The following is a 144,179-nucleotide window of genomic DNA, read 5'->3' as shown; positions in this document are numbered from 1 at the left end:
TAGCTTTGAGAAATTGATTATTGATTTCAAGAAGATGAGTGATTTTGAAAGAGGGTTTAATTTCTTTTCCTTTTAAAATAGAAATTGAAAGTTTTGAACCATATTGATTGAAGAAAGATAATTTTGGGGAGATTCTTCTAAATATTTTAGAGATGAATGGTTTTGGTGAAAAAACCTAGAAATTGGGTCTTTTCTTTGAAAGATGTTGAAAATCCTTGGAAGATGTTGTCATATTTATTTTGTGTACCAAAATAAATTGATGTTTTGAAAATTGTTTATTTATATATAAATGACGAATTTTGTGAAAAAAATGAGAAATGTTGTTTATTTTGGAAATTGTTGTCAAAATGTTGATTTAGTCTTGAATTGACTAAATTGTTGAGATTGCTCGAAATGTGGGAATTGCGTTATTCTCTTGAATGAATTGGATATAAAAGTATATATATATATTCATCTTGTGGAATTGTGTTAAAAAGAGGATTGAGAATTTTGATCACAATGGTATATTGTATGGAACAATTGAATATGGAAGTAATATTGCATTGCATTATCAAGCATACATTGGCATTTCAATTCATTGGGCTATGTTAAGCTTTGGAAATTTGCATTGAGAAAAGAATGTTGGGAAATGGGTTTTCATGAAATGATTTTGGGATAAATACGGTGGTAAGTCTTGATAGGTGGTGTAGATGAAATTGTTTAAGTTGGCCTGAGTGCCCTTGGTGAAAGACCCGAAAGTCGCGTGGATAGGTGTTGAGCCTTCCGGCTAATACCGATAAAAATGACAATTGGTAGTACTTGTATAGTCTACTTACAGACACCGACCTATGGATTACCAGAGTTGTATTTACCGCCCCCTTTAATTAAATTGATAAATTTTGAACAGTTGAAGTTACATAACATCGTTAAGCATGATGGCTTTCAAAAGATGAAGATGTGTTTTATTTTCAAAAAGGCAAGGCATGGCATGGCATGTGCATTTGCATTCATCTCTTGAGACTTGTATAAAATGTATATACTTTGTTAAGGATTTCCTACTGGGCTTTATGCTCACCCTACCTGATTTTTGTGCAGGAAAAGACGTGGTGAATCCGCCTAATTGAGGACGTGGAAATGTGTGTGTTGAGAGCACTAAAGTTCTTATTTGTTGTGATCCTATTTGTAAGCCAAGGGCTATGTATGTTTGGGTTTGAATAACCATTTTGTGTATCGGGCTTAAGCCTTAGAAGATTGTAAACCCTTGGGGGTCCTTGTTTGGTTATTTACTTGTTGTTGAATCAATGTAATATCGCATGAGGAACTATTATTATTATGTAATGCAAGTATGGGAATTTATATTTGGTTTTCCTTTAAGAGAGCCATGATTGTTGCATTATTATTTGGGCTAGAAATTTGGGGCGTTACAACTTGGTATCAAAGCTACCAGGTTTGAATACTTGGAGCTCATGGGAAGTGGTTGTTTAACCACAATGGGTTCATTTAGCATGCTTAGGAAGTGTTATGCATTTTGTGACTATGTGATAACATGCTTATGTGACTAAATGGGTATGAGATTGGACTTTTGGGATGTTGTTTGCGCCTGTTAAATTCTTTGAGGCCTTATCAGAAGCAAAGAATGTCATAACCTTCTCTGATAGGGGCTTCGCACTAGTTTATAGGCCTCACAAGACGCACTAGTTATTACTTTACGCGTCAAAAACTTGGACATTAAGAGAATCTTGATAGACCAAGAAAGCTCATGCAAAATCATATACTATGAAACCTTCAAGCAATTGAAGTTAGAGGACAAGGATCTAGCGCTAGCTACCTCCCCACTGGTTGGCTTCAACTCAATGCCAGAGTGGCTGGTTGGCAAGATAATTTTGCCGGTCAAAACCAGATCAGTGATTCGACAAGTGGAATTTTGGGTGTTGAAAGTCCTCTCTTCTTATAACATCATCTTCGAAAGAGCGTGGCTGCACACCAAATCATATCCAAACAGTGCTTCATGACGGTACATGGTGGCCAGGTTGCCAAAGGATTTGTGCATAAATCCTAAACCCCAACCCCTAAATCTTAACTCCGAAACCCTAAACCCGAAACTCGAAACTCCAAACCCCAAACCCCAAACCCTAAACCCTAAAGCCAATCCCCTAACCCCAAACCCCAAAATCCTAAACTCTAAACCCTAGACCCTAGACCCTAGACCCTAAAACCCTAAATCCTAAACCCCAAACTCTAAACCCTAAATCCTAAATCCTAAATCCTAAACCCCCCAAACCCTAAATCCTAAACCCTAAACCCTAAATCCTACATCCTAAAATCCTAAACCCTAAATCCCAAACCCCAAATCCTAAACCCTAAACCCTAAACCCTAAACCCCTAACCCTAAACACTAAATCCTAAACCTCTAACCCCTAACCCCTAAACCCTAAGCTCAATAGAGACTTATCAGAACTGTTGAAATACCCCAATAATGGATCTTTTTCACCACGAAGGTCCATCCAACGACACGAGTTAACCAAATCACATGCAAATCACCAAAAAATGAGTTTTTACAATCTCCATATTTGAAGCACAAATATATATAAACATAGAGAGAGAGAGAGAGAGAGAGGGGGGGGAAGGAAAGCCAATTCAACAGGGAAGGAATAAAGATTAGAAAGAAGGAAAATCGATGCAAAGCCGAGTTGGGTAATTGAGATTAAATAGTAACAAATCAACGTACATCCAGAAAAAAACATTGTATAGAAAGAAAATTAAGCGTAATCGGGAAATTGGTATTAGAAATTCTTACATAAAATCAAAGAAAGCTCAGAAATTGAGATCTAGAAAGCTCTCCATGGCGGAACATCAAAACTCGATGATTACGGGGCTGATTGTTGTCTACCAAGCAATAAAAATATTAGGCACACACAACACAACACAACACAACAGCTGTACAAATCTATAATATATATATACATACATATGAGAGTATAAATACATATATATATAAATATGTGTGTGTGTGTGTGAAATTGAGGGTTCCGTCACCGGCATCTCCAAAGCAAATGAACGGTGACGGCTGTTTTGGCCTCTGTCTTTTGTCTCTCTCTCTTTCTCACTCTCACTCTCATATAAATGGTCCATTCGCCTTTTGGGGAGCGTGTGAATGTTTGGGATTTTAGTAGACCATTTTTTCTTCTTTTTTTTTTCGTTCGTTCCCACTAAAAGACCAAAGCCTATGTTTGGGAAGTTAGGTTTGAGATTTTTTTTTATTGAAATAGTCACGAAAGAATAAAATATATTTTTTAATTTAATAAGATAAAATATCACATTTAATTTATAATTATTATATTCTTTCTCTTACAAAAAAATTAAAAAAGTTAAAAGTCATTCTCAAATTAAGTTTTTTAGCCCCAGACTAAAATAATAAAAAAATTAAAAAGCCAAAAAACTAATTCACTTTCCATACGAAGCCTAAGAAATTTACATCAAACATTATTTTATTGTGACATGATTCCAATAATCAAAACAATCTACTACTTTAACTTCACTCAGCTTATTTGCATACTTAATTTTAAGGAGAAATTATAAATAAATAAAAATTAGAATTTGACTCTTTTCACAAATTAAATCTTGATTTTTAAATTTTACAAATTAAATCTCAAATTTTGATTTATTTTTAATCTAAATTATTTATCTATTTTTATTAAGTAAAATTAATTAAAAAATAATATTTAGAAATTTTACGTATATTTAAATTGACTTTAATAATTAAAATACTTTTTTTTTTATCAATGTTACGTAATAAAAATAAATGTATAATTTAGATTAAAAACAATTCAAAATATGAAAATTTAATTTGACAAACTTAAAAATTAAAAATTTATTTAATTATAGATCTCAAATCTTAATTTTTTTTTTTTAATTGTCACTAATTTTAAAAAGCTGCTGAACCTTCGTTTGGGAAGTGAGTTGGCTTTTTAGCTTTTTGACTTTTTTTACTATTTTAGCCTGGGATTAAAAAACTTGATTTGGGAAGGACTTTTGACTTTTTTAACCTTTTTGTGAGAGAAATTATGTAATATTATGAATTAGATGTAATATTTTATCTTATTAAATTAAAAAATCTATTTATTTTTTATAATTGAGATAGTCAAAAAAAAAAAAAAAAGCCTCAATCTTACCTTCCCAAACGAACGCTGACTGAAGGACAACGGATATGAATTTTGAAGTGCTCTGGTCCCACCGCACCCCAGCCTACTCATTGACTTCGAGTCAATTATTTTATAACTTAAAATAAGAATATTAATAAAAATTATAAATAATATAATACATTATAAATAACATTATAGTTAACGAAAATTAAAATATGTTAAGTATTAAATAAATAAATATTAAATATAATATTTTAATTTTTTTATATTAAAAAATTGATATATATATATATATGTGCATATATATAATTTAAATTAACGAATATAATCAGAATGAGAAAGCGTGAAAAAATAGGGGAGGAAATAAAACTCATTTCTATCCCCACTAATTATTTATTTTTATTTTTTTTTTGAGCCAATTTACGCATACCAAACTAAGTCCTTACAGTCCGAACAAGTCTTTTGAAACAGGGTTTATGCCTTGCGGTTCGTAACCTCAAGATATACAATTGTTGGCTAGGAGATTCGAACCTAAGACCTGGAAACAGGGTTTATGCCTTGCGGTCCGTAACCCCAAGATATACAATTGTTAGCTAGGAGATTCGAACCTAAGACCTAGAAAGGAGTAAACCTTCAAATCTCAGTCGACACCCACTAGACCAACCACCCTTTGGTTTCTACTATTTTATTGGGTATGTGGATCCTACTTTGATAAAGGGTATCTGTGATTGAACAGTGAAGAAACTGTATCATAGGGAGGAAGGTGGGTTACAATTTCTCATGTATATGGTAAAGATTATATATATTATATGTAGGGCTGTACATGAATAGAGCCGTTCGTGAATAGACTCGAGCTTAATTTGGTAAGAGCTCGTTTGAACTCGGTTCGTTAAATTTTTTTTACATTTGAGCTCGAGCTCGTTAAATTTTTAATAAAAAAGCCCACACATTCTAAAGCTCGGCTCGTTAGCTGACTCATTTAATATTTATTATTTATATATTAAATAATATTTAAAAAATATATAAAAAATAAGATAAATATGTTATTTATATATTTAAAAAATATAAATGTAAATAATAGTTAACTATAGATAGTACATTTATATAATAGTGATAGTAGATATTATTATTTTGGTAAAATATTAACTTTTTTTTTAGAATGATTATACATATTGTATATAAAATTGTACAATCAAGGTTTTAAAAATTCATACGCAAGTATGAATTTATAAATTTTTTGACTCGTTACGGTTCGTGAACAGGCTCGAGTTCGAGTCAAGTCTAAGCTAACTCAGCTCGAGCTCGGTTCGTTAAATTTTTATTGAACTTGAGCTTGAGCTCGAGTTCGTTAAAATCTTAATAAACAAGCCCAAACATACTAAAGTTTCATTTGGAAAGAAGGGTAAGGTTGGGTTTGGGGTTATTTTAACCACAAAAAGACAAAATAGATTTTTTAGTCCAATAAGCCAAAATATCACATCCAACCCATAATTATTATATTCTTTCTCTCACAAAAAGTCAAAAAAGCCATTCCCAAACGAGGCTTTTTAGCCCCAAGCTAAAATAGCCAAAAAGCCAACCAAATTCCCAAACAAAGCCTAAAGCTCGGCTCGTTTGCAGCCCTAATTATATGCACCTTATAATTATAAATAAAAAAAATTAATCACTCTGTTTAGTTTCAATTTTTAGAATTCACTTTTCAAAAAAATTTACTTCTTCATTTTTTGTATTTTTTTTTTTTGTTTTTACTAATTTTTTTTAATATTTTAAGCAATTTTTAAAATTTTTAGACACCTAACATAAACACACTTAAAAAGTATGATATTTATATATTAAAAAAAATCTTTTAAAAAATCACTAAATACCAAAAATATATAATAAAAAAAACAAATATTCAGTACATTTTTCATATTTTTATGTATGTATCAATGTTTTAAAATATTTTTTCACAAATATTTTATTATTTAGATACACCTAAGTAAGATGAATCTAAAAAAGTAAAAATATATATATATATATATTTAAAATTTTAAAAATATTCACTAAAAACAACAAAATACAAAAAACAAAAAACTCAGTTTTCAGAAAATTAAATTCAAAAAACTAAAACCAAACACACTGAATATAATTTCATACTTTTTAAATTATTACAACAAAAAAACAAAAACAAAAACAAACAAACAAAATTTGCATATTATTACAAACGGGAGCCCACAAGGCTTGACATATGCCGGCCTGAACCCGGGCCGGGTGAGTTAGGCCAGGCCAAATTTACACCGCTACGTGTAGGGTACTTCAGTTGGAGTAGGAAATTATTTGGTGTTCCCTATGGTATTGCTCAAACTTCACTACAGCTGAATCACTTTGAATGCAAAAAAATTATCACTACTAAATAATAAATTTTACAATTTTTTTCTATTAATATAAAATAATAAAATTTTAAATTCTGAAAAATGATACAGCTCTACCACATAATCTATTCGCCAATATTATTGTGCACCATTATAAGCACCATGATTAATTCATCAACATTACTCTGCATGTGTGCATGATTAACAACTTGCCTTGCACAGGTTATTCAAAGAAGGTCTTCTGAAATTAGCCTCATCCCCGTGTTTGAAGATCAAAGAGGTGTCAATCACTCTTCCATGATCTAACTTTAGAGCTGTAAGTAAAAAATCGAGAAAATATTATTCAAAGCTATCGGTAGTAAATAGCACAAACTTGGTGTAAGAATAGTTGTCAAATAGTAAATCGAAATTGTCTTTTTCAGAATTGTGAGTCAAATCAAGTCGTGAATCATAAATATTTGGTCAAAATTTCTAATTTGCATAGAAAAATATATCTATTGCATTAGATATTAAAAATATATTATATATATGAAAATTTTAGACATAAATCAATGAAAAAGGCTCTAATAGGTAAGACGCTTCTATGACAGGAAGTGGGATCATTGGTACAATGGTTCCATGTAAGATCACAACTTTTTCTTTTCCCTTTTATATATTTTTCATCAATTATTTTTAATAAAGAAAGCAAACAAACCCAAACTCTAAATTTCACAGCAACAATAACTCAATTTCCCAAATCTTCAAACTTTGTAAAAAAACTCAATTAACGCCTTCAAAATATTCCTTTCGTAAGTGCAAAAAATTGAATAAAGTTAAATATGTAAGCGTAGATTATAGTAGAGAGAGAAAAAAAGATTTTTTCTCCCCTAGGATTTGAGTCTTTGAGAGAGGGAGGGAGGGAGGGACAAAGGATGGAATATAATAACCCTAAAGACCTTAAAAAGATTGTTCAAACCCTTTTCCAGCAAAAAAACCAAAACAAAAAGAGGCCAAAAATCGAATTCAATGAATTGATCGATTCACCGATTTAGTTCTACGATTCATCGAGATTTACAATTCATGCAACCTGTTTTTATCGATCACCTCCTGAATTGTATTGAATCATACAATTCAAATCACAAATGTGCAATTCCAAAAATAGGTGTAAGAAATTAAAATCAGCTGACAGCTAGTAGCCAAATGGCAAACAAATACATGGGATGACTATATTAACGAAGAATGATGCTTATTTCAACTGTCACGCAAATAGAAATGTTTAGAAGGAAAATTAATATTTAATCATACAACTTAGCTTACCTTTTAGATCATTGTTCAAACTGTGGCCAATTAATATTGTTTTTCCATCCCGTAAAAGCTTCTTCATTGATTCCTATAAAATCGCCAGAGAGAAAGACATTCAAATGCCAACTAACTTTTATTCATTTAGTTATTTTATATTTCAGATGATTTTTAGTTATTTATATATTAAACTTTTACCTAATTATATTTTTGTCTGTGCTATTGCAATTTACTTCAAAACTAACCACATATTACCTGTACATTAGCCAATGAACAAGTAACTCCATCCAAATCTTCTGCACTGAGCCCAGTAATTTCACTCCTATAGTCTGCAACTGCTTTATTCGGATTTACAAGTTCATTAAGTTTGACCTGAAAAACTCTAAATTCCAAAACACCACATCAACTTGGGAAGTGAAAAGAAAATTGTTCAATTGAAACCTCTGAGATGTCTAAAATTGTCAAACTAGTTGCAACATAGGTAATTCTTTTGCTCCTGTTTTTCTGTGCGTGAGGCGAGAGGGAGGTATTACTAAGTCATGCTGCACAAAAATTTGAAAACAAGCTCAAAACAGTACCTGTAGATCCCGCCGAACAACACAAACCCTCACCAGAGCTTCAGTGCCATCTTCACAGAGAACCATCTCAGAATCAACGGCAAGCATTTTGGGAAATTTCTTTATCTGGTTTGTACTGAGCTTCATTCTCAACCATCCCTGAAGTTAAGAAGAAGACAACACAAATCAATTAGCATAAAAAAATCAACCATAAAGGAAATCAAAAAACTAAAAGAAACCTTCATTGTTTGCGCCTCGTTTGGTAACTCACTGTTTTACCTAAAAGTTAAAAAGTCACTAAAAAAACTAAAAAGCCAACAAACTATACTAAAAAGTCAAATATTCTATTGTCTCTCAACTTTTTGCACATCTTTTCATAAAAAACTAAAAAGTCATTCCAAACATACTAATTTTTTTTACCTCATATTTTAACAAAAAAACCAAAAAGTTACTAAACTAGTCTGTTCTCAAACAAGGCCTGAGAGTAGCAACCGTCAATTAACAGTATTGGAAAGAACTTAAATTCCATTAAATACAAGCAAATAGGGCACCTCTTATTTGTTGGTTTGCAACAAATGAACTTACTTGGACATATGCTTTCACTTTGCACAAAATTTATGTTGGACATGAAAAAAACTCGGGTTGGAATTTTTTACACTACATGAACCAAATACGAAGTTGGTCAGTTAGGATTGACTAGTTAACAACATGAACCTCAAAAGTGACACAATACGATAGCGCGTACACCCAAAAAATAAAAGCAAATTGGGTTAGTGTCAAACCTACATAACTCGAATTTGACATGTCTAACCCGTTTGAAGGTGCTATTATAGCAGTTCCTAGAGTCAGTTATGAGTTAATTTTTTGTATTAGTTTTTTTTATGATTTTACTTTTATTATTAAAAGTCATACTGGTTTGGAATACTAATTTAGCTAATTGTGTTGATTGAGACTTTTTATCTATTTGACTATTTGTGAGATTATTTCAACTTCTACTTTTGTGGATTACCCATGAAACATCAACCTCAAAAGTGACACAATACAATAGCGTGCACACCCAAAAAAACAAAACAAAACAAAAAACAAAGCAAATTGGGTTAGTGTCAAACCTACATAACTTGAATTTGATATGTCTAACCCGTTTGAAGGTGCTAGTGTACAAGTCCTTGGAGTCAATTATGAGTTAATTTTTTGTGTTAGTTTTTTTTTGGGTTTTTACTTTTTATTATTGGAAGTCATACTGGTTTGGATACTAATTTAGCTAATTGTGTTGATTGAGACTTTTATCCATTTGACTGTTTGTGAGATTTTTTCAACTTCTACTTTTGTGGATTACTCATGAATTTTTTGAGTTATTTTTGTGGATATCATACAGTCATTGTAGATGTTGATGAATATATGTGTTTATTCTTGTTAATGGATTAAACATGTATACATAACCTAAGAAGTATGGACACGGGCACGTGACATGACACGGACACGCCGACACGCTAATTTTCAAAAAATGCAGGACACAACACGAGGAGGACACGCATGAAATATATAATTTTATATATTTATTATATGTTATATATATGAATATATCATTCAAAGATAACAAAAAAAAATGTAATGTGACACTAATTCCTATAAATTTATATAGTTTTTGGTTTATTATTGTGTCTTAAGTTGTTTTGTTCAAACTTATAATTAGTTTCACATGTGTCTAATCGATACACACGTGTTTAAGCAACAGACACGTGTGTCCTCCAAGTGTCCAAAGAGTGTCCGGGTCTTCAAAAATAGGACACATTTTGAAGAGTGTCGGACATGTGTCTTAAGAGTGTCCATAGAGTGTCGATGTTCGACACGGACACGACACGAACACATTCTTAGAAGTGTCCATGCTTCTTAGTACATAACAAATAGGATGTGCACATTAATCATGGCATGCAGGTCGTAATCAGGTCATAATCAGGTCAACACTTTTATAAATAGATCGGGTTAGTGTTAAGGGAATTCTCACTAGGGCTGCAAACGAGCCGAGTCGAGGTTTGTTGAGCTCAAGCTTGGCTCGTTTGCTTATCGAGCTCGTTTTTGACCTCGAGCTCAGCTTGATAAGTAACTGGACTCGAGCTCGAGCTCAACTCGACTCAACTCGTTAATATTAATGAAACTCGGGCTCGACTCAGCTTGGCCCAATGAGATTTTTTTAATATCACCTATATTATTTAGATAAAAAATATTATTTATATTATTTAATATATAAATAATATATTTATTATTTAATTTAAATAAAGACAAACGAGCCGAGCCGAGCCGAGCCTGTTCGTGAACCGCTCAATTCATTTGCAACCCTAATTCTCATAAACTGGAGATGACATGAAACAAACAAGATCAATAAGACAGATTCCCACCCCCAAAAAAAACATTGAATATTTATAATTAGCCTGCAGAATTTAATCTCGTTTCTTCAAATTGCAATAGACGAGCATGTAGCAAATTAAGACTAACTATTTTCAACTATATTTAAAGGGACAACAGGGGCTACTTATGGACCATGCTCCATATGGTATTAGCTAGAGTTGTTTCCTTCGGTACATGCATGATCATAGATATCAATTACATTTTCACCAAGGAGTAACCGTATAAAACGCAAAATTTGAATTGGTCTTTCCACTCATTATTGTGTCATCATCGGCAAAAAAAAAATAGTACACCAAGGCCATGTTTGTTTGGGCGGACTGGATTAGCATTCCTATGACTAATAATAGTCCTAGGATTATGAATTCGTTGGATTATGTATCCTATCTTAACTAATAGTCAAATTTAAAATAATTAGTCCGTACTTTAATTGTTTAACCAAATATCGGATTAATAATTTTATTGGACTATTAGTCCAATCCCAAGCTCATGTTCACCCAAACAAACATGGCCTAAGGTCATGTTTGATTGGGTGGATTAGAGCATGGGATTAGGATTATTAATCCGTGGGCCCAATTATCCTATGTTTGTTTTAACATTTTGGTTTAGGATTATTAATCCAATGGATAATTAATCCAACAAATTTGTAAGATTATTAGTAATGGGGTAGGGGTGGGATTATTAATCCAATGGATATTAATCCAATTGGATAGTGAATACCACACTAATTTAATAGGATTATTAATACTTCACTATTAATCTTGTGAATCAAACATGACCTAATTCTCTTGGCACCAGAAAGTACAAAACAACCAATATTTGTAACATATGCTTCTTAATAAATTCAATATTCAAATAATGTCTATCCCTGCTATTGCACAAAAAGCAAGGAATTTTCTTAGTAAAGAAGAGAACAAGCTGCAAATGTCGTAGCCCAATCTGATAAACCAAATCAAACCAAACCAAGTCTTAAATCCCATCAAATGGGGTCGGCCAATAGCCCAATCTGATGCACAGTTATAAACTATAACACCTAGAAATGACATATACAATAGGAGAAGGGATACTTATCAAATGCAAAAAAGAATCAGCAGATTATATACCAATAATTCCAAAAGGTGGTACAGAACGAGTCTCATTGAAATCACCCAATTGATTAAAAAGTAATTTCAAATCCATGATGACTTTTCTTTCAGTTCTATGGAAGGGGAAACCAAGCGTAAAAGTTGCATGCAAGAGTTCCTCACTGAAGGCAGTGATTTCGTGATGATAGATAGCTACAAAATTACTCCGAGGTCATGCATAGTAAATTCTAAAACATAATTTGAGTAACGCAACCTGCATAATTGGTACAAGGCATAGTTGAGTAATTTTGAATTTACCTTTTGCTAGACATAGAAGAGAGTATTTATAACAATAAATTGCTAATATTGGACCATGCCTAGAACTAGAAGATACAAAAGTACAATCATCACTAACAAGCAAGGGGTGACTCACAGAAATTTTTGCAATATATGAAAATAAATAGCAAAAAAAAAAAAAGAAAAGAAAAGGGAACAAAATTGACATCAAACCTCCTCATGTGACGGAAATGAATAATCCAATGGGTATTTTGCAATATACGAAAATAAATAGCAAAAAAAGAAAAGAAAAAGGAACAAAATTGACAGCAAACCTCCTCATGTGATGGAAATGAATAATCTAATGGGTATTGTGGGTGTTCAAGAGTTAAGCGAACCAGCATCTGCACTGCCACAACAGCAACTTAATAAGGATCATACTCAAATTTGTAATACAAACAGCCCGCCTTACAAGACAAAGAATTCTGAGAGAAAAAGTAGAAAACACCAGTAAGTGATTTCAGATTAATGATGTATTCTGAAACTAGTGCTGAAAAATCTGTTCAAACATTTTTTGAAAACACACAAGAGCATAATACTGAATCAGACTGGAAAGACTCTGTTTTTAGTCAAACAAATTAATATTAATGTGGTTAAACTGAGAACAAGACAGAATGTGCATTTAATTTACAACATAAATGAAACTCAAAGCTAGAGACATCACAATCTTGTGACTAGAATATTGATTAAGGAGAAAAATCAAGCAACGGCATGTTGTTAAAAAAATTAAATAAATAAGAAGCTAGAATAAAAATAACTTATTCCTAATCAATCCATATATGCAATTCTTTTACATTCATCAAAAATATATAATTCTTATCCCAGTATGAAACTACAGCTCACAGACACACTGAATAAAACATGTTAATCAAATCAAACCAAACCTGCACAGGGGATTCAACTTCTCTGGATTCCTCTATGAATTTCCTAAGTATATCCTGCTTAGAATACCAGTGCATTTTGTTATCGAAAAACTGTAAACAAACACAAGCGTCGTAATGATTCTTCACTTAAGTGAGAAAAGATTAGTTTCAAGGTAACAACTTTGGTGCAATTAATTACCTTTACATCATCCTCTCGGCTAAATGTCTTTAGAAAACGAGCCAATGTAACAGCAGACTTCTTCCCCGGATCACGTATTCTAGACCCGAATAGTTTGTCATGCTTACTTAAAAACACCTCCCAGTCTCCTTCACTGCCCTCCATCCCCTGTTGCTGGGCCGCCTTGACGAGCATAGCAAGAACCTAACAACATTCAAGTGTTATTTCAGATAACACCAGCTTCAGTGAGAGAGCAGCAATTTGCACAAGTAGTGCAAAGTTTTAGATCTACATCTAGTATTTCCCTTTCCAGCACCAACAATTGGTAATATATATTCAATAATTAAGTTGAATTTCTAAAAAAATTCATTAATTTTACTAGAAACTATTAAAACCTTTAGCAATAGGTTGATTAACTACAAAAAAAGAAAACAATTTAAAATCAATCCATTTGTAACTTAAAGCTCATCATTGTCATGCTTATCTAACATCTGTGATCATTTTTAGAAGAAATGCAAACTTTTTGAAGTTATTTTTGTATACTAGGGAGAGTTTTATATGCAATTTCCAAGATTCTTCTTTTAACAAGCCAATTTTAATCACATCACAAAGTTAAATTTATAACCTATATATATATATATATTGTTAAATATTAGAACCTATATGAATAATGAGTGTGTACATATATAATACATATATATTTGCTAAATTATATACAAAAAAAATAAAAAATAAAAAAGGGGAGGGAAATTGATACAGCTTGGGTAATATATCCAAACATACAAAATGGTCTAACATTTGAAAGGTCAATGACAATTTACATACACATGTAGTCACGTACTAGTGTTGACGGGAACATTTTTTGGGGCCAATAGAAAGAACCTCACTGAGAGAAAGAAAGAGAACAAAGAAAGAGAAGTATAATAGAAAGATAAACAAAACACAACACAACACAACACGATACAAACTAACTAGAGTTAATCATAACAGTGCATGGGATGAAGTTTCGAAGAAAGCGCTGAGCTTGGAGAAAATGCAAAGATACAATCTAAAAAATACAATCAAAACAACACTTCCAAATAAGCCTAATAATCCCATATTAGGTATCTAAAGCTACATGTGGAGCCGAGGTAACCGAGAACTAAACTAAACATAACCTACTTAGATTAAGAAACATGGGAATCGAATTAATTTTGTTTGGTTCAAGGTTGAATAGATGGGTAAACTAACGTAACCAAAAAAAGAAAAAAAACTTCTAATCTTATATTTAAAAGGTTGGTGTATATAGTTTAATCTTAATAGGGAATAGGGTAGTTTGTTTGCTATACAAGTTGAAGAACAAAAGATTCTCAGAAAGTTGCCTAATATCAGGAATAACATTCAAATTATCAAGCAATAGTGCAACAAGGTGAACCAATTTTACCCACAAAAAACACACTTGCACTCTTTCATAAAAACACAAATTTACCACCTTGAACAGCAGCTTCAATTCAAGAGTTTCTATCTGATTTAGAGTACCTACTGCACATTGAAAACGATGATTTGAGCAAAGATATCAGAGGCTAAAAAACATGATTGCTCAAAGGGCTGTAGTTGCATCCTTATTGCTAGCAGTTCTTAAAGCCTCCAAAGTTTAGGATAGAGCATAAAACACATTGTTTTAGACATAACACAAACGTATGTGTAGCTCGACTTTTTGTGCTCCTTTCGAAAGACGAGAAGCCCTACAGTTCGGACTCTACCTGTGGTTCTAAATCTGATTTCACAGGTGCAATGTGAAATAGTGAAAACACAAAAACAGTCCAAATCTGGCAATTCTTTTTGGAAAATCGATGTTTTGAATAAAATGCCAAAAATGGATTGCTTTTCTAGATTTTAGAGTCGCCACCTAAATATTTTTGGAAAATTTAGGAAACCTATGACTCGTGCCAAAGGCCATTAGTGCGTCATCACCAAAGTTGTCTCGGCTCGGGAACTTATGTACGAGAAGGAAAAGTCATGAATTGAGCACCCCCGCTCGACCGATCAAAAATCGGCCTCTACTAATCATGATATGAATCTTATTTACATTATATGCTCTTGTTCCAATTATTAGCTATATTTACTATGTGATGTGCACATAAGTATAGACTAATTTGTAAAAATTAAAACACTTGATTCATTTTTGTTTTTGAAAAGAGATTGTGAATATGCCACTTGAAAAAGTGGACTCAAATGTACATTAATCAAACTATCCCAATTCAAACAACTAGCTTTCATCCACAGGCATTCAAACAGTTTATCAATTAAGCATTTAGCCTCATGGCAAGCATGTTAGACATGGCAACACTAACATACAATGCATTATGCTAAAACAAATAAAAGCTCACCTAGTACTTCAAGGCAAGCCAAAAGAAAAGAGTTAGAAAAATGCATGCTCTAACTAATGCAACATGACTAATGCAACACATACAAGATGTAATTAATAGGTTCGGCTATTAATATGGCATATGAATCAATTTGATAGCATGCGGTCCAAGCGCATATTCAAAGAAGTGTAAGAAATAACAATGCAAGATAGTATGATGCATCGAGCCTCAATGCATGCAATACAAGTGGAAGCAAACATGAGAGATGCTAAATGAAACATGATGCTTCCAAACTAACCATCATAAGCAGGTAAATAAAGGAGAGAAAGACGTGGGATTGGAAGACATATACGTTATTACAACATTGCGCCCTCACGCATGAGGGTCCGAATAAACTAACTAGCTAAGCTAATTACTACGAATTACAAAACGAATGAAATAATCACCTAAACTAGCTAATTAATTATTACAACAAATTAACTAACTAATTAATTAATTACAAATCAAAATGAACTAATTAGTTACAAATTAATTAAACATGAATACAAAGTTTAGAGAAGTATTAGCTAACTACTCTAACTATTCTGTCTCGATAAACGAGAAATGCTCATGCTTGTGTGAATTTCCACCCGAAAAAGGCCACTGTTCTACTGCCAGATGCCTCTGTTTCACAGTAGAACATTTGCACTGTTTTTCACCTCAAAACCAACTCTATTTTGCTAGAAAAGTACACTGCTGGGTTTTGCAAAGGTGGCCGGCACGCGAGAAGTGGTGGCCTGCCAGCCACAAATGATGTTCTGCTGGCCACAAAAGGTGGCTTATTGGCCATTGATGCTTGGTTTTTCTTGCTGTAACAGAGAGCAAAATAGAGTAGAGACAATGAATAAAAACATGTTAATCAAATCAAACCAAACCTGCACAAGGAACTTCTCTAGATTCCTCTATGAATTTCCTAAGTATATCCTGCTTAGAATACCAGTGCATTTTGTTATCGAAAAACTGCAAACAAACACAAGCGTCATAATGATTCTTCACATAAGTGAGAAAATATTAGTTTCAAGGCAACAACTTTGGTGCAATTAATTACCTTTAAATCATCCTCTCGGCTAAATGTCTTTAGAAAACAAGCCAATGTAACAGCGGACTTCTTTCTCGGATCACGTATTCTAGAGCCGAATAGTTTGTCATGCTTACTTAAAAACACCTCCCAGTCTCCTTCACTGCCCTCCATCCCCTATTGCTGGGCCGCCTTGACGAGCATTGCAAGAACCTAACAACATTCAAGTGTTATTTTAGATAACACCAGCTTCAGTGAGAGAGCAGCAATTTGCAGAAGTAGTGCAAAGTTTTAGATCTACATCTAGTATTTCCCTTTCCAGTACCAACAATTGGTAATATATATTCAATAATTAAGTTGAATTTCTAAAAAAAATCATTAATTTTACTAGAAACTATTAAATCCTTTAGCAATAGGTTGATTAACTACAAAAAAAATTATTCATATATAGCAAGTTAAAGCTTTAGAATCATCTTACATCTTTCCCCGCGTTGGCGATCATCTTATCCATCTGCGTGCGTGTGTGTGTGTGTGTGTGAGAGAGGGAGAGACAGAGATGAAAAAATCCGGGAAGCTGAATTAGGGCTTGTTATAGCGATCCCGGTTATCCCTTTACTGTTCTGTTGTATTCCGGACTCGGTTCCGTGAAGTTGGTAGTGGTATTTATCTTGTTGTCGTCCTTTAATTCCACTTGATTGAGTTTTAGGATGTTTATGGGCTTGTGTTGAACAGGTGGGTTAAGCCTTGGTCTTTATCCTTGTTGCCTAGGTTTTTGGTGTTACGCTCGAGCGGGTCATTCTGCGCTCGAGCGGAGTTTGGTTTCTAGTCTAGCGCTCGAGCGGGTGTTCTGGCGCTCGAGCGGGGATTACACTCCTCCAGTATTTCGTGTCACTACAAAACTTCTGCAGATGTGATTTTTACGCTCGAGCGGGTTTGTTTACGCTCGAGCGGTGGCGCTCGAGCGGGTAGTACTTCCAGAGTATAAGTTCTGGGAGGGGAAAATCTGCGCTCGAGCGGACTGGTTTTCGCGCTCGAGTGGAAGTGCTTTATTCTTGTGTCTTAGCGCTTGAACGGGCCTTATTGCGCTCGAGCGTGTCCAGAGTTTTGTTCTTGGCGCTCGAGCGTCGTGTTCTCCGCTCGAGCGGGTCATACGTATATGAGTTATCCGCTGGGTTATTTCAAATCACTTTTTGTTTTTCTTTCTCTCTCCTATTTTTTCTAAAAACCATTTTTGAGAGCCTCTCTCTCTAGATACTCTCTTCTCTCTAGGGTTTGATCTAGTTAGAGTGTCCTCCTTCTCTTCGGCCTTTGTAAAAGTTGTGTTGATCGTCGAGGGCGTCGTTTTGATCTGAAAATTTTGGTCTTTGGAGCACTTTGGTTTTGGTCTCTTCCCCATCCGAGCTCTAACTTCGAGGTAGGGATAACCTATTCCTTACTATGAGCTTTGTCTTTAAATTTTAGTATTTTGAGATGTTGGGGAAGGTTTGGTAATTTTGTGAAAGTTTGGGGCCTTTGTGTAAATTTTACAAAAGTTGGGGTTTTTATTTATATAAGACCTAAATGCATGTTTGGCATGGGAAAGTGGAATTAATGTTGAAACATTAATGAAAATGGAACCTAAGGGTTGTAATGTAAATTATGGAAAATGCCCTAATTACATTGGTTAATTAATTTGCATAATTAATTATGAGAAATGAGGAATTGATTTGGGAAGTCATGGGATAAAATAGTGTAGTTGGATTATTTATCACTCACCTAGTTGGAATGTTGATTATATATCCGTTGTTGCATTTATTTTCTGTATAGAAATAACTGCTTTGGGCTATCGGTGGAGGATAGTCTTGATTGTTGTAGACAATGCATGATGATTAGGCAAACTGAAACTAATCACTGGAATGTGTCATTGAGATTGACGATTGAAAGAATACATTAAATTTATGTATTGCGTGATGATGTGTATAATTGTTGTTTATATGTATTGTGTTGTGTTGGAGGAGATAGGGGATGTACTCCACGGTTTAGGGGAAGATAGGGGATGGACCTCTAAACCGGATGTGTTGGGAGGAGATAGGGGATGGACTCCATAGATAGAGCTCATATGCTTATCTATTAATGTGTTGACAGAGCTCATATGCTTGTCATTGAAAGTGTGATAGTGCTCATATGCATATCTGTGGAAGTGATGATATAGCTTGTATGCTTATCTGTTGTTGTGTGATATAGCTAGTATGCTTATCTATTATGAAATGGGAAGTGTTTGATATGAGTTACTGTCTCATATGAGTTGTTTGGCCAGGTTCTGAGCCATGGTTGTAAATTGAGAATTGAAAGGGATTGGAAAATGGACTGTAATATGGACTTGAATGTCACGAAACTGTAAAGTGTGATAAGGGAAAGTATCTGTGTTGGCCATCTATCAACTGCTAATCTTTTAGTCATTGTTCATATTTGGTTTAGTATATTTCTACTGGGCTGTGGCTCACCCTATATGGGAATATCATTTTCAGGTACAGGTAGCATGCCACCTCCAAGGACGTAGCTTGGGAGGCTAGAGGCGGACACACTTTTGTTGTCTTATTTTTTTTGATGTATTACATGTAAATTCAAGCCAAGAGCTTAATGTGTAAATGAGTTAGCACTCTTTTGTTGTAACCAAGTGTTAACTTGGAAAGCTGTAAGCCTTTAGGGCATTTGCTTTTGTCATTAACATGTAATACTTTTTGTAATGAAACTCTGATGAATGGAAGAATGTGGAACTTTGTAAATTAATGCATGTCAATATTGATGGGTTTTATGTTATTATTTTGAGGGCGTTACACTTGTGCTATCAAATTTCCATAGTTATATATAGAACCAGTTAGTAATTAACCGAAAAATAAATGGGTCTTTTTTGCCCCGACCCGATTTAATCTTTAATGGCCCTTAACCAAATCTTCTCATCTTTGAGCTGAGGTAATTTTGAGGCTTGTTTGAGCTCTAGAGGGTGTTGTTCATTTGGTTTTATTGCTTGAATTGCTTCTTCTCTTAAAGAGGTATAAGGCTTTACCTATTTGCTTGCTTTCTCTATTATTTTTCTTGTTGTTTTTCCATTGTTTTGGGCTATCAAAACTCTGTGTTTTTTGGGCTGAAGCTTGGGTTTAAGGGCCATTAAAGGTTGAGGGGTTGATAGCCCTTCTTTTTAGAGGCCTTTGCCCTTGTGTTTCCCATCATTTCATCACCTTTTTTTTGAGCTTTTAAACACTAATTTTCAGAGTTATTTCAGTAGCCAAAATCATGTTTTAAAGTCCAAAACTGTAGGGGTTAGCCTCCCTTCCTCGTGTCTAGCTTACTAGCCTAGTTTGTGCTATGTTTTAGCTTGTTAATCTAGCTTTTTTTTAACTTTAGTCTAGCATGTTTTAGGACTTATTTTAGACTGTTTTAACATTGTTTTTGGTTGATAGTTGCATTTGAGCTTTGTTTTGCATGCTTATAGTGTAATAGTTCTCATGAGTTTGGTAGTCTAGGCCTTAGACACCATTTTGTTTGAATTGATAGCATTTATTTATGCTTTTCTCACTCATTTTCCACACTTAATCATCTTTGCAACCTCCCTCCTTTCTTGTCTTTTTATTTTGCTTTGAAAGTGATTCAAACTATTTGTTTGTTTAAAGCATGAGATTGAGATGTCATGCTTAATGGTTTAATCCCTTAGGGGGTTCATTATCAACGGTATGATGTCTCTTTCATGCCTACAACAACTTTTGGTTTGAGCCCTCTTTAGATTAGAGGACTTAATCTCACCCTTTGAACTTAATTGATTAGAGGATGGTTGGTAACCAAAATTGTGTAATTAAAACTTGGAATTAAAAGTGAACAAAGTAATAATTTGGTTGTGTTCAATCGGACATTAATTGAACACATGGAAACTCGAACCATTTCATATCCATTAGTGATGAAATGATTCAAGGTTCCAAGATCACCATTTCCCTTGATCATTCATGAAAGGGGGGAGGTTTGTATCTTGTTTTGCATTTATTGAACTTGCACACTTGGTTTCACAAGCCATCATACAATGAAACTGCATCCATTAATGGTTTGTAAACCGAACTTGCTACTCCTTTGATTTGCTCATGAAAATAAGGGGTGAGTTGTACAAATAAACCCTTAAAATGCCCTGTATATGCTCTGTTTGTCCTCTGTTGCAACAAGATGAACCTGTGCAGCAATGGTCGGCTGCCGACCGGCCATCATTGGTGGCCAGCAACCTTCATCACTGGCCGACCGGTCGACCACTGATACAAAATTGAGCAGTGTGTTAGTAAGGTGGAGCAAAGTTGTTCTAGAAGTGGGCAACAGTGTTGGTGTTCAACTGTGCAAACAGAGGCACTCAGAAGCAAAACAGTGGCTTTTCGGGTGGAAACCAAGCATGAGCATGAACATTCTTCGCATATCGAGCATGTTTAGCTTAAATATTTAGCTTACATATTGTTGTACTTAATTAGTTGTAACTAGTTAATTTTGTCAATTGTTGTAATTAATTAGTTAGTTAATTAGTTATTCAATTTCATTCTGTAATAAATTAGTTAACTAGAGTAGTTAGTTAATTCAAGTGTTGTAATAACTAGGTACGTAGTTTTAGCTAGTTATACATTTCGGTTTGTAATAGTTAGCTTAATTAGCTTAGCTTTAATTAGTTAATTAGCCTAATTTATTCATTTGGACTCTCCTTCGTAAGAGCGCAATGTAATAATGTGTATGTCTTCCAACCCCACGTCTTTCTCCCTTTTATTTACTAGCTTACGATGGTTAGATTAGGAACATTATGTTTCGTTTAGCATTCTTCATATTTGCATCCATTTGTATTGCATGCACCGAGGCTCGACTCATCATTCTAACTGCATTGTTAGTTCAATACATTCTTTGAATACATGCTTAGACCGCATGCTATTTAAATTGTTTCACATACCATATTAGTAGCCGAACCTAATGATTGCATATCACATGCGTTGCATTAGTCATATTGCATAAGTTAGGAATCATGTATTTTTCTAACTCATTTCTTTTTTTTGGCTTGGAGTACTAGGTGAACGTTTACTCGCTTTAGCATAATTGCATGAATGTCGATGTTACCATGCTTAGCATGCTTGCCATGAGGCTAACTGCTTAAGTGCTATAATTGCTTGTATGCCTGTGGATGAAGGCTTATTGCTTGAATTGGAATAATTTGAGTAATGTTTTTATGCGTTCGCTTTTTCAAGTGGTACATATTTCGAAACAATTTTCAAAACAAACATCAATCGAAGTGTTCCAATTCTTGCGATTTAGTATATACTTGTGTGTGTGCACATCACATAGTAAATGCTAGCCTAATAAACTGGAATAAGAACATATAATGTACATAAGATTCATATCATGATTAGTAGAGGCTGATCTTTGATCGGGCGAGCAGGGGTGCTTAAAAGTATTCGTGACCTTCCCCTCTCGTACCTAAGTTTCCGAGTCGAGACAATCTTGGTGATAAGGGACACGTAGCCTTAGGCACAAGTCATAGGTTTCCTAAATTTCCTAAAAAATATTTAGGTTGCAACTCTGTATCTGGAAAAACAGTTCATTTTTTGCAATTTGATTCAAAATCGATTTTCCAAACGATTTGCCGGATTTGTACTCTTTGGTGTTTATCAATCTCACATTACACTTGTGAGATTAGATTCAGAACCGCGGGAGTCCGAACTGTAGGACTTATTTCGAGCTTCCGAAAGGAGGCACAAAAAAGCCAAGCTACACTCAAGTTTCCTAAATTTCCCAAAAATATTTAGGTGGCAACTCTGTAATCTAGCAAAGCAATCCATTTTTAGCATTTGATTCAAATATCGATTTTCCAAAAAGAATTGTCAGATTTGGACTCGTTTTGTGTTTTCACTATTTCACATTGCACTTGTGAAATCAAATTCAGAACCACGAGTGGAGTTCGAACTGTAGGGCTATTTGCCTTCTAAAAGGAGCGTGGAAAGTTAGGCTACAACGCTTAATAGATTTTTGCTTTGAAACTGTAACATTTTACAGTTTCAAAGCTTGCTTTTCAGTCTGATCAACATTGAAAATTATTTGTTTAAATCCTACAAAAATTAAAAAAATAACATATGTTTTTTTCTCATTGTTACTGTTTTTTATCGTTTTATTTATTTTTTCTTTTAGTTTATCAATATTTAGCACATTTTACTATATTTTTTCGCTCTAATTTCTCCATTTATTCTTCTTCTTCTTTTCCAACAATATTCTAGACATTCTGGTGAGTCTCCAATGATGTTCTTAACGTCCAATGAACGTTTTGAACATTCCAGCGACTTCTATTGATGTTCATAACACTCCGTTGAACTTCCGGCAATATTCTGGCTACTTCCGGGTGATATTGAACATTCCGGCAAGTCTCCGATGACCATCTGACGGAAGTCCGACGGTAGTAGGATGTAACAGTGTTTGTAAATTTTAAATAAATAAAAATAATTTTTTGGTAACAATTAAAAATATATAGGACTAATTGGTGCAACTATTTTGTTTTGGGATTATATGGGTTTTAAACTTTGTATATGAGACGTATTGATAAGTTTTCCTTTATTTCGTTCAAACTATTCAAAAATATCATTATGGATTAACCCAACGTAACCTCAATTGATAGAGCCGTTTGGTTTTAGTTTTTTGAATTTAATTTTCTAGAAATTGAATTTTTTATTTTTTATATTTTTGGTTTTTAGTAAATATTTTTAAAATTTTAAACAATTTTTTTAAAATTTTTTTAGATGCACCTTATTTTGATAAATCTAAAAAGTAAAATATTTGTAAAAAAAAAAAATGTAAAAATCAATAAATACACAAAAATATTAAAAAATGTATTAAATTCTCGTATTTTTTTTTATATTTTTTGTATTTAGTGATTTTTTTTTAAAAAAATCACAAATATTGTACTTTTTAAGTATATTTATATTATGTATATCTAAAAATATTTCAATTTTTTAAAAACTGAATTATGAAGATAGGAACCAAATAAAATTTCAAAAATCATCATTGTGGATTAACCCAAGCCACATTACCAATCAATTAATTATTCTTCTTTACACCATATGCAAATACTAATTATTCTTTACACCACATTACCAATCAATTAATTATTCTTCATTAATCATCTTATTTTTTTATTTTTTAACTAATTTAACCTAGTTATATTAAATCTGCTTAGGAAAAACTTTTGATTTGAATGTGATGGTTGTGAGAGAAAAAGTAAAATATATATATAGATATTAAGGAAAAGGGGTTTCTAACCCCCAAGTCCTATGAGAGCTCCAATATTTCAATCTGAATTTTCTAAATCTTTTATTTTAAAAAAAAACATTAGTATTTATTATCTTTTTCCAATCCACATGTCTTTCCACATGCTTGTACTTATTGATTTGGTCAAAATCTCCTGATTAGCATTTAAAATCCCCTCATACAAATAATTATAGATACAACCCGTGCATAGTTACTACAATACCCTTTTCAACTTCTCTCATGCACTATGGTTAATGATAAGATTGTTAAATTATTTTTATAAAAAATCTAAAAAAATATAATTTATATACTAAAAAAATCTAAAACAAATATAAATATCGATAATTATCTTGTGCATATAGATAATTATATTTGTTTTAAATTTTTTTTAATATATAAATTATGTTTCTTAAGATTTCTAATATTCCAATCTGAATTTTCTAAATTTTTTATTTTAAAAAAAAACCTCAGTATTTTTTAACTTTTTTCAATCCACATGTCTTTCCACATGCCTGTACTTATTGATTTGGTCAAAATTCCCTGATTAGCATTTAAAATCCCCTCATACAAATAATTATAGATACAACCCGTACATAATTACTGCAATACCCTTTTCAAATTCTCCTATACACTATGGTTAATGATAAGATTGTTAAATTATTTTTATAAAAAATCTTAAAAAATATAATTTATATATTAAAAAAAATCTAAAGCAAATATAAATATCGATAATTATCCTGTGCATATAGATATTTATATTTGTTTTAAAAAAAATTTAATATATAAATTATGTTTTTTAAGATTTTTTATAAAAATAATTTAACAACCTTATCACTAATCATAGTATATGGGAGAAACTGAAAAGGCTACTGTAGTAACCATACACGGGCTGTATCTATAATTATTTATTTTAACTCACAAGCCTTATGGGAGCTCCAATATCCAATCTTAATTTTCTAATTTTTTTATTTAAAAAAAAAATCTCAGCATTTATTGACTTCTTTCAATCCCTAAGCCTTTTTGACTTCTCTCATACCTACTGCTACACCCTTTTAAATTTCTTACATACACTATGATTACTGATTGGATTGTTAAATTATTTTTTATAAAAAAAAATTTAAAAAATAATTTGTATATTAAAACAATATCTAAAACAAATATAAATTATTATTAAATCTATCTATTTATCTATATATTATGTAAGTAAAGGAGAATTTCTAACCACAAGTTTTGTAGGAATTCCAATATTTCAAACTAAAATTTCTAATTTTTTGATTTTAAATAATTAAAAAAATCCTCTATAGTTCTCATTCAAGCTATAAAAAAAAAACAATAATAATAATAATAATAATAATAATAATAATAATAATAATAATAATAATAATTTAATATCTCTTGATTTATGACTTTCAAATGGAAAGCATTCCATTAATTTAAATTTAAATTAAATATTATAATGATTTATCCCATACTATATAAGTTTTAAATAATAATCTATTCCATGATTTATCTATGTATCTATATATTTATATACTACTATAATTAGAAAATATTATCATTTCATTAAAGTTGAAAGTTGTAATTCTTTTATGTCATTTTTTTAATTTTTTTGTTAATATGTGTTACAATATTATTGGTCTACAAATTAATTTTATATTTTTAAAATAAAATTTCAAATTTGGATTCCTACTTAAATAATGTTACTATAATTGGAATGAGATCAATATTTTGTGTGAAAGAAAAATATAATTAAAAAAATGAAATGATTATGGTTTGGATGCAATATTTTATCTTATTAGCTTTTTATTTTGTCTTTTTGTAGCTATTTTAGCTCAAATCATTTATGCCAAACATAGCCTAAATGTATAATTAACAAAAACACAATGATTTTTTTTTTGAAATTTGAATAAAATATAGTAAGTCTTACAAGTTTTGTATAATTGTGCTGGGCTCCCTTAATTTTTTTTAATTTATATAACACTTGGTACAATTTTTATCAAAAATTTGTTAATCATATTATTGAGAAAAATTATGTTGTCATATATTGTATTTAAACAATATAAATAACATTGAAAAAAATTATCGAGCCGAACCGAGTCAAACTTGAGTTTCATTGAAAAAAATCATTTTTCATATAAGATATCTTTGGGGATTGACTTTATTTGTTATTGTTCATGGTTAAGATATTTTCCTATGGTAAATCTATATAACAAGACACCTCCGCTTTTGAATCTAGATGGAACATGTATCTTGGGTGGCAATGGATTTAAAGGCTGAGATTAATTTGAGATTTTGTTTCTTTTTACAAACATTTCATTGAGTTATTATTTTTATGTTTTTCTATTGATTGATTATTATTGTCAATGGCAGGATTGAATTCAGTTGATGGCAGAATTCACGAGGGAGTTCAACGTTGAAAGAGGCAGTAGAGCTTACAGGAACTTTATTGCGAGCTTACGCGTTGTATTGGGAGCGACTTTTTCCCATAATATTCCTATACTTCCTGCTCAGCAAAATCCATCAACTCGATGGTTCGACATCATTTTGCGAACCAACATTCATTGGATTAGGCTGAGGATTCAACAGGACAACCTCTACGTGCGCGCCTTCCAAATGGAGAATTCTCAAGAATGGTTGGAGTTCGGGCGTATTTCTTCTTCTTCACATTTAATTCCCGAATCCACATTCTTAGGTTACGAAGCCGACTACCTTTCCCTGCTAAATGTTGCCGGTCAATGTATGGATGAGATACACCTTGGTCAGATCCAACTCACGCATGCCGTAAATCAGCTCGTTACCTCAGCGACATCCTCAACTCGTGCGAGGTCACTGATCATCGTGATTCAGATGATCAGTGAATCGATTAGATATACTCGCATCGCCGACTTTCTCGCAGTCACATTCAACAACAACAGTTCGTCGCCACCCCCTGCCTGGATGTAGAAACTAGCGCATTCCTGGGGATTCCTCTCTACCCAATTGCTACTAGCCGATGCTAATCACGATCATATCTTCCAAATTTGGCAACCCAACGAGATGAATATCGTGTCCATTCTAGATGCGGTTGCCGTACTCGGCATCATGCTTAGGAGTGTCCACTCATCATCAAATCCTTAGGGTTTAGGGTTTTAGGGATTTAGGGTTTAGCATTTTAGGGGGTTTAGGGTTTAGGGTTTTGGGTTTTGAGTTTTTAGTTTTGGGGTTAGGGTTTAGGGGTTAGGGATTCAGGGTTGGGGTTTCAGGTTCGGGTTAGGGTTTAGGGGTTAGGATTCGGGGTTTTGGGGTTGGGGTTGGGGTTGGGGTTGGGGTTAGGGTTTGGGGGTTAGGGGTTAGGGTTTAGGGGTTTGGGGTCGGGGTTCGGAGTTTGGGGGTTCGGGGGGTTAGGGTTAGGGGTTAGGGTTTCGAGGTTGGGGGTTGGGGTTGAGGGCTGAGGGTTTAGGGTTTAGGTTTTAGGGGTAGGGGTTTTGGGTTTTAGGTTTTGGGTTTGCGGTTTAGGATTAGGGTTTAGGGTTTAGGATTTAGGATTTAGGGTTTAGTGTTTTGGGTTCGGGTTTCGGGGTTTGCGGTTTTGGGTTTGGGGTTTGGGGTGTTTAGGGTTTTGGGGTTGGGGGTTTGGGGTTTAGGGGTTAGGGTTTAGGTTTTCAGGTTTGAGGGTTAGGGTTCAGGGCTCGGGGCTCGGGGGTTAGGGGTTTGGGGTTTAGGGGTTTGGGGTTTCGAGATTTCGAGGTTCGGGGGTCGTGGTCGGGTTGGGGGTCGGGTTTGGGGTTTGGGGTTTGGGGTTCGGGGTTTCGGCGGTCAAGGTTTGGGGTGGGGTTATGGGTTCGGGTTTGGGTTCGGGTTCGGGTTTAGGGTTTTTGAGGGTTGTTTAGGGTTTTTAGGGTTTAGGATTTTTAGGGTAGGGGGTTCAGGGTATGGGGTTGGGAGTTTAGGGTTTAGGGGGTTTGGGTTCAGGGTTGAGGGTTTCGATTTGGGCTTTGGTTTGGGTCAGGGGTTGATTGTTGAGCGTTTCGGTTTAGGATTTAGGGTTTGGGGGTTCGGGGGTCGGGGTCGGTGTCGGTGTCGATTTTAGGGTTTGGTGTTTGGGGGTAGGGGTTAGGGTTTAGGGTTCGGGAGTGGGGGATTGGGGGTTTAGGGTTTTGGGGGGTTAAGCGTTAGGGGATAGGGTTGGGGTTTAGGTTTTGGGTTTTGGGGTTTTGGGTTAGTGGTTAGGGGTTTCGGGGGTGTAGGGTTTTGGGGTTTGGGTTCATGGGCGTGGTCGGGGTTTAGGGGTTTCGGGTTAGGGTTTTGGGGTTTGGGTTTTTGGGTTTTTGGGTTCGGGATAGGGGGTTTGGGGTTTAGGGTTTTAGGGTTTTGGGGTTTGGGGTTTAGGATATTTTTGGGTGTTTAGGGGTTAGGGTTTGGGGTTTAGGGTTTTATAGGGTTTGGGGTTTACGATTTAGTGTTTTTTAGGGTTTAGGATTTTTTAGGGTTTAGGGGTTTAGTGTTTTTGGGTTTAGGATTTGGGGTTTGGGGTTTGGGGTTTAGGATTTAGGGTTTAGAGTTTTAGGGTTTACGGTTTCGGGTTTTGGGGTTTGGGGTTAGGGGTTCGAGTTTGGGGTTTGGGGTTTGGGGTTTGGGGTTTAGGGTTTAGCGTTTGGGGTTTGGGGTTTGGGGTTTGGGGTTTTGGGTTTTGGGGTTAGGGGTTAGGGGTTCGGTTTTGGGGTTTGGGGTTTGGGGTTTTGGGGTTTTAGGGTTAGGGGTTAGGGTTCGGGGTTCGAGATTCGAGATTTAGGGTTTAGGGTTTTAGGGTTTCAGGTTTGGGGTTTGGGGTTTGGGGTTTTGGGTTTTTGGTTTCGGGTTTTGGGTTTTTGGTTTCGGGTTTTTGGTTTTTGGTTTCAGGTTTCGGGTTTGGGGTTTGGGGTTTTGGGGTTTTGGGTTTTGGGGGGTTTAGGGTTTAGGGTTTAGGGGGTTAGGGTTTGGGGTTTTGGGTTTGGGGTTTGGGATTTGGGGTTTCAGATTTCGGGTTTGGGGTTTGGGGTTTAAGGTTTAGGGGGTTTGGTTTTGGGTTTTGGGTTTAGGGTTTAGGGTTTAGGGGGTTTTGGGTTTTTAGGGTTTAAGATTTAGGGTTTTGGGTTTAGGGTTTTTAGGGTTTTGGGTTTAGGGTTTAGGATTTGGGGTTTGGGGTTTAGGGTTTAGGGGGTTTAGGGTTTAGGGTTTGGGGTTTAGGGTTTACGGTTTAGGGGGTTTAGGGTTTTTAGGGTAAGGGGTTTAGGGTTTAGGGGGTTTAGGCGGTTTAGGGTTGGGGGTTGGGGGTTGGGGGCTGGGGGTTTAGGGTTTGGGGTTTAGGGGTTTTAGGGGTTTAGGGTAGGGGGTTTAGGGTTTAGGTGGTTGGGGGTTGGGGGTTTAGGGTTTAGGGTTTGGGGTTTAGGGTTTAGAAATTAGGGATTAGAGATTAGGGATTAGGGTTTTGGGTTTACGGATTCGGATTTGCAGTTTCTAGGGTCTAGGGTCCAAGGTCTAGGGTCTTCAGGGTCTTTTGGGGGTTTAGGGTTTAGGGTTTAGGATTTTTTAGGGTTTTTTTGGGTTTCAGGTTTCGGGTTTAGGGGTTTGGGGTTTAGGTGGTTTAGGGTTTTACGGATTTGGGGTTTGGGGTTTGGGGTTTAGGGTTTAGGGTTTAGGGTTTAGGATTTTTAGGGTAGGGGGTTTAGGGGTTTTAGGGTTTAAGGGGTTTAGGGTTTAGGGTTTAGAGGGTGTAGGCGGTTTAGGGTTGGGGGTTTTGGGTTTTGGGTTTAAGGTTTGGGATTTGGAGTTTGGGGTTTAGGGTTTAGGGGGTTTTTGGTTTTTAGGGTAGGGGGTTTAGGGGGTTTAGGGTTTAGGGTTTAGGGGGTTTAGGGTTTAGGGATTAGGGATTAGGATTTAGGGTTTAGGGTTTAGGGATTTGAATTTGGGATTTCTAGGGTTTCTAGGGTCTGGGATTTAGGGTTTAGGGTCTAGGGTCTTTAGGGGGTTTAGGGTTTAGAATTTTTTTAGGGGTTAGGGTTTAGTTTTAGGGTTTTAGGGTTTAGGGTTTTAGGGTTTTAGGGTTTAGGGTTTAGGGATTAGGGATTCGGATTTGGGGTTTGGGGTTTCTAGGGTCTAGGGTCTAGGGTCCAGTGTCTAAGGTCTAGGGTCTTTTGGGGGTTTAGGGGTTTAGGGTTTAGGGTTTTAGGATTTTAGAGTTTAGGGTTTAGGGTTTAGGGGTTAGGGTTTAAGGTTTAGGGTTTCAGATTTGGGGTTTGGGGTTTTGGGGTTTTGGGATTTTGGAATTTAGGGTTTGGGGTTTAGGGATTCGGATTTTGGGATTTGGGATTTCTAGGGTTTCTATGGTTTCTAGGGTCCAAGGTCTAGGATCTTTAGGGTCTTTTGGGGGTTTAGGGTCTTTAGCATTTAAGATTTAGGGTTTAGGGTTTATGGTTTTTTTAGGATTTAGGGTTTAGGTTTAAGTTTAGGTTTAGGGTTTAGGATTTAGGGTTTTGGGTTTTGGGTTTCGGGTTTTGGGCTTAGGGTTTAGGGGTTAGGGGTTAGGGGTTTGGGGTTTGGGGTTCGGGGTTCGGGTTTAGGGGTTTAGGGGTTTAGGGTTTAGGGTTTAGGGGTTTAGGGTTTGGGGTTTGGGTGTTTGGGTGTTAGGGTGTTAGGGGGTTAGGGGTTTGGGGTTTAGGGGGTTTTGGGTTTAGGATTTAAGATTTAGGGTTTAGGGTTTGGGGATTAGGGGGTTTAGGGTTTTAGGGTTTGGGGTTTGGGGTTTGGGGTTTGGGGTTTAGGGTTTAGGGGGTTTAGCGTTTTTAGGGTAGGGGGTTTAGGGGGTTTAGGTGGTTTAGGGTTGGGGGTTTTGGGTTTAGTGTTTAGGGAGTTTAGGGTTTTTAGGGTAGGGGGTTTAGGGTTTAGGGTTTAGGGGGTTTAGGGTTGGGTGTTGGGAGTTTAGGATTTAGGATTTAGGGTTTAGGGATTAGGGATTAAGGATTAGGGATTAGGGTTTAGGGTTTAGGATTTAGGATTTAGGGTTTAGGAATTTGGATTTGGGGTTTGGGGTTTGTAAGGTTTCTAGGGTTTCTAGGGTTTCTAGGGTCTGGGGTTTAGGGTCTAGGGTCTTCAGGGTCTTGAGGGGGTTTAGGGTTTTTTTAGGGTTTAGGATTAGGGTTTTAGGGTTTAGGATTTCGGGTTTTAGGGTTTTAGGGTTTTAGGGATTAGGGATTAGTGTTTAGGGTTTAGGGTTTAGGATTTAGGATTTAGGGGTTAGGGGTTAGGGGTTATGGTTTAGGGTTTAGGATTTAGGATTTAGGGGTTAGGGGTTAGGGTTTGGGGGTTTAGGGTTTTAGGGATTTAGGGGTTTAGGGTTTTAGGGATTTAGGGGTTTAGGGTTTAGAGTTTAGAGTTTACGATTTTAGGGTTTAGGGTTTAGGGTTTTAAGATTTAGGGTTTAGGGTTTTGGGGTTTTGGATTTAGGATTTAGGATTTTGGGTTTAGGGTTTAGGGTTTAGGGTGTTTAGGGTTTGGGGTTTTGGGATTAGGGATTAGGGTTTAGGGTTTAGGATTTAGGGTTTTGGGATTCGGATTTGGGGTTTGGGGTTTGTAAGGTTTCTAGGGTTTCTAGGGTTTGTGGTTTATGGTCTAGGGTCTAAAGTCTAGGGTCTTTAGGGGGTTTAGGGGATTTAGGGTTTTGGGTTTCTGGTTTTTTTAGGGTTTAGGGTTTTAGGATTTAGAGTTTAGGGTTTTGGGTTTTGGGTTTTGGGTTTTAGGATTTTAGGGTTTTAGGGATTAGGGATTAGGGATTAGGGATTAGGGTTTAGGGTTTATGGTTTAGGGGTTAGGTGTTAGGGGTTATGGTTTAGGGTTTAGAATTTATGGGTTAGGGTTTAGGGTTTAGGGTTTTAGGGGTTTAGGGTTTAGAGTTTAGGGTTTTAGGATTTTGAGTTTAGGGTTTAGGGTTTTAGGGTTTTAAGACTTAGTGTTTTAGGGTTTAGGGTTTAGGGTTGAGGGTTTAAGAGTTTAGGGTTTAGGGGTTAGGGTTTAGGGTTTAGGGTTTTGGGGTTAGGGGTTAGGGGTTGGGGGTTTGGGGTTTTGGGGTTTTAGGGTTTAGGGTTTTAGGGATTAGGGGTTTAGGGTTGAGGGTTGAGGGGTTAGGGTTTAGGGTTTAGGATTTAGGATTTAGGGGTTTAGGGTTTAGGGTTTAGGATTTAGGGGTCTAGGGTTTAGGGGTTTAAGGGTTAGGGGTTAGGGTTTAGGATTTAGGGATTAGGGTTTAGGGGTTTAGGGTTTTAGGGGTTTAGGGTTTAGGGTTTTAGGGTTTTGGGTTTTGGGTTTTGGATTTAGGGTTTAGGGTTTAGGGTTTAGGGTTTAGGGTTTTTTAGGGTTTTGGGTTTAGAATTTAGGGTTTAGGGTTTAGGGTTTGGGGTTTACGGTTTAGAATTTAGGGTTTAGGGTTTAGGATTTAGGATTTGGGGTTTTGGGGTTTTGGAGTTTAGGGGTTTAGGGGTTAGGGTTTAGGATTTAGGGTTTAGGGTTTAGGGTTTAGGAGTTTAGGGTTTTGGGGTTTAGGGATTTTGGGTTTAGGGTGTTGGGTTTAGGGTTTAGTGGTTTAGGGTTTAGGGTTTTAAGGGTTAGGGTTTTGGGTTTTGGGTTTTTAGGGTTTAGGATTTTTAGGGTTTAGAATTTAGGGTTTAGGGTTTAGGGTTTTTTTTTTTAAGATTTAGGGTTTAGGGTTTAGGGTTTAAGGTTTAAGGTTTAGGGTTTTAGGGTTTTAGGATTTAGGATTTAGGGTTTAGGATTTAGGGTTTTAGGGTTTAGGATTTAGTGATTAGGGATTAGAGATTAGGGATTAGGGTTTAGGGATTAGGGATTAGGGTTTTGGGTTTAGGGATTCGGATTTGGGGCTTGGGGTTTCTAGGATTTCTAGGGTTTCTAGGGTCTAGGGTCCAGGGTCTTTAGGGTCTTTTGGGGGTTTAGGGGGTTTGGGGTTTTAGGATTTTAGAGTTTAGGGTTTAGGGTTTTAGGGTTTAGGGATTTGGGTTTAGGGTTTTAGATTTGGGGTTTGGGATTTTGGGATTTGGGGTTTGGGGTTTGGGGTTTTGGGGTTTAGGGTTTAGGGTTTAGGGTTTAGGATTTAGGGTTTAGGGTTTAGGGATTCGGATTTGGGATTTGGGGTTTCTAGGGTCTAGGGTATAGGGTCTTTAGGGTCTTTAGGGGGTTTAGGGTTTAGGATTTAGGGTTTAGGGTTTAGGGTTTTTTTAGGGTTTAGGGTTTAGGGTTTAGGTTTTAGTTTAGGTTTAGGGTTTAGGGTTTCGGGTTTCGGGCTTAGGGTTTAGGATTTAGGATTTTTTTAGGGTTTTAGGTTTAGGTTTAGGGTTTTAGGGTTTATAGTTTAGGGTTTCGGGTTTCTGGTTTTAGGGTTTTAGGGATTAGGGATTGGGAATTAGGGACTAGGGTTTAGGGATTAGGGTTTAGGATTTTAGGGTTTAGGGTTTAGGGTATAGGATTTAGAGATTTAGGGGTTTAGGTGTTTAGGGTTTAGGGTTTAGGTTTTAGGGTTTACGGTTTACGATTTAGGATTTAGGATTTAGGGTTTAGGGTTTTAGGGTTTTGGGTTTTGGGTTTAGGGTTTTTTAAGGTTTACGGTTTTTTTGGGTTTGGGGTTTAGGGTTTGGGGTTTAGGGTTTATGGTTTAGGGTTTAGGGTTTGAAGGTTTGGGGTTTTAGGATTTAGGGGTTAGGGTTTAGGGTTTAGGGGTAGGGGTTTGGGGTTTTGGGGTTTTGGGGTTTAGGGTTTAGGGTTTAGGGTTTTAGGGTTTAGGGTTTAGGGTTTAGGATTTAGGGGTTAGGGTTTTAAGGGTTAGGGTTTAGGGTTTTTAGGGTTCAGGGTTTATGGTTTTTAGGATTTAGAGTTTAGGGTTTAGGTTTTAGGATTTTTTTTTTTAAGGGTTTAGGATTTGGGGTTTTAGGGTTTACGGTTTAGGGTTTTAGGGTTTAGGGTTTAGGATTTAGGATTTTAGGATTTTAGGGTTTAGGGATTATTGATTAGGTTTTAGGGTTTGGGGATTCGGATCTCGGGTTTGGGGTTTCTAGGATTTCTAGGGTCTAGGGTCCAGGGTCCAGGGTGTAGGGTCTTTAGGGTCTTTTGGGGGTTTAGGGTTTAGCGTTTAGGGTTTAGGGTTTAGGGTTTTAGGATTTTAGAATTTAGGGTTTAGGGTTTAGGGTTTGGGTTTGGGATTTTAGGGTTTAGGGTTTAAGGTTTAGGATTTAGGGTTTCAGATTTGGGGTTTGGGGTTTGGGGTTTTGGGATTTTAGGATTTAGGGTTTGGGGTTTGGGGTTTTGGGGTTTAGGGTTTAGGGTTTAGGATTTAGGTATTCGGATTTGGGGTTTGGGGTTTCTAGGGTCTAGGGTCCAGGGTCTTTAGGGTCTTTTGGGGGTTTACGGTTTAGGATTTAGGGTGTAAGGTTTAGAATTTCGAGTTTAGGGTTTTTTTAGGGTTTAGGGTTTAGATTTAGGGTTTAGGATTTCAGGTTTCGGGCTTAGGGTTTAGGGTTTAGCGGTTAGGGTTTCGGGGTTAGAGGTTAGAGGTTTGGGGTTTGGGGTTCGGGTTTAGGGGTTTAGGGTATAGGGTTTGGGGTTTGGGTATTAGGGTGTTAGGGGGTTAGGGGTTTAGGGTTTAGGGGGTTTTGGGTTTAGGGTTTTGGGTTTAGGGTTTAGGATTTAGGGTTTGAGGTTTGGGGTTTGTGGTTTGGGGTTTAGGGTTTAGGATTTTAGGGTTTTTGGATTTGGGATTTGGGGTTTGAGGTTTGGGGTTTGGGGTTTAGGGTTTACGGGTTTAGGGTTTTTAGGGTAGGGGTTTTAGAGGGTTTAGGGTTTAGGGGGTTTAGGCGGTTTAGGGTTGGCGGTTGGGGGTTGGGGGTTTTGGATTTAGGGCTTGGGGTTTAGGGTTTAGGGGGTTTAGGGTTTTTAGGGTAGGGGGTTAGAGGGTTTAGGGTTTAGGGTTTTGGGTGTTTAGGGTTTGGGGTTGGGGGTTTAGGGTTTAGGGTTTAGGATTTAGGATTTAGGAATTAGGGATTAGGGATTAGGTTTTAGGGTTTAGGGTTTAGGAATTCGGATTTGGGGTTTGGAGTTTGTAAGGTTTTAGGGTTTCTAGGGTCTAGGGTCTGGGGTTTAGGGTCTAGGGTCTAGGGTCTTTATGGTCTTTAGGGGGTTTAGGGTTTAGGGTTTAGAGTTTTTTTAAGGTTTACGGTTTAGGTTTAGGGTTTAGGGTTTAGGGTTTCGGGTTTAGGGTTTTAGGGTTTTAGGGATTAGGGATTAGGGATTAGGGTTTAGGGTTTAGAATTTAGGGTTTAGAGTTTAGGGTTTAGGATTTTTAGGATTTAGGGTTTAGGGTTTGGGGTTTTGGGGTTTAGGGGTTGAGGGGTTAGGGTTTAGGATTTAGGGGTAGGGGTTTAGGGTTTTGGGGTTTTGGGATTTAGGGGTTTAGGGTTTTAGGGTTTAGGGTTTTAGGGTTTAGGATTTAGGGTTTAGGGGTTTAGGGTTTAGGGGTTAGGGTTTAGGGTTTAGGGTTTTTAGGGTTTAAGATTTAGGGTTTAGGGTTTAGGGTTTTTTGGGTTTAGGTTTTAGGGTTTAGGGTTTAGGATTTAGGGTTTAGGGGTTTAGGGTTTAGGGTTTAAGGTTTAGGGGTTAGGGTTTTTAGGGTTTAGAATTTAGGGTTTAGGATTTAGGGTTTAGGGTTTAGGATTTTAGGGTTTTAGTGTTTAGGATTTAGGGATTAGGGATTGGAGATTAGGGATTAGGGTTTAGGGATTAGGGATTAGGGTTTAGGGTTTAGTGATTCGGATTTGGGGTTTGGGATTTCTAGGGTTTTTAGGGTCTAGGGTCCAAGGTCTAGGGTCTAGGGTCTTTAGGGTCTTTTGGGGGTTTAGAGGGTTTAGGGTTTAGGATTTTGGGTTTTAGGATTTTAGAGTTTAGGGTTTAGGGTTTTGGTTTAGGGTTTTAGGGTTTGGGGTTTAGGGTTTAGGGTTTAGGGGTTATGGTTTAGGATTTAGGGTTTAGGGTTTCAGATTTGGGGTTTGGGGTTTGGGGTTTTGGGATTTAGGGTTTGGGATTTAGGGTTTAGGGTTTAGGATTTAGGTATTCGGATTTGGGGTTTGGGGTTTCTACGGTTTCTAGGGTTTCTAGGGTCTAGGGTCCAGGGTCTAGGGTCTAGGGTCTTTAGGGTCTTTTGGGGGTTTAGGGAGTTTAGGGTTTAGGATTTAGGCTTTAGGATTTATGGTTTTTTTAGGGTTTAGGGTTTAGGTTTATGTTTCGGGTTTAGGATTTAGGGTTTAGGGGTTAGGGTTAAAGTTTAGGGGTTAGGGGTTGGTTTGATTTTTAGAATTTTTTTTAAAAAAATTAAAAATTAATTTGGTTAAGAAATAAAAAATAAAAAATAATTATCATTTTAACTTTTGGGTAAGTTATATAGATACGTATGGTTGTTTGAATTTAATTTGTAAAAAATTATTTCTAACCACTCGAAAGATAAAAATAATATAAAAATGATTTATATTTACTAATATAAATTTAAGCATCCTTGGAATAATATAAATTTATTAAAATCCTTAAAATGCATCAAACGAGTAGAGCCATCCAAGTACTACCATTAATTTAATCTTATTTATTTTAAAAAAGCCCTAATTAATTTTATAATATGGTAACTTTTGTATATGATTAAGTCCCTCTATGCGACATCAAAACATTTCTTTTTTGAGGTTGGATATGCTTTGTTCATATGATCCTTTTTGAATTCACACACATGTATAGATGTCCTATACAAAAATGTTTATTGAACTGTACACAAAATGTATATAGATGGATAAAATTTTTCAAAATACTAACAAACTCTATAAGATTTTATGCATATATATGTATTTGTATTCAATTTTATGATCAATTTTGTTTGTTTATAACAAAACTATAAGATTTTTAGCTAGTGACTCATTTTGATTTACAAGATCTGTAAAGGGGCAATTCCAAAGATTACAATCATGACAGAGTTTAGAGGAAGATCATATATATGCACGTGCCTTATTGAATATCCAAAGACATTATTTCTATGATTTGAATCCATAACACTCGAATTATAATAGAATTATTTTATTTTATATTTTTATCAGCATAATAAAACGAAGGGCCTCCCTCCGTCAATATGATGAATTTGTAAAAGGCATTGTCTCCAAATAAATAAATAAAAACTTTACACAACCCTTAATTTAGGCAATGATTTAATCGTACGCATGTAAGTGGGAGCAATTTAAAGAACACTTTGTTTTCTTTTGATAAATCTTGATCTACTTTTTAGTATTTTGATAAAGTAGATAGATATATCACACATTTAATTTCTATTTTTTTAGTATTTTTATTTAATAAATAGCATCATGGATTACTAATTTTGAATCTTATTACATTATGAATATTCTTGTTTTATTTTTCTCTTCATACAATTTTATAGTATAATTTTAAAACCACTTCATTCTATCAAGTATTGATTTTATTCAGTGATATTGGACTAAATTGGACAAGTCATACAAAAATCTTAAATCATAGTGTAAGTTTTGTATGAAATTATTATTTTTTTCATTGAGTTGAAACAAATCGACTGATTTGGACAATATCAAATAGAGGTTTCAAACATTATTCTTAATTTTTTAAAACTGGTGATCCATTCTTGAGATTTATAGACAATTAAAGAGAAGTTACTTTTATTTGCTCAAACTTGTGCCATTAAGGACCTTAATGACAAAATTATTTCCTATGTGAAATGGTAACCCTCATCCACTTTTTAGAGGTCATAGAGGCTTTGTTATGAAATTCAAACAAAAAGCTCATTTTGGCTTGTTTTGAAAAGTAAGAAAAAAAATTAATTTATTTACTTTTTTTTTAAACATACAAAAAAAAAAAAAAAATAGAGAGATAATATAATCAAAATATACCAGTAAATTAATTTTTTTCATGTCCTCAAAAGAGGCTTGTGGCTTGGCTTATGGGCTTATGTTGGTGGTTAAATCTATGTACTAAATTTTGGATACTAATCCATGTCAATCTATTGGGCTATCCGTAGCAATTATTTGGTATTATGAAACACAGCCTTAGCCATCAAAGTGCCATTTTTTTTTTCTTTTCTTCTTATCTAGGAAATTTCTATGAACTATTAATTAGAATGTTTTAAGACTCTCTTTTGATGCATTTATTATAATTTTAAATTTAGTCGAGATGTGTATAAATTGACTTAGATACTCAGTTATAAAAGATAAAAATAAAAAGTTTGAAAGTTAATAATTATGAGTTATAATTTTATATTATTTCTAGTAAAGTATGGTGATATTTGAAATACTTCTCCCAAATTCCCAATCATGAGTCTTTTAAATAGGGCTGCAAATGACCCGAACTTTTCATGAACAAGCTCGACTGAGCTTGTTAAGGGCTCGGCTTGGTTCATCAAGTCGACTCATTTGTTTTTATTTAAACAATATAAATAATATTAAAAAAAATTATCAAGCCGAATCGAGTCAAACTTGAGTTTCATTAATATTAATGAGCTCTTATTATCTGTTAAAAATTAGGTATGCTCCTTTTAGATCTCAAGTTGAACTCTCATTATGTGTTATCAATTTCTTGAGGTCATGTTTATAGGTATTATTTGAGATTTGTCTGATCTACGTGGAAGGGACGTTTGGTGTGGATTCTAAGATTAGTCGAGAAATACATAAATTGATTCAGACATTCGACTATTATAAAAATATAAAACTTAATTGAATAAACATAATCCAAACGCATAGGGAATAAGTCAATTGGATAGTTCAAGTGGGTAAAAATTATCAAGAATGAGTCATCTTATAAATCAAAAATTTTAATTTTTTCTAACATAATTTTTAAACAAAATTTTTAATTTATATAAAATATTTTGGTAATAGCATTTTTGAGGACGACTTCAAAGGCCTCTTTTGGTAAAGAGGTTAAAAGTCATTTTTTGACTTCTAATTTTGTTTGGGTCACATCATTTCTCTACTTTTTTTATACGTTTTTCTAAAAAAAAATTTTTTTTTAAAAAAAATGAAAAATTAGCTTTTAACATATTTCCTAAAACAACCCAAAAAAAATGTTTGTACTAGTTATAATGGCCTAATAATGTAGCTTAAGAGATAAGCGAAAGAATAAGAAAATTTAACCATATAGACAGGATTAACAAGCAAAAAATAAAATTTTCAATTCAAAAAATATAGACATGATTCACAATTCACAATACAAAAAATATAGACAGAATTAGAATTATATTTATTATAAAAGATATTTAAAATTAGAATTATATTTTCATGTAAATTTTTCACCTTAATCAAATTTATACAATAATATAAATATATATTCTTTTACTTCATTTTTTTGTCATTTATGTGTTTTTAATCACACAGCCTTTCATCATTCTCTTATAACTACCAAGTCTGAAACCCTAATCCTAATTTCTTATTTCACAATTCAAAACCCTAATTTCTGAAACCCTAATCCTAATTTCTGATTTCACAATTCAAAACTCTAATTTCTGAAACCCTAATCATAATTTTTGATTTCACAATTCAAAACCCTAACCCTAATTTATGATTTCACATTCAATTGAAAACCTTAGAAAATTTTCACAATTCAAAACCACAACATTTTACCAATTCAAAACCACAATTTCAATTCACAATATTTCCACATTCACAAACCCTATTCTACCAACATTTTCATCAATTCACAACATTTTCACATTCATGAATTCTATTTTACCCACATTATACCCACATTGTACCCACATTCACATTTTCACAAACACAATAAACGCATAAAATTCAAATGAGACAGAGAGAGACAGATGCCATACCAACGAGAGAGAGCAACCCATGGACGGAGAGAGAGCACAGAGAGAGAGTAAGAGCAGAGGGAGCGACAGCAGAGGGAACGACAGTAGAGAGAGCGAGAGTGAGCTGAAGTCGAAAAAAGCTAAGTGTAAAAAGCGTGATTGCAAATGACGGGGCTGGGGGATATTTATATAAGTTTTAAAAGCATGGTTACGAACCACGCTTTCACTTAAAAACGATTTTGGTTAAAAGCGTGGTTATCATCCACGCTTTATTTTATGAACAGTAAAAGCGTGGTTCACAACCATGCTTTCAGGGAAAATTTCTTTTTGCTTAAAAGCGTGGTTCACAACCACGTTTTCAAAATTTTTTTTTTTTATACTTAAAACGTGGTTTTTAATCACGCTTTATTTATAAACTAAAGTTAACTAAATGTGTAGTTTGTAACCACACTTTCTTAATTAAAAGCGTGGTTTGAAAACACACATTTATGATTTCAACCACGTTTTCTTAATTAAAAGCGTGGTTTGAAAACACGCATTTACGATTTCACAAAATTTCCGCGCGGTAGGCACAGAAACATTGAAAGCGTGGTTCACAACCATGTTTTAGCCTAGTTTAGAAATTCCGTCCAAACTAAGGGATTGTTTGGAATGGTCTAAATAAGTACACTTTTTGACTTTTTATAAAAAAGATATGTAAAAAAATAAAAAGAAAATGTTCATTGATATAACTCAAAAAAAAATAAAAAAATAAAAAGTGTAAAATTATTTACAACAATGATTCATCTCCCTTTTCCCCCACCCCCTTTGACCCCCTCTCTCTCTCATTGGTTATCTTTTTTTTTTTTTTTTTTTTTTTTTTTTTTTTTTTTTTCCTGCTCCTCTAATCACTACCTGTCACGTAACAAATGGGTGAGGGGTGACCCCCCAAAAGGGTCCCAACCATTATTCAATTATTTAAACTTCCAAAATCTGGCCTAAGCCTAGTTTGGGAATTAAGTTCCTAATTTGAAAAGCCCCCGAATTCACTCGCATTCATCAGAGAACCCTAGCTTTGCTTCACTCAGATCACCTCGAAACTCTCCAGTCTCATTCTCTCTCTCTCTCTCTCTCTCTCTGGAACGCTTCTCAATCTCGATTTCTTTGCTCCAGGACGAGCTAAACGGAGGTTTTCTTCAATCCTCGTAAGTGATCTGCCATCGTTCGATCTCTCTCTCTCTCTCTCTCTCTCTCTCTATATGTATATATATATATATTTTCAATTCGCAATGCAATTTTTGATTGATTTGATCTTTAAATTCATGCGATTGTGCTAGATCTCACCGCCATTTACATTTGCAAGAACACTCGTTATCGTAATTGTATCTAATTCCAAATGCATAACTCAGCATTCCTCAAATGCATTGACATTGTAAGTGTATTGTTTATTGTCAAACAAACTAAGTCTTTTTTGTCAGGCTATGGTGTGCATTGTGGAAAAACAATATCCACTGAAGATATTGATTCAGAATACTCAGCGCCTACAAGTCTGTACATTATTTATTTATTTTTTTCGGTGTTAATGGATTTTGGAATGTCGTTATTATTATTCATGAACTGTGGCAATTTAAGACCTGGTATTTAAAGAAAAAGAACATGTTGGAGATATAGGAGCAATAGACCAATGCATGCCCTTTTAAATGTACTAACGAAAATATGAAACCGAAGTTAACACATGGTGTATCATTGTCAATAGCACATGATTAAAATCACGTAACTAAACATATTTAAGCTAGCATGTAGTTGGATTCTTTTCAAAGGATGTGCAATCAATTTTATGGCGCATGACACGAGACACAAACACGACATGATATGTACTCGTTGAAATGGAAACTTTCTAAAAAGTCAAGATGATGACACAACACACCAATAATAATATTTTTTTTAACGATTGTGTTTGGATCATAGATTTGAGGAGGGATTTGCGAAGGGAAGGGAAAAGTCATAACATAACTGTTGTTTTTTTCAGTTTTTAACATTGCAAATACATTTGCATCCTATTATATCACAATAGTAAGAAATCATTTTCCATATTCTACGTATTAACAAAGAAGTATGATTGGAAGGTTTGGGCTTTAGAATTCTTAAATTTAAGGTCATGTTTGATTCAAAAGACTAATAGTGAAGTATTAATAATCCTATTAAATTAGTGTAGGATTCACTATCCAATTGGATTAATATCCATTGGATTAATAATCCCACCCCTACCCCATTACTAATAATCCTACAAATTTGTTGGATTAATTATCCATTGGATTAATAATCCTAAACCAAAATGTTAAAACAAACATGAGATAATTGGGCCCACGGATTAATAATCCTAATCCCATGCTCTAATCCACCCAATCAAACATGCCCTAAAAGTACAAATAAGGAGGGATTATTTGGTATAAATTCACATTGTTTTTATTTAATAAGTAAATCACAACTTTGCAAGATATTTTCTTCAAACTTGCAATGTGGTTTATGTGCGCTCAAGTGGTGAACACATATGGCCCCCAAGTGTCCAAAACATGTCCGGTTCTACAAAAATTTAAAAATAATAGGACATCTTTGGATGTCTACATACTGTTAGTGTCGGAGTGTCTCGGACAAGGCACCTTCGTAGAAGTATATGTGTTTCGTAGATACTCACTCTGCATCACCAATACGCAAAAGATGATGTTAAATAAAATGTTATTGAATACATTTGCTTTGTTATATTGGGTTTAAAGAACTTGCATCTGCTTTGTTTGTATTATGATTGTGCTTTTATTTTATTGTTGATTCTAAATATGCTGTTCTATGTAGAACTCCTGCTTGAACTGTTGAGAAAAGGCGACCTATAATTTTGTTACTTGGGGCATGCAATAATTAATCATCAACCACTAAACTTGCATTCTATGTAATGGCGATCAATGCAGATCTCATCAATAATCTTCTACATGAAACATGTAGTTCTTATTTTTACTGAACAAGGTGTAACATGTGTAGTTCTTCTATGTTTAGTTTTAATTTATACTTCAAGTGGACTTCTAGTTCCTACTTGAGCACAGTGATCTGTTTTCCTGCTGTTTAATTGGGCCTCATATTTGGACCAATTTTCAGACCACCTATGTCTTGTTAGCAGAATGAATTCAGAAATTGCTGATTCATCATCTCCACATCCTGGTAAAGCCTCTGGTGATAAAGCTTCTGCTCCGGCTGTCTCTGGGCAGATGGCTCATCTTCTAGGTTATCTACTTCTGGCATTTCATCTTGGGCCAAAAATATTAAACTTCCACAGCCAGGGCAAGAGGATTCACAGACTGGAAATGCTGCGAAGTCTACCTTTGCTCGTCTCGCCAGTAGTATTGGATTGCATTTGCCCGCAAAAGCTTCTGGGAAAAGTGAGGGAGCTGAATGCACCTCAACAACTGCACAATCAAGTGTTTTAGAATCATTGACGGAAGGTTTTGTTGACTCCTCTCTTAGTGCAGTGAAAGCGGTCCAAGTTAAGGCACGCCATATTGTCTCTCAAAACAAAAGGAGATATCAGGTAGCTTACTAATGACACTAGTGCTGAGATTATAAAATATTTTTTCTGAACTTCTGTTAAGATTTTTTATTAATAAAATTACTCTTCCGGTTTCATTTTTGCCCATGAACTGTTTAGGTATTCATCACCAGTCACCTTGTTCGAATAGTTGTCTGTAATCCATGCTTAATATTTTGTGTTATTCACATGGGTAATTGTATCTTTATTTGTGTATATATGTATATATAATGATGGGAACTTGTCTTGGATCTTACTGTCGGCTTTACCTTGTCTTGATCTATAAACAAATTAGTTGATTGAAAAACTACTTCCAACTGAAATGTTATAAAAAGAAATATGTGATCCTTTAACCCAAAAGAACTATTATATTTTTTGAAATTGTATGTAATGAAGTAATTTCTCATGTCATTGTCAGTAATAATCCTGCTTTGCCAGCATATGACTGTTAAAATATATTACCCTTTCATTTGATGAAACAACTCTAGCATCCCGCATTCCACCAACTTGGTTGGCTAGATACTTGATAGGTAAATATGGAATTACCCCAACAGCCCTGCAAGCCTACATGATCTATCTTGAGCAAAATTAATCCTTACAATGGAACTCTTGTTTAATTTGACCTCAAGACTGGACAAGACTTCAAAAATTCTCAATACAGAATTGAAGTAAATGTAGGATTTACTCTTCTTAAGCTACAGTACAGTTTGTTATCTTTAACCAACAGTAAGCTAAGATTTTGACGTTAGTAAGCAAAGCTTTACAAGCATTTTAAAGATATTAGCTTTACAATAAGCCAATATTTTTGACATGATGGCCATTTAATATGCTTAGAAATAGATGTGATCTTTCAATGTTGTTGGCTTGATACATTACATTTTTGGGTATTAAGATGTCACAGATTGATTCTATCCACAAATTATATGGCATTCTTCAAAATTTTCAATTCTGAAGATTTTAAGTTCTTTGTTTTTTTAATGGTGTTTCGTGATCAAATTGCATTATAACATTAAAGTTAATCATTTCATGCATTTTCTCAGTGGTCTATATTACTTCTTTGCTTAATATAACTCCTTTTCAATTAAGATGTCACTGATGAGATCCAACTTGATAATGCCCCTGGTTTTCAGGAATGAGGATTTGATCTAGATATGACTTATATAACTGAGAATATAATTGCTATGGGATTTCCTGCTGGTGATATGAGCTCTGGATTTTTTGGATTTGTTGAGGTAAACAAACAATATGGCTCATGTCAGATTTGATCTGATTATTGACAAGTATATAAATTTATATTAATACTGTCTTAGAAATTTGATGCAGGGTTTCTATTGAAATCACATGGAAGAAGTGATCAAGTTTTTTGAACCTCATCATAAGGTAAACATCTAAATTTGAATTCAAAAGTAGTACGTTTTGACATTACTTTACTTTGGGTTAGGATTCTTGTGACAATTATAGAAGGGCTGTTTGTGACCAAGGGTGTTCTTCAAGTTCATAATATTGTCATGGATATGGTCCTGAATTTCTTGGATGGATCTGTGGTTTTATTGCATTTGGTATTTTTGAGCTTTCTACTTCCTCGGCTTGCTGCTACATGATGTCATGGTCAATACGCCCTATGAAGCACGGACACGGACACGGACACGCATACGGACACGGACACGGACACGGACACGGGACACGGTAATTTCTAAAAAATGGGGACACGGACACGGCAGGGGACACGGCAAATTTTTTAATTTTTTTATAATTATTTTTATTTTAATGCACATTAATTATTTTATTTATTTATTATATTTTTTAAATAATGTGTTCTAATTAATTTTTTTATTTTATTTTACATATGTATTTATTTATTTATTTATTTATAAGTATATATTATTTTATAATATGTATTATATATTATCTTATAAGTATATTTATGTTATATAATAACTATTATATAATATATAACCATTGTATTATATATTATCTTCTAAGTATATTTATGTTATATAATAACTATTATATAATATATAATTATAATAGTTATTAGTTATAATATATAATAATAATAATAGTTATTATAATAGTTATTGTTATTATAATATAATAATAGTTATTATAATAAATAATAGTTACATATATTATACTATTATATGGATAAAGACGGGGGAGACAGAAGAGGCAGAGGGAGACAGAAACAAAAGCGAGAGAGAGGGGGACCATCGATCGTGATCAGCGAGAGAGAGGAGCCCAGCGATTGCGCGATCGCGATCAGCGAGAGAGAGGGAGACAGAAGCGATCGCGATGACGATCGCAAGGGAGGGAGAGAGAGAGAAGGCGAGAGAAAGAGAGCTCTGCAAATGCGAAACCGAAGGCGAGAGAGAAGCTCTGAGTTGAAGTGGACTGGATCGTCGAAATGGACTGGATGGAGGTCGATTGGCTCGAGATCGAAGGCTGAGAAGTCGCTGACCAGGTTTGTACTCACTCTCTCTTTCATTTACTCTTCTCCCGTGTCCCATGGCGTGTCCAGATTTGGACACGCGTGTCTCTGCCGTGTCTCCGCCGTGTCCCTCACAAAAAAATTAATTAAATTAAGGGGACACGCCAGATGTCGTGTCCCGTACGTGTCCCCGGCGTGTCCCCGTGTCCCCGGCGTGTCCCCGTATCCGACACCGCCACGGCTTCCATTTTGGCGTGTCCATGCTTCATAGAATACGCCTTTCTATCTTCAGTGGATAATGCCATTCGAATGAATGCGCTTTTTGATGTTTGTGGGCTCGTTTTCACTGCATAAATCATTTGTTATTTACTCGGAATTCCTGATATCTACAATTAACCTTTTATATACAGTGAAAATACAAAGTATACAATCTTTGTTCGGAGAGATTGTACGATGCTTCATTATTTGAAGGGAAGGTGCGATTTTCACCATCATTTATCTTTGAGCATTTTCACTGTATTCAAAGCTAATTGCAGCCTTAACTAAATATCAATAGTGGTGAACCCTAGAGCTCCAAATTTTAGCTTTTTTAGCATGCCCATTGTGTTGAATAACAATGCTTAGTTGCTTCATTTTTTTATTCATTATCAATAAGCTGGTCGACCAAGTTCTGAATTGTCTTGAATGCTGATCTGGTTATGTTGCAGCTTGTTATCTCGTGCAGTGCACATTAAATTTCTTTTTGAAGCATTTGTATCAAGTTTTCCAGTTCCATAAGAAGTGTTTGATTCCCTTCTTTTATGTATATATATATATATATGTTTATGAAATTGAAGCTTTTTGCATGTTATTGGAAACTAGATCCTCATAGTGGTGCATAAAAACAAAGAACACAAGGTATTCCAAACTAGAAGACAAATTTAGGAGTGTCCTTGTGTTGCTGCTAAGCGAAGCAAACGGCCCCCTCTCCTTTTTTTGACAAAACAGAAGAAGGAAAGTGATTTTATAACGTCTTCCCTGTTTTATTTGCCTGTGTTTTCCAGGTTGCATCTTTCCCATTTGATGACCATAATTGTCCCCCGATTGAACTCATAACTCTGTTTTGTCAAAGTGCTTACACATGGCTAAAGGAGGACATTCTGAATGTTGTAGTTGTTCATTGTAAAGCCGGTATGGCAAGGACAGGATTAATGATCTCTAGCCTCCTCCTCTTTCTTAAGGTGAGATTTAGAAGTCAGAAGCATGAAGATGCTGTTCTTTGTGTTTAGATGGAAAATTGTTATTCGTAGTGGTTCTATGTGTCACCATTTTTATAACATTGTTATTACCCTGTTTTGCTTCCTTCTACAGTTCTTCCCAACAGCTGAGGAGTGCATTGAGTACTATAACCAGAAACGATGCCTAGATGGAAAGGGTCTAATTCTTCCAAGCCAAATTGTTAGTCAACTACTTTGATCAAATCTTGTAATTACATTACATTTCTTTAATTACTTCTCATATTTTTTTATTTTTCCAGAGATATGTAAAGTACTTTGAGCGCCTTTTAACATACTTCAATGGTGTAAATCAACCTGGACGTAGGTACTCTTCTAATAATCTTTCCCTAAATATGTCATTTTGATCTTTGAGAACGTACTAAAGTTACTCTTCGTAGGTGCATGCTTAGGGGATTTCGGCTCGTCAACTGCCCATACTGGATTAGGCCTTCCATCACTATAACTGGTCATAACGGTAATCCATGACACCCCTTCCTACTCATTCTTTTCTTCCCAAGTGCCATTGACATTTGAATCTAAAGAAATAATTAGTCTTACATTTATTTTATAGGTCCATTATCAGTTGGCAAATTTGGGTGCCAAGAAGTTGTCATATTTATTTTGCAATTGTTGTTTATATATTTGTTTTCAAGAGCTTTTTACTATTGTTTTTTGCCCTCGTCTTTCCCTAAGCACTTGATTTGTACGTAGTTATGTTCAAGCATAGGGGGTGACATGGACTCTGCTGGGTTTTGAGTCCACAAAAATTTGTACATTGCTAATAATTCGATACAAAAAATATATAATTGAATTGAAAGAACTGGAATTATTTTTTATTCAACTTAGAGTCCACACTGGGATTTAGGGAGAGATATTTTAGGCTAATGAATTGGAGACAGCTTTGAAACTAATGCACTTTTTTCGTTAGCTAAGTCCTGAAAGGCTAAGTTCGACTATTTATTGGGGAACTTTTTGAAGCCTGGACCGTTTTATGTACCTATGCTTTGCCATGTTTATATATCACTTTTTCAAAGTTGTCTTGTGAATGCATGATTTATTGTTGTTAAGCCTGAAGGTGAGATAAGATTTATCTTTGAAATAAGAGTTTCATTGGCTTAAAATCCCGAGTTTAGTTGTCATTCTAGTTTTGATGTGTTTGTTTGTTTCTCTTTTTGGATTTTTATTGAAAAAAAACAAAAAATAAACTGAAAGTCTACTTAAGAAATTCAAACTCTGATGTCACTCTTGAAAAGGCTATTCACAATATGCCATTTTTACTATTTCACTTCTTCTTCTACTTTTTTTTTTCCCCGCCCTATGTGGCTATCTCATACATGCACATTTTCACTATTATACAGGAATTCTATTCTCAACCAAAAAAATATCAAAAAACGAAGGATCTAATGGTAAATATTCTTTCAATTCAATCCTAAAACCTAAATCCTAAACCCTAAATCCTAAAAACCCTAAACCCTAACCCTTAAAACCCTAACCCCTAAACCCTAAAACCCTAAACCCTAAACCCTAACCCCTAAACCCTAAACCCTAACTCCTAAATCCCAAACCCCCAAACCCTAAACCCCAAATCTTAAACCCCAAACCCTAAAAAATCGTAAACCCTAAAAAACCCTAAACCATAAACCCAAAACCCTAAATCGTAAACCCTAAAACCTAAACCCTAAACCCCTAAAACTCTAAACCATAAACCCTAATCCCTAAATCCTAAACCCTAAAGTCCTAAACCTTAAACCATAATCCCTAATCCCTAATTCCCAATCCCTAATCTCTAATCCCTAAAACTCTAAAACCCGAAACCCGAAACCCTAAACCCTAAACTATAAACCCTAAATCTAAACCCAAAACCTAAGCCCGAAACCCTAAACCTAAACCCTAAACCCTAAATCCTAAACCCTAAAGACCCTAGACCTTAGAAACCCTAGAAACCCCAAATCCCAAATCCGAATCCCTAAACCCTAAATCCTAAACCCCAAACCCTAAACCCCAAAACCTCAAACCCCAAATCCCAAAATCCCAAACCCCAAATCTAAAACCCTAAACCCAAATCCCTAAACCCTAAAACCCTAAACCCTAAACTCTAAAATCCTAAAACCCTAAACCCCCAAAAGACCCTAAAGACCCTGGACCCTAGACCCTAGAAATCCTGGTAACCCCAAGCCCCAAATCCGAATCCCTAAACCCAAAACCCTAATCCCTAAACCCTAATCACTAAATCCTAAACCCTAAAACCCTAAATTCTAAACCCTAAATCCTAAAACCCTAAATCCTAAAAAAAAAAAAACCCTAAACCCTAAAAATCCTAAACCCCCAAAACCCTAAACCCTAAACCCCTAAACCCTAAACCCTAAACCCTACACCCTAAACTCTAAATCCCTAAACCCCAAACCCCTAAACCCTAAATCCTAAATCCTAAACCCTAACCCCCAAACCCCTAAACTTTTAAACCCCAAAACCCCAAACCCTAAACCCTAAATTCTAAATCGTAAACCCCAAACCTAAATCCTAAACCCTAAATTCTAAACTCAAAACCCTAAAAAACCCAAAACCCAAACCCCAAAACCCTAAAACCCTAAACCCTAAACCCCTAAAACCCTAAACCCTAACCCCTAAACCCTAAACCCTAACCTCTAACCCCTAAACCCCTAAACCCTAACCCCTCAACCCTAAATCCCTAACCCCTAACCCCTAAAACCTAAACCCTAAAACCCTCAAACCCCAAAACCCCCAACCCCTAACCCCTAACCCCTAACCCTAAAATCCAAAACCCTAAACCCTAGAACCTAAACCCTAAACCCTTAAACCCTCAACCCTAAACCCAAAACCCAAAACCCTAAAACACTAAACCCTAAAACACTAAACCCTAAACCCTAAGTCTTAAAACCCTAAACCCTAAAATCCTAAACTCTAAACTCTAAACCCCTAAATCCCTAAAACCCTAAACCCCCAAACCCTAACCTCTAAATCCTAAACCCTAAACCATAACCCCTAACCCCTAACACCTAAATCCTAAACCCTAAACCCTAATCCCTAAACTCTAATCCCTAAAACCATAAAACCCGAAATCCTAAACCCTAATCTTAAACCCTAAAAAAACCCTAAACCCTAAAAAAATCTTAAACCCTAAACCCCCTCAAGACCCTAGACCCTAAACCTCAGACCCTAGAAACCTTACAAACCCTAAACCCCACATCCGAATCCCTAAACCCTAAATCCTAAATCCTAAACCCTAATCCCTAATCCCTAATCTCTAAACCCTAAATCCTAAACCCCCTACCCTAAAAACCCTAAACCCTAAACCCAAAACCCCCAACCCTAAACCGCCTAAACCCTCTAAACCCCCTACCCTAAAAACCCTAAACCCCCTAAACCCTAAACCCCAAACCCTAAAGCCCCTAATCCCCAAACCCCAAACCCTAAATCTTAAATCCTAAACCCAAAACCCCCTAAACCCCAAACCCCTAACCACCTAACACCCAAACCCCCAAACCCCAAAACCTAAACCCCTAAACCCGAACCCCAAACCCCTAACCCCTAAACCCTAAGCCCGAAACTCGAAACCCGAAATCCTAAATCCTAAACCTAAACCTAAACCTAAACCTAAACCCTAAATCCTAAAAAAATCATAAACCCTAAACCCTAAATCTTAAACGCTAAACACCCTAAACCCCCAAAAGACCCTAAAGACCCTAGACCCTGGACCCTAGAAACCATAGAAACCCTAGAAATCCCAAATCCCAAAATCTGAATCCCTAAACCCCAAACCCTAAATTCCAAAACCCCAAACCCCAAATCCGAAACCCTAAACCTTAAACCCTAACCCCTAAACCCTAAATTCTAAAATCCTAAAACCCTAAACCCTAAACCCCTAAACCCCCAAAAGACCATAGACCCTAGACTTTGGACCCTAGAAACCCCAAATCCGAATCCCTAATCCCTAATCCTAAAACCCTAAAACCCTAAAACTAAACCCTAACCCCTAAAAAATCCTAAACCCTAAACCCCCTAAAGACCCTAAAGATCCCAAACCCTAAACCCCAGACCCTAGAAACCCTAGAAATCCCAAATTCAAATCCCTAAACCTTAAACCTTAAATCCTAATCTCTAATCCCTAAACCCCCCATCCTAAACCCCCTAAACCCCCTACCCTAAAAACCCAAAACCCCCTAAACCCTAAACCCCAAACTCCAAATCCCAAACCTTGAACCCAAAACCCAAAACCCCCAACCCTAAACCGCTTACACCCTCTAAACCCTAAACCCCTTAAACCCTAAACCCCCTAAACTAAAAATCCTAAACCCCAAATCCCTAAAACCCTAAACCTCCTAAACCCCAAACCCCTAAACCCGAAACCTTAAAAAAACCCTAAAAAATCTTAAACCCTAAACCCTAAACCCCCAAAAGACCCAGGAACCTGGACCCTAGACCCTAGAAACCCCAAATCCGACTCCCTAAACCCTAATCCCTAATCTCTAATCCCTAATTCCCAACCCCCAAACCCTAAACCCCCAACCCCCAACCACCTAAACCCCCTACCCTAAACCCCTAAACCCCAAACCCCCAGTCCCCAACCCCCAACCCTAAACCCCTTACCCTAAAAACCCTAAACCCCCTAAACCGTAAACCGTAAACCCTAAACCCTAAATCCTAAACCCCAAATCTTAAATCCTAAATCCTAAACCCTAAAAATCCAAAACCCCCTAAACCCTAAACCCCTAAAACTCTAAACCCTAAACCCTAATCCCTAAATCCTATACCCTAAACCCTAAACCCTAAAATCCTAAACCCTAATCCTTAAACCCTAATCTCTAATCCCTAAAACCCTAAAACTCGAAACTCGAAACCCGAAATCCTAAACTATAAATCCTAAACCTAAACCCAAAACCCTAAGTCCGAAACCCGAAACCCTAAACCCTAAACCTAAACCAAAACCTAAACCCTAAACCCTAAACCCTAAACCCCCTAAAGACCCTAGACCCTAGACCCTAGAAATCCAAAATCCCAAATCCGAATCCCTAAACCCTAAACCCTAAACCCCAAAACCCCAAACCCCAAATCTCAAAATCCCCCAAACCCCAAATCTAAAACCCTAAACCCAAATGCCTAAACCCTAAAACCCTAAACTCTAAAATCCTAAAACCCTAAACCCCCTAAACCTCCAAAAGACCCTAAAGACCTGGACCCTAAACCCTAGAAACCCTAGAAATCCTAGAAACCCCAAGCCCCAAATTGGAATCCCTAAACCCAAAACCCTAATCCCTAAACCCTAATCACTAAATCCTAAACCCTAAAACCCTAAATCCTAAACCCTAAACCCTAAACCCTAAAACCCTAAAACCTAAACCCCCAATCCTAAAAAAAAAAAAACCCTAAACCCTAAAAATCCTAAACCCTAAAAACCCTAAGCCCTACACCCTAAACCCCAAACCCCTAAACCCTAAACCCTAAATTCTAAATCCTAAACCCTAAACCCCTAAACTCCTAAACCCCAAAACCTAAACCCTAAAAACCCTAAACCCTAAATTTTAAATCGTAAACCCCAAATCCTAAACCCTAAACCCTAAATTTTAAACCCAAAACCCTAAAAAACCCAAAACCCAAAACCCTAAAACCCTAAATCCTAAACCCTAAACCCTAAACCCTAAAACCCTAAAACCTAAACCCCCAATCCTAAAAAAAAAAAAAACCCTAAACCCTAAAAATCCTAAACCCTAAAAACCCTAAACCCTAAACCCTAAAAACCCTAAGCCCTACACCCTAAACCCCAAACCCCTAAACCCTAAACCCTAAATTCTAAATCCTAAACCCTAAACCCCTAAACTCCTAAACCCCAAAACCTAAACCCTAAAAACCCTAAACCCTAAATTTTAAATCGTAAACCCCAAATCCTAAACCCTAAACCCTAAATTTTAAACCCAAAACCCTAAAAAACCCAAAACCCAAAACCCTAAAACCCTAAAACCCTAAACCCCTAAACCCTAAACTCCTAAATCCTAAACCCTAACCCCTCAACCCTCAACCCTAAACCCCTAACCCCTAAAACCCTAAACCCTAAAACCTAAACCCTAAAACCCCCAACCCCAAAACCCTAAACCCTAAACCCTAAATCCTAACCCCTCAACCCTCAACCCTAAACCCCTAACCCCTAAAACCCTAAACCCTAAAACCCCCAACCCCTAACCCTAAAATCCCAAAACCCTAAACCCTACACCCTAAATCCTAAATCCTAACCCCTAACCCCTAACCCCCTAAACTTCTAAACCCCAAACCCTAAACCCTAAAAACCCTAAACCCTAAATTCTAAATCGTAAACCCCAAACCCTAAATCATAAATTCTAAACCCAAAACCCTAAAAAACCCAAAACCCCTAAAACCCTAAACCCCTAAATCCTAAACCCTCAACCCCTAAAACCTAAACCCTAAAACTCTAAAACCCCAAAACCCCCAACCCCTAACCCTAAAACCCAAAAGCCTAAACCCTAAAACACTAAACTCTAAACCCTAAGTCTTAAAACTCAAAACCCTAAAACTCTAAACCCTAAACTCAAAACCCTAAAACCCTAAACTCTAAACCCTAAACCCCTAAAACCCTAAACTCTAACCCATAAATTCTAAACCCTAAACCATAACCCCTAACACCTAACCCCTAAACCCTAAACCCTAATCCCTAATCCCTAAAACACTAAAATCCTAAAACCCAAAACCCGAAACCCGAAACTTTAAACCCTAAATCCTAAAACCCTAAACCCTAAACCCTAAAAAAATCCAAAACCCAAAACCCTAAACCCCCTAAACCCCCTAGACTTTAGACCACAGACCCTAGAAATCCTAGAAACCTTACAAATCCCAAATCCGAATCCCTAAACCCTAAATCCTAAACCCTAATCCCTAATCCCTAAATCCTAAACCCCCTAAACCCTAAACACTAAATCCTAAACCAAAAATCCTAAATCCTAAATCCAAAACCCCAAAACCCTAAATCTTAAAACCCTAAACCCTAAAATCTTAAACTCTAAACCCTAAATCCCTAAAACCCTAAACCCCCAAACCCTAACCCCTAAATCCTAAACCCTAAACCCTAAACCATAACCCCTAAATCCTAAACCCTAAACCTTAAACCCTAAACCCTAATCCCTAAAACCCCTTAATCCTAAACCCTAATCCTAAACCCTAAAAAAAACCCTAAACCCTAAAAAAATCCTAAACCCTAAACCCCCTCAAGACCCTAGACCCTAAACCCCAGACCCTAGAAACCTTACAAACCCCAAACCCCAAATCCTAAATCCTAAATCCTAAACCCTAATCCCTAAACCCCCTACCCTAAAAACCCTAAACCCCCTAAACCCTAAACCAAAAACCCCCAACCCTAAACCCCCTAAACACCTTAAACCCCCTACCCTAAAAACCCTAAACCCCCTAAACCCTAAACCCCAAACCCCAAACCCTAAAACCCTAAACCCCCTAATCCCCAAACCCTAAATCTTAAATCCTAAACCCAAAACCCCCTAAACCCCAAACCCCTAACACCCAAACCCCCAAACCCTAAATCCTAAACCCCTAAACCCGAACCCCAAACCCCTAAACCCTAACCCCTAAACCCTAAGCCCGAAACCCGAAATCCTAAACCCTAAATCCTAAACCTAAACCTAAACCCTAAATCCTAAAAAAACCATAAATCCTAAACCCTAAACCCTAAATCTTAAACGTTAAACACCCTAAACCCCCAAAAGACCCTAGACCCTGGACCCTAGAAACCCTAGAAATCCCAAATCCCAAAATCTGAATCCCTAAACCCCAAACCCTAAATTCCAAAATCCCAAAACCCCAAACCCCAAATCCGAAACCCGAAACCCTAAACGTTAAACCCTAACCCCTAAATCCTAAACCCAAAACTCTAAAATCCTAAAACCCTAAACCCTAAACCCCCAAAAGACCCTGAAGACCCTAGACCTTGGACCCTAGAAACCCCAAACCCCAAATCCGAATCCCGAATCTCTAATCCCTAAACCCTAAAACCCTAAAACCCTAAAACTAAACCCTAACCCCTAAAAAAATCCTAAACCCTAAACCCCCTAAAGACCCTAAAGATCCTAAACCCTAAACCCCAGACCCTAGAAATCCCAAATTCAAATCCCTAAACCCTAAACCTTAAATCCTAATCCCTAAACCCCCCATCCTAAACCCTAAACCCCCTAAACCCCCTACCCTAAAAACCCAAAACCCCCTAAACCCTAAACCCCAAACTCCAAATCCCAAACCTTAAACCCAAAACCCCCAACCCTAAACCGCCTACACCCTGTAAACCCTAAACCCTAAACCCCTTAAACCCTAAACCCCCGAAACTAAAAATCCTAAACCCTAAACTCCAAACCCCAAATCCCTAAAACCCTAAGCCACCTAAACCCCAAACCCCTAAACCCGAAACCTAAAAAAAATCCTAAAAAATCCTAAACCCCCAAAGGACCCAGGACCCTGGACCCTGGACCCTAGACCCTAGAAACCCCAAATCCGAATCCCTAAACCCTAATCCCTAATCTCTAATCCCTAATTCCTAAACCCTAAACCCTAAACCCCAAACCCTAAACCCCCAACCCCCAACCACCTAAACCCTAAACCCCCTAAACCCCAAACCCCCAGTCCCCAACCCCCAACCCTAAACCCCTTACCCTAAAAACCCTAAACCCAAAATCGTAAAAACCCTAAACCCAAAATCCTAAATCCTAAACCCTAAAAACCCAAAACCCCCTAAACCCTAAATCCTAAACCAAACCAAACCAAACCAAACCAAACCAAGCCTTAAGTCCCATCAAATGGGGTCGGCTACATGAATCCTTCTTCTCCACGCGGCCCTATCAAAGGCCATTTCATTAGTCAAATTAAGTAGATTCATATCTCTATTTATAACGCTAGTCAACGTTAATCTAGGCCTACTCCGTCCCCTAACACTTCCATCTACCGTTACAACATCGCATCTCTTCACTACTGCCTCTGTTGGTCTCCGTTGAATATGACCAAACCATCTCAAATGATTCTCTCTCAACTTATCTTCTATCGGTGCTACTCCTACCCATTCCCGAATACACTAATTCCTAATCCTGTCCTGTCTAGTCTTACCACACATCCACCTTAGCATCCTCATCTCAGCCACACTCATCTTATCTACATGTTGTTTCTTGGTTGCCCAACATTCCGTCCCATACAACATAGCTGGTCTAATAGCCGTTCTATAAAACTTACTTTTTAGTCTAGTGGGTATTCGTTTATCGCACAATACCCCAGACGCACTTCTCCACTTACACCATCCCGCCTTAATCCTATGGGCCACATCTGCATCAATCTCTCCCGTTGTTGTGATAATCGACCCTAAATAACGAAAATGTTCACTCTTAGGCAGTTCTTGGTTCTCAATCTTCACTTCTCCTCTGCTTTCATTGTTACTGTTACTAAATTTACACTCCATGTACTCTGTCTTATTTCTGCTTATCCGAAATCCTTTAGATTCAAGAGCTTTTCTCCAAATCTCCAACTTTGTGTTAACTCCTTCTCTAGTCTCATCCACTAACACAATATCGTCTGCAAAAAGCATACACCATGGCCCGTCATCCTGAATATTTATCGTCAACTCGTCCATAACTAAAGCAAAGAGATAAGGACTTAAGGTAGATCCTTGGTGTAACCCTACAGTGATAGGAAATTTACTTGTTTCTCCAGCTGGCGATCTAATAGTGGTCACCACCCCTTCATACATGTCCCTAATCGCGTCAATGTAGCCTTTTGTCACCCATTTTTTCTCTAACGCCCACCAGATTATATCTCGGGGCACTCTGTCATATGCTTTCTCAAGGTCGATAAACACCATATGAATGTCTCTTTTCTTTTCTTTATACTTTTCTATTACTCTCCTCAAAAGATAGATCGCTTCCATTGTTGACCTACCAGGCATAAACCCAAATTAATTCTCTTGACACCTCTGTTATGTCTCGCAATCGGCGTTCCATCACCCTCTCCCACACTTTCATTATATGACACATTAGCTTAATTCCTCTATAGTTGTTACAATTCTGGACATCACCTTTATTCTTATAGATTGGCACTAAAATACTCTTCCTCCACTCATCTGGCATGTTCCTAGTCAACAAAATTTTGCTAAACAACTTAGTCAACCAAGCAACTCCCTTTTTACTCAAACACTTCCAAGCTTCAATAGGGATATCATCAGGTCCTAAAGCCTTATTTGATTTCATCTTCTTAAGTGCAATTTCCATTTCAAAGTTCCTAATCCTGCGATAGAATCTATAGTCTTGGTTTATCGTATTATTGATTATTTCTTCCCCTATTGTCGTACTTCCATGTTCCTCATTTAACAGTTTCTCAAAATAATTCTTCCATCTTTCCTTAATCTCATCATCCTTCACCAATATCTTAGAATCCTCACTCTTGATGCACTTTACTTGATTAAAATATCTTGTTTTCCTCTCCCGTATCTTAGCAAGTTTGTATACCCTCTTCTCTCCCTCCTTACTATCTAGTTTAGTGTATAGGTCATCATAAACTTTCAACCTAGTCTCTCTCACTACTTTCTTGACCTCCTTATTAGCCAATCTATAGCTCTTAAGGTTTTCTTCAGTTCTATCATTCTGCCACTCTTTAAAGCACTCTTTTTTTGCCTTAACTACTGCTTGGACCTCTTCCCTCCACCACCAAGTTTCCCTCGAGCTGGATCCCGTTCCTTTCGACTCTCCAAGCACTTCCCTTGAGATTCTCCTCATACAATTGGCCATCGAATTCCACATAGAGTTAGCATCACCTTCTAAGTCCCAAGTACCTTCCTTATCCATTCGATTCTTAAATATTTCTAGTTTATCCCCTTTTAAGTCCCACCATCTTGTCCTACGACGCCCACCATCCTTCCTAACTTGGTATTGCCCTTTAAAACATAAATCTAGTACCAAAATCCTATGTTGAGAGACCAGACTCTCACCAGGAATCACCTTACAATCATTGCATTTCAGGCAGTCCACTTTTCTCACTAAGAAATAATCTATTTGGCTCTTAACTAATCCACTCTTAAAAGTTATCAAATGCTCCTCCCTCTTCCTATACATAGTATTGGCCACCACTAGGTCAGAAGCCAACGCAAAATCTAAGATTCTCTCTCCAGCCTCATTTCTGTCACCAAAACCGTATCCACCATGCACCCTTTCATAACCTACTTTATCTATGCCCACATGGCCATTAAAATCTCCACCTATAACCAGGTTCTCTCCTACGGGTATCTCCTGTAAGATCTCATCCATTTGCTCCCAAAAATCCCTCTTAGTCTGATCATCTAACCCTACTTGAGGGGCGTAAGCGCTAATAATATTCACTATATTCCCTCCAATAACTAGTTTAACCAGCATAATCCTATCTCCTTTCCTAGTGACCGCCACCACACTTTCCACAAGACCCTTCGCAATTATGATTCCTACCCCATTCTTGCGTCTATCCTTACCACTGTAATAAAGTTTAAAACCGGTATCCTCAATTTCCCTAGCTTTCTCTCCCGTCCACTTAGTTTCTTGTATGCAAGCTATACTAACTCTTCTCCTAATCATAACATCTACCAATTCCATCGTCCTACCAGTTAAGGTTCCTATGTTCCAAGTGGCTATCCTAAACCTATAGTCTTGGACTAGCTTTTTTACCCGCGCTCGTCCAGAAAAACGCGGAAACCTTTGCCCATTTTTCACCGCACCCAGGCGTCGATGCGGCACCCCTTGCTCACTTTTCGAAACACCCGGAGGCAGGCGCAACGCGTCACTTGAGGGGAACGACCTAGCATTTAAACGATTCAAAGTAGGATTCATTTTCATAAGGGATCCGAGCGGTTTTTTTTACGTGTTGGCTGTCGGCTACCTAACACACAACCCTCCTCCTTAACCCGGGCTTGGGACCGGCGGAGTTGTTAACAACCCCGGCGGAGTTACCCTAAACCCTAAAACCCTAAACCCTAATCCCTAAAACCTAATCTCTAATCCCTAAAACCCTAAAACTCGAAACCCTAAACTATAAACCCTAAACCTAAACCCAAAACCCTAAGCCCGAAACCCTAAACCTAAACCCTAAAAAAAACACTAAACCCTAAACCCTAAATCCCAAACCCCAAACCCTAAACCCTAAAACCCTAAACCCTAAAACCCTAATCTCTAATCCTATTTAGGGTACCTAACACACAACCCTCCTCCTTAACCCGGGCTTGGGACCGGCGGAGTTGTTAACAACCCCGGCGGAGTTACCCTAAATCCTAAACCCTAAAACCCTAAACCCTAATCCCTAAAACCTAATCTCTAATCCCTAAAACCCTAAAACTCGAAACCCTAAACTATAAACCCTAAACCTAAACCCAAAACCCTAAGCCCGAAACCCGAAACCTAAACCCTAAAAAAAACACTAAACCCTAAATCCTAAACCCTAAACCCCCTAGAAACCCTAGAAACCCAAAATCCCAAATCCGAATCCCTAAACCCCAAATCCCAAACCCCAAATCTAAAACCCTAAACCCAAATCCCTAAACCCTCAACTCTAAAATCCTAAAACCCTAAACCCCCTAAACCTCCAAAAGACCCTAAAGACCTTGGACCCTAGACCCCAAAACCCCAAATCCCAAAATCCCAAACCCCAAATCTAAAACCCTAAACCCAAATCCCTAAACCCTAAAGACCTTGGACCCTAGAAATCCTAGAAACCCCAAGCCCCTAAACCCTAATCACTAAATCCTAAACCCTAAAACCCAACCTAAACCCCAAATCCTAAAAAAAAAAAAAAAAAAACCCTAAACCCCAAACCCTAAAAATCCTAAACCCTAAAAACCCTAAACCCAACACCCTAAACCCCTAAACCCTAAATTCTAAATCGTAAACCTAAAACTTAAACCCTAAAACCTAAACCCAAAACACTAAACCCTAAGTCTTAAAACCCTAAACCCCTAAAACCCTAAATAACCCCTAACACCTAATCCCTAAAACCCGAAATCCAAAACCCTAAACCTTAAATCCTAAAACCCTAAACCCTAAAAAAACCCAAAACCCTAAATCCCCTAAACCCCCTAGACTTTAGACCCTAGACCCTAAACCACAGACCCTAGAAACCTTACAAACCCCAAATCCGAATCCCTAAACCCTAAATCCTAAACCCCCTAAACACTAAGCCCTAAACCCAAAATCCTAAACCCTAAATCTTAAAATCCTAAACCGTAATCCTAAACTCATCCCCAAACCCTAAATCTTAAACCCCAAACCCCAAACCCCCTAACACACAAACCCCCAAACCCTAAGCTCGAAATCCCTAGAAATCCCAAATCCCAAACCCAACCTCAAACCCTGACCCCTAAACTCTAAAATCCTAGAACCCTAAACCCCCAAAAGACCCTAGACCTTGGACCTTAGAAACCCCAAATCCGAATCCCTAAAACTAAACCCCAGACCCTAAAAATCCTAGAAATCCCAAATTCAAATCCCTAAACCCCAAACTCTAAATCCCAAACCCCAACATCGCCTACACCCTCTAAACCCTAAACCCCCTACCCGAAACCCAAACCTGAAACCCTAAATCTCGAACCCGAACCCCAAAACCCGAAATCGTAAACCCTAAAAACCCAAAAACACTAAACCCTAAAAAATCCTAAACCATCGTAAACCCAAAACCCTATAAAACCTTAAACCACTAACCCAAAACCCCATCCCCAATCCCCCACTCCCGAACCCTAAACCCAAACACCCCGACCCCCAAACCCTAAACTGAAACGCTCAACAATCAACCCCCAACCCAAATCGAAACCCTCAACCCCGAACCCCCATACCCGACCCCCACCCTGACCACGACCCCCGAAATCTCGAAACCCCAAACCCCTAACCCCCGAGCCCTGAACCCCTAAACTCGAAAACCTAAACCCTAAACACCCCCAAACCCAAAACCCAAAATTGCAAACCCCGAAACCCGAATCCAAAACACTAAACCCTAAATCCTAAACCCTAATCTAAAACCGCAAACCTAAAACCTAAACCCTAAGCCCTCAACCCCAACTCCAACCTCGAAACCCTAAACCCTAACACCTAACCCCCCGAACCCAAACCCCAACCCCAACCCGAAACCTAACCCCTAACTCTAAACCCTAACTCCTAAGCATGATGCCGAGTACGGCAACCGCATCTAGAATGGACACGATATTCATCTCGTTGGGTTGCCAAATTTGGAAGATATGATCGTGATTAGCATCGGCTCGTAGCAATTGGGTAGAGAGGAATCCCCAGGAATGCGCTAGTTCCTGCATCCAGGCAGGGGGTGGTGACGAACTATAGTTGCTGAATGTGACTGCGAGAAAGTCAGTGATACGAGTATATCTAATCGATTCACTGATCATCTGAATCACGATGATCAGTGACCTCGCACGAGTTGAGGATGTCGCTGAGGTAGCGAGCTGATTTACGGCATGCGTGAGTTGGATCTGACCAAGGTGTATCTCATCCATACATTGACCGGCAACATTTTGCAGGGAAAGGTAGTCGGCTTCGTAACCTAAGAATGTGGATTCGGGAATTAAATGTGAAGAAGAAGAAATACGCCCGAACTCCAACCATTCTTGAGAATTCTCCATTTGGAAGGCGCGCACGTAGAGGTTGTCCTGTTGAATCCTCAGCCTAATCCAATGAATGTTGGTTCGCAAAATGATGTCGAACCATCGAGTTGATGCATTTTGCTGAGCAGGAAGTATAGGAATATTATGGGAAAAAGTCGCTCTCAATACAACGCGTAAACCCGCAATAAAGTTCCTGTAAGCTCTACTGCCTCTTTCAACGTTGAACTCCCTCGTGAATTCTGCCATCAACTGAATTCAATCCTGCCATTGACAATAATAATCAATCAATAGAAAAACATAAAAATAATAACTCAATGAAATGTTTGTAAAAAGAAACAAAATCTCAAATTAATCTCAGCCTTTAAATCCATTGCCACCCAAGATACATGTTCCATCTAGATTCAAAGCAGAGGTGTCTTGTTATATAGATTTACCATGGGAAAATATCTTAACCATGAATAATAACAAATAAAGTCAATCCCCAAAGATATCTTATATTTACCATAGGTCTTAATGGCACTTCGAAACACAATCAGACTACAATCAAAATTGAGTGAATTCTTGTAACAAAACTAATTATCTTGTATTTATTTATTTATTCTATAAATTGGTTTTGCCTGCTCTTTTATCACTAGTATTCAAACTATCTATCATTCAATTTAAGAAAAGAAAAAACTACTAATAATCTACAGTAGAGATAAAGTTTTATAATGGGTTGAAAAAATAAAATAGAAATTGTTGATAAGTCATGCACTCAGATACTTTGATTAAGGTAAGAAAGTGATGTCCTGAACTTTGATTATGTTCACAAATTAAACTTGCAACTTAGTTATTGTTCAATCACTCTTCTTGGACAATGATGGATAAACAAAAAATCAAAATTAAGCCTAACAATGATATCCATAACAAAGGAAAACGCAAGAATGGTGATTCTTAGATCTTCTAAATTCATTTAGTTTGGTTTCTAATGGGCAATAAATTATAAATACCACCTCATCACACAGGTTATCTACTTAATACTCTATCTAAGAAGATGGCGGTATGTATTGTAATGGTTTGAAGGCCACCATGGCTTAGAGTGAGACGCTCCTCCTCTCTAGAAACTTTACGTTTCTAGGGTTCTGCATTCAATTCTTCATTGAACTGCGAGGTTTCATGTCATGGCTAACTCAATATTAAGGGTTAGTTTGGGATGTTCTAAAAAAGTGTACTTTTTGACTTATTGGCTTATATGAGTTGGGTTTGATGTGATGTGTTAGAGAGGTGATGCGATTTAAATAAAATGATATGACTTAAATAGGATAGTGACTTTTTAACTTTTTATAACTTGGGCTACAGGGGAAACGGGTTCTGATGTAACTTTTGGGTCGCTTCAAATAAATGAAGAGAGAGATGTTGAATCTAATGAGTTATTTGGTGTTCATAGCCCACAACGTTTAAGTCTTTCTGAGCAAGAACTAGAAACACTAGTTAGTATTGCACAGAAGAGTGAGATCAAAATGAAGAGGGTGACGACAGAGTCTATTCAAGAACTCGCTAATCGTCTTGAGTTTCTTAAGGCGAGGGCATCGACGGATTCCACTCATATCCAGTGACCCTTTGCTGATCTCCGTTTGGGAGTCTCTCCGACGCCGATGGTTCATAAACCTCGATGGTCAGATGTGGTGGAAGAGGGTCCGCGATCTAAGCTGTTAGATCTTCCTGACAGTTTGATGGTGACCAAAACCAGAGGTATTAGTCATCCACATGCAGCGATTGAGGGTCAAACGGAGAAGCCGACTATGTCATCCTCTGGTAACGATGGATTAGGGCCTTTTGATGTGGGTGATCGGGCTATTGTTGAGAGTGGTTATCGATCAAATGATGATCGAAACCCTAACATCGCAGATGTTGATCTTACACATATTCTACCAGCAGGGGCTGATGGTAATACCCAGCGTGGAGGCTTCCAAGCTCGTGGAAGGGGGGCTACTGCTAGAGGCATGTATAGACAGGAACCTCGATCTTGGGCAAATGTTGCTTCTGCATCTGTTCGATCTGAGGTAAAACTTCAATACTTCCCTCCTAAAGTGGATAATGATAAGATCGTAGTTAAAATGCCACCTGTTTCCCTTTTAGCTAAATGGGAGGCGTGTTTGGTAGGGTACTTTATTGATAAGAGGTTGCCTTACACACTGATCAAAAATAGTGCTTTTAATATGTGGCATAATAAGGGGCTTCTGGAAGTTAACATGAATGACGAGGGATTTACCTTGTTCATTTTTGAGAACAAGGATTGTTGCAAGGACATTCTGGATGGAGGGCCATGGTATGTTGGAGGTTTTCTATTAATCCTCAAGCAATGGCATCGTATGATGAAACTCTCAAAGGAAGACAAGAAGACCATTCCTGTGTGGGTGAAATTTTACAATATCCCTATGGAATTCTGGAATGGGGATGGGCTGAGTAGGATAGCAAGTGCTGTTGGTGTCCCTTTGTTTATGGACCAACTCACTTCCTCTGGTAACATAATCTCCTTTGCCAGAGTTTGTGTAGACATACACAGCTGATTCTACATTTCCAGAATACTTCTTCATCTCAAGTGAGGGGTGAATCTATGGAAATTCAAGTTGAATATCAAGGTGTCCCCACAAGATGTACACACTGTAATGTCTTTGGCCATGAAACTAAACTGTGTGTCTCTGCTCAAGTATCTAAACTATTGAGCTACAACATAACACCGAGAACAATGAGCACTTGTGTGGAGAGGAAGCTGGCTGGAGCGAAGTGAAGGATAAGGGCAAGAGGAAAGTAGGTGAACTGCCCCCTACACCAAACCCTATGAGTCCTACAGAAATCTCTAGTTCATCAATTGAATTGGGGGTTGGTCGGGGGACTCAAGAGGGAGCCAATATGAGCAAGGAGGTTCCTGACACAAATAATTCCATAGCTATAGAGGAGGATGCAGTTATAATCAAGGCTTCAGAACAGGTGGCAGCTTTCCATTGAGAGGTGATGCACATTGTCAAACTGATCAATCCAGGAGCTGCAGACCTTATCCAGGAAGTAGGGGGAATGAAAGAGGGGGGGAAAACCCCTCCAGATATAACAAGGCAAAAGATGGATAGAGCAAATATCACTGGGAGTTCTACAAAGAATAAGCCTTCTGGCAAATCTGGGGGAGCCAGAAGAAGAAGAAAATGTAAGTGGTGTCTTTCTTTTTTGGGATCTGATTAGGAATTTTTTGCTTATTCTCATGAATTTTAAAATTGCATCTTGCAATGTTAGAGGGTTAAATGACTCCTCAAAACATAAAGAGGTTCGTGATCTTGTTAAGAAAGAGGATATTAAAATCGTGAGTCTTTTGGAGACAAAGGTTAAAAGTGAAAATGAAGCTAAAATTTTTGAAAAAAGCTTTAAAAATTGGAAACTTTTGTCAAATTCACAACCAGATTCAACTGCTAGAATATGGATATGTTGGGATCCTAATTTTTGTGATATTCAAAGAGTAAAACATTCTAGTCAGTTTATTTTTTGTCGGGTTAACATTTTTGAAGGGGATAATAGCTTCTATGTTGTTTTTGTTTATGCTGAAAATGAACATGTGAAGAGATTATCTCTGTTTGATGATCTCTACTCTATCAAAAATTTATTCTGATTTGCCTTGGTGATTTTAATGTTGTCAGATTCCCTCATGAAAAATGGGAGGGAATGGTTGCTGGAACAGTGCTAAAAAGATTTTTAATACCATAATCCTTGAGTCTGACTTGGAGGATTTGTCTTACCATGGGTGCCAATTTACTTGGTCGAATATAAGAAGTGAGGGTTCATACATTACATCTAAGATTGATAGAGTTCTTGTAAATGAGAAATGGCTTGATGGCTATCCTAGTTCTTCTGTAATTTTCTTGCCATCTGGTATTTCTGACCACTCATCTGCTGTTGTTAACATTGACCCTAAAGGGCCTAATCTTAGGAAACCATTTAAATTTTTTGACTTCTGGGCTGATCAAAATGACTTTCTTCCTAAGGTTGGGGAGGTTTGGAGGAAATATGTCAAGGGTTCTCCCATGTTTAGAGTGTGTCAAAAGCTTAAAACTCTTAAACCTATCTTGAAAAACCTTAATAAGAAAGATTTTAGTGAGATATCCACTAGGGTTGTGGTTGTACATGCTCATGACCACCTTGTGAGTACTCAAATCAAGCTTGATTGAGACCCTATGAATGCTATCCTTCAAAATGAGGAAAGGGTTGCCTATGCTAAGTATGTGGATCTCTGTAGTGTGGAGGAAAAACTTGCTCTTCAAAAATCTAGAATCCAGTGGTTGGGTCTAGGTGACAGAAACTCCAGGTTCTTTAGAACCATTAAAGGAAATGTTAACAAGGGTAGAATCAGTAGTGTCATGATGCCCAATGGTGATAGGGTGACCAAGAGTGCTGATATATTTGCCACCTTTGTGGACTCTTTTACTAACCTCTTTGGTGATAGGGTGACCAGGAGTGCTGGCTATGAGAGAATTAGTAATCTTGTTTCTAAGAGGGTCTCTGTTGACTAATTCAATGATCTTGCTAGGGAGGTCACTGATAAGGAAATCACTGATGCTTTTAGATCCTTGAAAGCTAATAAAGCTCCGGACCCTGATGGCTATTCTGTTGGTTTTTTTTAAGAAATCATGGGAGGTGGTGGGGAAAGAGGTTGTGGTAGCTATTAGGTCCTTTAAATCTGGTGAGCTTCTCCAAGAGCTCAACAGTACAAACATAGCTCTCATTCCCAAAAACCCTAAAGCTGAAAAAGTGGGTGATTTTAGACCCATCTCATGTTGTAATACCTTGTATAAATGCATCTCAAAGATTATAGCTGATAGAATCAGAGGGTTTTATCAGACCTTACTGATCCGGTGCAGTCAGCTTTTGTTCAAGGTAGAAGGATCTCTGATAACATCTTCTTGTCTCAAGAGCTTATGATAGGCTATCACAAAAAGTCTCCAACACCTAGGTGTACTATGAAAGCGGACATAATGAAAGCCTATGATAATGTTCGCTGGGATTTTGTTTTGGATGTCCTTAGAGCCATGGGGTTCCCTCCTAATATCATTGGTTGGATTAAGGCTTGTATAACTAGTCCTTTCTCCATTTGTATCAATGAGAGTCTTCATGGGTACTTTAAAGGGGCTAGAGGTCTGAGACAAGGTGATCCTATGTCCCCTTACCTCTTTGTTCTTGTTATGGAAATTCTTGCTAAGATTTTGACTGAAAAATCTAGTCACCCTGAGTTCAAGTTTCATTGGAGATGTAAGAATCTCTGCTTTGCGGATGACCTTATGATTTTTTGTAAAGGAGATGTCTTTACTGTCAAGGCCATAAAGGATGGGCTAGATGAGTTTCAAAGCTTGTCTGGTTTTTGTCTCCTAGCCCCAACAAAAGTCATATTTTCTTCTCTGGGTGTGAAAAAATTGAGAGATGAGATTCAGAATATTACCCAATTTAATGAGGGCTTTTTACCGGTGAGATACTTCGGGGTGCCTTTAATCTCAACCAAATTGAAATCTAGTGACTGTGATACACTTGTTGAGAGAATTACCAAGAGGATCAAAAGCTGAACCAACAAATGTCTCTCATATGCAGGTAGAGCTCAATTGATTCAATCTATCCTCTTCTTTATGCATGTGTACTGGTCTTCTTTGTTCATCATACCTAAGAAAGTTATAAAAGCCATTGAGAGTCTGTTCAGATCTTTCTTTTGGACTGGGTGTGATCTTAGGAAACATGGAGCTAAGGTTTCTTGGGACCAAGTCTGCTCTCCTAGGTTTGAGGGTGGTTTGGGGTTTAAATCCCTTGAGATTTGGAATAAGGCTACTATTACAAAGCATGTCTGGTTTCTCTTCTCTGGGGGTGATCAGTCTATGTGGTGCCAATGGGTTAAGTCGCACTTACTCAAGGGCAAGGGCTTTTGGAGGGTTAAATTGCCTAGTGATCCCTCTTGGGTTTGGAGTAAAATTTTATCCCTTAGACCTACCATTTACCCATTGATTAAACACAAAATTGGTAATGGCTCAAATATCTTCCTGTGGTTTGATAATTGGCATCCCCTTGGCTCTTTCTGGGCTAAATTTCGTGATAGAATTGTTTATGACACTGCCCTTGGTAGGAGACTAAGGTCAGTAGTATCAACAATAAGGCCTAGAAGTGGCCTTGTATTACTTCTTGGGAAGTACAGGAGTTGATTGAGAATACCCCTTCTACTTTGACTCCTAATCTGGGTGATGATTCCGTTAGTTGGGGGCTCTCCCCTGATGGTAAATTCTCTATCAATTCTACTTGGAATTACCAGCGCAAATCTTTTGATAAAGTGAATTGGGCTAAAATTTTGTGGGGACCCCATAACATTCCCAAAGCTAGCTTGGTAACTTGGATGGCTATCCTTGGCAGATTAAACACTGGGGATAGGCTCAAAATGTTTGGTATTACCCAGTCTTCTGAATGTGTTCTCTGTAATGCTCCTAATAAGGACCACAACCACCTATTCTTTGATTGTCCTTTCTCTTTTAGAGTTTGGGAGTGTATTAAAGGTAAGCTCAATGTGAATTGGCCTAACCTTTCCTGGCCTGATATTGTTAATTTGGTTTCTAAATCTGTTGGGGGTACATCCTTAAGTGCCATTATAACTAGACTCACTTTTACTTGCACTGTGTACCAATGTGGATTGTTAGGAACAACAGGGTTTTTAGAAATGATCTTCTCCCTATAGAAGTTGTGACTAAATGCATTGTAGATATGGTTAGATTTCGAATGATGTCTATTACTAATCTCAAATTGCATCCTAGTGACAGCTGGTTCTTGAGCTCATGGAGGTTACCCAATACAGTACTTGGAATGAGAGATGGGAGTTCAGTAAATTGTGGGTTGAGTGATAGCAGCATACATTGAGTGGTTTCCTCAAATTTGCTCATTTTGTAGGTACATGGATAAGCTGAATTTGAAGATTGTGAGTGAGAATTACCTATATGAGTGGGCCGAGAGTATTGGGAGGAAAACACACATCCATTCCCCAAATCCACTAGCCACATTGAGTGTCTTTGATTTATACTTGTATACATTGCTGTCTTTGCTGTGCAGGTACCTAGAGCAGAAGACTCTTGAGGGATGTGAGATTCTAAATTGTGGGTGGAGTGTTGTGAGCCCACAAAATGAGTGTTGTTGGTATAATTTGAATGTTACTATGTTCATCCTTCCCATAAATAAGAGATATTTATTATATCAACTATTTTTGACAGGAAATACTAAATGGAGGATGCATTGGGAGTTTTGTGAAAGATTTTACAGCTGCTCGAAGCACTTTAGGAGTGAAGGAATCTGTTTATATTTGTTGTGCCTGTACTTGGGTTTTGTTAATGCATGTCTACTTGTTGGCAACACCTGCTGTCAATTCTTTCCTCCCAACTTGGCATGTTGTTTCTTGGAAGCACCCAAATGGTTTGCATGGCTGCTGGAGGCGCCTGAGGAGTGTAGAAAATTGTTGTTTCATTACTTTGTATATATTTTTAGTTTTATGTGTATTCTTTGAATATTTTTTGAACCTATCCTTGCCGGGTGTGCAATAGTCGCTAGTTATTTTGGTTTTTTTAATTCTTCTAGGTTACTATCACGGTGGACTGATTCTAGTATTTTCTTTACTAGTTTAAGCCTTGTCCAAATGTGTTTTTTTTTTTGGGTTTTGGTATGCAGTGTTGCTGTCCGTTTTTTTGCTGATGTATAGTTTCGGTAGGGCCTGGGGGATGCCCTTCGTAGTTGTGTAAGTCTCTTCTTTTTATTTTATGACTTACCCAAAAAAAAAAAAAAATCTAAGAAGATGGCAAACAACCATATTATGATTGTCTATTTGCTCCTGTGTCCATTGGTCTTCTGGCCAAAACAGAGGAGAAGAATGGTGATTTTAGGAGGGGGAAGAAAAAAATTGGAACAAATCTTATTACTATTTTTTTGTAACAAAGAACTTGACACATTTTGATGAAGCATCTCCTAAAAGCTAAATCACGTTATCTAAGACCTGGAGCACATCTTATTACTATTTTTTATAATTATTTATGAAACAAACAATAGAAACCAATACGGTGGATACAAACCAAATTATATAAAAAAAAATATAGTGAATCAAACTATCAATTCACATTAAAATGTATAAAATAAAATAAAAAATTGTCCATGCCTACAACACTACATATATTTTATCTCATGGTAGACAAACACAAATAGCTGGCAACAAATCCAAATCCTCCAAGCACATAATGACAAATCCAATTAACAACAATGCATAACAAATTCAGTTAAGAACAATACATGACACCAAAACAAAGCAAAACAAAAAAAACTCTATGATGCAACAATAGCAAGGACGTAATGCATTCCAATGCAACTACTATGAAATTCGAACAAAATGTCCAACTTCACTTTCTTTACCGCCACCAATTTTGATAAAAATTTTACTTTATTTACTTTCTCAGCAACCAAACAAGACAGACAAAACCCAATAAAATTAATTAATTTAATTTTGATAAAAACGCAATCATAACAAAATTAATTTAATTTTGAAAAAAATTAATTTATCTTTTCACTTTCTAGGCTAATAAAAAATAAAACAACTTGCTGATAAAAAATAAAATTTCCTGGGCTTCTTACCAAACATGATAGAAATATTTTCAAACCCTTACACTATGTATGGGAACTTAGGAGAGAAAAGAAAAGAAATGATTACTTAAGTTATAAAAGAAAAGAAAAGAAAAGAAATGATTGTGATTTCTCTCATTTTTGTTTGGATAAGGAAGAAATAAAAGAAAAGAAATGATTATGATTTCTCTCATTCTTGTTTGGTTAGATTTCATTAAGAGAAAAGAAAAGAAATTATTTATGTTATATTACCAAAACAACCTTTTTTTATTTTCAATCATTTTATTTCTTTTATTTTTATAGTGACAAAATTGGTATTATAAAAATAGTGATTTCTTTTCTCTCCCAATCTCTTCACTTTTGGAAAGATTGAAAATGAGACTTATAAGAGAAATGAGTTTCTCTCCATTTCTCTCTATTTCTTTCCATTTCTCTCCGCTTAAGTTATCCAAATAAGTAAGAGAAATATATATCTTTCCATTTCTTTTCTTTTCTCTCCAAATCACTCAATCCAAACATAGTGTTAGAAACACAAACAAAAATACATATAAAATCAACTCTCAAAAAGTTTTTTCTTTTTTCCCTTAAACTAGGCCTGTAAATGGATCGGATTCGGATCAGATTTGTCAAAATCCGAATCCGATCCGATTATGTCAAACCCGAATCCGATCTGAATTCGTTTAGTCTATATCCGATTATAGATATCCGAATCCAAATCCGATAATTTCGGATATCTGATCCGATCCATTTATTTATTTATTGAGCTACAATTTTATATAATTTGATTTTTTTTTTCATTTTGTGTTTTTTTTATTCAAATTGAGAATACTCGGATCGGATTATCGGGTTATCGAGTTGGATCTGATTTTTGCATATTCAATCCATTTAATTTAATAAATGGATTAAATGGATTCGGATTATCGGATTTTCAGATCGGATTTTTTGTAAACGGATTCGGATTATCGGATCGGATTCGGGTTAAATCCGATTCATTGACAGCCCTACGTTAAACCATAATACAATCATGTTCACAAAAAAGGACTATTAACAAATTGGGAAGATTGGCTTGGCGGATGAAAAAAAACAAACCTAATATTTCAGAAGTTATGTAATTATCATCTTTTTTTTTCAATAATCAAATAGCCAGAAAAGCCAAAAAAAAAAAAAAAAAGTATTGACCAAAAAAAGTCCAAAAACCAGCATATTTCACCATCCAAAAAACAGCATATTTGAGAGCTCTAAACAGCAAGTTCTAGACGGTAGAGGATAAAACACATTATTAAGAACTTATTAAACACAAACTTAAATCCCATTATATCTCATAAACTTCAATCTCATCGCAGTTAGATTGTAAATCTATATAAATATAACAAGTGGCTAATGTAGAACTTGAAACACTTTTAAGGAGGACATATCCTTAATTGTTTGGACAAAAAAATAGCCTATTATTGACCAAAGTGGATTGTAAGTTAATTTTTAGGTTGCCAAGGGCGATTTCAACGAATACGATGTCGCTTGGCAAATAGGTATTAAATTGTCGCTAGGCTCAAAAATTTTAGGTTGTCAAGGGTATTTGCAGAATTTAATGCAATGGTTAGAATGCAACCTTAATCACAGATGCAATAATGGATGCAGTCATGCAGGTCAAAGAATCAAAATGAGCATTTGTTTCATCATAACCAAATCAATGCAATGCATCCTAGAAGATATCTGTAATCACTGGGTTGTAAGTTCAATAATAAGAGTAATAAGAGTGCAATATCCCCAAATTCCATGCATTTACCAAATGTGATGTTTGAATTGAACTTTTATTGCTAAGCGATACAGCTTCATCTTCCCTTATTCTTCTCCTAATTGTAAAAATGTAAAAGATTTTAAAAAAAAAAATTATATACATTTATCCTCAATTACCTAACAATTCATAGGGCATTATCTAGCACAACCTAATAGTTAACATTGTCTAAATTGAAATAATAGAAATTAAGGTGAAATTTGGATCAAACTACAATCTAAAAAGTGTAATTTATCATTTTAAATACTTAGCAAGCAAAAATTCATTTACAAAATACAACAATTTAATTGTTAAAAAAAAATTAATAATCCCGTGCCCACCACTACAACTAATCCAATGTAAAATTCGGCCAAATCAAAATCAAAATCAAAATCAAAATCCTCTTAAACAGATCAAATCAAAATCAAAGTAACAAAAATCTCAAGACAAATCGATATATACATATATATATATATAGAGAGAGAGAGAGAGAGAACTGACCTGTCGAGAAGACAGATATGCCCACAGAAGACAGAGAATCAAAAGAAGCGAGTCTGGCAGGAAGACGGAGAGAGACTGGGTCATCGTGAGTGACTCGATCATCGGCGACAGACTCGATTGTCGTCGGGGTCGGGGAGCTCAGCAAAGAGAGGGAGCCTGAAAATGAATTTGAAATTTGAAATCAATGAGAAAGATAGAGAAAAGGGCAAGTTAGAAACGTCATTCCACAACAAGAAAAGTAATTCTTTATTTTTTTTTTCTTTCTAAATTTGTGTCTATATTCATGATCTAAACATAATATAAGTGGGTCATCTCTTACTGTTAGGATTAGTGGGTCTATTTCAAATAATTCAAAATATTTATTTTGAAATGTGTATGAGAAAGTATCTATTAGGAATTGATTTTTTAATTTTTATAAAAAGGCGTGTGAAAAAAATAGAGAAAATAATATGATAACGTATAATAACTTTTTAAATAAAAATAAAAGTTCTCAAACAAATCTATAATCACATAATCAAATTATATTTGTTTTAAAAAATAAAATAATTTATTCAATAATTAAAGTTGTAAGAAGATAGAAGAAAATTTGAAATTAATCTCAATCGTTAAATCCATGGCCACCCAGGATAGGATAGCCCTTTATTGGCCAAACAGCAATCCTCTATTTTTTTCAATACAAAAAATAATGTATTGAAAGTCTTACGATCTCACAATTTCATCAAGTCAAACTCAACCAAGTAAAACTCAATCTCACAATTTCAGAAGCTATGAGAAATTATCATCTATTTTTTTTCAATAATCAAACAGCCCGAAAAGCAAAAAAAAAAGTATTGACAAAAAAAAGTCCAAAAATCAGCATATTTGAGAGCTCTAAACAGAAAGTTCTACACGGCAGAAGATAAAACACATTATCAGGAACTTATTAAACATATAAACTTAAATTCCATTATATCTCATAAACTTCAATCTCATCGCATTTAGATTGTAAATCTATATAAATATAACAAACGGCTGGTGTAGAACTAGAAACACTTTTAAGGAGGGCATATCCTTAATTGTTTGGACAAAAAAAATAGCCCATTATTGACCATTACTAATCAAAGTGGATTGTAAGTTAATTTTTAGGTTGCCAAGGGCGTTTTGAGCCAATATGTTGTCGCTTGGCTCAAAAATTTTAGGTTGCCAAGGGTATTTGCAAAATTTAATGCAATGGTTGGAATGCAACCTTAATCACAGATGCAGTAATGTATGTAGTCATGTAGGACAAAGAATCAAAATGAGCATTTGTTTCATCATAACCAAACCAGTGCAATGCATCCCAGAGGAAATCTGTAATCACTGGGTTGTAAGTTCAATAATAAGAGTAATAAGAGTTCAATATCCTAAAATTTCATGCATTTACCAAATGTGACGTTTGAATTGAACTTTTATTGCTAAGTGATACAGCTTCATCTTCCGTTATTCTTCTCCTAATTGAAAAAATGTAATACATTTAAATATATATATATATATATACATTTATCCTCGATTACATTTATCCCCTAATACTTAACATTGTCTAAATTGAAATAATAGAAATTTAGGTAAAATTTGGATCAAACTACAATGTAAAAAGTGTAATTTATCATTTTAAATACTTAGCAAGCAAAAATTCATTTACAAAATACAACAATTTAATTGTTAAAAAAAAAAAAATAATAATCCCGTATTAATCAAATATCGTGTTCTGTCCCACTGGAGTCCAATGTAAAATTCGGGATCTCAGACAGATATATATATATATATAGAGAGAGAGAGAGAGAGAGAGAGAGAGAGAGAGAGAACTGACCTGTCGAGAAGGCAGGTCTGTCCACAGAAGACAGAGAGTCGTCATCGTGAGCGGTCGTCGTCGTCGTCGTGAGAAGCGAGGAAAAACAGTCAGCCGATCGTCGTGAGAACTCGAAGGAGCGAATAGAGATAGAGAGAGAGAGAGAGAGAGAGAGAGAGAGAGAGTGTCTGCTAATGTCTCAAAACGAAAATTAATTTCAAATTTGAAAGAGAGAAAATTGCGAGTTAACGTCTTTCCACAACGGGCAAAAGTAATTTTTTATTTTGTTTTTTCTTTCTAAATTTTTGTCTAAATTTATAACCTAAACGATATAAGTGGGTCATCTCTTGTTAGGATTAGTAGGCTTGTTTTGAATAATTGGAATTATACATTTTAAAATGTGTATGAGAAAGTATTTATTAGAAATTAATTTTTTAATTTTTATAAAAAGACGTGTGAAAAAAATAAAAAAAATTATATTAATTTTTTAATTAAAAATAAAAGTACTCAAACAAAACTATAATCAAATAATCAAATTATATTTGTTTTAAAAAATAACTAAACTAAACAAAGCAATGACTTTTTTTAGCAGCTTCCTTGTTGACTTTATTTCATCTTTAATTAACTTTTATTTTTAAATTTTAAAAAAGTTTTGACTTTTTCAAATCCAGAATCGTGAGGTTCAATCCAGAACTGATTCGTAGCATACGGATTTTTAAATTTCTAATTCGGAATCGAACTACAGATTCAAAAAACCAATCTAATATTAACGAATTGAACTAGACTGAATTAGGGTACAAATTATACGAATTCCTTGCTCAACCCTACAATCACTCTCTAATAATTCTAAAATTAAGATGCCTATAAACAACGGTCTAGCATCTCTTAGAGCATCTCCAATGGTGTGCCATTAGAGCTACTATTGCCAAATTATGGCAGCAGTTGATAAAAAGGTACATCCAATTGTAGGTTTTAGCAACTGCTATCTTTGGCAAATGCAAAACTGCTAAGCTAGCTTCAACCAAACGTTTCCTCCCTCCCTTCTCCCTCATTCATCATCCTTTCCAAACACAGAAGCAATATTCACCCAAAAATGACACAAATTTCAAAACAGAGAATCAATTTCCAAACACAGAAGCAAGCTAGTAAAATTTCAATTTCAGTAATTTGAAGAAAAAAAAATAGATAATCAACACAGTGAAGTAAAAGAAAAAAATTACCTGACAACTGTGGGTTGATCTTCTTCATGTTCTTCATTAGAGTTTCAATCATTGAGGACGAAGGGGTTTCTTCACTGAGGACAAAGTGGTTCGATTAGTCCCTGATGATTGTGAATCAAATGAATTTTTTGAATCAAAGAGAAAGACTAATTGGATCGAGAGACAGACAAACAGACGGATAGACAAACCTGGGTTCAGAATCAGTGAGAGATGGAGAGAGAGTGATTTTGGAAGAAAGAGGGGGTGGAGGTAGATAGCAATTCAGAGAGAAAGAGACTGAAAGTGAGAGGGAGATAGAGGAAAGGTTGGTCTTTAGCAGTGGGGGTGAAGCCATCGCCGTTCGAATAGAGAGAGAAGAGATGACATCTAAGAGTAAGAGGGAGAGGGAGGAGGAAATGGTGAGAGACAGAGTGAGAGGGAGATGAAGTAGGTTGGATGATTCTGCACAAATCATCTCAATCGTAGGAGATGTTGTACGTGAATGATGGTGATGATACCATCAGAGCCATTGTGCTTTGTTTGGGTAAAAAATAAATAAACACAAACAAACTTATCATGAAGTAGGTTGGATGATTTTACACAAATCATCTCAACCGTAGATGTTGTACGTGGACGGTGGTGATGATACCATCAGAGTCGTTGTGCTCTGCGTGGGTAAAAAAATAAAATAAATAAATAAAATAAATACAAACAAATTTAGTAATAAATTTATTTGTGAGTGTTTTTTACAAAAGAATGTAATATTATTTTTGCAATGTATAATTTGGTGGAGTGAATTATATTTGATTTTTTTTTTCAATTTTTATATTTGTGTAGTCAAGAATAATATAAATATATAATATTTTTTTTAGAAACAGTTAAAAAAGGTCACAAAAGACAAAAAATAAACAAAAAAATACTACAAAATCTATATCCAAACAACACCTGTAAATTTAAAGGAAAAATTAATTAAAATTTGTCAAAATAACAAATTACTTTTATTCATTGTCAAATATAACAATAACAAATATTATTATAACATTTATTGAATAACAAAACAAATACAGACAATTTCGAAGTAAGTCCAGAGACAATGACGCTCTGTCAGTCGGCTTTCACATGGCTCAACAGTTTGCTTTTGACTCTGAGTGGTTTTGGATCATTGTTTAGTTCCATTCAGCAATTGACAAGTATCTTGATGTTTCTCAAAATACAACATAAAAGTGGTGGATTCTATTATTTTACTTAATAATAATCATTTTGCTGCAAAACTCTGATTTGGTTTTGGGAAATAATTTTTTAAAATCATTATTATTTTTCTTATTTTTTTATTTTAATAAATGTTTTTATATTTTAATTCAATTTTTTTTTTAAATTTTTTTAGATGCATTTAGATTAGGTGTATCTAAAAAGTAAAAAAAATGATCTAAATATGAAAAAAAAAATTACTAAAAAAATGAAAGAAAATTGTAAAAAAAATAAGTTCTACAGTTTTGATATTTTTTTGTGATTTTTTTCTGTCTTTTGATAAAAGAAATTTTATATTTGGATAAATTTTTTTTCTTTTTAGATACACCTAATCTAGATGCATTTAAAATATAAAAAAATTAACTAAAATATGAAAAAAAAAATTCATTAAAAAAAATACGAAAAAAATAACGACTTTGAAAAATTATTTTTCAAAACCAAACCAAATGGAGCCCTAGTTTGAGTTGGATTGTATTTACGAAAATAATATTATCTCATCATTCTTGTGAATTTTTTTTTATATAAAATTAACAGAAATTCTATGTGCCTAAAAAAGAGTACCTGATTTTTGTCCAAAAAATTTGTGTGGTAGAGATTAAATGGTGTATTGTGGGATCTATACATAGAGTAAATCTAGACAATATATTAATAATTCTAAATAAAAATTTTAAGTATATAATATTGTTGTGCAATTTATGCATGAATAGAATTTTTTTTCCTCTTAATAATGAAATTCTTACCTTCTTCCAAGAAAGGAAGGCCCACGAATTGATTGAAAAGTTATATAAATAATGTACACGAGAACTATTATATTAGAACATCTTCAACGAATTGATTGAAAAGTTATACAAAAGATGTACACAAGAAGCTATTATATTAGAGCACTGGGGATAACCCGTGCCTGAATACATTATAAATAATTTTTGTTTGATATCATACGTGTTGCGAAATTCAATTATAATAAATCAATTTAAAATGATAATATCACTCCAATTTAAAACTTCACATAGAAATAGGAACAAAATATATAAAGAATACTGAAATAAATAACTAATAAATTTCAAATTTTGTATTTCCTAATCAATTTATCATGAATGTAGGCTTCCCACATCATTCACATAATTGGTGTTGGAACAATCTTCTGTGTACAATAAATAAATTGAAACAAAATTAAACAAATAAAATAAATAACGTACTGAATTTATTTTATCTAACCAAATGAATATTTAAAAGATCAAGTCGAGTGTGTGACAATCTGTCCTTAACAGATTCGACCCGTTTCGGTGCTTACGGACAAATGGCGTCTATCTTCCAGGATACAATGATCTTCACAAATTGTGGTAGCATTCCAAACAATTTGTACGGCGAACAAAAACCTTGTGTTCTATACTCTCTTTATTTTTCCTAAAAAATAATATAAAGAATAATTTATGCAAAGGAACAAAATAGGACAGCAAGAAAAATGAATTTTTCAGACTATTTTTGGATCAAATGACTGTTGGAAAATGGCCTATATTTATAGCCAAACTAATCTGCTGAACAGGTGCTAAAATTGAATGAACAGATGCAAATTTTAAACTGAACAGATACAGCACTGTTTCAGACAGATAACTGCTGGTAACTGTTGCAGTTACATATCTGTTCAGAAACTGCCCAGCAACCGAATCTATTTTGGTCTTTTTGAAACTGTTGGACTTGAACCGAAGGAGGAAAGAAATTAGGACAGAAATTAAATTCAAATTTGAATTAAATTAAATTTTTTCGTAAATATTTTTGAAAAAATTCAAATGAATTTTGTCCAAAAAATTAATATAAGAACCGACCCGACCCACAACCCACACCCGTGCCCGGTCAGACAGCGGTGGAGCGCGCGCGCGTGTGTAGTAGTTTGAGCCAAGGTTCCATTTGTCTATAACTCCTCCCTTCTACAAACTTGGGGTGCCCCTTTGTGATAACCCTGTCCTGTGCTATGTTAATTAATCATGATTATGTTTGTAATTATGTCCTTAATTTGAATTTGGGTGTTAATTGCATGATTATATGTGATTTTGGCCTTATATCTGTTCACCGTAGGAAGATCTGTTCAACTTACTGTTATAAACTGAAAATTGAAGGCCTTATCGGCCACAAAAATCGAAATTGACTACGCCATTGTGATTAGCGTAACTTTTAGAGCCTACGGTGAAATTTAATTAAAAATTGATTCGGAAGGAATTAATTAGTTTAAATTGACTTAATTAAGCACCATTGATTAGTCCTAATTAAGTCTGATTAGGGAAAGCCTATATAAATGAGCTAAGTGTGCTTAAGCTCATATTGGTGAGCTCAAAATCTGATTTAGCTCCCTAGAGAGAGAGGGTGAACCGAATTTAGAGAGAGAAATGAGCCATCCTTGAAGATTTTGCAAGGGAACTCAAGTTTTGAAAGGCTAGGCTCAAGAACTAGATAGAAATTGGAAGATTGGAGCCTCTAGGTGAGTAATTGATATGAATTCATGAGTTTGAGTTGTAATTATGTGAACTCAAAGATAAAGTGTAATCAAGAATTTGAATTGAGTTAAATTTGATGAATTTGAAGTTTGTACATACATGCATGTAAAGAATTTGACATGAGTTTACATATTTGAATATGAAGCATGTTAATCATGATGAAATTGAGATCAATATGTGCATACATGTAACAATTTGCTATGAATCTTCATGTTTGTGTATAAGACATGTTAAATGAGTTGAATTGGAAGTCATTTAAGACATGTATCCATGAATAATGAGGTTATGAGGCTCCACTACATGTTTTGAAGATGATGAACCCATGTAAGATCATACATGCATGAGTTTTGAAATTGACAAGAAGAATTTGGAATGATTTGAGAGATGGACCATAATTTTAGACAATTGGTTCCAAATCACTTATGTTCTTGTGTTATATAATGTCCTTTCATGCCTTTTGTACCAAAAACATGAGCCTTGGGCCTTTGAACATCAAGTTTGAGCTTCAATTGCAGTTTTGGAAATTCCAGAATTTGGCATGTCTGCTCGAGCGTAAAATTCTAGCTTCCAGAACTTTTGCAGACATTGACGTCCGCTCGAGCGGGAATAGTTACGCTCGAGCTTCCAAACACACATTTTGGCTCTCCACTCGAGTGCCCAAAGTTACGCTCGACCGCAAAAATGAGGTAACTAGTACTTTTGCAGACCCAAGGGGTCCGCTCGAGCGGAGAGCCCTGTTTCAGAAAATTTGTAGAGGTGATTTTATGATTCGTTTTCCGTTCTCTTTCATTTCTAAGCACTCTTAGGCATACATTAAGCATTGTAAATGGATTAAGAAGATAAGAAAGAGGCCTAAGAGGAATGAATAAATTATGAACAGATTGAATCGTTTGTGACCCAATATGTGTTATGTAATGTGTAGGGTCGAGCCCAAGGGCGAATCCACCGACAGAACACTGTGAGTAATATCTTAGTAAAGATATTTTCAAGTATGTTACTTTCCAAATGCTACTTCTGTATAAGCTTCATGGATTTGTTGATTTGAAATATGAATGAGTATTCTATATGTCTAATTTTGAATAAGGCTGTTTGATACGTTTGATATATTTGAATTGGGCCTAAGGCCGTTTGCCATTTGATACGTTTGATATATCTGAATTGGGCCTAAGGCCATTTGATATGTTTGATATGTCTGAATTGGGTCTAAGGCCATTTGTTGTTTGATACATTTGAATATTATGATGAGCCCAAGGCCGTTGGAATATCGTAGTGGGCCAAAGGCCGTTTGAATATGAATGTAATGGGCCAAAGGCCGTTTGAATAAAAAGGTGATCATGATCATAAATATGAAATGCACATAGATATGGGCATGAAGAAAATGGGCCTGAGGGCGTTTGACACGTTTTAAGTGTTTGAATTTGGCTCGAGGCCGTTTGATGTATTTGACAAAGCTATACAATAGGCTCGAGGCCGTCTGATAAGTTTATCAAGGATCTATATGGGCCCGAGGACGTTTGCTATGTACAGCAAAGACACAGAATGGGCCTAAGGCCGTTTGTATATGAAATTTACGAGTTTAATGTACTTAATATGAATTTCATTCTATTAACTCCTTTACTTTGGTATGTAACGCCCTCAAAATAAACCCATAAATCATACATTGTTGACATGCTTAGACATAAGAGAATAAAGCATAATTACATTTCATCAGAGTATTCATTACAAAATGTATTATATGTTGACAACAAAAGTAAATGCCCTGCGGGCTTACAACTTTCCAAGCTAACACTTGGTTACAAAAAGGAGAGTACTAACTCAAAACACAAAATAAGCCCTTGGCTTGATATACATGTGATACAAGAATGTAATCACAAAAGATGTCCCAGCCACTAAGCCTCTCAAGTTACGTCCTTGGAGGTGGTATGCTACATGTACCTGAAAATGATGTCCTAGATAGGGTAAGCCAACGCCCAGTAGAGGTATGCTAAACATAATATGAGCAATAACTAAAACATTAGCATTTGATAAATGTTTAACTCACATAAATCAATTCATAACCCATTTCAATTACATGACAAATGTGTCCATGTTTCATTTCATTTTCCATTTCTTATCCAATTTCTCAATTCATAACCCTGGCTCAGAACTTGGCCATATACTTTAAATGAGATTACATCTCATGTCAATAATTCTTCCATTTCAACAATTCAAATGAGATAACAACTCATATCAAAACACTTCCATAAGCCTTAATAGATACACATATATGCTGTATCAATAACACATAAAAACACTTCCATACTTTATAATTGATACACAGATTTGCTGTATCAACACTTCAATAGATACACATATTTGCTGTATCAATGGAGTCCATCCCCTATCTCCTCCCAAATAATATCCGATTTAGGAGTCCATCCCCTATCTTCTCCTAAACCATGGAGTACATCCCATATCTCCTCCCACACAAAACAATGTATATAAACAATTATCATATACATAATTAACCAATACACATATTTGTTGTATTAATCCAACCGCCATACTCGATGACATATTCAATTGATTAGTTTCGGTTTGCCTAATCATCATGCATTGTCTACAACAACCAAGACTATCCTCCACCGATAGCCCAAAGCAATTATTTCTAAACAGAAAATAATTACATCAACAGATAATTTACCAACAATTTTCAAAGGTGAGTGATTAATAAATCCAACTCCACCATTCCATCTCATATTATGTCAATTTCATTATTTCTAACTCAATTTCATAATTCCATGATAAATGTCATTAATTACACTAATGACCCAAATATACCCAAACATGGCATTTTCTTCCTTTTTCTCAATATTGACCCAAAGGCTCAATTATTGTAACAACATCAATAATCTCTTTTTAAGACCCAAAATATACATATATGAGTCAAAAGGACAAAACCCCTCTTTTCAATATAACACATCTCAAACCCTAACTTCCCAAATCAAACCATCTATACAAATAGCTCAACATCTATGTCAAAGCACATAAGAATGAGTAGTTATCCCTACCTCAAGAGATGAAACCCAAACGAGATGATGAAGAAATCCCGAAGTGCTCCAAATCAAGAAATTTTTAGATTCATAGGAAGCCCACACCAAGCTCTACACTTTTTGTAAAGGCTCAAGGGTAGGAGATCACTCTAATTAGATCAAACCCTAGAGAGAAGTTGGAGTTTTAGTGTGAGGTGCTCTCCAATGGAGGTTTTGAAAAAGTAAGAGAGAGAAAGAAAATCAAAAAGTGATCCAAAAAGGTGAAACTCGGACTGTTATAAACGTCTCCCCGCTTGAGCGTGGAAACCCCCGCTCGAGCGTCGGATGCACACTCTCAGAAGTTTTGCAAGCAATGGTTCCCACTCGAGCGTCAAACTTCCCGCTCGAGCGGAGGAACAAAATCAATGGGTCACGCTCGAGCGTCAAAACTTCTGTTTGAGCGTACGAAGACCTGCAGAGAAAAATACTGGGAGATGGAAATTCACGCTCGAGCGTCAAAACGCCTGCTCGAGTGGAGAAGCAACAACAAAGGGCCCGCTTGAGCGTCAAAAGCCCCGCTCGAGCTTGAAGACCAAATTCTGGGCATCAACTTTTGGTTTCAAAGTACAACCAACCTGTTTCAAACCTGCCCAACACAACCCAAGACTCAAATACAAAGAGTAAAGGATGGAAATGAGAATGAGACAACAACACATCCATGGAACCGAGTCTGGAATACAATAAATAAAGAGAGGAAAAACCAGAATCGTTATAGAGTATAAGTTGATAAATTTTCAATTTTGTACAAAAAACAATTCAATTTTTTCAAAAAAAATATTACTTTTTTTTTGGCACATAATTTTTAATTTTTTTTTTCAATTTAAAAGTTAATGTTTTAAAGTTTTGAAAATCAAAATAAATGTCAAATTATCATGTTCCTTTATAGACAATCATAAATGATAAACAATCATTGTTTGAAGGATAATTCTGACTATTAAAATTTAATGGGACTTGAGAGTCCAAAACTCTTAATTAAGACTTAATGGAGTATAAGTTCATAACTTGTGTGTAAATACTTCATTTTTAAATAATAAATAAAAATTAATGAAGAAACTTAGTGTGTGAGTTTGGAAATAAATAAAAATAAAAATAAAAATAATTTTATTTTTTTAAATGGAATTTTGAAAACTTACTATATTGAATTTTCAAAGGAGCGTTATTATACATTTTGAAAAAGATTATGTTAGTTATAGCATAGATAATGTGACCATTTGAAAGTTTTTTTTTTTTTTTTTTTATGAATTTTAGATTTTGTTAAATCGTTTAGCATATTTACTGACACATAATTTCAAATCGTGAAATAGAAACATATACATATATTTTTAAAAATCATAAATTATGGAATAATTGGAGTTTTTTTTTATGATTATAATTAGATTTTACTGAATTGCTTTCATATTAATTCAAATTTTAAAATAATTGAGCATACTTTCTTTTTAAAAGTCATAATTTATGGAATAATTATAATTTAATTGTTATGGTTAAATTAGAGTTAACTAATAGACATTTTTAAAAATAAAAAATAATTAGATTTTAGTGAATTGCTTCTATATATAGTGACACACAAATTTAAATTTTAAAATAGTTGAGCATACTTTCCGTTTAAAAATTATAATTTATGGAATAATTAGAGTTTTATTGTAATGATTAAATGAGAATTTAACCAATAGAATGTTTTTTTATTATTTAAAAATCAAAAAATCATAAAATTTAATTCAAAGGTTTAGAACTCTCACAAGTCTTGTTATTAGAAAGATTCTTTTCCTTAACTGTAAGCACCGTAGCGGGGCGAATCTGTCTTAAGGGCAGAGTGTCTTACACTTGACTTGGTCTTTTGATTTTAATTGGTTCGACAAAATAAATTCTGTAAGTTTTATTTTATTTTGTTTGAAGTTGTTTCAATTTATTTTATTTACACAGAAGATTGTTCCAAAATTATATACAAAAGAGGAGACTTATTCATTCTTATCAACATAATCTTTTAGAAACTCATCATATTGTACATATTTCGCATCCGAAACTTGCCACATCACATTTACGTTAGAGGTCATAACATACTTTATCTTTCTGGATATTCTTGTCAAGCACATAACAAATACAAGGAATAGGTTTACAAATTAAAGATATGTCATATAGAAAATACCATTACAAGGAAATTACTCACCTCGTTTTGTCCAATGTCCCACTTTAATGTTAGCACCTACACATCATAACACGCATGTACTCTCGGTAAACAATTCGTTTACTTTTCCTTTAATATTCGTTCGGTTATTTCCATTCATTCGTTAATTCCATCCATGCTCATGCCATGAAATTGCACATAAAAACATATGAAAATCATGTAAACGGAGGTCTGGAAGGGTAAAAAGTGGAACAGAAACAAAACTCGAAAATTGCCCTATTTTCCGTATGTGCGACAGTCACTTCCACACAAGCGAGACCATCACCGCACGTGCGGTTAAAGAAAAATCAAACTTTGAAGTTGGAAAATTGTTCCGCATGTGTGGGGCTCTAAGCCACACGTGCTGCTGGGTTCTTCTTCAGTCTGAAAATTTGTTCAACTTTTGGAACTCAACCATTTCAAAATCTAACTTCATTTTCATACATTTCTAAGCCTAAAACTCATAAAATCATGCTAAATTTCACATATCTAGCTTTAAACACAAATCATAACGTCATATAAAAACTCAATTCAACATTTGAAACTTCAATTTAAGAGTAGGGCACAAAAATTATAAAGCATATATAGTTGAGTTCCAATCCCAATTTTATATGAAGAAATCTTGAAAACTTCATGAATCATGCATGAATCATGCAAGAAAACTAGGTATGAACATAAATCACATGATATGATGCCAAGATTCTATATTTTCTTATCATATTCTTGAGTTGTATAACACCATACATATATATAATCACATATAAGCTATGAAACCCATTCTTTGACACTTACTCTTCAAGATTTGAGAGGTAAAACCTTACCTCAAGCCTTCAATAACTCTTGATCATGCATAAACTTGATGAATCCAAGCTTGATCTTCGAGTTTCTCTTTAATTTCCCCCCATTTTCTCTCTCTCTCTCTCTCTCTCTCTCTCTCTCTCTCCCTTTCACAATTTTTTCTTTTCTCTTCTTGTTGAGTCTAGAAGTCTCTCCAATATATATATATATATATATAACAATATAAGGATAAACCAATAGAAGGTTGGGCCGAACATGCCCTTACGAATCAGACAAAATCAATTTTCAATTAAACTTCCGAAAGTGTTCTAAAAACTCCAATGAGTCTATCCATGTCCTCTGTTTCGGTTTCTGAACTCGTTAAGGCCATCAATTTCAATTCCGAAGTTATAATCACAATAGATATTTTTGCCAATTTGGACAAATATAATCAAATTGAACCAGTCGAACTCATAATTAAACAAAGACAAATATGACACGCATTTTAGGGCCGTTACAGTTCCAGTTTTGAACTCATGACTTTGAGGCCCTGTATCTCCTTCGTTTTAAGTCTGATTTTGACGCGGTCTGTTGTGTTGGACTCATCTCAATGAGTGCTTCACACCGATATGGTCAAAACTGGCTTTCGACAACTTTGAAAATTTTATTTTTCTGCAAATTTGGCCGGTTTCGCAACTACCAGCTAACTTTAGTGATCTCTTGGCTCCTTGAGTTGGTAGGTGTCACAACCCAAACCAGCCCCTATGGGTTTAGCACAGTAACCAGCCAGTAATCCGTGATTACTGAAGGCCTGCTTAACAGTAAAGACAATAATATAGAGTATAGGGGCTGGCGGAAGCCAAAACAGTAAATAAAAGATGTCCAATGAGCTGTGACAGTCTATATGCAAAAGGACTTTTCTGAACATATTCACATTCATAAGCAAAACATATATACACCAAATGTACAAACATTCAGGTTAGGGACCAAATCCTTAATTAGCACAGTACAGTACAAGTCTTAAACAGTATTACAAAACAAAGACGGAAGGGTGACACTGGGACACCCCAAAACAGCCTTAGCTTGGAAGGACTGGAACCTCGCAGTGAGGCACAATGGTTGGCTTGAAAAAACTAGAACTTAATTCGACGCTCCTAGCATTGATCCGGTGCCTGAACACCTACATATAAATATAAACAGTGAGCTAAAGCCCAGTGAATAACAACTGTGTAAAGAGGTTAAGAATGAATGTCCTTTCAGTCATTAAACAGTCATATCAATCGTTTAGAAACCATAGTAGTTATATGTGGTACATCCAATAGCAAAATAGTACAGTAGGTCTTAATAGACCGAATAGTCAGTTGATGGCCATCATAACAGTAAACAGTAATGGTTCCAAACATGGGAACCGACAGAGATCTCTGTATCAGTAGCAGTAACAATACAGTAACAGTAGATTGCTATGGATGCCACGAATTCAGTTCACAAATAGGACAAGCATTCATTCAGTAACAAGTATCATTTCAGAAAGCAGTACAGTAGATCATTCAGAAAATATTCATGATTGAACGTATCTTTACAACATTGTTACTCACAGAGCTCTAGGCTATAAGCAGCTAATGAGCATCCTCGGATGTCAACCCTACACAGTTACAGAACGAACACACACTAAGTTACATACTTGGGAATCAACAACTTAGTCCCTATCTTGACTCGTTGTGGTTCTACATCAATAACCTCATTAAGATGCCTTAAACTAGGCCTAGGAATGCCTAGGATGAAATGAGGATGCAAAGATGTACTTTAAAACACTTTTCTAAATTTTCAGAAAACAGGGGTCTCGCTCGAGCGTGGACTTCCTTGCTCGAGCGGTCTGTAAAAATGAAAAAAGTACTGAATGTTGAAAATCCCCGCTCGATGCTCACTCGACGCTCGCTCGAGCATAAGACACAGTCCTCGCTCGAGCGTAGGTTCCCTCGCTCGAGCGTGCATCTGCATGCACCAAAAACCTGAGAGCTTGTAATCTACGCTCGAGCCAGCATCCCTTCGCTTGAGCGGAGCTCTGAACAAAAGATGGTCACTCGAGCGTGGAAGCCAAAATCTGGAATTTTCAGATTTGCCTCCCAAGCTCAAACCAAGCATTCAACACATCAAAACTCAACCTTTTGGGCCCATTTTTTGGAAAACACTTGAAAACTCATACTACAACATGTTTTGAAGATCAATTTTGTAAAATCAAGCCCAAAGGTAAGTCAATTGAACACAATTTTAAAGAAACTCTCATGAACTATGTAAAAATATAACATGCAAGAACTCTTATGAATTAAGTGCTCTAAACCTTGACCAAATGCAAGATTATGCTCAAAACTATGGTGAATTCATGGACTATAACATAAACATGAACATGCATGTAAAAATTCATGGATAACAACCTCAAAATGCAAGAATATATACATGCATGCATGAATTAGCTCATAATTCAACACTTTAAGCCATAATTTGACTCAACCTCCAATAATCCCTAGAACCATGCAAGAATAACCAAATGTACAAATGAGAGGATGAAATCTCTACCTTAGGTCTTGAATTCAAGGTATAGAAGCTCAATTATGCAATTCCTTCAATTTCTTCTAGTTCTCCAAGCCAATTCTAGATGAATCAATCTTGTTCTCCTACTCTCCCTCTCTCAAACGGTTTGGGTCTCTAAGAACATGGCTGAAGAATGATGTATGAAGGTGCCAAACAAGTTTGTAATGGTGGCCCACTAAGTGGCAATTTGGTAATAACCTATATTCCACTAAACTAGCATTATTTAATCTAATTTAATCATTCCAAATCAAATTTACACTAAATCCGCCATAAAATCACATAAATTCTAATTAGCATAAAACACTAATCAATTCCAGATTCGGCCGCCAATAAGACCTTCAATTTGCAATTCGAAATTAAACATGAACAAATCAATTAAGTAATCAAACAGATAAAAATACGTTTAAACAATACACTCATGCAATCAGTTCAGAATTTCAGTCCGATCAACCACTTATCATGCTTAATAATAGATTAGCACTAATTAGAGGTGAGGGTTGTCACAGTAGGTTTAGACTCCTTGAGTTGACACAAATCCTTTGGTATATTTAGATATTGATTTTGACAAGCCGAGATGCTAGTTCCATGCCGAGAGAGAAGTGTCGATCAATATTGCTACCGAGGATTAAATCATGAGATTCATGCCGAAGAGGCAAGTGAATTGATATAGTGTTTGTTCCGAGAATGTCCAATGTTGTGGAACATGTTGCTGAGATGTGACTAAAAAAGAATGACTAAATTTGTTCTCGGCATTGCGGTTGAGCTGTCGAATTTGTTCTCGACATTGTGTGACTAAGGTTTTATCTATTATGTACTATAAGTTTTATCACGTTATTATTTTGATTGGTTTCAGTTTTTGGTTTTGCCCAAAAACCGTTTACATATTTTTAAATTATAGTTTCCATGTAGTTTGGTACTATTTTTCTAATAATCTTAAGACAGATTCGTCCTCCCACTGGTGCTCAGGATTTAATGGACGTCTATCTCCCAGGATACAACGATTAATGTCTTGCACTAGCAGCACTACTATTGCAAGCCTAGTGAACTTCCTTGTGCATGCACTCTCTTTATAGGGAAAAAAAAATGGACTCAGAAAAATATGAAGAATATATGCAATGATAGGGGAAGAAAAGTCAAAATATTCTACGTGTACAAAATTAGAAAATGGATTTAACCAACAATTCAAAACATAAACTATAATCTATCACATTGGATACTGTAGAAATTTTGTTTGTATAAAACCAAGAAATAAATGAATACATATTTAACCAAAAATTTGAAATCCCTATATAAAGATGGTACAAATCTGTCTTAAGATTGTTAGAGAAACCAGTACCAAATTTATATAGGAAATATAATTAAAAAATATGTAAATGGCTTTTGGGCAATACTAAAACTGAAACCAATCAAAAAAACAACGTAACAAAACTTACAGTAAAAAATTGATAAAACCTGATCGAGTCGAGTGTGTGACACTCTGTCTTGAAGACAGATTCGTCCTTCCACCGGTGTTCAGGATTTAATGGATGTCTATCTCCCAATGTCTTACACTAGCAGCACTACTATTGCAAGCCTTGCGAACTTCGTTGTGCATGCACTTTCTTTATTGAAAAATTAGACTTAGAAAAATATGAAGAATAAATGCAATGATAGAGGAAGAAAATTCGAAAATCCATCAATAAATGAAATGAGGGAGATGGAATATATAGAGCCCTCCGTGACTTTTTAGAAAGGTTGTGACCCTTTAAAAGGTACAAATGAAGTGAGGGAGATGGAATAAATAGACTTTTATGTGACTCTTCGAAAAGGTTGTGACCCTTTAAAAGGACACACCTTTCAAACTCAAGAGACACAACCATTGAGTAAATTTTAATTCAAATTTTTCGACGTTTTCTTCTCAGAATTGTAGTTGACATGGGTAAGACATGGTTTGAGTACCAAATTGACAAATAGGGGCTGAGGTTGTCATTAAACGGCCACTTAACGTGGAATGGTTGCCGAGTAATGCGAAGGTCCATGCGTGGACATGCCGAGTAGCTTTCTGCAAGTTGCGCTGCCACTACTGGGCTGCTTATCGATGCCAAGTAACAATGGGTAGATTGGGTGAGCTGTAGTGATGCCGAGAAGGGTTGAATAGCTACCAAACAACCTTATTGGGTTGCCGAACATCTCCATTGTCGGTTTGCCGAACAACCTTTGTTGAAGAACTTGTGATTCTAGTTTTAACCCAAATAATTGGAAAACTGAGGAACTTAAGTTGTGTGCCGAGTAAGTGGTGCCAAAACACCTGGATCCCCCTCATTTATAATGTGACTTAGCCGAGAGCTTGGTCGGCATCACTTGAGGCTGCGGTGGTAGCCACCATGATTATGTATACTTGCACCAATGAGCGTGGCGATGGAATTGTGGTGCCGAACATCCAGAAATGGTTGAACGGCTGCGCGAATTTAACAAGGTAGTGGCCGAATAACTTATGTATGGCCGAGTAATGTGATGTAGGAAATGGGAATTTTTGAATAATGTTGCTGAATAAGTTAGCAACTTGATAAAGTTGCTGAATAATGTTACTACTGTCGAAAAACAACTTATATATATAAAATCCCTAATAATGTTCTCGGCAAACTGATATATATAAAATTCATAATAATGTTCTGGGCAAAAAGGTGAGGGTTATTAGGCAACAATGTTCTCGACAAACTCCTAATACCATTATATGTATATATAAAATTCATTTTAATAGTCGAATTAATTGTATCCAAGGGAGTGCTCCACGGAAAGGTAAGTGATAAAAGTTAGTTCCCACATTACAAGAAATTTCACTTTTGGCGGCTAAAATTTTAGTTTCCAAAAGCCTTATTTTAGTCGCCAATCACTTTTGTTGACTAATATATTTGGTCGCCCATTTGGTCGCCAATAGTTCGTCGGGAAAGACAATCGGCAACTAAAATTTTTTTGGTAGCCAAAAGTGACCTATTGGTGACTAAAACTTTATATATTTTTTAAAAATAATTAAATATATGTATATTTTTACTTTTAGCGACTAAATTATTTAGTAGCCAATTGAGCATATGTGTTTGGCGACTAACTATTTGGTAGCCAAAAGTTTTACTTTTTGAGAATTGGCGACTAAAAATTTAGTAACCAAAAATTTCACTATTTTATAATTGGTGACTAAAGTTTTAGTAGCCAAAAGCCAACCTGTGACATTTGTTTAGTCGCCAAAAGGTCTCATTTAGTTTTTATAATTTGTTTTGTAATATTTTTTGCGCCACTTGTAACCTGTGTATGTACAAAATTATTCATTCATTCAATTCTCAGCCATTCAATAAAAATATTTCTCCACAACCTATAGCATTCAATTTTCAACCATATACAAAACTTAACTATTAACCGTACATATCAAAGAAAATAAGAATCCATAAACATAGCATAATCCAACAAATACATATACTATCCAAACCAACAATTAAAATCCAAATTAAATAAAATCTTAATAACAAAACATATCAGGTGTACATGTTTCGAATCTCTAATCTCAGGGTCTCTGTCTCCTTATCACGTGCTCTTGATGCAACTTCGGATATGGTGAAGAGAGTCGTGGGCTGATCCCAAATCCAGTCAATTGATCTATTGTTAAATTCTTACATGTAGGTCACCTTATCGAGGATCAATCCAATCATTTGTCTTCTTCGACTTGTGACACTTCTCATAGAATTTGCAAAAATCGGGCAACTCTTCGTCGTTCTCATCTACCTGTTAATTTCTCATCTAACAGAATTGTTTTAAGCGAAGAATCCAAATGTGGAAAAAGATTAAGAAGGAATCCAGTGACACAAAGATGAACATAAACTGAATAAAAAACGTGAACCACCACCTAGAAATGGATAGCAAGATGAGCAAAATAATGCTAATTAATTGAGTTCTGAAAAATTGGAAAGAAGATGCTTAAATAGTTACTATACATGAAAAAAGCTAAGCAGGACAAATGCATATAATAGGCTACCCCGAAAAAAATGACCTGTCTTTCAAGAAGTTGATTTTGAGTTCCCTTTGAAGACGCATTAAGTCCAATTTTTCCATTACCATAAAGGTGATATTGTAATGGTGAGCTCATATCAGGAGAAGAAACATCCATTACTCTGTTATTCTCATACTAGTACCTAATGTAGAATCAAATACCTAGGATTTTAGGATTGATTTTTCTATAAAAGCCAAGTACTGCAATGGTTTAACATAAGGGAGCTTGTTGATTAATAAAATTTAGAATTATTTTAAACTTTCTCTAACTCTTCAAGTATTATTATGTGTAAATCAACTATTTATGGTAACTTTAATCATGGTATTTGTATTGAATCAATAGTTTGAAGAGCAACTATATGTCGAAAATGCATATATAAATATAGAAATAGAAACTTGTCTAAATTTTCAGACAAAAGAATGCAACTCTAACACTCCAAATAGAATGTGAATAAAACAAAACTTCATTAAACACATCAGTATCAACAAACCCATTAACCCACATAAAAAGTCATTAATTTTTTTTTTCTCCTACAGTTTCTAAGTGACCAAACTGAGACAAACTCGGAATTTCTTCTGATGCCATTACATTAGCCAAAAACATTTTCTTGAGTCTGAATCAATTTCTTCATTTTCTAGATTTGATGAATTGAAATAACAAAATATGTCCAGTACAACTCTACACTGTCTCATTTCTCAGCAAGTACTATATCTTTCTAGGAACTATTGATAATTTGTTCATCAAAAAAAGAAGAAGAAATGACCAGAAATTTTGTGACTGTCCATCAAATACAGCTTCAATGTTAAGGCTGAGGCAAGCCACTAGCCACTAGCCACTAGACACAGTGGAAGAGGATGAGCGTTGTGATTGTCTTGTCATAATTTTCTTCTGGTTTCTAGAGGCGGCTTTGGTGATTTTTATAAGGTAGACATTTTTTTTTTTGATCAATCAATAGAAAGTAAATTGCAATATTGTGAGAATTGCATCAAATTGAAAATTCAACATACAACCATAAATGTACAACAAATCCAACAAACATAAGAAATACCTAAAACAAATACAAGGGACACACTGATGGACAAAATCGAACCTCTAACCTTTTAGTGATATGCATATGGACTCATGGCCAACCAGCTAACTTTGTTTGTATATATTAAAAAATAAACAAATAAAAAATGAGGTGTAGGGTGTTCAAAATATTTGACAATAGTGCAAATACCTTCCAACAACATATTGTTGGAAATGGTTATAAAATTCTGGATAAAACTAGAATTTTTTCCTAAGTTCGGTCTATTTTTTAGGTGGGCCCCGAGTGTCGATTTACTCGGGTCAAAGTGGTAACGCGTTCTATGCCGCGTTGTGATTCACGTGGTATATTTGGTTGCTTAAAACCATTACCGAGTGAATGGGAAATTGAAGCCAAAGTGTGCTCCATGGAAATGGAGTTTTGGTGGAAATTCCTTAAGGTTGTAAATTGGTTTGTCCCACATTGATTTGGTGGGAAGTTTTGAAAGGGTTTATAAGGCTTAGGGTGAGATACTTGGGGTGTGCCCCAAGGGGTACCCAAGTGTTTTAGAGGGAGAGGTTATGGGCAAAATGGGCTAGACCCATTGGACCCAAAAATCACCACACACGCGCGCGCCGCCGCTGCCGTCCGTCCGGTCGGGCGGGCTGGGCCTGGGCGCGGGTGCGTGGTGTGTGGTTGGGTTGGGCTTCTAATCTTTTTGGGCCAAAAACATTTGAATTTAATTTTATTTTTTATTAAAATAAAATCCATAATTCAAATTAAATTAGTTTGGATTTTTTGTTCATCCAAACAGGGCCCTTCTCGGTTTCAAACAGAAATAAACTGTTTTGGAATTAATGCACACCCAAACAGGGCCCTTCCCGTTTTACTATCTGTTTGAATTCAAAACCCAACAGGTATGATACCTGTTCAATTCAAAACCAAGAGTTACATACCTGTTTAATTCAAATCCAAGAGCCACCTTCACATCTATAAATAGGACCACCCTCATTTGATGTTTTAATTCAGAAATTTCGTATTTCATCTCTGTTAATTCTATTCTTCATCTTGCTGCATTTTATTTTCGAAAGAAAGAGTGTAAACACTTAGTGTGTTCGTAAGGCAAACAATTAGTAGTGCTGCTATTGTTTGTGGTAGATCATTTCATCCTGGGAGATAGACGTCCGAATTCTGAAAGCACCGTGGAGAGGACGAATCTGTCTTAAGGACACAGTGTCAAACACTGGACTTGATCAGAAAATAATTCCAAGAAATTAAATCAAGTAAGTTATTTAATTTATTTTCAGTATTGTTTTTATTTATTTAAATCAGATTTTGATTTTGTTTTTGTAACAAAATAAAATCTGTTTTTATTTATTTATTTTTATTTCGAGTTTGATTTTTGTAATCAAACAAATTCTCTCCTTTTCTCTATTTCTTTATATTCTGGTTGTTGTTTAGTACACAACAGAATTTAATTAATTTAAATACAGTGAAGATTGCCTAACAATCTTAAGACAGAATCCTTTTTGGGTATCTTCATTGTATTTAATTTTCTGTGTTTTCAAATTAATATTCTGGTTGGAAAAACAAATAGTGATTTATGCTATTTGACAGATAGTAGTAATATACTATCTCTTTTCTTCGACAACTACTAGTAGTACGATACTGGCGTCATTAACAATTCAGAATATTATTTGGTATTACAGAAAATTCTTGTGATATTTTATTTTTCTAGTTTTAGTAACAAGGAAAATAAAATTATTTTGTTGTTATAATTATTTTCTGGTTTTAGTAACTAGAAAATTAATTTGTGTTTTAATATTTTCTGATTTTTGTAATCAGAGATTATGGCTACTACAACTGAAACTGCATCTGGCAGTGGTACTCCTATTGTTACACCTACATCGGTCCCTATCCAGAACCATGTTCATGTACCAATCAATCATGGAGAAAAACCGGAAAAATTTAATGGTACTGAGTTTAAGAGATGGCAGCAGAAGATGCTGTTCTATCTTACAACTCTTAATTTGGCCCGGTTTCTCCATGAAGAGGCTCCAGCACTTAACGAGGGTGAAAGTGATCGGCAAGTTGTTGCCGCTGTAGATGCATGGAAACATTCAGATTTCTTATGCAGAAACTACATCCTAAATGGCCTTGACAATATGCTGTATAATGTATACAGTCCTCTGAAAACAGCAAAAGAATTGTGGGATTCTTTGGAGAAGAAATACAAGACAGAAGATGCCGGCACGAAGAAATTTGTCGTCAGTAAATTTCTGGACTTTGTTATGGTAGACTCTCAAACGGTAATATCTCAAGTTCAAAGTTTTCAAATAATTTTGCATGATATTCATTCAGAAGGTATGTCTCTTAGCGAGTCATTCCAAGTCGCTGCTTTAGTGGAAAAGTTACCACCGGCTTGGAAAGATTTCAAAAATTATTTAAAACATAAACGCAAAGAGATGACTATGGATGAATTGATTGTAAGATTAAGAATTGAAGAAGATAACCGAAAGGCTGAAAAGAGGAATGGGAAAAATCCCATTGAGTCCAAGGCAAATGTGGTTGAACAAGTTCATAAACCACATAACAAAAAGAGAAAGTTTACTGGAGATGGTCCTAAACAAGGCGATAGTAGCAAGAAGTTCAAAGGAAAATGCTATAACTGTGGCAAAACTGGACATCGAGCTTCTGACTGCCGCCGCCCTAAAAAGAATCATGGAAGTACAAGTAAGAAGACCACCAATCAGGCCAATGTAACAGAATTGGATTACATCTCTGACGGAGTGAATGACATCAACCTCTCTGCTGTGGTGTCTGAGGCTAACTTGGTTGGAAATCCCAAAGAGTGGTGGGTTAACACTGGAGCAACTCGTCACATATGTGCGGACAAGAAGATGTTCACTACCTACAATGAGGCAGCAAATGGTGAACAACTTTTCATGGGAAATTCTTCTACTTCTACTGTGGCTGGACAAGGGAAAGTAATCTTGAAGATGACATCAGGAAAAGAACTGACCCTCAACAACGTACTGCATGTACCTGACATCCGGAAGAATTTAGTTTCTGGGTCTTTGTTAAGTAAAAATGGTTTTAGGCTTGTATTTAAGTCTGATAAATTTGTATTAACAAAGAGTGGTATGTATGTTGGTAAGGGATACATGAGTGATGGTCTCTTTAAGTTGAATGTAATGACAGTTGTACCGAAAGTTGCTATGAATAAGAATAACACATCTTTTGTTTATATTCTTGAGTCAAATTTATGGCATGGTAGATTAGGACATGTGAATTTTGATGCTTTGCGTAGATTAATTGGTTTAGATTATATACCAAAGTTTGAAATTAATCCTAATCATAAATGTGAAATTTGTGTAGAAGCGAAACTAACTAAGGCTCCATTTAAATCGGTTGAAAGAAAAACCGAACCTCTAGAATTAATTCATACTGATGTATGTGATTTAAAATTTATTCAAACTAGAGGTGGCAAAAAGTATTTCATAACATTTATCGATGATTGCACAAGATATTGTTATGTTTATTTACTTAGAAGTAAAGATGAAGCCTTAGAAATGTTTAAACTCTACAAAACAGAAGTTGAAAATCAACTTGGTAAAACCATTAAAATGGTTAGAAGTGATAGGGGTGGTGAATATGATGCACCATTAAATGAATTTTGTGCACAACATGGCATTATTCATCAAACTACAGCCCCTTATTCTCCACAGCAAAATGGAATTGCTGAAAGGAAGAATAGAACCCTAAAAGAAATGATGAATGCCATGTTACTAAGTTCAGGCTTACCACAGAACTTGTGGGGGGAAGCAATATTGTCTGGTAATTATGTTCTTAATAGAATACCCCACAAGAAAACCAAAAGCATTCCTTATGAATTGTGGAAAGGTCGACCACCTTCCTACAAATACTTAAAAGTGTGGGGGTGTTTGGCAAAAGTAGAAGTACCTGTTCCTAAAAAGACTAAAATTGGACCAAAAACAGTAGATTGTGTGTTTATTGGTTATGCTCAGAATAGTAGTGCATATCGGTTTCTGACTTATAAATCAGATATACCTGATATAAATGTGAACACTATTATAGAGTCAAGGAATGCTGTGTTTTTTGAACATGTCTTTCCTTACAAGAAAGGACAGGAATTAAGTTCACAGAAAAGAACTTATGATTGTACACAAAGTCAAGAGACTAATGACAATCAAACACAAGAGACTAGTAATAGTCTCGACCAACAGGATTTAACTAATGATGAACCAAGACAAAGTAAAAGAGCGAGAACATCAAAATCCTTTGGTCCAGATTTTCTGACATACTTGTTAGAAAATGAACCTCAAAGCTTTAAGGCAGCAATGACAGGTCCTGAAGCACCTTTGTGGAAAGAGGCTGTTAATAATGAAATTGAATCCATTATGCAAAATCATACTTGGGAATTGGTGGATCTTCCACTAGGTTCTAAACCTCTTGGATATAAATGGATATTCAAGAGAAAAATGAAAGCAGATGGTTCAATTGATAAGTATAAAGCAAGACTTGTTGTTAAAGGTTACAGACAAAAGGAAGGTCTTGGTCCAATTTTAGTCTTATAAATCAGATATACCTGATATAAATGTGAACACTATTATAGAGTCAAGGAATGCTGTGTTTTTTGAACATGTCTTTCCTTACAAGAAAGGACAGGAATTAAGTTCACAGAAAAGAACTTATGATTGTACACAAAGTCAAGAGACTAATGACAATCAAACACAAGAGACTAGTAATAGTCTCGACCAACAGGATTTAACTAATGATGAACCAAGACAAAGTAAAAGAGCGAGAACATCAAAATCCTTTGGTCCAGATTTTCTGACATACTTGTTAGAAAATGAACCTCAAAGCTTTAAGGCAGCAATGACAGGTCCTGAAGCACCTTTGTGGAAAGAGGCTGTTAATAATGAAATTGAATCCATTATGCAAAATCATACTTGGGAATTGGTGGATCTTCCACTAGGTTCTAAACCTCTTGGATATAAATGGATATTCAAGAGAAAAATGAAAGCAGATGGTTCAATTGATAAGTATAAAGCAAGACTTGTTGTTAAAGGTTACAGACAAAAGGAAGGTCTTGGTCCAATTTTAGTCTTATAAATCAGATATACCTGATATAAATGTGAACACTATTATAGAGTCAAGGAATGCTGTGTTTTTTGAACATGTCTTTCCTTACAAGAAAGGACAGGAATTAAGTTCACAGAAAAGAACTTATGATTGTACACAAAGTCAAGAGACTAATGACAATCAAACACAAGAGACTAGTAATAGTCTCGACCAACAGGATTTAACTAATGATGAACCAAGACAAAGTAAAAGAGCGAGAACATCAAAATCCTTTGGTCCAGATTTTCTGACATACTTGTTAGAAAATGAACCTCAAAGCTTTAAGGCAGCAATGACAGGTCCTGAAGCACCTTTGTGGAAAGAGGCTGTTAATAATGAAATTGAATCCATTATGCAAAATCATACTTGGGAATTGGTGGATCTTCCACTAGGTTCTAAACCTCTTGGATATAAATGGATATTCAAGAGAAAAATGAAAGCAGATGGTTCAATTGATAAGTATAAAGCAAGACTTGTTGTTAAAGGTTACAGACAAAAGGAAGACCAGAATATTAATTTGAAAACACAGAAAATTAAATACAATGAAGATACCCAAAAAGGATTCTGTCTTAATATTCTGGTTGGAAAAACAAATAGTGATTTATGCTATTTGACAGATAGTAGTAATATACTGTCTCTTTTCTTTGACAATTACTAGTAGTACGATACTGGTGTCATTAACAATTCAGAATATTATTTGGTATTACAGAAAATTCTTGTGATATTTTATTTTTCTAGTTTTAGTAACAAGGAAAATAAAATTATTTTGTTGTTATAATTATTTTCTGGTTTTAATAACTAGAAAATTAATTTGTGTTTTAATATTTTCTGATTTTTGTAATCAGAGATTATGGCTACTACAACTGAAACTGCATCTGGCAGTGGTACTCCTATTGTTACACCTACATCGGTCCCTATCCAGAGCCATGTTCATGTACCAATCAATCATGGAGAAAAACCGGAAAAATTTAATGGTACTGAGTTTAAGAGATGGCAGCAGAAGATGTTGTTCTATCTTACAACTCTTAATTTGGCCCGGTTTCTCCATGAAGAGGCTCCAGCACTTAACGAGGGTGAAAGTGATCGGCAAGTTGTTGCCGCTGTAGATGCTTGGAAACATTCAGATTTCCTGTGCAGAAACTACATCCTAAATGGCCTTGACAATATGCTGTATAATGTATACAGTCCTCTGAAAACAGCAAAAGAATTGTGGGATTCTTTGGAGAAGAAATACAAGACAGAAGATGCCGGCACGAAGAAATTTGTCGTCGGTAAATTTCTGGACTTTGTTATGGTAGACTCCCAAACGGTAATATCTCAAGTTCAAAGTTTTCAAATAATTTTGCATGATATTCATTCAGAAGGTATGTCTCTTAGCGAGTCATTCCAAGTCACTACTTTAGTGGAAAAGTTGCCACCGGCTTGGAAAGATTTCAAAAATTATTTAAAACATAAACGCAAAGAGATGACTATGGATGAATTGATTGTAAGATTAAGAATTGAAGAAGATAACCGAAAGGCTGTAAAGAGGAATGGGAAAAATCCCATTGAGTCCAAGGCAAATGTGGTTGAACAAGTTCATAAACCACATAACAAAAAGAGGAAGTTTACTGGAGATGGTCCTAAACAAGGCGATAGTAGCAAGAAGTTCAAAGGAAAATGCTATAACTGTGGCAAAACTGGACATCGAGCTTCTGACTGCCGCCGCCCTAAAAAGAATCATGGAAGTACAAGTAAGAAGACCACCAATCAGGCCAATGTAACAGAATTGGATTACATCTCTGACGGAGTGAATGACATCAACCTTTCTGCTGTGGTGTCTGAGGCTAACTTGGTTGGAAATCCCAAAGAGTGGTGGGTTGACACTGGAGCAACTCGTCACATATGTGCGGACAAGAAGATGTTCACTACCTACAATGAGGCTGCAAATGGTGAACAACTTTTCATGGGAAATTCTTCTACTTCTGCTGTGGCTGGACAAGGGAAAGTAATCTTGAAGATGACATCAGGGAAAGAACTGACCCTCAACAACGTACTACATGTACCTGACATCCGGAAAAATTTAGTTTCTGGGTCTTTGTTAAGTAAAAATGGTTTTAGGCTTGTATTTGAGTCTGATAAGTTTGTATTAACAAAGAGTGGTATGTATGTTGGTAAGGGATACATAAGTGATGGTCTCTTTAAGTTAAATGTAATGACAGTTGTACCGAAAGTTGCTATGAATAAGAATAACACATCTTTTGTTTATATTCTTGAGTCAAATTTATGGCATGGTAGATTAGGACATGTGAATTTTGATGCTTTGCGTAGATTAATTGGTTTAGATTATATACCAAAGTTTGAAATTAATCCTAATCATAAATGTGAAATTTGTGTAGAAGCGAAACTAACTAAGGCTCCATTTAAATCGGTTGAAAGAAAAACCGAACCTCTAGAATTAATTCATACTGATGTATGTGATTTAAAATTTATTCAAACAAGAGGTGGCAAAAAGTATTTCATAACTTTTATCGATGATTGCACAAGATATTGTTATGTTTATTTACTTAGAAGTAAAGATGAAGCCTTAGAAATGTTTAAACTCTACAAAACAGAAGTTGAAAATCAACTTGGTAAAACCATTAAAATGGTTAGAAGTGATAGGGGTGGTGAATATGATGCACCATTAAATGAATTTTGTGCACAACATGGCATTATTCACCAAACTACAGCCCCTTATTCTCCACAGCAAAATGGAATTGCTGAAAGGAAGAATAGAACCCTAAAAGAAATGATGAATGCCATATTACAAAGTTCAGGCTTACCACAGAACTTGTGGGGGGAAGCCATATTGTCTGCTAATTATGTTCTTAATCGAATACCCCACAAGAAAACCAAAAGCATTCCTTATGAATTGTGGAAAGGTCGACCACCTTCCTACAAATACTTAAAAGTGTGGGGGTGTTTGGCAAAAGTTGAAGTACCTGTTCCTAAAAAGACTAAAATTGGACCAAAAACAGTAGATTGTGTGTTTATTGGTTATGCTCAGAATAGTAGTGCATATCGGTTTCTGACTTATAAATCAGATATACCTGATATAAATGTGAACACTATTATAGAGTCAAGGAATGCTGTGTTTTTTGAACATGTCTTTCCTTACAAGAAAGGACAGGAATTAAGTTCACAGAAAAGAACTTATGATTGTACACAAAGTCAAGAGACTAATGACAATCAAACACAAGAGACTAGTAATAGTCTCGACCAACAGGATTTAACTAAAGATGAACCAAGACGAAGTAAGAGAGCAAGAACATCAAAATCCTTTGGTCCAGATTTTCTGACATACTTGTTAGAAAATGAACCTCAAACCTTTAAGGCAGCCATGACAGGTCCTGAAGCACCTTTGTGGAAAGAGGCTGTTAATAATGAAATTGAATCCATTATGCAAAATCATACTTGGGAATTGGTGGATCTTCCACTAGGTTCTAAACCTCTTGGATATAAATGGATATTCAAGAGAAAAATGAAAGCAGATGGTTCAATTGATAAGTATAAAGCAAGACTTGTTGTTAAAGGTTACAGACAAAAGGAAGGTCTGGACTATTTTGACACATATTCCCCTGTGACAAGAATAACATCCATTCGCATGCTTATTTCTATAGCAGCGTTGTTTAATTTAGAAATACATCAAATGGATGTTAAGACAACTTTCTTAAACGGTGATCTAAATGAAGAGATCTATATGGAACAACCCGAAGGGTTTGTAGTATCAGGGCAAGAAAAGAAAGTTTGTCGACTTGTAAAATCCCTTTATGGATTAAAACAAGCACCTAAGCAATGGCATGAAAAATTTGATCATGCAATGCTTACTAATGGGTTTAAGATAAACGAATGTGACAAATGCGTCTATGTTAAGAACACTGACCAAGGATATGTCATAGTTTGTCTTTATGTGGATGACATGCTTATCATTGGAAGCAGTCAAAACATGATCAAATCAACTAAGCAGATGCTTAACAAAAGATTTGATATGAAAGATATGGGGGTCGCAGATGTTATATTAGGAATGAAAATTACTAAAACATCTGACGGATATGCATTATCTCAATCTCATTATATTGAGAAAATTCTTGATAAATTTATCAAGGATGATTTGAATTTAGCTAGAACACCTATAGACATCAGTCTTTATTTATCGAAAAATAAAGGTGATGCAGTGTCTCAGTTAAAATACTCCCAAATCATTGGAAGCTTAATGTACCTAATGAATTGTACTCGTCCTGATATAGCTTATGCTATCAGTAAATTGAGTAGGTACACTAGTAACCCTGGAGAAGACCATTGGAAAGCGATCATTCGAGTTCTTAGATATCTGAGATTTACTCGTGATCATGGTTTGAACTTTACTCGATATCCAGCAGTACTCGAAGGTTATTGTGATGCCAATTGGATATCGGATACTAAAGATTCAAAATCCACTAGTGGATATGTCTTTACTCTAGGAGGCGCTGCTGTTTCTTGGAAGTCCACGAAACAAACTTGCATCGCACGATCCACAATGGAATCCGAGTTTATTGCTTTAGACAAAGCAGGTGAAGAAGCAGAATGGCTTCGTCACTTCTTAGAAGACATTCCAATGTGGCCAAAACCTGTGCCAGCTATTTGCATTCATTGTGATAGTCAATCTGCAATAGGCAGGGCACAGAATCACATGTATAACGGTAAGTCACGACATATACGTCGTCGACATAATACCGTAAGGCAATTGTTGTCAAACGGAATAATCTCAATAGATTATATAAAATCTAAAGAGAATATTGCGGATCCGTTAACAAAAGGTTTGACAAAAGAGCTAGTGTATAGTTCATCAAAGGGGATGGGATTAAAGCCTATTACATAAGAGTCGTCATAATGGTAACCCTACTTATATGACTGGAGATCCCAAGAACTAAGTTCAAAGGGACAACTAAGTTATGTATGGCTCGCCAGAAATCACCAAGGGATTAAAATTCCTACCCATTCCTATGGTGAGAGTGATATCTGCAACATATGTTATCTGCAGGGGTATAAGGATAAGCTTTGCTTTTAATGATTACTTATATCTTGATTAAGGCATAAAATCAAGACGAGTATAAAGAGATACTCACAATAAGAATCACCTATATGAGTGTTGAACTGGGGCCGGTTCTATGAGAATGAAGAGGCTAAATTCTCTAGAAACACTTATGAAAACCAGGTGCGTTCAAGGCCAAAATGAACACAACAGTGAGAACCACGATGTGTTAGAAGATATTTTGTGTGAAATCTATTGTCTTGGCTTACACAAACGGCTGAACAATTCAAGGCATCGCGTCCATTGGTTAGCCAGTAAGTCCGATAGGTTATCACTAGGGAAGGTTCAAAGCCGAAAACTACCTATCCTGATGCAAGATATTTTCGACTTATACTCTTTCGTTAAAGTCTGCATATTGTTGCATTTCCGTTGTCATCAAATTCCATTCATGTGGGGGATTGTTGGAAATGGTTATAAAATTCTGGATAAAACCAGAATTTTTTCCTAAGTTCGGTCTATTTTTTAGGTGGGCCCCGAGTGTCAATTTACTCGGGTCAAAGTGGTAACGCGTTCTATGCCGCGTTGTGATTCACGTGGTATATTTGGTTGCTCAAAACCATTACCGAGTGAATGGGAAATTGAAGCCAAAGTGTGCTCCATGGAAATGGAGTTTTGGTGGAAATTCCTTAAGGTTGTAAATTGGCTTGTCCCACATTGATTTGGTGGGAAGTTTTGAAATGGTTTATAAGGCTTAGGGTGAGATACTTGGGGTGTGCCCCAAGGGGTACCCAAGTGTTTTAGAGGGAGAGGTTATGGGCAAAATGGGCTAGACCCATTGGACCCAAAAATCACCACACGCGCGCGCGCCGCCGCCGCCGTCCGTCCGGTCGGTCGGGCGGGCTGGGCTGGGCTGTGCGTGGTGTGTGGTTGGGTTGGGCTTCTAATCTTTTTGGGCCAAAAACATTTGAATTTAATTTTATTTTTTATTAAAATAAAATCCATAATTCAAATTAAATTGGTTTGGATTTTTTGTTCATCCAAACAGGGCCCTTCCCGGTTTCAAACAGAAATAAACTGTTTTGCAATTAGTGCACACCCAAACAGGGCCCTTCCCGTTTTACTATCTGTTTGAATTAATTCAAATCTGTTTGAATTCAAAACCCAACAGGTATGATACCTGTTCAATTCAAAACCAAGAGTTACATACCTGTTTAATTCAAATCCAAGAGCCACCTTCACATCTATAAATAGGACCACCCTCATTTGATGTTTTAATTCAGAAATTTCGTATTTCACTTCTGTTTTCTATTCTTCATCTTGCTGCATTTTATTTCCGAAAGAAAGAGTGTAAACACTTAGTGTGTTCGTAAGGCAAACAGTTAGTAGTGCTGCTATTGTTTGTGGTAGATCATTTCATCCTGGGAGATAGACGTCCGAATTCTGAAAGCACCGTGGAGAGGACGAATCTGTCTTAAGGACACAGTGTTAAACACTGGACTTGATCAGAAAAATAATTCGAAGAAATTAAATCAAGTAAGTTATTTAATTACTTTTAGTGTTGTTTTTATTTGTTTATTTATTCAGATTTTAATTTTATTTTTGTAACAAAATAAAATCTGTTTTGGTTTTTATTTATTTATTTTTATTTCAAGTTTGATTTTTGTAATCAAACATATTCTCTCCTTTTCTCTATTTCTTTTATTCTTGTTGTTGTTTTGTACACAACAGAATTAAATCTTTTTAAATACAATTGTTAGGCAATCTTCACTGTATTTAAATTAATTAAATTCTGTTGTGTACTAAACAACAACCAGAATATAAAGAAATAGAGAAAAGGAGAGAATTTGTTTGATTACAAAAATCAAACTCGAAATAAAAATAAATAAATAAAAACAGATTTTATTTTGTTACAAAAACAAAATCAAAATCTGATTTAAATAAATAAAAACAATACTGAAAATAAATTAAATAACTTACTTGATTTAATTTCTTGGAATTATTTTCTGATCAAGTCCAGTGTTTGACACTGTGTCCTTAAGACAGATTCGTCCTCTCCACGGTGCTTTCAGAATTCGGACGTCTATCTCCCAGGATGAAATGATCTACCACAAACAATAGCAGCACTACTAATTGTTTGCCTTACGAACACACTAAGTGTTTACACTCTTTCTTTCGAAAATAAAATGCAGCAAGATGAAGAATAGAATTAACAGAGATGAAATACGAAATTTCTGAATGAAAACATCAAATGAGGGTGGTCCTATTTATAGATGTGAAGGTGGCTCTTGGATTTGAATTAAACAGGTATGTAACTCTTGGTTTTGAATTGAACAGGTATCATACCTGTTGGGTTTTGAATTCAAACAGATTTGAATTAATTCAAACAGATAGTAAAACGGGAAGGGCCCTGTTTGGGTGTGCATTAATTCCAAAACAGTTTATTTCTGTTTGAAACCGAGAAGGGCCCTGTTTGGATGAACAAAAAATCCAAACTAATTTAATTTGAATTCTGGATTTTATTTTAATAAAAAATAAAATTAAATTCAAATGGTTTTGGCCCAAAAAGATTAGAAGCCCAACCCAACCACACACCACGCACCCGCGCCCAAGCCCAGCCCAGCCCGCCCGACCGGACGGACGGCGGCGGCGGCGCGCGCGCGTGTGTGGTGATTTTTGGGTCCAATGGGTCTAGCCCATTTTGCCCATAACCTCTCCCTCTAAAACACTTGGGTACCCCTTGGGGCACACCCCAAGTATCTCACCCTAAGCCTTATAAACCCTTTCAAAACTTCCCACCAAATCAATGTGGGACAAACCAATTTACAACCTTAAGGAATTTCCACCAAAACTCCATTTCCATGGAGCACACTTTGGCTTCAATTTCCCATTCACTCGGTAATGGTTTTAAGCAACCAAATATACCACGTGAATCACAACGCGGCATAGAACGCGTTACCACTTTGACCCGAGTAAATCGACACTCGGGGCCCACCTAAAAAATAGACCCAACTTAGGAAAAAATTCTAGTTTTATCCAGAATTTTATAACCATTTCCAACAATCCCCCACATGAATGGAATTTGATGACAACGGAAATGCAACAATATGCAGACTTTAACGAAAGAGTATAAGTCGAAAATATCTTGCATCAGGATAGGTAGTTTTCGGCTTTGAACCTTCCCTAGTGATAACCTATCGGACTTACTGGCTAACCAATGGACGCGATGCCTTGAATTGTTCAGCCGTTTGTGTAAGCCAAGACAATAGATTTCACACAAAATATCTTCTAACACATCGTGGTTCTCACTGTTGTGTTCATTTTAGCCTTGAACGCGCCTGGTTTTCATAAGTGTTTCTAGAGAATTTAGCCTTTTCATTCTCATAGAACCGGCCCCAGTTCAACACTCATATAGGTGATTCTTATTGTGAGTATCTCCTTATACTCGTCTTGATTTTCTACCTTAATCAAGAAATAAGTAATCATTAAAAGCAAAGCTTATCCTTATACCCCTGCATACAACATATGTTGCAGATATCACTCTCACCATAGGAATGGGTAGGAATTTTAATCCCTTGGTGATTTCTGGCGAGCCATACATAACTTAGTTGTCCCTTTGAACTTAGTTCTTGGGATCTCCAGTCATATAAGTAGGGTTACCATTATGACGACTCTTATGTAATAGGCTTTAATCCCATCACCTTCGATGAACTATAGACTAGCTCTTTTGTCAAACCTTTTGTTAACGGATCCGCAATATTCTCTTTAGATTTTATATAATCTATTGAGATTATTCCGTTTGACAACAATTGCCTTACGGTATTATGTCGACGACGAATATGTCGTGACTTACCGTTATACATGTGATTCTGTGCCCTGCCTATTGCAGATTGACTATCACAATGAATGCAAATAGCTGGCACAGGTTTTGGCCACATTGGAATGTCTTCTAAGAAGTGACGAAGCCATTCTGCTTCTTCACCTGCTTTGTCTAAAGCAATAAACTCGGATTCCATTGTGGATCGTGCGATGCAAGTTTGTTTCGTGGACTTCCAAGAAACAGCAGCGCCTCCTAGAGTAAAGACATATCCACTAGTGGATTTTGAATCTTTAGTATCCGATATCCAATTGGCATCACAATAACCTTCGAGTACTGCTGGATATCGAGTAAAGTTCAAACCATGATCACGAGTAAATCTCAGATATCTAAGAACTCGAATGATCGCTTTCCAATGGTCTTCTCCAGGGTTACTAGTGTACCTACTCAATTTACTGATAGCATAAGCTATATCAGGACGAGTACAATTCATTAGGTACATTAAGCTTCCAATGATTTGGGAGTATTTTAACTGAGACACTGCATCACCTTTATTTTTCGATAAATAAAGACTGATGTCTACAGGTGTTCTAGCTAAATTCAAATCATCCTTGATAAATTTATCAAGAATTTTCTCAATATAATGAGATTGAGATAATGCATATCCGTCAGATGTTTTAGTAATTTTCATTCCTAATATAACATCTGCGACCCCCATATCTTTCATATCAAATCTTTTGTTAAGCATCTGCTTAGTTGATTTGATCATGTTTTGACTGCTTCCAATGATAAGCATGTCATCCACATAAAAACAAACTATGACATATCCTTGGTCAGTGTTTTTAACATAGACGCATTTGTCACATTCGTTTATCTTAAACCCATTAGTAAGCATTGCATGATCAAATTTTTCATGCCATTGCTTAGGTGCTTGTTTTAATCCATAAAGGGATTTTACAAGTCGACAAACTTTCTTTTCTTGCCCTGATACTACAAACCCTTCGGGTTGTTCCATATAGATCTCTTCATTTAGATCACCGTTTAAGAAAGCTGTCTTAACATCCATTTGATGTATTTCTAAATTAAACAACGCTGCTATAGCAATAAGCATGCGAATGGATGTTATTCTTGTCACAGGGGAATATGTGTCAAAATAATCCAGACCTTCCTTTTGTCTGTAACCTTTAACAACAAGTCTTGCTTTATACTTGTCAATTGAACCATCTGCTTTCATTTTTCTCTTGAATATCCATTTATATCCAAGAGGTTTAGAACCTGGTGGAAGATCCACCAATTCCCAAGTATGATTTTGCATAATGGATTCAATTTCATTATTAACAGCCTCTTTCCACAAAGGTGCTTCAGGACCTGTCATTGCTGCCTTAAAGCTTTGAGGTTCATTTTCTAACAAGTATGTCAGAAAATCTGGACCAAAGGATTTTGATGTTCTCGCTCTTTTACTGCGTCTTGGTTCATCATTAGTTAAATCCTGTTGGTCGAGACTATTACTAGTCTCTTGTGTTTGATTGTCATTAGTCTCTTGACTTTGTGTACAATCATAAGTTCTTTTCTGTGAACTTAATTCCTGTCCTTTCTTGTAAGGAAAGACATGTTCAAAAATTATTTATGCTATTTGACAGATAGTAGTAATATACTGTCTCTTTTCTTTGACAATTACTAGTAGTACGATACTGGTGTCATTAACAATTCAGAATATTATTTGGTATTACAGAAAATTCTTGTGATATTTTATTTTTCTAGTTTTAGTAATAAGGAAAATAAAATTATTTTGTTGTTATAATTATTTTCTGGTTTTAATAACTAGAAAATTAATTTGTGTTTTAATATTTTCTGATTTTTGTAATCAGAGATTATGGCTACTACAACTGAAACTGCATCTGGCAGTGGTACTCCTATTGTTACACCTACATCGGTCCCTATCCAGAACCATGTTCATGTACCAATCAATCATGGAGAAAAACCGGAAAAATTTAATGGTACTGAGTTTAAGAGATGGCAGCAGAAGATGCTGTTCTATCTTACAACTCTTAATTTGGCCCGGTTTCTCCATGAAGAGGCTCCAGCACTTAACGAGGGTGAAAGTGATCGGCAAGTTGTTGCCGCTGTAGATGCATGGAAACATTCAGATTTCTTATGCAGAAACTACATCCTAAATGGCCTTGACAATATGCTGTATAATGTATACAGTCCTCTGAAAACAGCAAAAGAATTGTGGGATTCTTTGGAGAAGAAATACAAGACAGAAGATGCCGGCACGAAGAAATTTGTCGTCAGTAAATTTCTGGACTTTGTTATGGTAGACTCTCAAACGGTAATATCTCAAGTTCAAAGTTTTCAAATAATTTTGCATGATATTCATTCAGAAGGTATGTCTCTTAGCGAGTCATTCCAAGTCGCTGCTTTAGTGGAAAAGTTACCACCGGCTTGGAAAGATTTCAAAAATTATTTAAAACATAAACGCAAAGAGATGACTATGGATGAATTGATTGTAAGATTAAGAATTGAAGAAGATAACCGAAAGGCTGAAAAGAGGAATGGGAAAAATCCCATTGAGTCCAAGGCAAATGTGGTTGAACAAGTTCATAAACCACATAACAAAAAGAGAAAGTTTACTGGAGATGGTCCTAAACAAGGCGAAAGTAGCAAGAAGTTCAAAGGAAAATGCTATAACTGTGGCAAAACTGGACATCGAGCTTCTGACTGCCGCCGCCCTAAAAAGAATCATGGAAGTACAAGTAAGAAGACCACCAATCAGGCCAATGTAACAGAATTGGATTACATCTCTGACGGAGTGAATGACATCAACCTCTCTGCTGTGATGTCTGAGGCTAACTTGGTTGGAAATCCCAAAGAGTGGTGGGTTGACACTGGAGCAACTCGTCACATATGTGCGGACAAGAAGATGTTCACTACCTACAATGAGGCAGCAAATGGTGAACAACTTTTCATGGGAAATTCTTCTACTTCTACTGTGGCTGGACAAGGGAAAGTAATCTTGAAGATGACATCAGGAAAAGAACTGACCCTCAACAACGTACTGCATGTACCTGACATCCGGAAGAATTTAGTTTCTGGGTCTTTGTTAAGTAAAAATGGTTTTAGGCTTGTATTTAAGTCTGATAAATTTGTATTAACAAAGAGTGGTATGTATGTTGGTAAGGGATACATGAGTGATGGTCTCTTTAAGTTGAATGTAATGACAGTTGTACCGAAAGTTGCTATGAATAAGAATAACACATCTTTTGTTTATATTCTTGAGTCAAATTTATGGCATGGTAGATTAGGACATGTGAATTTTGATGCTTTGCGTAGATTAATTGGTTTAGATTATATACCAAAGTTTGAAATTAATCCTAATCATAAATGTGAAATTTGTGTAGAAGCGAAACTAACTAAGGCTCCATTTAAATCGGTTGAAAGAAAAACCGAACCTCTAGAATTAATTCATACTGATGTAGGTGATTTAAAATTTATTCAAACTAGAGGTGGCAAAAAGTATTTCATAACATTTATCGATGATTGCACAAGATATTGTTATGTTTATTTACTTAGAAGTAAAGATGAAGCCTTAGAAATGTTTAAACTCTACAAAACAGAAGTTGAAAATCAACTTGGTAAAACCATTAAAATGGTTAGAAGTGATAGGGGTGGTGAATATGATGCACCATTAAATGAATTTTGTGCACAACATGGCATTATTCATCAAACTACAGCCCCTTATTCTCCACAGCAAAATGGAATTGCTGAAAGGAAGAATAGAACCCTAAAAGAAATGATGAATGCCATGTTACTAAGTTCAGGCTTACCACAGAACTTGTGGGGGGAAGCAATATTGTCTGGTAATTATGTTCTTAATAGAATACCCCACAAGAAAACCAAAAGCATTCCTTATGAATTGTGGAAAGGTCGACCACCTTCCTACAAATACTTAAAAGTGTGGGGGTGTTTGGCAAAAGTAGAAGTACCTGTTCCTAAAAAGACTAAAATTGGACCAAAAACAGTAGATTGTGTGTTTATTGGTTATGCTCAGAATAGTAGTGCATATCGGTTTCTGACTTATAAATCAGATATACCTGATATAAATGTGAACACTATTATAGAGTCAAGGAATGCTGTGTTTTTTGAACATGTCTTTCCTTACAAGAAAGGACAGGAATTAAGTTCACAGAAAAGAACTTATGATTGTACACAAAGTCAAGAGACTAATGACAATCAAACACAAGAGACTAGTAATAGTCTCGACCAACAGGATTTAACTAATGATGAACCAAGACAAAGTAAAAGAGCGAGAACATCAAAATCCTTTGGTCCAGATTTTCTGACATACTTGTTAAAAAATGAACCTCAAACCTTTAAGGCAGCAATGACAGGTCCTGAAGCACCTTTGTGGAAAGAGGCTGTTAATAATGAAATTGAATCCATTATGCAAAATCATACTTGGGAATTGGTGGATCTTCCACTAGGTTCTAAACCTCTTGGATATAAATGGATATTCAAGAGAAAAATGAAAGCAGATGGTTCAATTGATAAGTATAAAGCAAGACTTGTTGTTAAAGGTTACAGACAAAAGGAAGGTCTGGACTATTTTGACACATATTCCCCTGTGACAAGAATAACATCCATTCGCATGCTTATTTCTATAGCAGCGTTGTTTAATTTAGAAATACATCAAATGGATGTTAAGACAGCTTTCTTAAACGGTGATCTAAATGAAGAGATCTATATGGAACAACCCGAAGGGTTTGTAGTATCAGGGCAAGAAAAGAAAGTTTGTCGACTTGTAAAATCCCTTTATGGATTAAAACAAGCACCTAAGCAATGGCATGAAAAATTTGATCATGCAATGCTTACTAATGGGTTTAAGATAAACGAATGTGACAAATGCGTCTATGTTAAAAACACTGACCAAGGATATGTCATAGTTTGTCTTTATGTGGATGACATGCTTATCATTGGAAGCAGTCAAAACATGATCAAATCAACTAAGCAGATGCTTAACAAAAGATTTGATATGAAAGATATGGGGGTCGCAGATGTTATATTAGGAATGAAAATTACTAAAACATCTGACGGATATGCATTATCTCAATCTCATTATATTGAGAAAATTCTTGATAAATTTATCAAGGATGATTTGAATTTAGCTAGAACACCTGTAGACATCAGTCTTTATCTATCGAAAAATAAAGGTGATGCAGTGTCTCAGTTAAAATACTCCCAAATCATTGGAAGCCTAATGTACCTAATGAATTGTACTCGTCCTGATATAGCTTATGCTATAAGTAAATTGAGTAGGTACACTAGTAACCCTGGAGAAGACCATTGGAAAGCGATCATTTGAGTTCTTAGATATCTAAGATTTACTCATGATCATGGTTTGAACTTTACTCGATATCCAGCAGTACTCGAAGGTTATTGTGATGCCAATTGGATATCGGATACTAAAGATTCAAAATCCACTAGTGGATATGTCTTTCCTCTAGGAGGTGCTGCTGTTTCTTGGAAGTCCACGAAACAAACTTGCATCGCACGATCCACAATGGAATCCGAGTTTATTGCTTTAGACAAAGCAGGTGAAGAAGCAGAATGGCTTCGTCACTTCTTAGAAGACATTCCAATGTGGCCAAAACCTGTGCCAGCTATTTGCATTCATTGTGATAGTCAATCTGCAATAGGCAGGGCACAGAATCACATGTATAACGGTAAGTCACGACATATACGTCGTCGACATAATACCGTAAGGCAATTGTTGTCAAACGGAATAATCTCAATAGATTATATAAAATCTAAAGAGAATATTGCGGATCCGTTAACAAAAGGTTTGACAAAAGAGCTAGTGTATAGTTCATCAAAGGGGATGGGATTAAAGCCTATTACATAAGAGTCGTCATAATGGTAACCCTACTTATATGACTGGAGATCCCAAGAACTAAGTTCAAAGGGACAACTAAGTTATGTATGGCTCGCCAGAAATCACCAAGGGATTAAAATTCCTACCCATTCCTATGGTGAGAGTGATATCTGCAACATATGTTGTCTGCAGGGGTATAAGGATAAACTTTGCTTTTAATGATTACTTATATCTTGATTAAGACATAAAATCAAGATGAGTATAAGGAGATACTCACAATAAGAATCACCTATATGAGTGTTGAACTGGGGCCGGTTCTATGAGAATGCAAAGACTAAATTCTCTAGAAACACTTATGAAAACCAGGCGCGTTCAAGGCCAAAATGAACACAACAGTGAGAACCACGATGTGTTAGAAGATATTTTGTGTGAAATCTATTGTCTTGGCTTACACAAATGGCTGAACAATTCAAGGCATCGCGTCCATTGGTTAGCCAGTAAGTCCGATAGGTTATCACTAGGGAAGGTTCAAAGCCGAAAACTACCTATCCTGATGCAAGATATTTTCGACTTATACTCTTTCGTTAAAGTCTGCATTTTGTTGCATTTCCGTTGTCATCAAATTCCATTCATGTGGGGGATTGTTGGAATGGTTATAAAATTCTGGATAAAACCAGAATTTTTTCCTAAGTTCGGTCTATTTTTTAGGTGGGCCCCGAGTGTCGATTTACTCGGGTCAAAGTGGTAACGCGTTCTATGCCGCGTTGTGATTCACGTGGTATATTTGGTTGCTCAAAACCATTACCGAGTGAATGGGAAATTGAAGCCAAAGTGTGCTCCATGGAAATGGAGTTTTGGTGGAAATTCCTTAAGGTTGTAAATTGGCTTGTCCCACATTGATTTGGTGGGAGGTTTTGAAAGGGTTTATAAGGCTTAGGGTGAGATACTTGGGGTGTGCCCCAAGGGGTACCCAAGTGTTTTAGAGGGAGAGGTTATGGGCAAAATGGGCTAGACCCATTGGACCCAAAAATCACCACACACGCGCGCGCGCGCCGCCGCCGCCGTCCGTCCGGTCGGGCGGGCTGGGCTGGGCTGGGCCTGGGCTTGGGCGCGGGTGCGTGGTGTGTGGTTGGGCTTCTAATCTTTTTGGGCCAAAAACATTTGAATTTAATTTTATTTTTTATTAAAATAAAATCTAGAATTCAAATTAAATTAGTTTGGATTTTTTGTTCATCCAAACAGGGCTCTTCCCGGTTTCAAACAGAAATAAACTGTTTTGGAATTAATGCACACCCAAACAGGGCCCTTCCCGTTTTACTATCTGTTTGAATTAATTCAAATCTGTTTGAATTCAAAACCCAACAGGTATGTTACCTGTTCAATTCAAAACCAAGAGTTACATACCTGTTTAATTCAAATCCAAGAGCCACCTTCACATCTATAAATAGGACCACCCTCATTTGATGTTTTAATTCAGAAATTTCGTTTTTCACCTCTGTTAATTCTATTCTTCATCTTGCTGCATTTTATTTTCAAAAGAAAGAGTGTAAACACTTAGTGTGTTCGTAAGGCAAACAATTAGTAGTGCTGCTATTGTTTGTGGAAGATCATTTCATCCTGGGAGATAGACGTCCGAATTCTGAAAGCACCGTGGAGAGGACGAATCTGTCTTAAGGACACAGTGTTAAACACTGGACTTGATCAGAAAAATAATTCGAAGAAATTAAATCAAGTAAGTTATTTAATTACTTTCAGTGTTGTTTTTATTTGTTTATTTATTCAGATTTTAATTTTGTTTTTGTAACAAAATAAAATCTGTTTTTATTTATTTATTTTTATTTCAAGTTTGATTTTTGTAATCAAACATATTCTCTCCTTTTCTTTATTTCTTTTTTTTCTGGTTGTTGTTTAGTACACAACAGAATTTAATTAATTTAAATACAGTGAAGATTGCCTAACAATCTCTGTAATACCAAATAATATTCTGAATTGTTAATGACACCAGTATCGTACTACTAGTAATTGTCAAAGAAAAGAGACAGTATATTACTACTATCTGTCAAATAGCATAAATCACTATTTGTTTTTCCAACCAGAATATTAATTTGAAAACACAGAAAATTAAATACAATGAAGATACCCAAAAAGGAGTCTGTCTTAAGATTGTTAGGCAATCTTCACTGTATTTAAATTAATTAAATTCTGTTGTGTACTAAACAACAACCAGAATATAAAGAAATAGAGAAAAGGAGAGAATTTGTTTGATTACAAAAATCAAACTCGAAATAAAAATAAATAAATAAAAACAGATTTTATTTTGTTACAAAAACAAAATCAAAATCTGATTTAAATAAATAAAAACAATACTGAAAATAAATTAAATAACTTACTTGATTTAATTTCTTGGAATTATTTTCTGATCAAGTCCAGTGTTTGACACTGTGTCCTTAAGACAGATTCGTCCTCTCCACGGTGCTTTCAGAATTCGGACGTCTATCTCCCAGGATGAAATGATCTACCACAAACAATAGCAGCACTACTAATTGTTTGCCTTACGAACACACTAAGTGTTTACACTCTTTCTTTCGAAAATAAAATGCAGCAAGATGAAGAATAGAATTAACAGAGATGAAATACGAAATTTCTGAATGAAAACATCAAATGAGGGTGGTCCTATTTATAGATGTGAAGGTGGCTCTTGGATTTGAATTAAACAGGTATGTAACTCTTGGTTTTGAATTGAACAGGTATCATACCTGTTGGGTTTTGAATTCAAACAGATTTGAATTAATTCAAACAGATAGTAAAACGGGAAGGGCCCTGTTTGGGTGTGCATTAATTCCAAAACAGTTTATTTCTGTTTGAAACCGAGAAGGGCCCTGTTTGGATGAACAAAAAATCCAAACTAATTTAATTTGAATTCTGGATTTTATTTTAATAAAAAATAAAATTAAATTCAAATGTTTTTGGCCCAAAAAGATTAGAAGCCCAACCACACACCACACACCACGCACCCGCGCCCAAGCCCAGCCCAGCCCGCCCGACCGGACGGACGGCGGCGGCGGCGCGCGCGTGTGTGGTGATTTTTGGGTCCAATGGGTCTAGCCCATTTTGCCCATAACCTCTCCCTCTAAAACACTTGGGTACCCCTTGGGGCACACCCCAAGTATCTCACCCTAAGCCTTATAAACCCTTTCAAAACTTCCCACCAAATCAATGTGGGACAAACCAATTTACAACCTTAAGGAATTTCCACCAAAACTCCATTTCCATGGAGCACACTTTGGCTTCAATTTCCCATTCACTCGGTAATGGTTTTAAGCAACCAAATATACCACGTGAATCACAACGCGGCATAGAACGCGTTACCACTTTGACCCGAGTAAATCGACACTCGGGGCCCACCTAAAAAATAGACCCAACTTAGGAAAAAATTCTAGTTTTATCCAGAATTTTATAACCATTTCCAACAATCCCCCACATGAATGGAATTTGATGACAACGGAAATGCAACAATATGCAGACTTTAACGAAAGAGTACAAGTCGAAAATATCTTGCATCAACCAGGTGCGTTCAAGGCCAAAATGAACACAACAGTGAGAACCACGATGTGTTAGAAGATATTTTGTGTGAAATCTATTGTCTTGGCTTACACAAACGGCTGAACAATTCAAGGCATCGCGTCCATTGGTTAGCCAGTAAGTCCGATAGGTTATCACTAGGGAAGGTTCAAAGCCGAAAACTACCTATCCTGATGCAAGATATTTTCGACTTATACTCTTTCGTTAAAGTCTGCATATTGTTGCATTTCCGTTGTCATCAAATTCCATTCATGTGGGGGATTGTTGGAAATGGTATTGTATTTAATTTTCTGTGTTTTCAAATTAATATTCTGGTTGGAAAAACAAATAGTGATTTATGCTATTTGACAGATAGTAGTAATATACTGTCTCTTTTCTTTGACAACTACTAGTAGTACGATACTGGTGTCATTAACAATTCAGAATATTATTTGGTATTACAGAAAATTCTTGTGATATTTTATTTTTCTAGTTTTAGTAACAAGGAAAATAAAATTATTTTGTTGTTATAATTATTTTCTGGTTTTAGTAACTAGAAAATTAATTTGTGTTTTAATATTTTCTGATTTTTGTAATCAGAGATTATGGCTACTACAACTGAATGTTAAGACAGCTTTCTTAAACGGTGATCTAAATGAAGAGATCTATATGGAACAACCCGAAGGGTTTGTAGTATCAGGGCAAGAAAAGAAAGTTTGTCGACTTGTAAAATCCCTTTATGGATTAAAACAAGCACCTAAGCAATGGCATGAAAATTTTGATCATGCAATGCTTACTAATGGGTTTAAGATAAACGAATGTGACAAATGCGTCTATGTTAAAAACACTGACCAAGGATATGTCATAGTTTGTCTTTATGTGGATGACATGCTTATCATTGGAAGCAGTCAAAACATGATCAAATCAACTAAGCAGATGCTTAACAAAAGATTTGATATGAAAGATATGGGGGTCGCAGATGTTATATTAGGAATGAAAATTACTAAAACATCTGACGGATATGCATTATCTCAATCTCATTATATTGAGAAAATTCTTGATAAATTTATCAAGGATGATTTGAATTTAGCTAGAACACCTGTAGACATCAGTCTTTATTTATCGAAAAATAAAGGTGATGCAGTGTCTCAGTTAAAATACTCCCAAATCATTGGAAGCATAATGTACCTAATGAATTGTACTCGTCCTGATATAGCTTATGCTATAAGTAAATTGAGTAGGTACACTAGTAACCCTGGAGAAGACCGTTGGAAAGCGATCATTCGAGTTCTTAGATATCTGAGATTTACTCGTGATCATGGTTTGAACTTTACTCGATATCCAGCAGTACTCGAAGGTTATTGTGATGCCAATTGGATATCGGATACTAAAGATTCAAAATCCACTAGTGGATATGTCTTTACTCTAGGAGGCGCTGCTGTTTCTTGGAAGTCCACGAAACAAACTTGCATCGCACGATCCACAATGGAATCCGAGTTTATTGCTTTAGACAAAGCAGGTGAAGAAGCAGAATGGCTTCGTCACTTCTTAGAAGACATTCCAATGTGGCCAAAACCTGTGCCAGCTATTTGCATTCATTGTGATAGTCAATCTACAATAGGCAGGGCACAGAATCACATGTATAACGGTAAGTCACGACATATTCGTCGTCGACATAATACCGTAAGGCAATTGTTGTCAAACGGAATAATCTCAATAGATTATATAAAATCTAAAGAGAATATTGCGGATCCGTTAACAAAAGGTTTGACAAAAGAGCTAGTATATAGTTCATCGAAGGGGATGGGATTAAAGCCTATTACATAAGAGTCGTCATAATGGTAACCCTACTTATATGACTGGAGATCCCAAGAACTAAGTTCAAAGGGACAACTAAGTTATGTATGGCTCGCCAGAAATCACCAAGGGATTAAAATTCCTACCCATTCCTATGGTGAGAGTGATATCTGCAACATATGTTGTATGCAGGGGTATAAGGATAAGCTTTGCTTTTAATGATTACTTATTTCTTGATTAAGGTAGAAAATCAAGACGAGTATAAGGAGATACTCACAATAAGAATCACCTATATGAGTGTTGAACTGGGGCCGGTTCTATGAGAATGAAAAGGCTAAATTCTCTAGAAACACTTATGAAAACCAGGCGCGTTCAAGGCCAAAATGAACACAACAGTGAGAACCACGATGTGTTAGAAGATATTTTGTGTGAAATCTATTGTCTTGGCTTACACAAACGGCTGAACAATTCAAGGCATCGCGTCCATTGGTTAGCCAGTAAGTCCGATAGGTTATCACTAGGGAAGGTTCAAAGCCGAAAACTACCTATCCTGATGCAAGATATTTTCGACTTATACTCTTTCGTTAAAGTCTGCATATTGTTGCATTTCCGTTGTCATCAAATTCCATTCATGTGGGGGATTGTTGGAAATGGTTATAAAATTCTGGATAAAACTAGAATTTTTTCCTAAGTTGGGTCTATTTTTTAGGTGGGCCCCGAGTGTCGATTTACTCGGGTCAAAGTGGTAACGCGTTCTATGCCGCGTTGTGATTCACGTGGTATATTTGGTTGCTTAAAACCATTACCGAGTGAATGGGAAATTGAAGCCAAAGTGTGCTCCATGGAAATGGAGTTTTGGTGGAAATTCCTTAAGGTTGTAAATTGGTTTGTCCCACATTGATTTGGTGGGAAGTTTTGAAAGGGTTTATAAGGCTTAGGGTGAGATACTTGGGGTGTGCCCCAAGGGGTACCCAAGTGTTTTAGAGGGAGAGGTTATGGGCAAAATGGGCTAGACCCATTGGACCCAAAAATCACCACACACGCGCGCGCTGCCGCCGCCGTCCGTCCGGTCGGGCGGGCTGGGCTGGGCCTGGGCGCGGGTGCGTGGTGTGTGGTTGGGTTGGGCTTCTAATCTTTTTGGGCCAAAAACATTTGAATTTAATTTTATTTTTTATTAAAATAAAATCCAGAATTCAAATTAAATTAGTTTGGATTTTTTGTTCATCCAAACAGGGCCCTTCTCGGTTTCAAACAGAAATAAACTGTTTTGGAATTAATGCACACCCAAACAGGGCCCTTCCCGTTTTACTATCTGTTTGAATTAATTCAAATCTGTTTGAATTCAAAACCCAACAGGTATGATACCTGTTCAATTCAAAACCAAGAGTTACATACCTGTTTAATTCAAATCCAAGAGCCACCTTCACATCTATAAATAGGACCACCCTCATTTGATGTTTTAATTCAGAAATTTCGTATTTCATCTCTGTTAATTCTATTCTTCATCTTGCTGCATTTTATTTTCGAAAGAAAGAGTGTAAACACTTAGTGTGTTCGTAAGGCAAACAATTAGTAGTGCTGCTATTGTTTGTGGTAGATCATTTCATCCTGGGAGATAGACGTCCGAATTCTGAAAGCACCGTGGAGAGGACGAATCTGTCTTAAGGACACAGTGTCAAACACTGGACTTGATCAGAAAATAATTCCAAGAAATTAAATCAAGTAAGTTATTTAATTTATTTTCAGTATTGTTTTTATTTATTTAAATCAAATTTTGATTTTGTTTTTGTAACAAAATAAAATCTGTTTTTATTTATTTATTTTTATTTCGAGTTTGATTTTTGTAATCAAACAAATTCTCTCCTTTTCTCTATTTCTTTATATTCTGGTTGTTGTTTAGTACACAACAGAATTTAATTAATTTAAATACAGTGAAGATTGCCTAACAATCTTAAGACAGAATCCTTTTTGGGTATCTTCATTGTATTTAATTTTCTGTGTTTTCAAATTAATATTCTGGTTGGAAAAACAAATAGTGATTTATGCTATTTGACAGATAGTAGTAATATACTGTCTCTTTTCTTTGACAACTACTAGTAGTACGATGCTGGTGTCATTAACAATTCAGAATATTATTTGGTATTACAGAAAATTCTTGTGATATTTTATTTTTCTAGTTTTAGTAACAAGGAAAATAAAATTATTTTGTTGTTATAATTATTTTCTGGTTTTAGTAACTAGAAAATTAATTTGTGTTTTAATATTTTCTGATTTTTGTAATCAGAGATTATGGCTACTACAACTGAAACTGCGTCTGGCAGTGGTACTCCTATTGTTACACCTACATCGGTCCCTATCCAGAACCATGTTCATGTACCAATCAATCATGGAGAAAAACCGGAAAAATTTAATGGTACTGAGTTTAAGAGATGGCAGCAGAAGATGCTGTTCTATCTTACAACTCTTAATTTGGCCCGGTTTCTCCATGAAGAGGCTCCAGCACTTAACGAGGGTGAAAGTGATCGGCAAGTTGTTGCCGCTGTAGATGCATGGAAACATTCAGATTTCTTATGCAGAAACTACATCCTAAATGGCCTTGACAATATGCTGTATAATGTATACTGTCCTCTGAAAACAGCAAAAGAATTGTGGGATTCTTTGGAGAAGAAATACAAAACAGAAGATGCCGGCACAAAGAAATTTGTCGTCGGTAAATTTCTGGACTTTGTTATGGTAGACTCTCAAACGGTAATATCTCAAGTTCAAAGTTTTCAAATAATTTTGTATGATATTCATTCAGAAGGTATGTCTCTTAGCGAGTCATTCCAAGTCGCTGCTTTAGTGGAAAAGTTACCACCGGCTTGGAAAGATTTCAAAAATTATTTAAAACATAAACGCAAAGAGATGACTATGGATGAATTGATTGTAAGATTAAGAATTGAAGAAGATAACCGAAAGGCTGAAAAGAGGAATGGGAAAAATCCCATTGAGTCCAAGGCAAATGTGGTTGAACAAGTTCATAAACCACATAACAAAAAGAGAAAGTTTACTGGAGATGGTCCTAAACAAGGCGAAAGTAGCAAGAAGTTCAAAGGAAAATGCTATAACTGTGGCAAAACTGGACATCGAGCTTCTGACTGCCGCCGCCCTAAAAAGAATCATGGAAGTACAAGTAAGAAGACCACCAATCAGGCCAATGTAACAGAATTGGATTACATCTCTGACGGAGTGAATGACATCAACCTCTCTGCTGTGGTGTCTGAGGCTAACTTGGTTGGAAATCCCAAAGAGTGGTGGGTTGACACTGGAGCAACTCGTCACATATGTGCGGACAAGAAGATGTTCACTACCTACAATGAGGCAGCAAATGGTGAACAACTTTTCATGGGAAATTCTTCTACTTCTACTGTGGCTGGACAAGGGAAAGTAATCTTGAAGATGACATCAGGAAAAGAACTGACCCTCAACAACGTACTGCATGTACCTGACATCCGGAAGAATTTAGTTTCTGGGTCTTTGTTAAGTAAAAATGGTTTTAGGCTTGTATTTAAGTCTGATAAATTTGTATTAACAAAGAGTGGTATGTATGTTGGTAAGGGATACATGAGTGATGGTCTCTTTAAGTTGAATGTAATGACAGTTGTACCGAAAGTTGCTATGAATAAGAATAACACATCTTTTGTTTATATTCTTGAGTCAAATTTATAGCATGGTAGATTAGGACATGTGAATTTTGATGCTTTGCGTAGATTAATTGGTTTAGATTATATACCAAAGTTTGAAATTAATCCTAATCATAAATGTGAAATTTGTGTAGAAGCGAAACTAACTAAGGCTCCATTTAAATCGGTTGAAAGAAAAACCGAACCTCTAGAATTAATTCATACTGATGTATGTGATTTAAAATTTATTCAAACTAGAGGTGGCAAAAAGTATTTCATAACATTTATCGATGATTGCACAAGATATTGTTATGTTTATTTACTTAGAAGTAAAGATGAAGCCTTAGAAATGTTTAAACTCTACAAAACAGAAGTTGAAAATCAACTTGGTAAAACCATTAAAATGGTTAGAAGTGATAGGGGTGGTGAATATGATGCACCATTAAATGAATTTTGTGCACAACATGGCATTATTCATCAAACTACAGCCCCTTATTCTCCACAGCAAAATGGAATTGCTGAAAGGAAGAATAGAACCCTAAAAGAAATGATGAATGCCATGTTACTAAGTTCAGGCTTACCACAGAACTTGTGGGGGGAAGCAATATTGTCTGCTAATTATGTTCTTAATAGAATACCGCACAAGAAAACCAAAAGCATTCCTTATGAATTGTGGAAAGGTCGACCACCTTCCTACAAATACTTAAAAGTGTGGGGGTGTTTGGCAAAAGTAGAAGTACCTGTTCCTAAAAAGACTAAAATTGGACCAAAAACAGTAGATTGTGTGTTTATTGGTTATGCTCAGAATAGTAGTGCATATCGGTTTCTGACTTATAAATCAGATATACCTGATATAAATGTGAACACTATTATAGAGTCAAGGAATGCTGTGTTTTTTGAACATGTCTTTCCTTACAAGAAAGGACAGGAATTAAGTTCACAGAAAAGAACTTATGATTGTACACAAAGTCAAGAGACTAATGACAATCAAACACAAGAGACTAGTAATAGTCTCGACCAACAGGATTTAACTAATGATGAACCAAGACAAAGTAAAAGAGCGAGAACATCAAAATCCTTTGGTCCAGATTTTCTGACATACTTGTTAGAAAATGAACCTCAAAGCTTTAAGGCAGCAATGACAGGTCCTGAAGCACCTTTGTGGAAAGAGGCTGTTAATAATGAAATTGAATCCATTATGCAAAATCATACTTGGGAATTGGTGGATCTTCCACTAGGTTCTAAACCTCTTGGATATAAATGGATATTCAAGAGAAAAATGAAAGCAGATGGTTCAATTGACAAGTATAAAGCAAGACTTGTTGTTAAAGGTTACAGACAAAAGGAAGGTCTGGATTATTTTGACACATATTCCCCTGTGACAAGAATAACATCCATTCGCATGCTTATTGCTATAGCAGCGTTGTTTAATTTAGAAATACATCAAATGGATGTTAAGACAGCTTTCTTAAACGGTGATCTAAATGAAGAGATCTATATGGAACAACCCGAAGGGTTTGTAGTATCAGGGCAAGAAAAGAAAGTTTGTCGACTTGTAAAATCCCTTTATGGATTAAAACAAGCACCTAAGCAATGGCATGAAAAATTTGATCATGCAATGCTTACTAATGGGTTTAAGATAAACGAATGTGACAAATGCGTCTATGTTAAAAACACAGACCAAGGATATGTCATAGTTTGTCTTTATGTGGATGACATGCTTATCATTGGAAGCAGTCAAAACATGATCAAATCAACTAAGCAGATGCTTAACAAAAGATTTGATATGAAAGATATGGGGGTCGCAGATGTTATATTAGGAATGAAAATTACTAAAACATCTGACGGATATGCATTATCTCAATCTCATTATATTGAGAAAATTCTTGATAAATTTATCAAGGATGATTTGAATTTAGCTAGAACACCTGTAGACATCAGTCTTTATTTATCGAAAAATAAAGGTGATGCAGTGTCTCAGTTAAAATACTCCCAAATCATTGGAAGCTTAATGTACCTAATGAATTGTACTCGTCCTGATATAGCTTATGCTATCAGTAAATTGAGTAGGTACACTAGTAACCCTGGAGAAGACCATTGGAAAGCGATCATTCGAGTTCTTAGATATCTGAGATTTACTCGTGATCATGGTTTGAACTTTACTCGATATCCAGCAGTACTCGAAGGTTATTGTGATGCCAATTGGATATCGGATACTAAAGATTCAAAATCCACTAGTGGATATGTCTTTACTCTAGGAGGCGCTGCTGTTTCTTGGAAGTCCACGAAACAAACTTGCATCGCACGATCCACAATGGAATCCGAGTTTATTGCTTTAGACAAAGCAGGTGAAGAAGCAGAATGGCTTCGTCACTTCTTAGAAGACATTCCAATGTGGCCAAAACCTGTGCCAGCTATTTGCATTCATTGTGATAGTCAATCTGCAATAGGCAGGGCACAGAATCACATGTATAACGGTAAGTCACGACATATTCGTCGTCGACATAATACCGTAAGGCAATTGTTGTCAAACGGAATAATCTCAATAGATTATATAAAATCTAAAGAGAATATTGCGGATCCGTTAACAAAAGGTTTGACAAAAGTGCTAGTATATAGTTCATCGAAGGTGATGGGATTAAAGCCTATTACATAAGAGTCGTCATAATGGTAACCCTACTTATATGACTGGAGATCCCAAGAACTAAGTTCAAAGGGACAACTAAGTTATGTATGGCTCGCCAGAAATCACCAAGGGATTAAAATTCCTACCCATTCCTATGGTGAGAGTGATATCTGCAACATATGTTGTATGCAGGGGTATAAGGATAAGCTTTGCTTTTAATGATTACTTATTTCTTGATTAAGGTAGAAAATCAAGACGAGTATAAGGAGATACTCACAATAAGAATCACCTATATGAGTGTTGAACTGGGGCCGGTTCTATGAGAATGAAAAGGCTAAATTCTCTAGAAACACTTATGAAAACCAGGCGCGTTCAAGGCCAAAATGAACACAACAGTGAGAACCACGATGTGTTAGAAGATATTTTGTGTGAAATCTATTGTCTTGGCTTACACAAACGGCTGAACAATTCAAGGCATCGCGTCCATTGGTTAGCCAGTAAGTCCGATAGGTTATCACTAGGGAAGGTTCAAAGCCGAAAACTACCTATCCTGGTGCAAGATATTTTCGACTTATACTCTTTCGTTAAAGTCTGCATATTGTTGCATTTCCGTTGTCATCAAATTCCATTCATGTGGGGGATTGTTGGAAATGGTTATAAAATTCTGGATAAAACTAGAATTTTTTCCTAAGTTCAGTCTATTTTTTAGGTGGGCCCCGAGTGTCGATTTACTCGGGTCAAAGTGGTAACGCGTTCTATGCCGCGTTGTGATTCACGTGGTATATTTGGTTGCTTAAAACCATTACCGAGTGAATGGGAAATTGAAGCCAAAGTGTGCTCCATGGAAATGGAGTTTTGGTGGAAATTCCTTAAGGTTGTAAATTGGTTTGTCCCACATTGATTTGGTGGGAAGTTTTGAAAGGGTTTATAAGGCTTAGGGTGAGATACTTGGGGTGTGCCCCAAGGGGTACCCAAGTGTTTTAGAGGGAGAGGTTATGGGCAAAATGGGCTAGACCCATTGGACCCAAAAATCACCACACACGCGCGCGCCGCCGCCGCCGTCCGTCCGGTCGGGCGGGCTGGGCTGGGCTTGGGCGCGGGTGCGTGGTGTGTGGTGTGTGGTTGGGCTTCTAATCTTTTTGGGCCAAAAACATTTGAATTTAATTTTATTTTTTATTAAAATAAAATCCAGAATTCAAATTAAATTAGTTTGGATTTTTTGTTCATCCAAACAGGGCCCTTCTCGGTTTCAAACAGAAATAAACTGTTTTGGAATTAATGCACACCCAAACAGGGCCCTTCCCGTTTTACTATCTGTTTGAATTAATTCAAATCTGTTTGAATTCAAAACCCAACAGGTATGATACCTGTTCAATTCAAAACCAAGAGTTACATACCTGTTTAATTCAAATCCAAGAGCCACCTTCACATCTATAAATAGGACCACCCTCATTTGATGTTTTCATTCAGAAATTTCGTATTTCATCTCTGTTAATTCTATTCTTCATCTTGCTGCATTTTATTTTTGAAAGAAAGAGTGTAAACACTTAGTGTGTTCGTAAGGCAAACAATTAGTAGTGCTGCTATTGTTTGTGGTAGATCATTTCATCCTGGGAGATAGACGTCCGAATTCTGAAAGCACCGTGGAGAGGACGAATCTGTCTTAAGGACACAGTGTCAAACACTGGACTTGATCAGAAAATAATTCCAAGAAATTAAATCAAGTAAGTTATTTAATTTATTTTCAGTATTGTTTTTATTTATTTAAATCAGATTTTGATTTTGTTTTTGTAACAAAATAAAATCTGTTTTTATTTATTTATTTTTATTTCGAGTTTGATTTTTGTAATCAAACAAATTCTCTCCTTTTCTCTATTTCTTTATATTCTGGTTGTTGTTTAGTACACAACAGAATTTAATTAATTTAAATACAGTGAAGATTGCCTAACACATATATTATTATTAGTATTAATATTTTGTTAGGGTATTCAATTGAATACCATCAGCTATTTGTGCTGCTGCCCCTGCTGGTTTCTAAACAATAAGAGCAAACACTAAGAATGTGGGTATAATTTTTGCACATACTTAATGGTACTGTTTGAAACCAGGTAGCATGCCATGTGTTATCATCGGTGAAGCATCGAAGCATCAAAGACATTGAGATTATTATAAAAGAAAAGGGAAAAGGAAAGAAGGAAAATTGACTTATAATAATGAAGATTTCCTTGAAAAGATAGGCTTACTAGTTTTATGGACCCAAAGTTCTAAGGAACAGAAAGCATGAGTTCCTCATTCCATACTGGATTCAAGTTGCTATGCTTGGAGAAAAACAGTTCATGTAACTGATCCCACTTGATTGGGGCACAAGGCTTAGCTTAGTTTAGTTTGGTTTAGTATACTTTTAAATTTTTACTCCTTCAGTTTTATTTTTTGGCAATGTGATAAAATTCAAAATTGGAATCTCAACATATAAGCAAGATTTACAGGTATGAACTGTAGACCTTGTCCATGCCCATAAGGTTCAACCTTGAGAATAAAACAAAAGTGAGAGTCACTGACCTGTTGTCCAAGAGTTAGGACAACGTAAGGATCACTTGACAGCATATCTCTGACTGCTAAGTTTATGCCTTTTAATACTTTGACCTTCAACATTCCAATAAATTCCACCATGCCTTCCTGTCATCAGTTTCAACATAAGCTTTGGTTATTTAAACCATGTTGTGTTGATTATGTTGCAAAAATTTATTGATATAGTTGAACATCAGTGTGGGTTGGTTGACTTGTATACCTAATTATATGTAGTTTGAGGTGGGTAGTAGTGTTAAAAAGTAGCAAAAGAGATTCTTGGTGAATTTAAAGGAAGTGGGCCACCATCTAAAAAACTATGTTATGGAAAGCAGAACTTCATATTCTCATAAGTAAGCAAAATAAAATAAAATAAAAATTTCTTACAAAACTTTCTAAGCATGTTGGAATGCCAAGATCAAGGGAAAACCAAATCAGATTAATCAGGTGTTTGTGTGTCTGTTAGCTTCAAATACCAAAATTAATATAAACCAAATGTGAGTCACATTGCCCCCTGTTTGGTTGTAGGTAAACAGAAGGAAATACTAGAAAAAAATAAAACGAATCAGAGAAACATATATATATATATATATATAAAGAGAGAGAGAGAGAGAGAGAGAGAGAGAGAAGTGCAACAATTCATTTTCAATAACCTCTTCAATATGAACTCACACAAGATCTTTAACCATTATGAATGAAGTTAAAATGAAGAAACCACGTGATGTTTTGCTTTTTGTCAACTAGTTAGTACTTTGTTGAGTTAATGTAACTGTTTTTGTTCTTAAATACTCACCTGGAATTCTTCTACATATATGCAATTCTTTCTGGTAGCAATTAAAGTAGGAACTATGTCATCACTAATCAATGCACTAAATAATTATAAATAATTGATTCACTATATACACTAGTAGAGCAAGGATCCTCATAAAGTGGGCAAAATAGTTTGTCAAGATTTGGCATAAAGTGGGTAAGGTGTGTAAAATTTTCGAACACTTGCTATGAAATATGAAAATACTCTCCACGAGGAAGAAATTCTGCACCTTCGTGATAAAGTGCACAAAGAGTTGGTGAGGCAGAAACAAATATATCCATTGCCCATGTCAAACTAATTTTATTATTCATGAGGCACTGAGGAACACTTTAATCATAACATAATAATTAAGCACTCAAGTAATCTTCTCCACGTAGTTGGGATTTCTGCTTTTTTTCTATTTATGAAAATGAAAATGAATTTTAATAAACAGAATTAGACCAATGTTATTGCATATCAAAATTAGAAGTAGAGTCTACTCATTAGAAGCATACCTCATATCCTATCCAAGCAACTGAAGCCCTCTAAAGAAGCCTTCTTACAAAGCTTTATTTTGTCTTCTAATTCCTTTTGCAAATATAGCGTGATGGTTAACATCTATACTTAGCAGGCCAATGCTTTAACTAGAAAAGCTTAAAATTTTAGAAATTTTATAGTTAATAATGGGGAACTTGAAGGCATTGGATGAAGATAAATTGAAGATTAGGAATTTATTCTAGGATTATTTTGTGATTTGTGATTTGTGATTTAATGAGTTTTATTTATTAAATTAGAATTTATTGGGGTTTCCAAGGATGCCTATAAATAGGACTTTACGTAATGAACTTATCAGACTTGGCTTGGATTTTGAAGAATTTAACAACAAACAACTAAGTAACTTCTTCCAATTTTGTTTCAACATTTTGTCAAACACATGGTGAGCAAGAGGGTGGAAAACAACAACAATAAAAAGCATAGACCAAACAATAGCAACAAATAAACTACCAAAACAACAATAGCAACATCATCACACACAAACTAATTGATTAAAAGAAAATTAGAATTGAATGGAAGTACCATTAAGAATCATTATGTAGGACTACAGAAGAATGAATTGGATTTAACAGGGTGTGCTCCAATGGTTGTTGCGAGTGAGAAATAGAGAGAAAAAAACGTTGCTCTTGCGAGAAATAGATAAAAGAGAAGCTCCAACCCTCTAATTTATAACCCCCCCACCCCAAAAAAAAATCCTTTGTTATAAAACCCTAGAAATTGGGTGAAGATATAGATATATATATATATATATATAGAGAGAGAGAGAGAGAAAGGCCAGAAATACCTGGTGTGCATTGGAGGAGACACAAATCAAAGTAGCTACTGTTGTCCGTCGCAGGTGGGGAGATGGGTGGTAACGTCGCCGGTGGGGAGGGTGGAAAACAACAAACAAACAAGTAACCTGTTCCAATTTTGTTTCAACATTTTGTCAAACACATGGTGAGCAAGAGGGTGGAAAACAACAACAATAAAAAGTATAGACCAAACAACAGCAACAAATAAACTACCAACAACAACAATAGCAACATCATCACACACAAACTAATTGATTAAAAGAAAATTAGAATTGAATGGAAGTACTATTAAGAATCATTATGTAGGACTACAGAAGAATGAATTGGATTTAACAGGGTGTGCTCCAATGGTTGTTGCGAGTGAGAAATAGAGAGAAAAAACGCTGCTCTTGTGAGAAATAGATAAAAGAGAAGCTCCAACCCTCTAATTTATAAACCCCCCACCAAAAAAAAAAAAAAAAAAAATCCTTTGTTATAAAACCCTAGAAATTGGGTGAAGATATATATATACATATATAGAGAGAGAAAGGCCAGAAATACCTGGTGTGCACTGGAGGAGACACAAATCAAAGTAGCTACTGTTGTCCGTCGCCTGGTGGGGAGATGGGTGGTAATGTCGCCGGTGGGGAGGTGGGTTGTATTGTCGCCGGTGAGGAGGTGGGTGCTCATGTGTGACAGTGGTGGATAATGGCTGGTAAGAGGGTCGCCTGCGATGGAGTGAGAGAAAGAGAGAGAGAGAGAGAGAAGGGATGATGAGAGAGTGAAATGGGAGAGGATTGACAGAGTAGTCTAATTAAGGGACAAAGTTTGGTCAATGCCGACAACAGTGCATTTAGTAGCCAAAACCTTAACTAACGGTGACTAAATATTATTTTAGTCACTAAAAGTAGTAATTTGGCGACTAAATATTTTGGTCGCCAATTAATTTTATAAATCTCCCCAAAATTTGAAATTTTTGCTCCAAATATTTTAATTCTTTGGCGACTAAAATATTTTTTTAGTCAATAAAAATAAATTTTTGGCGACCAAACTTTTGGTTGCCAAAGATAAAAAGTGAATTTTATTTTTTATTCGGCGATAAAAAATTTTAGCAGCCAAAACTAGCTATACAGCAACGAAAACATTTTTTAGTTGCTGAAAATAAATTTTTGGTGACCAAACTTTTGGTCACCAAAAGTCTGAAAGTAAATTTTTGTTTTTCATTTGGCAACTAAAAAATTTTAGTAGGCAAAACTATCTATACAGCAACTAAAACATTTTTTAGTCACTAATTGTATCATTTTTAGCGACTAAATTTTTTTTAGTTGCCAATAATCAATATTTCCCGACTAAAAAAAATTAGTAGCTAAATATTGTACTTTTCCCAACTAAAAAATTTTTTGGTCACCAATTCCACAAGTTTTGGCAACTAAATTTTTTTTAGTCGCCAAATTTGGTCGCCAAAAGTGCATTTTGTTGTAGTGCCAATAAATAATACTATGCAACAATATAGATATTTTTAGAGAGAGAATCAAGACCCAATTGCCGATTCACTATCTTCGTCTTGTTCCAACTTTCTTGAACAAAATTGATATTCATTCGAAAAAATATGTGAGCAAATATATAGACATATACATAAAGAGATACTGTTGAGCTCATCATCAACCCAAATAAAGTGCCGACTAACATACTCGGCAACTTGTGGTGTCTCGTTGGCCAAACAATTTTTAGAGAGAGAAAGTAAAGACCCAAGTTTGGAGTCCATAGAAATTGTTAGTATAGATATATGTATGTATATTCCAAGAAAAGATGGAATTTCGTCAATCAGCTTGAACAGTGTAAAGTGCACTTCCATAAGTTGGTAAAGTGCCGACTAACAATTTTAATAGCTTTAACAGCTTCATCAAGAAAATTTCATCACTCAGCTTTAACATGCTGAAAAGACGCTCTCATCAAGAAAAGTGAAATCCATTTGTAGAGAGAGAAAATGGAGATGCAAAAGATTCACAATGAACAAAAGGCTCTATTATGTAAGTACAAACATATGTACATCCAATCCAAGAACCAATCTTAAAATAATTTTCAGAGAGCAAATAAATCAAAAGTGTTGTCAAATTCTTACTTACAAGAACATGTTTGTTGTGTTCTTCATTGATCTCATTTAGTCGTTCCCACAGATGACGCTGATTGTGAGATCCAAAATAATCCCTCACATGGACTGTTGTTGAGATTTAACGAAGATAATCCCATGAACCTGCAAGAGATAAGTATGGTTGATGCCATCCAACCGGGGTTACCGGCCGAGGACACTCCGATGATGAAGTTAGAATCCATGAATGAAGAGTATAGATCTAGAATTGTCAAGAGTGCTGTGTGTAGAGTGCAGGGGAAAAGACATTCCTCTTGTGCATAGGGTGTCCTGCTTGTATAGGGAATAAAAGATATTTGTTTGGATTGGGCCCATTATAGGCTTTGTTTGGGTTAGCCCCAATAAGTTGGTATATATATTTTTTTGGTTCCCACAATTTTCATTACATATTCAATGATCATAAAATAATTATATAAACTTATATTTATAAAAAATTATTATAATAATTGAGATGAATTTTTTACAAACATTAGATGATTGGAGCAAAACGACAATGGTGGATTATTAATCAGAGACAGATTGATGAGATCTAATGTGGGTTGTCTGCTCTGGGTTATGGTATGTACAGTTTGATCTCATGCCATGCAAATTCTTTAGTAATATATTACATTTTGAATGCAGACTTGGCTAATATATAATAGGGTTACCATTGTTTTTCAAAATTCATTATCCATTAAAATAGAGATATTAGCAGAATTTTTTCTTTAAATAATGAGAAATCCATTGACCCCACCTTCGGTAGACCCAGAGTAAAATTTTGAATATGTGCAGCCATCTACTAGCTTTACATATCAAGTGAAGTAAAGACTCAAACTTAAGACTCCCTAATTGTTTACTGGAGACTTACCATTTGAGCTAGTCCTCATGGGTGATACTAACAAAACTTGATACTTGAGTTTGGGCTTGGTTACAAGTCAATTCGACCGGTTTACACCTATTAAGACAAAATTTAAGAACTCTAACCACCAAGCTCATGTTACTGTTGGAACTTTGAGATGTTGTAATATTCTGATTCTTCGAGAACCTTCTTCTAGATGACTGTATTCTGATAACAGAATTTGTGCTTCAAGTCGCATTATGATGTCGCTTTCCTAAAGACAATATTTGCCCCCACCAGATGGTGTGTATTGGGTTAACAACAAATCTGCCTCTAGGATACAATGAAGCCTGATTTACAAATCAGTCCATCTGCGACTACACCGACGAAGATAGACCAAAATACTCTTGACATAATCAAGAAAACCAAGACACTGATATTCAAATTAACAAGAAATGAATATCAGAAAATTAGCAGAAACAAAAAGCTAATTTCAGAAAGAGAGAGAGAGAGATTGAATTGTAGAGAAGAAAATCTAAATTCGGAGATGAAAGAATATGGTTGAATTGCAGCCTATTTATAGGCTTGGATGCACCTGATCAGAAGGGTCATGTCACTTGATTGCATCTCATCAGCTACGGAGCAGATCTGATCGTTGGATCGAACTCTAACAGTGTGGATCTCTCCTTACACCGATATAAGTATATTGTTGCCATTTTAATATTTTTTGTTTCATTGAAGTAAGTATATAGAGACTGTTCCAATTATTTCTACTGGGGGGAAAACATAATTCGGGATCCCGATGAAGGTGTCTCATATGATGCTGAGCAGAAAGGGATATATGGAGTGCAACTTGGCACCACGCTTAGCAATTTGGAGGAGATGTTCATGTCCAAGTTGGCAAGTTACGGGGAAAGTGTCCAATTGACCTTCATAGGTAGATATCCTTATCGCTAGTGGCAAGCACTCAGCAAATAGAAGATATTACCGATCAATGATGATGAGGCGTTGAACACCGTATTTAGTATCGGTGCAAGTTTTCAACCACCAAATTGTTTAGAAGTGTACATTGATAAATAGGTTATACACAATGTCCCGAATATGACACAGATGGATTCTTGTCCATTCACTACATTGCTGACACATGGGATTGACACGACAGCGTTTCAGTCTCCTATGTATAAATCAGATCAATATTATGCAGTGGGCTACACATAACAGACATTTGAGGGCAATGGTGTAGAATCAACTTCACGTAGTGGATATGATTATGAATTTCACAATAACACAGAAGATGTGTCCACTTGCAGCCATCATACCACTCCAGTTGAAGTTGCTGGTAATATGGTTGAAACAGTGAACTATGTGCAGTTTGCTGACAGTGACATGTTCGGTCCTAATGTCGCCCTAGACGATGATAAGAATGAAATGTGTGATAAAGAAAGTTTATTGGGCGGATCAGATGATGATGATGAAGAAGATGATGTCGACGCTCTCGTTGACCTTGAAAATGCCCCCATTCCACCTAGACCTAAAAATCCCTTTCTATGAGAACATTCACATGGGTAGTGATTTTGACATGAGTAGCCGTGATGTTATTCCCCGTAACCGGATCTGGAACGCTGAAATCCAGAGTTGGACAAAGGGATGGTTTTCGTCGATAAGAAGCAACTTGTACATGCTGTGAAATTGTACCATGCAACAAATAATCGAGAGTATAAAGTCGTAACCTCGAAGCGAGACCTTTGGGTGTCTACTTGCAAGCACGATTGTAGATGGTGGTTGCATGTATCTCTTAGTAGGAAACATGGTCTTTTTGAAATAAAGTAGTACAGGGGTCCTCACCATTGTTTATACCCACGAATGAACAGGGACCACACTAATATTAGCTCCAGTTACATTGCTTCTTATCTTTTGGGACAAGTTGCGGTGAGTATAAAAAATAAATGTTTACATAAATATACCTATTTGTTTGCTTCTTATCTTATTTGTTTGTCGAATGCAGAATGAACCTGATATGCCAATTAAGAATGTCATCGAAGATATCAAAAAGACCATGAACTATAGTATATCATACAAGAAGGCGTGGCATGCAAGGGCAAAGGCAATTGTAATGGTATTCGGGGATTGGGATGAATCATATAGGCAGTTACCTAAATTCATGCATGCATTACAGACATCTAATCCTGGCACCATCGTTCAATGGAAGCATAGATATACCGGAAGTACAACCATTATGCCCGTCTTCCATTTTGTTTTCTGGCCTTTCAAACCCGTCATCGATGGCTTCAGATCTTGTAGGCCTGTTATAACCATAGATGGTACATTCTTATACGGTAAATACACTGGTGTGTTGCTTGTAGCAACGATTGTCACTGCCAATGGCAAAGTATTATCACTTGCATTCGCTGTTGTCGATAAGGAGAGTTTGGAGTCTTGGTCGTTCTTCATTTCAAATATCAAGGAACATATTGTCATGGACCGACAGGAAGTGACTTTGATATCTGATCGAGTTGAGAGTATATTAGCTGCTGTGAGGCGGCATTGGCTGAATCCCTCGCTCCAATTTGTTGGATATCATCGGCACTGCCTTTGACATATTTGTAGTAACTTTAACACAAAGTTCAAAAATAAGGAGCTGAAACAACTTCTATGGAAAGCAGGGAATGCTAATCAACGACGAAAGTGTAATGCTTACTTAGAACAGATACAGGCTATTAACCAAGATGCCATCGATTGGGTCCACAAGATGAATCCTGTGGAGTGGGCCCTTGTGTATGACGGTGGATATCGGTGGGAGGTATTGACCAGCAATGATGCAGAGTGCTTCAACAGCGTCTTGAAAGGTGCAAGGAACTTACCTATCTCAGCTATGGTTGAATTTACATTTCGACGGCTCGTAAAATATTTTGACGAGATGGGAGCCTAAGCTGAAACAAATGTACGGAATGAGTTCCAATACCCTAGAGAGATGCAAAAAACTATAGAGGAGGGCATCGCAAGGGGAAATACTTTCAAGTTGATATCGTATGACAGGTTAGTTTGTAATGTGAACTAAATTATTCTTATTATGTTGTTAAGTTAATTACACCTAAAAACATGAAGTTGATTAGTCTGTATCAATATTGTTTGATAGGCCCTGCCGCGTATTTGAGGTGCAAACATCTTTTCGCCATAGACGAGGTCGCAATACACAGATTGTACGGATGAATCAACCCACGTGCAGTTGTGGGAAATATGAGATAAGACACTATCCATGTTCCCATATGCTCACTGTAATGTCTGAATGTGGTAACAATCCATTCGAGTACATTGATCCAGTATATAGGCTTCCTGTATACATGACGGTTTGGAAAACTAAATTCAATCCAATACCGCATCAAGATTATTTGGATGATCTGCAGTGGACCTTAATGCCTAATGTACTTTGTCTGTGAGAAGTAAAATGGGGTCGTACATCGATGTCTCATATTCCAAATGAGATGGATATATCAGATAGGCGTTTGACCGCTCGTTGTAGTGAGTGCCGGCAGACAGGTCATGACAGGCGAACATGTCTGGCGCTACTTGGTCGATGAAGACTATGTAATATTTACATATTGTAATAGATCATTTTGAAATTCTTTATTTGTAATAGATCATTTAATTCTTTATTTGTAAACGGGGTCGTACATTTAAATAGATCATTTTTTATTTGTAATAGATCATTTCTAATTTTTAAGTCTTTATATATTGTAATTGTTTTATATTAAAAAAAATTTACAGCTAACATACTAAGCAAATAAATTAAACTAAATATGTATGCAAAAACATTTAACTGTACCACATAGCCCTAAGTTTTTTACTGTATACTTGATTGAAAATGGGTATTACAAAATTTTGTACTTAATCTCGTAGTTCTTCTACCATTTGAAAATTTAATATTTATAAATAAATTTAATATTTTCGAATGCTGCAACCATTGTTCACATTTACAATTTATGAATAAATTTATGTAATTTAAATATTTTATAATTTATTCAAACTTCTAGCATTACAAAATCAATATTTAAGCTTTGTCAAATATGCCATAAATGTAATCATCAGCCTATTATTGGTTCGAAAAAGATTTCTCATTCAATTTTTTGGCAAATATTTATGTAGGAAAACTATCCACATGTTACTACACTATGTTCATGGTCATTATTAAGCTTATGTAACTGAGGCCCTAAAATTATTTTCGAAAAGATTTCTATATTAGTTATAGCATACATAACGGTAGATTCTGTTGAAATTTTATCATATTTAATGACACATAATTTTAAATCTTAAAGTACAAATATATATATATATATATATATATGTATATATATATTTAAAAATCATAAATTATGGAATAATTAGAGTTTTTTTTTTTTTTTTATGATTAGAAATTTATAATTTTAAAATAACCAAGCACATTTTTTTTTTTGAAGTCGTCATGTATGGAATTAATTAGAGTTTAATTGTTATAGTTAAATTATAGTTAACTAATAGAGGTTTAAGTCGGTAAAAATTAATTACATTTTAGTGAATTGCTTCCATATATAGTATCACACAAATTTAAATTTTGAAATAGCTGAGTATACTTTTCTTTTACAAATCGTAATTTATGGAATAATTACAGTTTTCCTGTTATGATTAAATGAGATTTTTATTGTTATGATCTAGTATTTCACTTGTACAGGCTTCATGGCACATGTACCTGAGGAGGTCCCACTTTTTAGTCAGCCACATCGGGCTGACAGTATATGGGAGCGTCCAATATGCAATAACGTTTGTAGGACTATACGCTTACAATTTAAATACCCTGCATTTTGTTTTATATTACATGATAATGCTATTATTTAAACTAGTCATTCTGTTATGTAGGACGAGGCATGCACCGTGTTGACCTACCGCCGGGCAAATTCAGGCTTGTGGGAGCATCCGTTAGACCATAGACTCTTGCAGTATATACTACGCGCAGGATTCTATGGTGTCTACCGTATTGGGCATATTAGACTAGATCACCCACTCATCACTGCTCTCGTCGAGAGGTGGCGCACAGAGACTCATACATTCCAATTCCCGATCGGGGAGGCCACCATCACATTGCAGGACGTATCTGTCCTATATGGCCTACGGATTGATGGGTGAGTAATTACTAGAGTTGACCCATCATTGACGAGGGAGCAGTAGATAGCCCTATGTGCTGAGCTATTGGGAGTAGCACCTACACTTGCAGACTTACAGGCATGTAGACTGAGGGTGAGGTGGCTGGCCGAGCAGTTTGCTCCTCTTTCAGATCATGCTCCAGATGAGTTGGTACAGAAGCATGCCTGAGCATATATTTTGTGGCTTATTGGGGGGATACTTTTCCCTGATAAGTCACAGAACCTGCTCAAGCTAATGTACTTACCACTGCTGAGAGACATTGACGAGATTGGCCAGTACAGCTGGGGTAGCGCGGCTCTAGCATGCTTGTATAGGATGCTATGTCGAGCAGCTCAAGTGGGTGCGAGGGAGATTGGAGGACCACTTGTGTTGCTATAGGTTAGTAAGAATTTTATTACATGTCAATTCATATTGTATGACATATATCAGTATTATAATTGTGTTCAAACTATTGCAGATTTGGACGTGGGAGAGATTGATTCGCATTGCCCCGTCTAGGCGGCAAATGGTTGGTCCTGGTGAGCTTCCCATGGGTGAGGGAGACATGCAGTTGCCCCCCAGACCGCGAGGTAGCAGGTGGAGGGTTGACTTGGGCCACGAGGTCGTCTCGACCCACGTAGTCATAGTTTATAGAGACTAGCTTGACTGGATGATCGAGGGCGAGGTATGAAATTTTGCTCTCAATTTTTTGTTGTCTTGTTCATTGTATATGTTTTGAGTTCACGAGCGAATTTTAATATACTTGTCGTTATTGTAGTTTATCTGGCAGCCTTATGCTGGGGTCCTTAATACGCTCCCCGACTACTGCCGACTAGGTCAGGAGATATGGATGGCTAGAGTGCCACTTATTTGTTTTGACGTGGTTGAGTGGCATCTCCCCCATCATGTCCTCTGACAGTTTGGTCGGGTCCAGTCCGTGGTGGATCGGTTCGATACCGAGTGGCAGTTGCACGTCATTGATAGGCGTGGCCGAGCTGGCACTGACTGGAGTCTGTTTTATATGCGATATATACAATTGTGGGATGCCCGTGGGGACAGTATTGTACAGGCTGATTGCAGCGATGAGGTGCTCCTATCTTCCGACCCTTACATGTTGTGGTATCGGCGACATACACACCTACTAGTCGGTAATCCGAGCCACCTATTTGAGTCCGGATATCAGGGAGTTGGGCCTTATCTTGAGTCATTGGTGAGTATCATAGTATGTGTCAGATAATTATTAAGATCATAATTGATTTACTTTGAGTCAATTGTAGCCTAATACGTCCGAATTTTTGTTCAGGTGGTTGGAGCTGAGAGGTTACATCACTTGGCTGAGGACGCCTTTTTCAGACGTGATGGACAGCATGCCTTTCAGGCCGTTGCAGAGATCCGAGAGTTATTGTACGAGGCAATCCAGCTTGCCCATCGGGAAGATCGTCTGCATTTTGGCCACTACGGTGTACATAGTGCAGCAGCTACTCCAGACACATCAGCGCCGCCCACGTCAGCGCCGTCCACTTCAGCGGCGGCCACATCAGCTTCTTAGACATCAGTCACCCCACCACATACTACCCCATACATATCTCCAGATTCCCTTGCAACAAGTCCGCGTGGGACCCCGTGCTACAGTTCGGACTCTCGATTTTATGTCACGGTTCTAAGTCTGAACCAAAGAGTCCAAATCCGGCAAATCGTTTTGAGAAAACAGATTTTTGAAAAAGTAGTGCCAAACATGGACTGCTTTGCCAGATACAGAGTCGCCACCTAAATATTTTAAAATGGGAGAATTTAGGAAACCCTGACTCGGTGCCGAAGGCCACATGTCCGTCATCACCGGAGTTGTCTCGGCTCGGGAGCTTGGGTACGATCGGGGAAGGTCAGCTATGAGCACCCCCTTTCGCCCGGCCCGAAGACCGGCCTCTACTAACCATGATATCTGATTTTGAAAACGTTTATGTGTTCTTATCCCGGTTATTAGCCTAGAATTACTATGTTATGCGCGCAGCAAACAAGTATAGACTAGATTGCCTAATTTGGGAATAAACATTGCATATCCGTTCGTTTTGAAAATGCTTTGGAATTTGCTACTCGCAAGTAGGCTAAAACACGGATTTCAATGAGTTTTTCCAACTCAAACAATCCAACCTTCACCCACAGGCATTCAAACAGTTTATCATATAAGCATTTAGCTGCATGGCAAGCATACTGTCATGACATCACTCACACGCATGCGGGATGCTAAAACATAAATACTTACATCGTACTCCGTGCCAAAACAGTAAACTAGTTAGCAAACATGCATGTCCTAGTTCATGTTAAGAATGGCTAATGCATCGCATGCAAAAATGCAATCTAGATAGGCTCGGCTAACCTAAACATGGCATACGAAATGCGATCAACTATCACATATTCAATCTGTGAATTGAAGTACAAATGCAGTTAGCGTGATATACCGAGCCTAATGCATGAAGTACAAATGCATGAATGCACGCATGCATAGCATAAGGTATGCTAAATAAAACGTGCCCTAATCTACCGTCATAAGCATGTAAATAAAAGGGGAGAAAGACGTGAGGTTGGAAGACATACACACACTCACGCACACTTATTACATAATTGCCCTCACGCGGAGGAACCAAATAAATATTACAGTCCGAATGATAAGCAAATAAAATTATTACAGAATTTTTAATTAATTAATAAAAGGAATGCAAAAGAAAGAAAAGGATGGCCGCAGCCTCAGCCTCGGGATGCGCGAATGATGCGTGCTCGAAACCCGGCCCGCCTGGAAAACCCGCACCGTACCTCTGCCACCTCTGTTTGTACTACCCTGTCTCTCTGAAAATTACCAAAATTCTGGGACAGGTTCCTTGCACACTGCAGAATACCACCGGCTGGGGGAAATTCCCACCAGCAGTGTATAATTCCCATCGGCTTCTGATTTAGTCACCGGCCATTCACCAACGGCCGGTCGGCAATGTATTATGCCGGCCGGCAGAAATTTCTTGCAGGAGACAGTTTTGACAGCAACAGAGGACAGACAGCATATGGCATGGGATTTCAAGCACATGTATGCATGGACACACTTCCTATCATGTAATGGACTCAAGGGAGCATGGCCCTCGACCTTCGGGCCACCAATCACGCATTTCGATGCATGATGGCCAAAGAGTCAAGTATGCATTTCAATATCAAATGCAATGCACACAAAACATACAAGGGACCCAACCTCAATCATGGTTGGTCAAGAGGCGAGGCAATCCACAACAATGCACATGCGACCTGAGCATGCAAGCAAACATACAAACATCCAATATAACTACATGGCACACACAATGCTAACAACATAACATGCACAACGCATTGAAACATGGCATACACAATGCAAGATGGACTTACACCAATGTGAGTGGACCTCAGCCGCACCCACATAGGAGGCCATAAGATGAAAATGAGACGCCTCGAAATGCATGCACACGTGCACGCAAACCGAGGACCGACCCTAAGGCATGGAATGCCACTCTAACAAGACATGGCAAAACATGGAATATGATATGTAGACAATGCAAATTTCAGTAGCTAAATGAGGGGGAAAACAGCCCCGAAACAAGGCGAAATGACACCCGATGCATGGAATCACTCCCGAAATGCAAAACTAGGTACATGAAATGGCTTACAGCTATACAAAGCATGCATAATTGGTACATGTAATGAAAAGAAAGAAGCAAGGCAGCCCCAAAATAAGCATTTTTACAGTTCAAAGCGTGGCCAAACAGTAAGCACAAGTGGGACTAAATTATCATACAAAAATGGCTCCGTAAAGGAGGCGATGAAGCAAGTGGTAGATGCAAAGCCCAAACAGAAAAAGACTCTTCTACAACACTGAATAGGGGCCAAAAATATGACTACTTATAGTTTTTGGAAACCCCCAAAACAGTATACAAGTATGCTCAAAATGCCATGCAAGGTAGGGCCCAAAAGAGGTCAAAACACAAAGTATACAAAAAATTCATCAAACAGCCAAAGACCCTTAATGAAACATGACAATAGGGTCAAAATATGGCCACCTTCAGTTCGGACCAAGGTCCAAAAACAGAAGAAAAATAGGCTAAAAAAGACATGCAAAATGAGGCAAAAACATGGATTTCAAAGCAAGTAGCACATGGGTTATCTAAACAGTGATGAGCCCTTCTTCAATGTTGAAGAAGGGCTCAAAAAAAGCTCACTTACAGTTTATAACATGCCTCAAAACAGATCACACGTAGGCCAAAAATATTATGCAAAATTATGGCATAAAGAGGGCTAATGAAGGAAGTGCTAGCTACTGTCCTCAAACAGCAAGAGGTCCTCAATCAAACATGAAGAGGACCTCAAAATATGATAATTTATAGTTTGGGTCGGAGCCCAAAAATGCAAGCAACTATGGCTTAGATATGAAGCAAGAAAAGACTAGAAAAGGGAAGAGGAGGACTCACCCTTGAAGACCAGCAAACCAGCACCTCTTGGACCAAGTTTAGGTGCTCCTAAGCTCTGAAGAACAGTCTCAAGTTGTTGCAATGGAGTAAGGATGCCTTGTGCTATGAGTTGATGAAGAAATGGCCCAAGAACAAGGGTGTTTGATGGTTGAATGGGAGAGATATAGTGAGAGATGAAGGGATATATGTATGTATATATCAGATATATCTATATATCTCTGGTTTTTTGTTCCAAATATCCAACCTAAACAATGGAGGAGGAGAGGCCCCTTATATAGGCAAGACTAAGCTTCTAAGACAAGCTACAAAGGGTCAAGGGGTTTAAGGGGAGGTCAAGGCTTATTGGAGAAGCTAGGACAGCTGGTAAGCTTCTTGGGGAAGCCAAGACAAGGGGTCAAGGCTTCCTCAAGAAGCCTTGAGCAAAGGGTGCAAGAAAAGGGGTCAAAGGGTGTGCAAAGGGTGCAAAACAGCCACACACGTGCATGGGGAGCAGGGTCTGTGCATTCCAGCTGCCACAGCTGGCATCCATTCAATCTGTAGAATACTCCGGAAGGTCATCGGCTAGCAAACTTGGTCAGTCAGCCATCTTTTCTGGCCGGTCAGCAATCTATTTGCCCGGTCGGCCATCTATTTGGTCGGTCGGCCATTTGTTTTGGCCGGTCGGCAGGAAAAATCTACTCTGCAGGTCCAACTTCAAACGGGCATAACTTCTTCATATGAACTCCTTTTCAGGTCATTCTTGTGTCAAAATTTAAGCCCCGAAAGTAAGCTTTCCAATGGCACCATCTTTGCATCAAAATTCCAACTATGCAAAACGTTATGCTTGTTTTAGTGAAGGCTGCTTAGTTTCGGTCCAACCGGGATGATGCCCAACTTCAACCAATCATATCTCCGCCCTCCGGTCTCAAAATTTAAGAGATTCTTGAGTGAAAAATGAAGCCCCGGAAGTCTTTTTTCCAATGGTGGTGACCTCATAACTAAAATCCAAGTGTACAGACAGATAAGCCCGATTCAGCGAGGGCTGCTCGACTCGCTTCTACCCGGATTCATGCCGAACTTCTCCCAAACTAGTTTTCTCCTCTCCTTTCCTCTCTTCTTCAACTCCAAACCCATAAACAAAGTGTTTTGAAGGATTTTCCTCTCTCGTTGCCGAAGAAACTGAACATCTGCCCTGCACACCTTTCTCCGCCAAGCAAAACATCAGTGGTGCCCAAGTCTTAAGGGCGGTCAAAAATGGGGTGTCTACATCCCTCCACGTACTTCCTACCCAACATACTGGCATACCTTATATAGCTGACCCTGATTGGACACTGCTTCGATACATGCATGACGTTGTTACCCCACCTACCCAGTTACCACCACCAGACAGTTCAGGTGTTTGTAGTGTTGGGGTTGATACATGTACATCACATAGTCCCACACTACATGCACCTACTTTTGTGGGGACTAGTTCGACTGCGACCATGAGTACACAAGATGCAGCTCTCACTGACATCTCCCACGTTGACGATTAGGCCCATATTGAGCCCCTCCAGAAGAGGCCGAGATTATGGTCGTGGTGGACGTCACGGCCGAGGTCGGGGTGCGGGCAGAGGCAGAGATCGAGGTCGAGGTTCAGCTGCAGATCATGATACAGTTGCACCAGATGAGGGAGTTTCATAGCTCATAGCAGTATCTGATCTTCGGCCAGAGACAGTATCAGGGGCAGCACATGCAGGAGAGGGGGGTCACACTCACAAGCTACACAGGTAGTCAGTGGAGGGCCACATGCAGGGGAGGAAGTGCCACTAGATACGCATTTACGATTAGAGGAGTCGTATATTCAGAGAGTCTACTACAGGAGATCGAGGAGGGAGATCCACGGTCGGGGTTGTGGGACTGGGGGCAGGTTAGGGCATTAGCGGGTGTGATATGGAGTGCATAGTTTTTTTTTATTTATTTATAGTTTTTGTTATAGTTTTTGTAAATCAAACTTGTACAGAGGATGTAAATGTGTTATACTTATTTATTTGAAAATATAATTTTACAATTTTTTATTCTTACTTATTTTGATGATTTCCTAAATACTTCAAATATTCAAATCATGATGTCACAATGGATTTAAACAGGGTGGTTATATACATAAGAGATTCAAGTTGTGCTGCGTTTGGTACCATGTGGATTTTCGTTTTACAATAATAAACTATATAATTTTTCATACAGTTTTTTTTTTAAATAATTTTTTTTAACTACATAATTACTCCTTTACAAAAAACACGAAATAAATAATTACATAAATTTTATTTATTATTTTGTACTTTTTTCCCCAAAGAATTTGATAACATAATGATAAATTTAAGAACAATTTTTTTTTTTAAATGCAAAGAAACAAATTTTAGATAACATAAGACTACCCAAAAAAAAAAAAAACAGGTACAGAACCTGATAATATAATAAAAATTTGAAGAACATTGATTTTTTTAAACAACGTGCGCACACACACACATACAACATTAAGAAAACAAAAACACAAATTTTATATACTCTGCTTCCCCC

The 144,179-nt window shown here is 36.2% G+C and overlaps 6 protein-coding genes and 1 pseudogene across 7 annotated transcripts; 4 read left to right on the top strand and 3 right to left on the bottom strand.

The window, feature by feature from the left end:
• Positions 1-6,667: 6,667 nt before the first annotated feature.
• Positions 6,668-13,497, bottom strand: LOC114288198 (small RNA degrading nuclease 1). The gene is given in 7 exon segments (XM_082904442.1): positions 6,668-6,786; positions 7,769-7,841; positions 8,006-8,122; positions 8,329-8,466; positions 12,386-12,454; positions 12,995-13,086; positions 13,088-13,497. Coding segments are annotated over 7 exon segments (861 nt in total). The 5' UTR covers positions 13,347-13,497; the 3' UTR covers positions 6,668-6,673.
• Positions 13,498-26,225: 12,728 nt separating this feature from the next.
• LOC145807333 (phosphatidylinositol 3,4,5-trisphosphate 3-phosphatase and protein-tyrosine-phosphatase PTEN2A-like) lies at positions 26,226-48,404 on the top strand (annotated as a pseudogene). Its single transcript, XR_014350319.1, has 10 exons — positions 26,226-26,779; positions 42,916-43,261; positions 44,389-44,490; positions 44,582-44,638; positions 46,097-46,162; positions 46,730-46,906; positions 47,037-47,123; positions 47,203-47,267; positions 47,341-47,417; positions 48,301-48,404. The product of XR_014350319.1 is annotated as a phosphatidylinositol 3,4,5-trisphosphate 3-phosphatase and protein-tyrosine-phosphatase PTEN2A-like (transcript).
• Positions 48,405-61,109: 12,705 nt separating this feature from the next.
• LOC145807332 (ribosome-inactivating protein charybdin-like) lies at positions 61,110-61,820 on the bottom strand. Its single transcript, XM_082905321.1, has one exon. It carries the CDS (start codon positions 61,818-61,820, stop codon positions 61,110-61,112), a length of 711 nt encoding a protein of 236 aa, XP_082761447.1.
• Positions 61,821-62,958: 1,138 nt separating this feature from the next.
• On the top strand, positions 62,959-69,198 carry LOC114303518 (uncharacterized). The gene is made up of 2 exons (XM_028248656.2): positions 62,959-64,755; positions 68,828-69,198. Exon 1 carries the CDS (start codon positions 63,209-63,211, stop codon positions 64,121-64,123), a length of 915 nt encoding a protein of 304 aa, XP_028104457.2. The 5' UTR covers positions 62,959-63,208; the 3' UTR covers positions 64,124-64,755; positions 68,828-69,198.
• On the top strand, positions 65,774-66,518 carry LOC145807331 (uncharacterized). Its single transcript, XM_082905320.1, has 2 exons — positions 65,774-66,094; positions 66,222-66,518. Exons 1-2 carry the CDS (start codon positions 65,774-65,776, stop codon positions 66,516-66,518), a joined length of 618 nt encoding a protein of 205 aa, XP_082761446.1.
• Positions 66,557-91,672, top strand: LOC114303519 (uncharacterized). Its single transcript, XM_082905319.1, has 7 exons — positions 66,557-67,109; positions 67,179-67,710; positions 67,830-68,273; positions 68,511-68,561; positions 68,670-68,727; positions 68,828-68,927; positions 91,482-91,672. The coding sequence occupies exons 1-7, from the start codon at positions 66,557-66,559 to the stop codon at positions 91,670-91,672; spliced, it is 1,929 nt and encodes a 642-aa protein (XP_082761445.1).
• Positions 91,673-126,677: 35,005 nt separating this feature from the next.
• Positions 126,678-129,856, bottom strand: LOC114316559 (uncharacterized). Its single transcript, XM_082904417.1, has 3 exons — positions 129,608-129,856; positions 129,058-129,174; positions 126,678-127,039 (listed from the first exon to the last, which is right to left on the bottom strand). The coding sequence occupies exons 1-3, from the start codon at positions 129,734-129,736 to the stop codon at positions 126,812-126,814; spliced, it is 474 nt and encodes a 157-aa protein (XP_082760543.1). The 5' UTR covers positions 129,737-129,856; the 3' UTR covers positions 126,678-126,811.
• Positions 129,857-144,179: the final 14,323 nt, after the last annotated feature.

The sequence above is a fragment of the Camellia sinensis genome, chromosome 14, assembly GCF_055761805.1.
Source record: "Camellia sinensis isolate YWXY chromosome 14, ASM5576180v1, whole genome shotgun sequence".
NCBI classification, from domain to species: domain Eukaryota; kingdom Viridiplantae; phylum Streptophyta; class Magnoliopsida; order Ericales; family Theaceae; genus Camellia; species Camellia sinensis.
This window is presented reverse-complemented; position numbering and strand designations above follow the sequence as displayed.

What these genes read in the sequence shown, in the direction of transcription:
- LOC145807332 (XM_082905321.1), bottom strand. Translation starts at nt 61,820, where the DNA reads ATGGCAGAATTCACGAGGGAGTTCAACGTTGAAAGAGGCAGTAGAGCT.
- LOC114303518 (XM_028248656.2), top strand. Translation starts at nt 63,209, where the DNA reads ATGGTTCATAAACCTCGATGGTCAGATGTGGTGGAAGAGGGTCCGCGA.
- LOC114303519 (XM_082905319.1), top strand. Translation starts at nt 66,557, where the DNA reads ATGAAAGCGGACATAATGAAAGCCTATGATAATGTTCGCTGGGATTTT. An exon ending in TAAATTGTGGGTGGAGTGTT is followed by an intron (nt 68,728 to 68,827) that starts GTGAGCCCACAA and finishes TATTTTTGACAG; the next exon opens with GAAATACTAAATGGAGGATG. An exon ending in TGTTTATATTTGTTGTGCCT is followed by an intron (nt 68,928 to 91,481) that starts GTACTTGGGTTT and finishes TCTTACATGTAG; the next exon opens with GTCACCTTATCGAGGATCAA.
- LOC145807331 (XM_082905320.1), top strand. Translation starts at nt 65,774, where the DNA reads ATGAATGCTATCCTTCAAAATGAGGAAAGGGTTGCCTATGCTAAGTAT. An exon ending in GTAATCTTGTTTCTAAGAGG is followed by an intron (nt 66,095 to 66,221) that starts GTCTCTGTTGAC and finishes GTTTTTTTTAAG; the next exon opens with AAATCATGGGAGGTGGTGGG.
- LOC114316559 (XM_082904417.1), bottom strand. Translation starts at nt 129,736, where the DNA reads ATGAGCACCCACCTCCTCACCGGCGACAATACAACCCACCTCCCCACC. An exon ending in TCTCCTCCAGTGCACACCAG is followed by an intron (nt 129,175 to 129,607) that starts GTATTTCTGGCC and finishes AAATTGGAACAG; the next exon opens with GTTACTTGTTTGTTTGTTGT. An exon ending in TCTCCTCCAATGCACACCAG is followed by an intron (nt 127,040 to 129,057) that starts GTATTTCTGGCC and finishes AACTGATGACAG; the next exon opens with GAAGGCATGGTGGAATTTAT.